At 39.6% G+C, this 111741-nt stretch overlaps 7 protein-coding genes across 10 annotated transcripts; 5 read left to right on the top strand and 2 right to left on the bottom strand.

The window, feature by feature from the left end:
- Positions 1 to 6961: 6961 nt before the first annotated feature.
- On the bottom strand, positions 6962 to 15491 carry pmela (premelanosome protein a). The gene is made up of 12 exons (XM_015006420.2): positions 15248 to 15491; positions 13778 to 13873; positions 13525 to 13671; positions 13257 to 13391; positions 12290 to 12451; positions 11910 to 12188; positions 10651 to 11337; positions 10387 to 10542; positions 10205 to 10307; positions 9430 to 9635; positions 9248 to 9338; positions 6962 to 7494 (listed from the first exon to the last, which is right to left on the bottom strand). Exons 1-12 carry the CDS (start codon positions 15297 to 15299, stop codon positions 7344 to 7346), a joined length of 2265 nt encoding a protein of 754 aa, XP_014861906.2. The 5' UTR covers positions 15300 to 15491; the 3' UTR covers positions 6962 to 7343.
- A 4953-nt stretch (positions 15492 to 20444) lies between these two features.
- On the top strand, positions 20445 to 25311 carry cdk2 (cyclin dependent kinase 2). Its single transcript, XM_015006410.2, has 7 exons — positions 20445 to 20915; positions 22047 to 22124; positions 22218 to 22338; positions 22441 to 22611; positions 23996 to 24097; positions 24181 to 24384; positions 24490 to 25311. Exons 1-7 carry the CDS (start codon positions 20800 to 20802, stop codon positions 24592 to 24594), a joined length of 897 nt encoding a protein of 298 aa, XP_014861896.1. The 5' UTR covers positions 20445 to 20799; the 3' UTR covers positions 24595 to 25311.
- A 1389-nt stretch (positions 25312 to 26700) lies between these two features.
- On the top strand, positions 26701 to 30822 carry olfml3b (olfactomedin-like 3b). Its single transcript, XM_015006409.2, has 3 exons — positions 26701 to 26964; positions 28484 to 28769; positions 29731 to 30822. The coding sequence occupies exons 1-3, from the start codon at positions 26866 to 26868 to the stop codon at positions 30513 to 30515; spliced, it is 1170 nt and encodes a 389-aa protein (XP_014861895.2). The 5' UTR covers positions 26701 to 26865; the 3' UTR covers positions 30516 to 30822.
- Positions 30823 to 34764: 3942 nt separating this feature from the next.
- On the top strand, positions 34765 to 47430 carry avil (advillin). Its single transcript, XM_088005531.1, has 20 exons — positions 34765 to 34843; positions 34939 to 35027; positions 35111 to 35185; positions 35337 to 35533; positions 35608 to 35716; positions 36605 to 36715; positions 38193 to 38398; positions 38481 to 38559; positions 39057 to 39155; positions 39237 to 39390; positions 39494 to 39594; positions 40450 to 40587; positions 40668 to 40826; positions 41264 to 41443; positions 41512 to 41669; positions 43475 to 43619; positions 43698 to 43886; positions 45495 to 45563; positions 46244 to 46351; positions 46617 to 47430. The coding sequence occupies exons 2-20, from the start codon at positions 34968 to 34970 to the stop codon at positions 46728 to 46730; spliced, it is 2451 nt and encodes an 816-aa protein (XP_087861657.1). The 5' UTR covers positions 34765 to 34843; positions 34939 to 34967; the 3' UTR covers positions 46731 to 47430.
- Positions 47431 to 48198: 768 nt separating this feature from the next.
- Positions 48199 to 54329, bottom strand: LOC106928150 (uncharacterized). 3 transcript variants are annotated; one of them, XM_088005532.1, is made up of 6 exons: positions 54114 to 54329; positions 53765 to 53839; positions 51805 to 51843; positions 51374 to 51535; positions 51165 to 51292; positions 48199 to 50402 (listed from the first exon to the last, which is right to left on the bottom strand). In XM_088005532.1, the coding sequence occupies exons 1-6, from the start codon at positions 54210 to 54212 to the stop codon at positions 49946 to 49948; spliced, it is 960 nt and encodes a 319-aa protein (XP_087861658.1). In that variant the 5' UTR covers positions 54213 to 54329; the 3' UTR covers positions 48199 to 49945. The 3 variants fall into 3 exon arrangements, with proteins under 3 accessions (XP_087861658.1, XP_014859696.2, XP_014859697.2); XM_015004210.2 differs by having other exon boundaries at positions 48199 to 50383; positions 51209 to 51292; XM_015004211.2 differs by having other exon boundaries at positions 48199 to 50383; positions 51209 to 51292; positions 51805 to 51840.
- A 1569-nt stretch (positions 54330 to 55898) lies between these two features.
- Positions 55899 to 85370, top strand: gdf11 (growth differentiation factor 11). Of its 2 annotated transcripts, none has more exons than XM_015004208.2 (3): positions 55899 to 57467; positions 74743 to 75116; positions 80884 to 85370. In XM_015004208.2, exons 1-3 carry the CDS (start codon positions 57053 to 57055, stop codon positions 81259 to 81261), a joined length of 1167 nt encoding a protein of 388 aa, XP_014859694.1. In that variant the 5' UTR covers positions 55899 to 57052; the 3' UTR covers positions 81262 to 85370. The 2 variants fall into 2 exon arrangements, with proteins under 2 accessions (XP_014859694.1, XP_014859693.1); XM_015004207.2 differs by having other exon boundaries at positions 80881 to 85370.
- A 19847-nt stretch (positions 85371 to 105217) lies between these two features.
- On the top strand, positions 105218 to 107096 carry gpr25 (G protein-coupled receptor 25). Its single transcript, XM_015004205.2, has one exon. The coding sequence runs from the start codon at positions 105257 to 105259 to the stop codon at positions 106421 to 106423; it is 1167 nt and encodes a 388-aa protein (XP_014859691.2). The 5' UTR covers positions 105218 to 105256; the 3' UTR covers positions 106424 to 107096.
- Positions 107097 to 111741: the final 4645 nt, after the last annotated feature.

The following is a 111741-nucleotide window of genomic DNA, read 5'->3' as shown; positions in this document are numbered from 1 at the left end:
ATCGAACATGCCTCCCTACACAAAAGGGGCTTTTATCAGTGCCTTTTGTATGTTTTTATGCATTATTGCTTTTTTTTTTTTTTTTTTTTTTTTTACAAAATAGTGTATAAATCAAATTTAATTTGCACAATAATTTTTTCAAAATTTTTCATTCTACTGTTATAATAATTGTCTAAATGTCTCTTAGTCTGCTGCTGCTACAAACAAAATTTATAACAGGTAATAAAGTGCCTGTTATATTGTAGTGTGTTGTATTCTATAGTATTTTATACTATCCTATTATGTTTTATTATAATAGTAGAACAAAACCAAAATATATATTACAGATTTAATACTTATGTAGACGAGTTTTATTTTGAAGGAGGGAGAGCAAAACTTCCTCTTTGGATTAAAAAGGTGATTGTTAAAGCAACAGGCTAAATGCTTTCAAATGTAAGCTTTGCAAAATAAGTGTCACAAAATGAAACAGTTATGAAATAAACTACGAAATATATACATGAATAAATCTTGTGAATGTCAAAATAATTTCCCCATTAACAAAAAAAATATCTGTACATGTTTTGTTTTTATTTCATGGGGACATCTATTTGTCTGAGAGTATTTCTTAACTAATAACAATATTAATTTATGACAATATTTATTTAATTTTGAATGAAACACGGTCCATGTAGAAGTCTACGTCCCGGTAGAGATCAGTCCTCAGAAGCAAACTCTTAGAAAAGCTTCTGTTGGAAAAAGGAAGTTGAACCCGACCAGGTCAGGCAGGACTGATCGCTCTAATGGACCGCAGGGCTGAACCGAACCCATAACCCGCCTTCCTGTGGAGACACAGCCACTGAAGTAAAGACTGCAGAGAGTCTGACTCCACCATCACTTTGCTCCTGAGCAGAGTCTCTGCAGGTCTGTAACCGTCTCCGTTTCCAAACGTTTCTTCAAAATGACCATTTAATCATTAATATTTCCCCCTTGACGCCTGAGAACGAGGCGTCTCTTCTTCTTCCTCTAAGAGTGCACTTCTTAAAAACCCAGTGGGAACTTGGAAATCATGCCGGTATTGTTTATTCATGAGACTTTATGGTCAGGATGATAAAGTCATTTGCACCAGAACAGAGAGTTTCAAATGAGTCATTGACGGTTTTACTGAATGTTTGTTATTTACAGACATGTGAAGCATGAATGTAGATGACCGATTTCACATTTGCTCACCTTCCAGAGTGAGATGGGGGTTTTTTGCAGACAGTCTTAGTTGATGTCATACAGAGCATGCTCTGTGTCGACTGGGTGTGGCGATTTCCTCCCTTTGTGTCCCAATTGATGCTTCATGCATTTAAGCTCTGTCGTATATTAACATATTCACATGTAAGCACATTTGGATGATTGCTATTATAAAGTTGCAATTTTGCAATTGAATTTTAAAAAATCCAGAGAGCTGAGGTGGGACCTCAGCTCTCTGGATTCTGGAGTTAGAATATTTCTTATTCTAACTCCAACACATGCATGCACACTTCTCTCCCTCCTGCATGGCAGCCACAGCCCAGGTCTGTTTCTCTGTCTAACAAATGGCCTGTTAGACATTGCTCTGAAATCTAATCAACCTGCTTTATGCTCAGTAACTCTCTCCTCTCCTTCCCTCCCCCTCAAACTCCTCTGTCTGCACAGGGCAGAACCTCACTTCCTCCAGCCTGCCTTTATAGCATCTCTGATGGGTTTTTCATCATTGTTAAGGCCATCTGAGTTTCCATGTCCTTGTTTAGCAGGGCATACTCCAGGAACATAAACTTACATGCAAGCAAAACAACAAAAAATAACCTAGTGGTTTGTGTCACTAACACCAACCCCGGCCAGATGCCACGATTAGCAAATGATCCCCCAGCTTGTCTTAGAAATCCCACAGGAGCCAGGAATCCAATTCAGGTAATTTGACACGGTCGGGTGAAATATCTGTGATCATTTCAATACACTGAACACAGTGTGTGTGTGTGTGTGTGTGTGTGTGTGTGTGTGTGTGTTTGTTTGTAATACCTTGTGGGGACGATTTTCCTGACATATACTACATTGTGGGGACCAATCGCTCCTCGAGGGGAAACCCTGTTTTTGGGTCAGGGGTCAGAGTTAGGGCTAAGGTATGAATTGAGTTTTGGTTAGGAAAAGGGTAAAAGTAAGGTTTAGGCTGTAGAAATGAATGGAAGTCAATGGAAAGTCCCCACAAAGATAGCAAAACAAACGTGTGTGTGCGCGCGTGTGTGTGTGTGTGTGTGTGTGTGTGTGTGTGTGTGTGTGTGTGCGTGTGTGTGTGTGTGTGTGTGTGTGTGTTAGGTTTTATATAGAAACAGAAATTTAGATACATCAGTCACAAGGTAAAGTAAGATAAAATGAAGATTTTATTGTGGGGCAAAGATGAAACTTAATATTTCTCTGTAATAATGGATTGGGAGTCAAATGCAAAGGAAGATTACATCTGCCATCAGTGACCCTGGATACTTAAATTGATTTGCAAATGTAATTTCTAGATCATTATTCAAACCTAAATCTGTCAGAATTTCTAGAGGTATTTGTTGAATACTATGTGGTTTTATTCCCACTTTGTTTCATGACTTTTTTTGTTGTATTGTGTGTTTTTCTTTTACTCTTTTCCATTTTCCTAGTTTGTTGATGCAATCCCAGTCATAATACAGATATGTATGTCCTGCTAATTTAAGACTTCAGTGCAAACTAATTTAAATAAGCTTTACCATTCTGAAGATTTCTAACCAGAGTCGTACCACAGTTTTGTTGAAACCACATGGTTTCTTCCCAACAGACTATTTTTCCAAATACTAGTGAGTGAATTTCTATATATAAGAATACACAATTCCCGATTCGGATAGAGAAAATTCACAAGATATTCAAACTTGTGTAGCCAGTTCTCTTGAATCACATTCAATATATTTCAATAGAAAAGTTCAAACATTTCTTTAAGTCAGTGTTTCTCAAACTTTTTCAGGTCAAGAACCACTTAACCCATTTAAAAAACAATCATGGACCACCCAACCTGAAATTACCTCATACAGTAACACAACATCTATGCAACTTGAAATTCAAAGAGTAGTCCCTTAACTCATTGTCTTGGTTCCTCCTAATGAGAAGGGTGGGGCTGTTTTGTAAATGTGACTGGCCACTAAAACCATGAACACGTCTACTCTGGTCATTTTGAGGTCATTCTGAAAGTGTAGATTCTACGATTTCCAATGATAGAAAACATATGGAACTTTAAAAAAAAAAGTTATTTACTACAAGTGTTGTCTGCACCAATGATAGTTACGTCTATTTGTAATTTAGAAGCATAATAAAAATAAAATAAAATAGACTTGCCTTACGTTAGCAAAAGCAAACATTTTCATTCAGCCAGTAAATAGTACAACTTAAATAATTTTACTTTTGGTGTTAAGATGCAGTAAGTCCGTGTGGGGCTCTGCATGCATGTAGCATGTTACGTGTCGTAATAGTGTTCAAAAACAAATAAAAGTTCTGCAACTCACCCTGGGAAACTTCAGGCTTCACTATCTTCAGGATTTCTTTTTAGTGACCCGGTCTTAACCCGTTTGTCCATTACTATTTTTAAGCACAAACCTTTGCTAAGCTAACTGTAGCCTCGCATTTTGAGCTAACGTAACGGCAAATAAACGGCTGTTTACATGCAGTACCCCGCCGACCACAAGGGGGCGTCCGCGGAACACCAGTGGACAGGAGACCACAGTTTGAAAAAGGCTGATTTTAGCCTAAAATATATTTATGTCCATGAAGAGTGTATGTATACTTTGCATGTTTGACTACTCACAATGTTAATTTCATGATAAGGCAGGTGGTTATGTTGGGTTTTATTTACGGGAATCATGTTTTAAAATTTTACTCAAGTAAAAGTAGCACTACTTCAAAAATATTTTTACTCTAGTAAAAGTAAAAAATAGCCATTCAATAAATTACTAAAGTAAGGGTGGAAAAAGTATTTGGTAAAAATACACTCAAATACTGATTTACTGATCAAATTATCAATTACATCATCAGACAGATCACAATATAAAATTAAGTGGAAATTTTGGTATTTTAAGTACCAAAATGATAATATATATGTGTAACAAAAAAAATAAAATCAGGCAAAAGATTATTTTTTTCAAAATCAGTTTCTTTCAATGAATAAACAAATGGAACTTGGTCTGTGTCTTTGTCCAGTAAATTTTTGGTGAAAACATGTTTGTTTTTCATTCAGTGGGTAGATAATCCAGATATTTGACTCAAGTAAGAGAGAAGATACTTAAAAGTAAAAAGTACTTTTAGGAGAAAAAGTACTCCTTACTCTTAAATGTTTTTTTTTTTTTCAAAAACGAGTAACTATAAATAGTTACTCTGGTATCATAGAAACATGACCAAATATCATTTCCCTCCACTTGATGCTTTGTGTTATTTGAGCACATTATATTTCTGTGACATAAGCTGAGGTTTTTGGAAAAGTTTAAAGGGTATGAATACTTTTGCTGTGTGCTTGAAGCAGTGCTGCTCCGGGCTCCATTGTAGTGGAGGTTTCTGCAGGGCTGGGGACAGATGAAGGTAATTACATCCCTTTCAGATCTGTTGCCAGGGAGTGGCGAGCTGCAAAAGTCACTCTGATTAATGAGCGCTTCCGGGGAGATGTCCTCTATCTGACTCATCTCAAATTTGGCTGCTGCAGAAACCCTACATTTTCCAAAAGTAAATCAAATAACAGAACACATTTTAAGTCTTTCCTCTGTGCGCAGCTCGCCCTGTTATTAATGACGGCGGCTCTGTGTGACACTGACCTACTAAAAGCTGCATGGATGCTTTGGCTGAGGCGGAGAGATTATCTACTATCTGTGAGAAGAGAAAGGATGTCCTCCCAGAAGGGCTGTTGTAGAGTCAGAGGTGAACAGAGACGGCTGAACCGTTTTTAATCCATGCATGGCAGAGAGACATGGTAATAGCTGAGAGTGATGGATGGCCTGGTTAGACAATTACTGTAATGGAGTATTGCAGGGTTACACAAGTATGTTGAGTGGAGATTCATGTGTACTGTAAGTAAAAAGAAATGAAAGAACACAGAGGAAAACTGAACATATTAATAACACATAAGTGCTTCTTTACGTCGAGTAAAGTGATTAATCTACCTGGAAAATTTGAAAATAAATGATAAGACAACATGATTGAAAAGGTAAAAATACCTAATTTTCTTTTAAATTTATGTTTTGAAAAATCAGTTTTTACTTCCTTGTTGCTCTGCTTCTTTGTTTCCACCAGTGAGCCGAGGCCAAAGCTGCTTCCATTAAATATTTTTGCTGCAGTGACGTCAGTTTTATTCCTGCACTGCAGTGTGTCATCGGACATTGTGCATTGTTGCTCTATAAGCTATAAGTGGTCTATAACATTATCATAAATCTGCTTAAAGTCAATAACAGATCACAGTAAGAAATATTTTATTGCACATTCAGCTCAAATAACCTTTTAAGTACAACGATTCTCCATTAAACTAGTTCCTGCTTAATATCTTACTGCTAATTGTGTAATTCCTTACAATATTGTTAAAAATACTATATTTTAACTTCTTTTTAATTTACTTATTGTGAAATAAAAGTATTTTTAGTAATTTGATGCTTTAAAACACCAAGAGTTACTGTGGTGAAGTATAGGCCTAATATGTAGGAAACATTACCCTGATGCTGTTTTATACATAGTTTAATAAATTTTTCACATGTTTTTCTATGGAATGGTAAAAAGTAAATGCATTTCTCATTTAGTATCAATAAATATTTACTTAGTGTGTCATAAAATCCATGCAGATCTTCTACCACAGATCACAGCAAAACAACAGAATTCAGTACAGTTAAATAGTTAATTCAATTAAAAAATGTATATAAAAACTCTTTAAAGGTAAAAACATTTTATAGATAATTTTAAATCATAACGTTATACTTCTTTGTTTGACAAACAAGAATGAAGACACTCTTCCCCTCTAGTGATGACTGATGGATATTACAGCTTAAAGAGACATGAAGCCCGAAGCAAGTAAAGGGGCTTAAAAAATAAATAACAATAATATATACTTGTTATTATTGAAAAGCTACAAAAAAAAAAGCTAGTCTTGCAGCACAGCTATCTGCTACAGCAAGTTAGAAAAGTTTCAGTTTAAAACTCCAATTTTCTTTTTCAAAAACAAGAGATAACCTTTCTTTTAGCATATAGCAACCATTGGGCAGCTATTTGTTTTATAGGATTTCTTTTGTTTTATTGTTATTGAGCATTCTGGGTAAATGTTGCATGTTGTTGGATATAATTAGTCTACCTGTCCTCTGAGGACAGCTCTGCTAAATATGTTTTTGGTGTGCTGTGGTGGCGCAGGGGTAAAGCACAATCCACATATGGAGGCCTTAGTCCTCGACGCAGTTGTCGCAGGTTTGATTTCCGGCCTTGGCGACCTTTGCTGCATGTCTTCCCCCTTCTCTCATTACCCACTTTCCTGTCAATTAACTATCAAATAAAGGCCACTAGAGCCAAAAAAATTATTGAAAAAAAAAAAAATGCATATTTTTAGACCAAGAATCCAGAGAAAAGGATCAGTGAGCTTTTAGGGTTTCCTTACTTTTTCCAGGCTTGAATTCAACTTCAAATTGATGCTGGTTGATCCTGTTCCCATTGATTTTAGTTCTACTCTGCATCAGTCAATGTAAAAACTAATCCACATTTGTGTAATCATGAGTGAAAGGCTATTTATCATCTCACAAATTGAACTAGTTCGTTGCTTGCAGCACTGTGAGCGCTCTTCTAAATAAATCCTAGTCGCAAGAGTCTGGTTGTAAAATTTCCATAGTAAAACTTTGATGTGAGGTAAAGCCCCATTACTCCTTTCAGGTGTGATTTTTCTAAGCCATCAATTTAGACAGAAATTTAATTAAAAAGCATTAAAGAAACAAATAATGGTGACAAACTTTCATTTTTATTAGCTTTGGGGTGGCACAGATAACACTTTCTGTAACAAACTTTGTTTACTTTGAAGTAAAATTAATAAAAACTGATTTGTTAGCAGGTTAAAATAAGTAGGCCACAGATGAAACTTCTTGTTTTAACTACAAGTGACATTTATAAGATGTTGCAGGACAAATAAATAACTTTCCATATTACAGAAAAGACACCAGATTGTTATTCATGAAGATGGGTCCATAAAATTTGAAGTGTTTCTCTTTTGTTTAGTTTTTTTTTTTTTTTTTTACAGATGATTTACTAACTGGTGTCACACATATGAGGCCTGCGTGTTAGCACAGTATGTACATGTCGGGTACATGAACTGGTGATCGTTTTTAGACAATCCTTCCCTGAAGCAACGGGCGGCTTTCGCCCGGTGACTGTCGGCTCAGCAGGTTCCACAGCAGCAGCGGCACCGACGTCACGAAGCTGCCGCCGTTACCGGCACCGCGCTCCTCCGTCAGCGGCTGGTACTGCTTGAACCGTCTGTTCAGAAACACAGGCAATGTCGGTTCATGTGTGAAAAAAAATAAAATTAAAATAAAGAGAGATATTTCTTCCTGTATTGTGTGCTATTAATAAAGCAGCTCCATGTGTGAGTGAACAGAGTCCTGAATCAGGTCTTAGCAGGAGAAGGTTTGGTGTTACTTTTTTAAGTCTTGTCTGTCATGATTTGTAGTATAAGTGAGGTGGTGAGGGAGAATGCAGGGAGGACCCAGGATGAAGATGAAGATGATTTAATAATGAAATAATCCAGACGGAACAGAATTCAAACGAGCCGCACAGGAAGCAATGGGAATGACAGAGATGCACACAAGAGGTACACACGACGAGGATCTGACAAGAGACAAAGACAACAGTTGGACTTAAATACACAGGGAGGGTAATCAGTAAACTAGACAGCTGGAACTAATCAACAGGGAGGACAGGTCAGACTCACAGGGAAACAGGACTTGACACAGAAAATCTCAAAATAACTACACAGATCACAACATTGTCTGTCTACACACTATTAATGGCAATTTGTTTTGTTCTTTTTCAGCAAAACTATTCTTTACATTTCACTTCCTCTGTATTTAAAAAAGTATATTATAATGCATCAGACAATGTAACAGTAAATGTAGTAATATTGAATATTACCACAGTTGAACACCAGTGTAATAATTTGCAAATTTGGATTCCACAAAGAAAGTCCGGTTCATCTCCAAGACAAAATATGCGTCCAGTTTTTGGCTTTTCTTTCCTCCATCCTTTTCACTTTGCCGCTCCATAGAGCTCCACTCATCTTAACGTAGTCCGTAAAAACGCTCTAGCTAGTTTGCCATCTGTTGCCAAGAGACCGATGATGACGTTGGTGGGCAGCTGGTAACAAGTGTTTACTCAGAATACACTTGGAGACAATATTGCCGATCCTCTTGTAATTTTGCGTGTCATAAAGTGAAATGTAGGAGTAAATATAAATATACATTTTATTTGATATTTTACACCGACTATGCCACTAAAATCAGTTGGTCTTGTAAAGGTTTTAGCAATGACTGGGATAACATATTATTTAATTTTACAAACACCTTAACCAACAGGAGTGAGCCTGCCTTCTCCAGCTCTTATCAGACGTGATAAAGTCTTGACTTCCATAAGTTATAATCTTCTTCCCATCCGGGCCCTCCCTAGGCCCGGGCCCGGGGCCCTGCGCCCCCCCAAAACTCCGCCCCTGTTTCTTATGTGAAACTTGACAATTTTAAACACACCACAGCTGTGTTTAATAATGTTAAGTATTGAAAGTGCCAGCTCTATACCAGAGCTGTTTTTATATTGTATTTTTAATGGAGTGGCTAATCCTGTCTGTAGGAAATTATAGTGGTTCATGGAAATGTCTGCTGTGAGAGTCACCCTTTACAATAATGTTCACAGTGACAGAGGGACTGAATCGGCTACTGCAGCCTGTCTGTGTCAGGTCATCTGTTCTGCTCATGTTCACAGCAGAAGTAGCAACAGTAAAAGGAAAACAAATGAATTAGATACACAATAAAATTTGCCCGCAAGCCAAATTATCAACGAGTCATATAAAAACATGCTAACATTAGCTTAGCATTTCCTTCAACTGGCTTTAAGTAAATAAGTATTTTCTGAATAAAGAAACTAATCAGGACATCCCCTAAATTAGTTCAAAGGGGGGAAAAAAATCTCTATAAATGAATAATTATTGTCGTCTGATACATTTTGGATCTTAATCACTCACCTGTACATCAAACCAATACAACAAACAACACAGGCGAGAACCATAACTCCCAGTACAGTGGCTGCAGTTCCAGCTGGGGAACCACCAGAGGCTGAAATGAATTGAATCATAGTTCACAAATGAAATTAGACAACATTCAGAAGTAATTTTAGTAGTGGCTCATGGTTTTTCCTGATGCTCACCCACTGCCACATTGACTCTGGCGCTGGCCACAGCCAGGCTGACGTCATTAATCAGGGAGACGTTGAGGCAGAACACGCCTGTGTCGTTGAAGAACTGGCGGAGGATCATCTGACAGTCTGGAGAGGGCGAGGCTGCGCCGCAGACGGTCTGAACAGGTGTGACACAGTCAGCATCAGAGATGACCGTGCACACTTCACTGGGCAAGCTGCGGAAAAATAAGTGTGAGAAAAAACACTTTGAGAATAATAGCTATGATATGAGAAGGGAATTTTTAAAAAATGCCTCTGCTTTTGGAGTGGATATGTGCCAACTTTGCAAATTTAGTGACTGAATTTTTTTTTGCCAAAATAAAAAAATTTACAAGTTTTTTTTTTTTTTTAACTCTAACTCTAAACTCTTATATTGGTCCATTCTAACAAAATCATGTTGTTGCTCAGTTGTCTATCTGCACTATCTATCAGGCTTTGGCCTTTATTTAGCTCCATCTATCTTTATTTACTCTGAGTATCTAGTGTTCCTTGAATACATTTTCAAAGCATTGACATATTAATTATTAAACAAGAAATTACACCTTAAAAAGTGTGCAAGAAAGCTTTAGATGTCATGATTGTAACACTTCCAGTTTTCATGTTAATCTTTTAGCTACTGCACATTTTTAAGTAAACGACAAAGTAAGTAAAAGACATCCATTTGTCTGTTTGAAACAGACAAACGGATGATTACCTGCATTATTTATTATGTGTTTTAAATTAGGTGTTGAAAGTTTGCACCAACCTTCCCTGACAGGAAATGGTGACATCCACGGCGTTCTGGTCCAGTTCAGTCGCCATCGATACGACGTTGGACATCTGAACAATCTCCACACTATCAATTCCCTCTGCAGGGTCAAAGGACAAACTATTGAGTTTGTTATTAATAACACAGTAGTGTCGTGTGAACTGCACGATGAGACTTACGAACAACATCTACAGATGTAGCGAGGGAGCCGTAGCGGTCGATTATGCAGTTTTCTGCTGGGGCCTGCCTTTTGGCCACAACTAGGACAACCTGCGCTGGATCTGCCTCCACCTCAGCTTGAACTTCACCCTCATCAGGAACAGCTTCTGCTTCCGCTGTTTGTTCCCCCAGTGAAAAGTAAAGGGGGTTATTATTGCAGTGCTATAATGGATCACAGGTCGACTTTTTAATCTGTGTTGTATGAATTTACAGAAAGTCATCACCTGCAGCAGCCACAGTTGCTGCAGCTGCATTTTCGGTTTCCTGAACTTCAGCCTCAGTGTCAGCTGCGGCTTCTTCTGCTGCTGTGGCCTCAGTGGCAGCAGCGGCAGCGACAACGTTGTCAACAGCAGCAGCAGGGACTTCGGTTCCGTCTTGAACAACCTCTGGGGCCACAGAGGCGGGTTCAGCCGCCTCGTTGGCTTCCTCCTGCACAGCGGCGTCAACCACAGGTGCAACAGTGGGAGCATCAGCAACCTCTGCAGCTTCTTCTCCTTCTGCGGCAGGGACAGCAGCATCAGCAGCAGCGGGGACAGCCTCCGCAGCTGCCTCAGCGGCATCTTCTGCAGCAGCTTCCACCTCTACCGGTTCCTCCGCTGCAGGGGCAACAGTGGCCACCTCTCCAGCTGCAGCCTCCGTCTCCACTGCAGCAGCATCGCCTGTGTCGGCAGGATCCTGCTCTGCTGGAACAACAGCGGCATCTACTCCTGCTGGAGCCACGGAGGCAGCCTCCGCGGCCACGGTGTCGGCATCAGCGGCTGCTTCTTCATCATCAGCAGTGTCGAGAGGAGTGGCGTCAGCCGCAGTAACATCCAGAGCTGTAGCATCCTCACCTTCGGCTGCAGCAGGTGGTGCAGGAGAGGAGGTCACAACGACTACAGCTGGACCAGCAGGGTCATTGATGGGAGCAACTGGAAGGAAAAGTGCAAATCCAGTTATCTTTAAAATAAGACACACATGTATGTTCACCCTTTAAAGAGGCACCAATATGTCTTTTCCAGGCACATAGTCCCATTGAAAAACACAAACAAGAAACTTTATCTTCAGTTGTTATAAAAAAATGCTGCACATCAAATATCATTTTAAAGAAATTTGACTTTGCAAGTTAAGGTCTTGAAATTGGGCCTCTGTATCTTTAAGAAGCTCCTGCTCTTTCAGACACTCCGCCTTCAGCACAGCAACGCTTCTCATTATGCCGTTTACAACCATTCTGGGCTGAGTTCAGCAGATGTTTGTTAATTGCTGCTACCGCTAGTCTAGAGGAGCTGAGTGGGGGAGTCACAGGGGAGGCAGAAGCTGGGTTTGGAGGAGCAAGTGTTTGTGAGAGCAAGCGTCCTGAAAGGCTGCCAGAGATTAAATGATTTCTGAAACATGCTTGAAAAAAATTAAAGCAACATTGCATAACTTTAATTCATGATATAAAGTTTTAAAAAGTTGATTTTACATATTACCGCTCCGCTACATGATGAGAGTAAGGTCTTACCAGCTGTGGGGTTTCCACAGGGAATGCTCGCCAGCAGAACCACCTGAGGTCTGAAGGCTCCTACTGACAGGTATGTGTGTGTGACGGTGCGCTCTCTGGAGATGAGCGTCCCGCTGTTGTCCCCAAAGTCCCAGGTGAACCTGATGTCGGCGCTGTTCAGGTACTGGCTGGGATCGTGGAGCGCTACAGTGAAGGCGATGGCTTGGTTCTGGATGAAGTTCTGGTCATTTTGATTGACATCATTGACTTGAGAAAGGGATAGACTGAATGGAACCTGGTCTAAAGACAAAGTAAAGCATTTAGAGACATTATGTTACACAGGTTGGTAGTATTTATTATTTATACGCATGCAGTAGATTGTGGAAATTGTTCTGAAGAACCTGTGATGGTGAAGGCTGACGAGGCGTAGCCGAGGGGGATGAACCTGTCTCTGCCACGGCAGTGGTAGATGACCAGCTCCATGTTGTAGGAACCCAGTGGGATGTCGTCCGTCCCAATGGTGAGGGAGGAGGACGGTCCATCTGCCACCTGCCAGTAACGCCCTGAAATACAAAGATAAAAATGAGGACGATCCAAAGCAACCCAGAGATCATTTTAAAAGTTTATAAGAATGTTGGGCTCCTTACAAACAAAGTATTACAAGAGTTGATTTAAACTTTCACAGCACTCGGTATTGATGTCATTAAATTATATTTTAAATAAGAGTGAAAAATCTTTTTTCGCTCCATTAAAGCTGGAGCTGCATTTTCACTGAAAGGGATAAAAAAAAATTGTGTTTTCAAATTTAACCTAATTTATTTCATAAGATTTGTAAGCCTAAAGAAAAATCCTGAAACAAGATACAACTCTGGAAAGAAATAAGAAACAAAATGATCAGTTTATCTGATTTACTTTTATATGTTTGAGCAAAATTAACATTTTTCTTTTATTCTATGAACTACTGACAACATGTCTCTGAACTTCCGAGCAAAAAATTATTATTTATTTTCAGGAAATGAGAAACGGTCAAAAGATGCAGTGCTTTCAGACCTCAAGAAAACAAGTTCATATAGAAACAACAGCACTAATGTTTTAACTCAGTAAGAGTTCAGAAATCAATATTTGGTGGAAAAAAACCCATGAGGTTTTCAACAGGGTTCAGTGCAGTGGGCTCTTCGTTTTTCCAGAGCTGAATATTATCGTAAATATTTTCCTATTTTCCTGGTGGAGATTAAACATTTTAAAGTAGAAGGAAGGAAAACAATTTGACTTTTAAAGATTTAAAGTTGTACTCCAGAGGATTCATCACAAGAAGAGCACAATAAATAAAAGCTAGTCTCTGTTTCCAGCAGACTCGTGGTGATTTACCCAACGTCTTCCACACAAACACGTAGCGTGGTTTCCTGATCTGACTCCTGTTGAAAGGCGAGCCGTCAGGGAAAACTCCGGTCCACTCGTCGCCTCTGTCCGGATAAACGGCCTGGCCCTCCTGATACTCACGGCCTGAGCAACAACAGCCGCCACATTCACCACACAATCACAACACCAGACATAATAAACTCTACATGCTGAAGGGAAATAATTGAATTTCGATCCTATTAACAGCATCACAACTATTTTTATTTGCCCCTCTCACCGTTGACGGTGCAGTTGCGCGCCCACACCACCTGTCCGTCAGGCAGCACCGTCTGGTTAGGGGGGAAGTTAAGGTTGATGGTGAAAGTTGCTTTTGCTCCCGTCAGGGTGGGCGCATCGTTTTTAAGGTCAAAGGTCACGTTACCACCTGTAAAACATAAATATATTAAACTATGTATTAAAATCTAAGGCGTGCCTAACATGGATGGATGGATGGACAGTATTTAAGGAGAGAGGAACTAAGTGGGTCTCACCGGACCAACAGTTTCTGAACCTTGCGTCTCCATCTTGCCACACTGGATAAATCCGAGAGTTCCAGGACTTGAAACGTGTGAACTTGCTTCTTTGTCCTGCAAAAGTATCACTAATTTATTAAAAAAATCCCCTCAACAACGACAATCTAAGGAAGCAACGTCTAAAGGAAAGACAGTTATCCAGAAAGTATTTAAAGTGACGATGAGGTAACGAAATAATATGTTTCATTGGTGGTTGAGATGAAGGTGAGGGTTCTCAGAAGCGGGAGTCACATGACCCACAATCCCCCTCAATCCCTTTCATGTGACTTTCAGCTGAGCAGGAGCAGCACCAGTAATCCCATTGTGAGGTATGAGGGCTCCCAGTCACACTTTTATCCAAACCTGTTCCAAACTACTAGTTTTTGTAGAAGAATATAATTATATTAATAGTTAAAAGTCATGTTGTTGGTTGATTCACATTAAGATATGTTTTGACTGAAAAGAAATATACTGTGTCAATCTGATCCAGAAGTCAGAAAGAAATTCAGATTGGAGAAATGTGGAAAAAACAATCACCAAAGAGGGAAAGGTTAAGTTGTTGTGCAAGAAACCTTTGGCAAACATCCTTTCCTGCTTGCGTGCAAGAAAGTCGGCTAGGACTGGGAAAGAATCTTTATTTGGACAGATAAGGAACCAACAACTTGACTAATAGTTCTTCTGATGGAGCAGATTTAATTTCTAGGATGTCAAGGCCTAATTCTTGGAACTTCCAACACACATCCAGTGTAAGACGGAGCCGGTATTGCTACGCAAGCGAGGTTCGGTAACGCCATTGGTCAAAGCTTTCCAATACACAACAGTAGGGTATAAAACCCTGATGTCAGAAGTAAGAGACAAGACATTTTGGATTCTGAGACGATGAAAATGAGACGATGAAAATGTGATATGTGAATCTGCAGATGTGCATTAAATGTCTTCCTGTTTGTCTATGAGCAGAGAGAATGGAGTTTTGTGCATCATTTCTTATTTATGTATTCTATGAGGTTAGCACCTTGAATTCCTCTATATTTTCAGATAAACAAAACTCTCTTTAAAAAAAAAAATAACAAGTGACTTTTACATTATCTTTCATTAACATGAAGGTCATTTCTCAGATTCATCAGTTTTGATGGGTTACAGGACACAGAAATTATTCATAAATCCAGATTTAAATTGAAAGGAAATCTAATGTCATAAAATTGGTATATAAATGTTTATCTATCCTCTCACTTTTAAACAAAGTGCAACTTGTGTTACCATGAAACAAGCGTGAAATAAGAAGTCAGTCTGTTTGCTGTTCGATTACAGGTCCAAGCCATAAAAAAACTAACAGTGAATCGAACAGAATGATGTGTTGTTAGAAACCATGAGCAAACAAAACGAAAAAATAAAGAATCACGCAGAAATACTTCCATACGTTTTGTCGTCTTTAATTTCAGGTATACTCACTAATCGCCATGGCTGATGTGAAAGCCAGTAGGAGTAGCACCAGAGTCTTCATCCCTGCTTTCGTAGTTTTTGGGGGGATTTTTTTCTCTGAGCCCAGATCCTCACCCTGTCGTCCTGAATCCCAACACGACTCCCAAACAGGACCCACAAACGCCTCCCTCACTGGTTTTAAGATGGATCCTGAACCTGAATTACCATAAAATCTGTTCTCACGTCTGACATCACTGAGGAGTCAGTGGTCTGGGTCCACCCCCTTTCTGTGAGGCTCTGTTTGCATTAGTTTCTTCTCAGAACTTTTTTAAAATTTTACTTCATATTCTTACATGTTATTGCTGTATGAGTTGTGTGTGTTTCTTTTAGCATAAAATTCCATCCGTATTATTTTTTTTGGAATCGTTTGGGTCATTTTTGAAGCAACAGCTTTCACATAAAGAAGGCGAATAAATGCATTCCAGTACATAAAAATGAATGTCCTGAGGTATTTACTGGGAAAACGGTGTGTGCATGATGCCTGTGAGCAAAGCCCAAGTCATTCCTCAGCTAAGATATGACCTTATTACCATGTGTGCATGGAAATCACAAGATCAGAGTGTGGATGCCCATTCAATAGCATCCTTTTATTTCCTTCGCCTCTCCTCCTCATCCTACTGTTAACCTCCGGCTGATGCAGCTGAGGAAACCCACTCTTGATGCAACAAAGACACGCTCAGATCATTCAAGAGGATTCAAACTTTAATTAAGAATACAAGTTGGGTTGAATTTAAAGTTATGTAACTAAACAGGTTAAATGATAGCTTTTGTTTAAACTTTTGTTTTGTTTAGACTAAAAAAGTAACTACAGATGCACCGACCTGACATTGACATCTGTAATAATTCCAGTACTGATATTACATTTTTGTTTTTACATGTTTGACCAGCCACCTTATTGTTTTTGTCCGTTCCTGTTTCTTTATTATTTATTTTACATTGGCTGTTCTGCTCCTACTGAACACATTAAAGTTGTGTTGTTTTAACATGCTTGACCAAGCTTGTGAAGCTACTCGTGTATTTATGTGTGCCGAACTGCTGCAACCTCTAATCCAGTACATTTATGTCTGCGTTTAAAGAAAAGAAACGTTTTACGTCAATTCAGCACTGATTTTCTGTACCAGCTGACGCTAAATCTCAGAAATCTGTATCAAAAATGAAAAAAAGTGGATCGGTGCATCCTTAAAAATAAATACTGTTATTGTTGGATGCAGTGAATTTTTTAAACATCTAGATCCATTTTTAGTGACTAATGACTAAAAGAAAGACTTATGTAAATAATTTGATTTTTCATGTCGTATTTCTACTTTTTTAAATCTTCGATGCAGAAGTGTACGAAAGAAAGAACAGCAGTGAACCAGTGGCAGCGTCTTGGTTGGCCATGCTAATTGACGCATGTCAGGTTAAAGAGGAAGATGATGAGGGTAACCATGCTGGTTCCTGTCAGTGTGGCATCTGTCAGCAGGATAATGCATCCTGCCACACAGCAACACTTTTTCAGAAATGGTTTGAAGAGTGCAACAATTAGCCAAGGGAGTTGACGTGTACGTTTCCCAGATCTTAATCCTATTGAGCCTCTGTGCCTGAAGATGCTCCTTTTCTGGCCACCAGCAGCAGCTAGCTGTGCTGCATGCAGTGCTAACTGTAGCTTGCACCAAACCAAGAGCAATAAGAGGTGGTTTGGTTTCAGTTGTATTATTATTTTTGATTCTTTTGTCTTCCTCTGCAATAATATTATATCTAAAAAATGTATTCAAAATCTCAAACTATTAAAAACATTTCTTGATCCTTTTCTACTGCTTGTCTAAATTTCCTGTCAAGTAAAAATAAGAGGGTTTTTTTGTACAGTGCAGAAAGATTTGCTGCTGGTGAAGTATTTTCAAAAACAATAGAATCACAGTAAGAGTCAAAAACTAAGGTAGAAAATAACCAGTGATTCAAAATGTTCAACTCAACGGACAGATGATTGATTAGAATTTCCTCCTGACACAATGTCAATATGCATCAACATTTGAACAATTATGTAAGTTTTTTTTAAGTGTTTATGGAGGGTGACTGCAGCATTGGTGCGCTCTATTTGTTGTGCTTTTAGTTATGCAACGTGTTACTTTCTAATTGAGTTATAGCTTTGGTAGCTGCCAAACCAATGGGACGCAGCACTGCGGTTTTGTACAGACAACAATCCAAAACACGTTGCGGCAAAAACCCCAAATCTGTCATTTTCTGATCGATTAAGATTCAAAGCGTATGTCATTCAGTTAAAACACACATTTATTTTCATTGTCAGCATAATTTTTTACTTTTTGAGGAATTACTTTATCCTAGCATAATTCTAGAATCACTCAACTTTTCCTGAAGGAAAATAAAAGATAAAGGTCGAGTCACATCATGAATACTTATGAAGCTTCAATGAACTAATTTCCTTTTTGCCAACTCAAAAATAACAGTAGGAAATGTCCCAGCTCTTGGTTTAGAAGTTCCTCTAAGCTGTTTTATCCCAGTTGCTGGTGGTTTTCCCAGTGATGTCTCATGTCTCTGAGGCTGTTCAGGCTGCACTGCATGTGACCCCTCATGTGCTCACAACTGCGATCGAGAGGAAATAAATCCGCCCCCCCAAAGAGCACCTGACTCAACATACCACAAATAGTCAACCTTTAGCTCCTTTCCTTTTTATTATCCAAGCTTTGTATTATCTAAGCAATGATATTTCATACATTTTGTGAAAATAAAAACCCAAAGCAGAAGGCGGTTCCAGCATCAGTTACAATTTGCTGTCTAATTAAGCAAGATTACTTTATTTGTTCAGTGAAAGTTTTGATGAAAATGGAGGAAAACCTGGAGTTCAGACCAGGCTTTTCATTGACAGTGAAAACAAGTGAAAGGAAATGTAGGACTGCAGTCTGAAACCTGGTCGATAAAGCTGTCTGGGCAGAACCATTAAGGCCCACCGGCTCGCAGGCTCTGCAGAATTCATTCAGCGTTTTCTCTGTGTTTTACCAACCAGGTGGGATGTCATGTCTCACAACAACTCCAGATTCTAAATACTTCACAAAACCGAGAACGGCACGAGAAAAATGGCTCTGTGGAAACGAATGAGGAAATTCAAACCTTTACATCATTTATCGAGATTACATATTCAGTATCCTGCGGAAGTATTCATACTTCATGAACTTTTTACTACTTTATCAAACAGCCACAAGCTTTCAAGACGTTTAGTTGGATTTTATGTAACAAGCAAACACACAAAAAATTAATACACAAAATTGAAATATTTTGAAATATTTATTTGTATTCAGAACCTTAAATCAGTACATCAATTTCTAGATTTTAGATTTTGTTCTGTTCCCATTCAACACATGAAAATACTTTTATTTAGGTATTTTTTAATGCCCCTAGCAAGTTTTCTTTCTGGGTTTGCCCATCTATTCTGAGCAGTTTCCCTGATTTATACTGAGAATAAATTTAACTGACTTTTTACTAACTAACAGACATTTGAATGGAGATGGTGGATTTTATTTTGGGGCATGAGAGTTAAGGGGGCCGAATACAAACGCACACAAAATGTTTTCATGCTTTATTCATGCAGAATTTTGACATCAGTGCCATTTACTTTCTATTTAGCTATACTGAACTACTTTCTGTTGGGGCATCAATAAAAAAAATACTTTGTGGTTGTAGCTATTCTAAATAGAAAAACGGTTTAAGGCGTGCTAATATTTTTCCAAGGTATTGTGATTATGTTAAAGAGTTTTCTTAGGGATCAACACCACTGAAGAATGTGAAACCTCAGAGTAAATTGAAACAGTTTATGGTTTGCTACTCTGAAACAACCTTTTCAGCCGCTTGCTTGTGTTAAGCCTCTGGCCTTTGATCATGTGCAGCATTGTTGTGAATACTTTCTATGTGTGAACAGACAGAAGCAAATTCTTCGCGTGCCAAAGAACGTCTTAAATTACATGGTTTCACAGGTTAAATCAATGTTTTTCAGAGGAGACACAGTGGCCATTATCCCCCTTTTCCACACTTTCAGTCTTCTAGGCTGATTAATTTTCTTGACCTTAAATAAAACTCTTAAAGCTGAAAGTAAGCTTTATGGTAGAAAACAAAGCTGTTTGTATCTTCAGAGTGAATTTTTTCTCACTACAGTGGAGAGATAAAAAGAATGAGAACAAAATACTAATGTCAACGTTTTCCCTGGTTTGGTATCTGTCAGGTTGCTTTGTTGGTGCATCCGTTTTTTAAGCTCAAGCGTGCTGTGCGACAGGATGCACCCATTCATTTTTTGTTTCTTCTTACCAAGCCTTTGTAAAGGTTTAATCCACCCACTGGCTTGGATGAACACCAGACGCTCACATGATCAGAGGAAGCCATTATGTGAAGCTTTTGTTTTTCACAGATGATTCACTCACACTCACTAAAAACAAATTTGTATACCAACCAGATAAATGCCAGTAGAGGGCGTTACTGACTCTTCCTATGAATTCTCTCTTGTCGAAGCTACTGACGCACCATCGGCTTCACTTCACCTCAATATATATTTAGACAATAAAGTTATTATTATTATTAGTTATAATAATAATAATAATAATAATAATAATAATAATAATAATAATAATAATATTAATATTTTAGTAATAATATTTTGTAATTATATTATTTTATGAAATATAATAATATTATAACAATTATGATGATTATTATTATATAAATAATATATTAATATTAACATTTTATGTTATAATATAATAATATATCATGATGATCATATATACTTATTATTATTATTATTAATAATAATAATAATAATAATAATAATAATAATAATAATAATAATAATAATAATAATAATAATAATAATAATAATTTTGTGTGATAGAGACTTTCTCCTACCATATTAAGTATGTCATGAACAACGTCACCGACTTTTTACCATGTGACCTTCGGGGTCTGTTGGCTGTGTATACCTGCGTTTACCTGCTCAGAAGCTATTTGGAACAAAACAAAGTATTTAAGCCACATTTCAAATAAATTGATGTTGTATTTAACAGACTAGAACTCGATAACGTCATTGGTAACGTTTCGAAGAAAGGGCGCTATGGGAAAAGTAATAAAATAACCGTGAGAAAATTACTCATCTGAAATATCCGGTGTGTCCCGGACACATAATCGAACGCACCCAGCACAACGCGGGAAACACTGTTGTGTTGGTTCAGTAGTGGCTTCTACTGAGGAGCAACCGCCGCGCCAACACTTAGATTTACGTTAGTCCATCAGCGGAGAGTACACATGTTTGTTTCTTTCGTTTTCGTTAGTTGTGCTTGTACCCGAAAGACTCTCTTCTCGACCCCATCTTCTCGTTGAAGCGTTCCCGGCTTGAATGACGGAAGCAGCCGGAGTAGCAGTCCGTCGGTCCCCGCGTTGTGCCCTAACGTCTATCTCTGTAGCCGTTAGCTCCGACACAAAGACAGCGGCCGTGCTAGGCTGCTAACCCCACAACAAAGTCCTGCCGGGTTTTTACCTTCAATATGGATACGTTTCAAAAGGTGGAGAAAATAGGAGAAGGGACGTACGGAGTGGTTTATAAGGCCAAGAACAAAGTGACAGGAGAAACTGTTGCTCTGAAGAAAATCAGACTGGACACGTAAGTCAACTCACTGTTTTTGAAGTAGGTTAGTGAAACAAATGTTTACGTCTTTGAGATAACCTCGGGTTTTATTTAACGTTTGGATGTTTATATCTCTTGGAAAATTGTCATCAGCTAACTCTGTACAGGAAAAATTAACTTAGGAGTTTCTTTACCTTAGCTTTAGATACACTCCTTCATAAACTAATATTAAACAAACAAAAACCTAAGCAAAATATAATACATCAAAAATAATGCTGTAATACGACACACATACACTCGTTCGTGTTTCCTGAAACTTAGAAGTATAACTTTTTATATCATATATCTTAGAGTTCTCGCTCATTAAACTAAAATATCACCAAAGTGCAACTCATAGATGTTGATTAATTACAAAGCAAGTAGAATTTTATTATTTTTTTCACGTGTTCATCTTAAAATTAACACGTATGTCTTACTTTATATTGATGATGTAAATCAGAAAGAACTGTGACTGGAAAAACCTGCTCAAGATAAAGGGATTACCTTAACCTTGAGTGGATTGTGAAGCGCAGCCTATTCAACAGATTGGGGGAGATTAATCATTCGGCACTGCAGCTGTAATAAGTACTTCAAGAAGCACAGTGATCCACAGACATCAGGAGCATCTTATCAGGGCTAATCAGAAAAACGATTGGACTGTTACTCACTGTTTTTTTGTCTTTTGTTTTTTTTTTAGATGAAAGTCAGGTTTTGATTTCTTTTGTAAATCCAAGAGTGTAGAATATGTAACTTGGCACAGAATCCAAGCTACTTGAGGTCCAGTGTGAGTTTTCCACCGTCTGTTACCATTTGGGGAGCCAATCCATGTCAATTTTCAGATGGTGGTCCACTGAAAATTGAGAAATCAGCGCAACAGTCCACCAGGAAATGTCACATACCCAGCAATATCCGCAAGCTGATATTCACTATTGGAAAACAAACACTGATGCTCAGTATTTAAAAAAAAAAAAACAACAGATAACAGTATGCTATGTTTGGGCGTCTCTGTGTTCCCCAGGTGTATGCTCTGCTGTAGTAATTTTTAAACTAGGTGTTTTATAATCATTATGTGCTGTGAATGAGTGCAGAGAGCAAGCAGGCGATAACTCTTCTTTCCTTTGTATCCAGGGAAACGGAGGGCGTTCCCAGCACAGCCATCCGAGAAATTTCCCTTCTTAAAGAACTCAGCCATCCAAATATTGTCAAGTAAGTTTATAACATTTTCGCTGAACACATGTTCTGATTATGCCGTTTGCCTCTTCAGATTTATAACCAGCCTCTTTTCTTATGCTCTTTTAGGCTGCGAGATGTGATCCACACCGAGAACAAACTTTACCTCGTTTTTGAGTTCCTCCATCAAGATCTGAAGAAGTTCATGGACTCCTCCTCAGTCACTGGCATCCCGCTGCCTTTGGTTAAGGTAATCATAGCTTCATGTTTGTCTTAATGCTTTCCTGGTGGCATGAATAACGTTTTTTGTGTAAGTGTGTGTTTATCTGTTTTGGTTGCCTCTCTGTTTTAGAGCTATCTCTTCCAGCTGCTGCAAGGCCTGGCCTTCTGCCACTCTCACAGAGTTCTGCATCGAGACCTGAAGCCCCAGAACCTCCTCATCAACGCCCAAGGAGAGATCAAGCTGGCGGACTTCGGCCTCGCCAGGGCCTTCGGCGTTCCCGTTCGCACTTACACACATGAGGTAAGGAGGTGGTAGTCTTTGTTTTATTTATTTATTTATTTTCTCACATCCAGCTTTTGAACAAACCACAAGTTTCTCCTAGTTCAAGTTCCCCGATAAAGCGTTGACGCTGTAGATAAATTATTTCCATGTCAAACCGGCTCTTCCAAAAATAAAGACAGAGTAAGCATGAAGATTTAAGAAGCGGTTTAGAAACAATTTTTTCTATGGTATGTTGAGACATATTTGCTATTCATTCAGCCTGCAGAAGAGTGAAAGAGTTTCAGCAGGTAACAGGAAGGCTGAACAGAGTACAACAAAGTCGCTCTGATTTATCTTGTTGAGGTTTTAACCTCTGTCTGCAGTGAAACATGACGGATTTTGTTAATCACAGAAGTAGAGTAAGTAGAGTGTACATTCTCTTAGGGGATGTTTAAGTTTTAGTATTCACATTAATTCAATGCAAAAGACATGTTTTTTTTTTTTTTTTAAACTAATTTAATTTGTGTGTTTTATTAAAGTAAAATCTTATGATGACAAATACACACACACGCACACACACATACATTCCCTGGACTGGAGTATTTCTGTAACTACATGATATTTATGTTGAGATTTTGCCTTTATTGTGCAGTATTTTAGTCTTTATTCTCTTTTTCTATTTGTTTTCTCTTTGTGTGAGTCTATTTGATATTATTGCTCGTCACTTTACTGCTGTTACACCTGAATTTTCCTGATATTTCCATTCTATCGACTGTCTCTCACTTCTGCTCCTAATATATGTAAATAGACCTGTCATAATAACACATTTTGCGGGACAATAAATTGTCAGAGAAATTATTGCGATAAACAGAAATATTGTTGTTTTGAGGCCATTTTAAAGTAATATACTAGTAATAATGGCTCAACAATGCATGAACACATTCTCAAAGATCAAGAAACTTCAATTTCTAATGAACATTTAAACACTGGAACTGGAAGACATTTTAAATATCCAAAATGAATAAAGAAAACAACAAATAAAATGAATTATGAAATCTCTAAACAAAATCTTTCAAAAATAGGGATAGTTGAGACCAAAGCACCAGACTGAAGACTTTTATCATTCAGTTTTTGGTAAAAAGAGAAGACAAAAATGATAAATCGAGCAAATGAAAATTATTGAGTTTCTTTTAATTTATCACACGATTTATTGTTTATTGTGACGGGCCTATTTGTAAATAAAAATGACTATGACAGGAAGGCTACAAAAATGCTCTAAATACTATTCTGACTTCTTATGATGTTGCTCAGAAAGAAAAAAAAAGCTGTGTGAAATCTGGAAAATATCTCCAATATTCCGTTCAGTGCGTCTCCAAGTCTTGGACTCTTATTGGAAGAAATTGTGTTTTTCCGTATTTTCCAGGTCGTCACACTTTGGTACAGAGCGCCAGAAATTCTCCTGGGCTGCAAATATTACTCCACGGCTGTTGACATCTGGAGCCTGGGGTGCATCTTTGCAGAAATGGTAACGTGAGCGTTTCCCGCGATAAATGTCTAACAAAGCAGGAGTGGTCTCTAATCGGCAGCACGGTCTCTCTGGGTCCTCAGGTCACCAGGAGGGCGTTGTTCCCCGGTGACTCGGAGATAGACCAGTTGTTCAGAATCTTCCGTACGTTGGGAACGCCAGATGAAACCGTGTGGCCCGGAGTCACATCGATGCCCGACTACAAGCCCTCCTTCCCCAAGTGGGCTCGGCAGGACTTGGCCAAGGTGGTGCCTCTTCTCGATGAGGACGGGAGAGAGCTGCTGGCAGTGAGAACATTTTCACTTGTTTAAAAAAAAAGCAATGTTAGCCAGTGACATAAAGAGAAATACTGATACATGATGGACTTATCTTTTTTTTTTTTTTTTTTTTAGGAAATGCTGAACTATGACCCAAACAAGAGGATTTCTGCCAAAAATGCACTTGTACATCGGTTCTTCCGGGACGTCTCCATGCCAGTTCCTCATCTCAGACTGTGATTTGTGCAAAGCACCAGGCTGGTTGGAATCGGAGGAACGTCGAAGCAATAAGGACCGCCTGCCCTGCTTCAGTCCTGTGCCTGCAACAGACAGAGAACCTGGACACTACAGGAGCCGAAGGGCCCCTCATTATCTAAACGCAGCCTTTACGTAGCCGGATGGAGGTCCTGCTGTCGTGGTTCCAAGTGTTTACCCGTCATTTCTCATTTTACTGGGCATGTTTATGCACAGCTGCCATATTTGATCTGTTATTAATGATTCAAGGTGTTCTTTGATAACGTTCAGCCCAGAACAGTTGACTGCTCTTGAGCTTCCCCGTTTAAATGTAAGTAACTTTTGGATGTTTGAGTTTAGTTTGTTTGATTAGAGTCAAATTAAATTGAGGAATTTGTGGGACTGTGCAAATAAAGTAAATCTGCATTCTCGAGAAAGAGAGAAAGAGATAGAGAGAGAGATGGCTCTCATCACAATCTGGTGCTGGAAAAACTCCGGGTCGACTTTTCTTTTCTTGCAGTTCCATGCAAACGATCTTGAAGTGGTTTTAAAGCTCTATGTTTGAGACTAAGGTTCTGATTTAAAGTAGTTCACTGTCATTTTACGGAATTAAACTTGGCGCTGCATTGTTCTTACGTTAGATTTTATTCAAGCCTAATGCACAAATTTTATACATGTTGTTTATATATACAGTTGGAAAAAAATAAACTTGTTTAGATAACTGCTGGTTGTGTCGGAGAGATTCAAGCTGTTCAATGTGCATGTGATGAATCTGGCAAATGCAATAAGCTATATCTAATTAAAACAAATTATTTTTACATTCACTTTAATAAGCAGAAACTTAAGCATTTTTACTGACACTTGAAGGATATTAGAATAAAAGGTTTGCTATTCAGCAAGTTTGTACAATTATATACAAAATATTATAATTAATAGTGCCTTCCAAAAGTATTAACCCTTAAGATTGTTTTTTAACTTTGTCACAGTACAACCGCAAAAATAAAAATGTGAAAAGTGTGACGTTTTGTATTCATCCCACTTTTCTCTCATGTCATCAAATTATTTCCAATAAATCCAATCAAATGCTTCCTTTTGGAAATCACCTGAGCAGAAAGTGGGCTCCTCCATATTTGTAGTTTTGTCTCGGTATAAATGCAGCTGCTACTTGAAGGCACCGGAGGTTAGAGAACAGTCAGAGAAACACCCAAAAGGCTGCAGAGATACTCGACCAGGTGGGAGGATTTGTTGGCAGGACAGTCATGGATTAAACAATCCTCAGGTCTGGCCTTTGTGGAAGAGAGACAGAAAGTCCTGAAGAGCCTCAAAGTTTTCCACAAGGCATGTAGGAAACATCGAAAACATGGGGGAAAAAATATGCTCCAGTCAAATTAGTCTAAAATAAAATGCAAAATGCTCGTACATTTCTCACACCATCCCCATATGGGAACACAGCAGTGGCAGTATTGAGCTGCGGGTGTTGCTCAGTTTGGGAAAATTAAACTGCTGTAGTGAACCAGCTACTCGCCAGACTCTGACCTTTGAGATACAAAGACTGTTTGTGTGGATAAAACGTACCAAAAGACACACCTGAGCTACATGCGAATAGTTTCTCCAGACAGGAGACGTCATGAAGTCGATGAACAATAAAGGCTTTTCTGCTAATCAGTCCCAGTGGTTGTGTTCAACAGTTAATCCACTTTACCACACATCATTTATGGACCTATCTTTTTTAATTTCTCTATGTGTGTATTGTTCCAATTTATCGTTAATTCTGTGTTCAAAGCCTCATTTGAAATATCTTTACTGAGGAAAAGTGTTAAGGTGCTGTGTATGCTTTAATAAAGAGTGCAGATAGTTTGTCAAAGACATTACAATATGACATGCATTTCCTTCTAAATTGAATTTCCAGCATCTTGGTTTCTCTGTCTAAACAGAGCACTTCACATTTTTTCCTTTGTTCTCTTACATAACTTCTGGCTTTGAGACTCTTTAAAACTGAATGTTTTAAAACAGAAGAAGGGTCCGGCTCCCCTAAAGTCAAACGCCACGTTCATTTAAAAAAAAATGCTCCGCTGTCGTTTTTCCAAGATCACCAATCAAGATAAGACCATAGAGTGAGGAGTCTTGTCCGGTGCCTCCACCACCATATGGCAGTGGCTCCTCCCAGGCAGCTAAGTAAAACATTCCAGCCCACCTCTGGGAGTCTGCTGGTTCCCTCACACTCTCTGACATCCAGTCAGGTTTTTACTGTAGCCCAAAGCTTCCTGAGCTGCAACAATGAGAGGATTCGCCCTGTTGCTTGCTTTGGTTTACTCTGCTACTGCTCAGCACCAAGCTCTTATTGACTACTTGGAACGGAGGCTCCTTGCAATTGAGGTAAGACTTTTTCTCTTCCTGTCGAGTGCCCAGTGCCAGAGTTTCCCCGCAGAGGAAACTTTCGGGAACTGATGCAATGGAATGCAGATGTGGGCAAATCCTGGGGGAAAATTTTGGGAATACAGATCAGTTGCACTGATGTGAACCGTGAGCTCCTTTTTGTGCGAGTCCGCAGCTCTAGCTGCAGACAATGTGATGACAAAAAAAAATAAAGTTTTTATAAATTACATGATTCTGCATGAATGCATTTAGAAGGATGAAGTTCCAGTTGTTCATCACAGCGAACGTGTGCAGGATTTAGTGCGATACAAAAAAGTTTTTGCAGATTTTGTATCAAATAATAATAATAAAAAAAAGAAAGAAAGCAAATATACCTGATTAAATACAGAACAGCAGTCATCAAATTATGATTTAATTCAAGTAAAAAAAAAAGCATTCACTTTGTCTCCCAAAATATTGATAAATACTCAGATTTGTATCGAAAGCAGAGTTCAATCTCAAGTATGTGCCTGACCTGTTGAATTAAGAAATCACTTGGGGAATCTATTCACCTATATGGCCCGGCTATAAGAACTTTAAAAGCAAAGCGCCGTCCTCTGATCTGAAGAAATAAATCAGTCAGGAAAGAGTTAACCATCCACATCTTAAGATTTAAGACTAGCAAGCCTCATTTTGAGACCTACGAATGAAACAGTGGTGAACCCTGCGAGGAGTGGTCCGCCTATTAAAATTACTACAAAAGAACATTGTTGACTCATTCAGGAGGTCTTAAATAGAAACAGATCAATGTCCTGAACACTAAAGGCATCACTTGTCTCACATAAAGAAAAAATGTTGATTGTCTCAGCATTTTGGGAACTTATTCTGCTAACTCACTTAACTAATGGGGAACTTTTTGGAAGGTGTGTGTTTGAGGGTGTGTGAGGGTGTGTGTGTGTGATTTATAGCTAACACAGTAATTTCAGATAAGTCAAACATGATGGACTTTTACTGCCTGCTATAACTGATTTGAGTTTTCCTCTCTACCAGAAAATCCTAAAGAAAACTTTGTGACCTTAAGCTCATTCTCAGGGCTGAGTGATTTGGAGGTTTTGGAGTGGTCTAGTCAAAGTCTGGACTTGAAGCTAACTCAGATGCTTTGATCTGACTCTAAACAGGTTGTGCTTATTCTCTAAAGTGGCTGAATGAAAACAATTTTGCAAATAAGGACGAGCCAAAATTTGTCCTCAGTTCCCACACAGCAAATTCTGTCGTTATTGGCAAAAACGATCGTTCACAAAATATTTTACAGAATATCTGCGACAAAGAGATCTCAGACCATTTTCCTGGAAGACAGTCAGGCAGGGTGGGTGCTTGCTATGTTGTGGGTCCTTCCTGATTAAAGGATGCCTCTAAGGCCACAGAAAATTGTGGGCTTGAGTAATTTATAGCAAATACTATTTTAGTTGGAGTATAAAATAAACATCTTGAGAAGTTGCGGTTAGACTGAGGCTGCTCTAATCAGCTTTGTTTACAACAGGACAGAATCTCTCTGTGGCAAGAGCAGACCACACGCTATGCCTCCGAGCTGCGGGAGCTGAAGCAGCAGATGGTTTCTCAGCTGGAGAGTCTTGACAAAGAGAAAGAAACCCTGAGGACGACTCTGGACGGAGTGGGGACGCGGGTGGACCGGGTCGAACGGGAACTGGACTACCTGGAAACGCAGAACGGGGCTCAGCCGTGCGTGGACGTGGACGACAAGCTGATAGAGCAGCAGGTGACTCTGGTTAAGGAGAAGCAGAAGGCCAAATACTTCAAACTCACAGGTGAGATGTGCTGGTAGAGAAGCGAACTCCTGATAACTGGTAAACCTGAATACTTTCTCTTTTTTTTTCCTTCATCAAACTTCAGATAAAAATGCAGTTCTTATATCATGTCATTCAATTTAAAAGGCCAACATTACACTTGCCATTGATTTTGCTTCATTGCCAATGTGACTCAATATTGAGGGTTTTATTTTGAAGAGTATTTGTGAACGTTATTCTAGGTTGAGGCCAAAGAGGAAAACTATTTAATCTAACAAATACATGTACTAGCAAGTCTGTTATTGTGAAGAGTATTTGTTGTTTTATTTTGTTGTTTTTTTATCCTAAGCTAATCATTTTTAAATGTTTAGTTTAAACTTATTAGGAATCTGGAGGGCTCTTATTTTGAAGAGTAACCTTGAGCTCTTCTGCTGTTGGGGAAAACGGCCGGGTGCCTGGTTGCCATGGTGATTCCTGGTTCTTCTGACCAGCAGGTGTGAGAGTGAGAAACCAGTGCCTCACTTTCCTCCATGTCCCATAAAGCAATGGACTGTGATTTTCAGATTTTTATTCAGTTTCTTTTTTTTTTTTTTTTTGTACAAGTTTTGATAATAGAAATTACCTTTCAAAATCCAAACTTTAACATAAAATTCAGCCAAATTATATTAGAAAATTTGGAGAAATATCTAATTTCTACAGTTATGAAAGATATATTGTCATGAAACCGAGAAATTTAACAAAAATATATATGTAGAAAATGGTGAGTGTAGATAGGAATATGTGACTATTGAGGTGAATTAAACGTCTTCTTTTTAGGGAGCAAAATAGAAAAAAAAATCAGATTACATTTTGAACAATAAAGCAGAATTGGCTGCTGGATGATGCTTTGGCAATGATATACAGTCATTTGAGTATGTCAAATGTCAAAGCATGGGAAAATTATAACTAATTGTGTAAAGGCTGTCCCTCTTGTCTTTTACAGACTGCAGTGATATGATCTCCAGCATTAAAGCCATGAAGATCCTGAAGAGGGTGGGAGGGCCAAAGGGGATGTGGACCAAAGACACGGGCGGAGCCTCTGGGAAGGTCTACATCTTCAATGGGACAGCCGAGGAGACCATCAACGAGTTTGCCACGGTTCAGGACTTCACTCGCTCGGCGGGCTTTTCTCTGTCCACCGACCTGAAGATTCCCTCGTCCTGGAAGGGAACCGGACATGTGGTCTACAATAACCACGTGTATTACGTAAACCAGGAAGAAGAGATAAAGGTGGTCAAATTCGACACAAAAAATAAGTCTATTACAGACAGTGTGGTCTTTCCAGTGCAGGATCATGTTCCTGTGTACGGCCTGAACCCGGAGACGGTGATGGACCTGGCGGTGGACGAGGAGGGCCTGTGGGCCATCTACGCCACGAGGGAGAACGAGAGGCACATCTCCATGGCTAAGATGGACAGCAACTCCCTGGACATTGAGCAGATGTGGGACACGAACTGCCCAAGGGAGAACGCAGAGACGGCCTTCATCATCTGCGGCACCCTGTATGTGGTGTATAACACCAAGCAGCCTGGCCGCTCGCGAGTGCAGTGTGTGTTTGACGTGAATGACCTGGTGACTAACGAGGAGGCGCCTCTGGTTTACTTTCCAAAGCGCTACGGCTTTCATGCCAGCCTGAAGTACAATCCTCAGGAGCAGCTGCTCTACGCCTGGGATGATGGCTACCAAATCCTCTACAAGCTGTCCATGAAGAAGAAGCTGGAAATCTGAGCCGAATGAAGTAACCCAGTACTTTAAAAAGGGTTTATGCAAGTCATGCCTGACCAAAGATCGTTTATTATTTCAAATATTTGCAGCGTCTGTTCTCATTTTTAGGTTATCTGAAGTGAATTTTGTAAGCTAGAAAATTCAGCATATTATTGCCATTAATGTTACTTGATGAACCGTTTTCAATCTTTGACTGAGATGCAGTATACAACTCAAGCTTTGCTGAGCTTTCACAATAAACACCTCCCACATTATGTGCATTGCTATCATTTGTACGTAAATGCAGATAATTTGGGAATTTCTAACTAAACTCTTATTGCAATCTTTTTTTACGAAAAAGAGCCAGTTTGTGGATAATGTAGGTATCGGTGTGTCACATTTAGATGATTATTAAACCAATTCTCAGTAGTTTTAACCCATAATCAGAAAAATGTCTAATACTCATGACAAAATTCATCAAAACAACATATTTCCAATATGTGATTCCCAAAGCAATCAAACCACCAGATGTTAACAGACATAGTTCCCATTATACTGAACATGACTAAAATGGTTTGGCATATGGCACAGAGTACATTATTTTCTTTAACTGCAAAAGAATCATGTAGATTTAATTCTATCAGCCCTTAATTATTAGCAATTTTCTGGTTGTTGATTAATACAATTGAATGTCGTGTCTTGATTATAAGAGCCTCAGAAGTGTTGCTATATAATGTCAGAATATTTGTGAGGACATGTTAGCAGGCTAGCACCACAGGTACAGAAAAGTGTACACTACTAAAACACTTAATTCGTTTGCAAAAACATGAGACCTTAATAAATTATTCAACATTTTTTCTGCTCTGGAAGCTGAAAGGTGCAGTAAGCTACTTGCATATACATACACACTTTGATAAAGTGTTGAACACCTTTTTGATTTAACTGTCTTTTAATCTTCATGCGACATCCTCACTCAGAAACATTTGATCTCTATCTAATTTCTCCAAATCTATCAGAGTGTGAGGACTGCCCTCTCCAGGTAAACGTTAAGATTTTCAGTCAGATATTACTGGGAACTCTGGTGAGGCTACTCCCATGTTTCACTCTAAGTATAATGTTTTTTCAATGATGTGCAGCGTTTCTGTTCTGCTACACTAAAACACACGACCTTGATGTTTTTGTTTTCTTAACTTTTCATCAATTTTGAAATACCCATGTCTTTAATAACTTTTAAAATTATTGAAAATCTCAGCTGCTCTCAGTAAAACAGACTCTAAAGGAGAAAAATAAAACAGATCTTCAAAACAGATTCTGATCTTCTCTGTAATTACAGGCTCTCGCTCCCAAACAAGAGCCAGATTATATCACCAGTCATTTTCCAAAAGGTTTCATTTACTCTGTTGTACTTGTGTTCTCGTGTCGATGGAGCATCTACCTACACATGTGCTTCTTACAGGATCCGGGATGTTTTAAATATGTTACGCGGCTTTCAGGTTAGATCCATAAAAGGAGATGTAGCAGCTGTTATTCTGCCGTAGAGAGAGGAGGTAAAGGATGAAGACCACAAAAGGTTGTTGTTCGTGAAACCAAACACTGACCACGCCCTGTGTTTCAGAGGTGGTGTCTGGATTTTGCAAAGCAAAGCAGCCTTCTTGTCATTACATATGAACTACAATGGAATTACTTTGCATGTTTCTGTAAAGAGAACCAATGCAATCCATTTGAGTGCAAACACTGTTTCGATGCTGTTTTTATTTTTTATTTATTGCACAAAGATTTTTTTTTTTCTGCTAATCCGTTTTCCAGGAAAGATTACATTAGATCTCTACCTATCAGCCACACCCAGAAAATTCACCCCAGTCAATTCAGCTGTATTGACCAGTTCAGCTTGCATCTGCAGAATAGTAAATTTCATTCTTGGCGTGTAAATCACTGGGAGGAGTAAATAAATGAACCAAAACGCTGGGAAACTGGATTATGCCACATCTACATGTAACAGAGGTGAAATTTCTCAGTACACAACATAAAACTCACAAACATTTATTCAGATACTCCAGTTCTACACTCAGTATGCTAACAATGCTAACAAATGCATAGAGATAGCATCAAGGTGTTATCCTCTTTTAACAATAAATTCTATTTTTATGTGTGTTGTGTCCTCACTGCTTCTCCTTATCGTCCTCTACGCGTCCTGTTCCACGTATTTGTCCTCTGTCTATTTCAGGTCCAGAGCTTTTAGGGTCTCATGTCGTCGGAGTTAGAAAAAACCCTCAACTCAGTTAGCTCAGTTGCTATAGCAACCAGTAACTGCCACTTCATGGGGAATAATAAAAGGCTGGTGAACCACCACTGTGAACTGTACTTATTCAGAGCCATGAGGAGTGTGGGTTGCTCTCGTTTCCCAATATTTAGTGCACAAGATTTACACAAGATGTCTCTAACTTTATGACACAAAATGTATCTGACTTTAGTATCACTATGCATCCAGAAATGTCCCTCCCAACCCCCAACTCGTTTCCAAGACCAACTGATTGTCCCTCAGTGTTGCAAAAACAAAAGTGGTATAGAGATTTATAAGGTGGCATTCTAATGAACCGATGTGAAAATGTTGAATCTAAAGTTGTTTTAGGTAAAAAAAATAAAATAAAAAAAAAAGAAAACTTTTGGATATAGACTCAACAAACAAAAACTTCTCTAACCTAAAATTAGAGCAATACTTTAATGGTGCCCAACACTGAAGCCAATGAGGAAACATGTTTTTAGATATTCCTTTATATATTGGAAGAAAGCTAGCACAGGTTATGCTCTGTGTAGTATTGCTATCCAAGCAGATAGTTAACAGCCAGGCCAGCAGGGAGCAGTAGCTGTTTGTTAGCATAAAGTTCAGCCAATGTACATTCTTCCTTTTAAAGTGTTGTTTTGCTTCCCAGGGAGTCAGTAGAAAAAGCCTGCTGACATCTACAGATCATATGAACTGCTTTCACTAAACAATCCTTCTACATGTTTATCTATGCTAATTACATTCAGCTGAATCACTTTTCTAGCATTTGACTGAACAATAAAACTAACTAACCACTTATTTTTTTATTAACTGAGGAACAATGGAGAGAATTGTAAAATTAAACAACATACATTCTTATGTTACAGTCATGGTGTTTCCAGAAAGCTTCGGTCCCTCTCAGTAGGCTGCTTTTTGTGTTTCAAACCTTCCTTGTCACTCAACACACACTGGCGACACGACATGGATGCTTTACCTTATCTTTCTTTCATTTGCATAGCAGGATCTAAATATTGCATTTACATAAACATACAGACCCACTTCCAAAAGCCTTTCTGTCCTGCAAAAATTCTTATTTTTCCACAATTTGTTGCATTTCAGCCACGTCTTTCAGTGTTTTTTATTGGGATTTTATGTGATTTGAGTTATCATATGCTTTGATCAAAGCCATTTTATCACAGCTTTGACTGCAGCTTTAGGGTTATTATCCTGTTAGAAGATGAGTCTCTGAACCAGACCTAAGTCTCTTAGAGTCTGGGTTCGGTTTTCTCCCAGTATTGACCTGTATTTAGGTCAGTCATATTAACATATTAGCTTCTCTGTCTGTCCTGAAGAAAACAGTTTCCTCAGAATGATGCTGCCATCATCATGTTTAGATGCACGTATGGATGATTTATTTTCTTCCTGTCCCTATTAAATAAAGGACATATTTGTGTAATGAACTTGTTTTTCCAACAGTGTTAATTTCTGTATTCCTTGAAATAGTTACAGTTTGCAGGATATGAAAATGCATCTAAGATGTATGCTGTAGTCCATACTGTAGATTCTTTCACACTAATATCAGTTTATTGAACAACTGGAATTTAAGTGTAATTGAACTAATATAATTATTTTTACAAAGTGTCTTGAGATTACATTTATTGTGAAATGGCGCTACATTAATAAACTGAGCTGAACTGAAATTATGAGTCAGTTGTACTACAAAACTGACATGCTGCAGGTATGATTATTGTTTGTAAAATACAACTTTTAACAAATTATTGTGCTTCAATAACTGCAGCAAATGTGCTTATCATGGTTCAAAGAGACATAATGTAGTTAATAAGTACTACTATGGGTGCATTTGAATATGAGTCAGTGCTTTTTCCTGTCCAGCATATTTGCCTGCAGGGGCTTGTATCTCTCTCTGTGATTGGGCAGAGCGCCATGATGGCCCCAAAAATGCAAAAGTAGGCAAATCTATCACAAGAAATGTATGAGTGACAACTGTGGCTCTCTTGTGATCAGACAGGAAATCATCCCCTAGAGGATCAGATGAAGACATCACAATCTCCTCTTCATTCAAGTTTACACGGCATGTAGTGTTTGTTGACGTCCAGTATCAAAAACTACGAATGAGAATTTGTGTGATAAATAATTTTGCTTCTGTTCTTTTCTCTCTTTTTCCAGAAAAGCAAAGCTGAGAGCGCCGAAGCAACATGGAGTACACGTTCAGAGCAGTGACTCGCAGCCCAGGGATTATAATCTGGAGAGTTGAGGTGATTGGATTTTATTTCACTTTTTATTAGAGAGGTGGTGATGAACCCAAAAGTAAAAGTTTTAATTTCTCTCTGTGCAACAGAAAATGGAGCTTGTTCAAGTTCCTGAGAAGTCCTTTGGGAACTTTTTCGAGGGTGACTGCTATGTACTTCTGTTTGTAAGTCTTCAGACGGGGAATGATTCCCCATTTAAGCATATAAAAATTATCAAACCGTTTTACTGCTCAACTGTCTGGATGATCCTTTGAGCCATTCCTTCTCCATCTGTGCTGATGCACACACAGATTCTGCACTTTTGTCTTTTTCCAGACGCAGAAGCTGAATAGCTCTTTAAGTTACAACATCCACTTCTGGATCGGCTCAGAGTCCAGCCAGGATGAGCAGGGTGCAGCTGCTGTGTACACCATACAGCTGGATGATTTCTTAGGCTCCTCTCCAATTCAGTACAGAGAGGTTCAGCACAACGAGTCGGATACGTTCAAGGGATACTTCAAAAGTGGAATAATGTGAGTGAAAGATGTTTGTACAGTGAGCCTTTAAGTGAAGTACACCATAAATTGTATTTTTCTGTTTTGTTTAGCTATAAGAAAGGGGGCGTTGCAAGCGGCATGCGGCACACTGAAACCAATGCGTATGACATTCAGAGACTGCTTCATGTGAAAGGAAAGAAAAGGATAATTGCCAAGGAGGTGAGCCATGTTTTCCAGTCACGCAGATGCAAAAATATTCTGATCCCTTGAAGCTTCTTTCCACATGTTATCACAATAGAGCCTCAAACCTCAGGGATGTTATATAACAGATCATCACAAAGTCACATTTACTTGCAAAGTGGAAGTAAAATGATACATGAATCATAATACTTTATTAATTGCAGGTCCATTCTTTGAAAACTCGCTAAAGTTTGGTTTAACTGTATGGATAGCTTCAGTTCATATCAATTGTCAAGTTTTGCCATGGATTCTGAATTGGATTCATGTCTGTACTTTGACTGGGCCATTTTCCCACATGAATTATGGCATTGTAGCTCTGGAAACATATTTAGTGTTGTCCATCTGGAAGTATGAACCTTTTTGCAGTATCCAGCAGGTTTTCTTCATGGATTGGGATGCCTTTAGTCCCATCAACCTTCTCATGAGCTCTGAACAGCTTTCCTGTCTCTGTTAAAACTAAAAGCGTCGTCACGGTACAAAGTTCCCACTGCTTTACTGCGCAGATAATTTGTTCAGGATAATGTGTAAAGTTAAACTTCCTCAACACACAGTGCTTTGCATCTAGGCCAAAAAGTTAAATTCAGGTCTCATCTGACTAGAATACATTTTCCTCCAAGTTTCCTGCATATGGGAAAGTATTTATAGCTTTTTTTCCACAAGAGCTTTTTCCTTGCCACTCTTCCATGAGAGCCAAATTTGTGAACAGTGCTGTAATTTCTGCTTCCCGCTGGTCTGTCGCACACAAATCCACTGCAACACATTGAATTATGTATTTGCAAAATGTGGATAAAATCAAGGGGTATTAACACTAATGCAAGTGTTATTTCAAGTAAAAACAGTAATTTTATTATTTTCTTTGTGGTTTAGGTGGAGATGAGCTGGAAGAGCTTCAACCTTGGAGATGTGTTTTTGTTAGACCTTGGCAAGACCATCGTCCAGTGGAACGGTCCAAAGAGCAACACTCAGGAAAGGCTGAAGGTGAGGCTTTCTGACTGAATAAGTCCTCTATAGACACATTGGACTCATAAATATATTGTAAATCAGATATACCATGAATGCAGTTCATAGAGAAACGAATCCACACCCTATTTTACAATCATTGCTCCACTAACTGAACACCGCTCACATCTCCAATTCATTCTAATAGGTACTGTAAAAATTTGCATCGCTGCATGGTTGCACATCCGCATCAGTCTCTATCCAGGCAATGCAGCTGAATTACATTAGCAGTGTTAAGAGAGGTGTCAAACTGCACAGCTAAGGACTTCTGTTTTCTATGGTAGTGCTGGGAAACTTGGGGGTTGTGCAAATTCTTCCAGTTTTTACAGCCAGAACTCCAAAATACAAATAAATGCAAACAACTAGTTGTTTTTATTCATTTTAGTACCAGGATGCTGACCATGAATGCAAAACAGGCAGGATGGAAGAAAAATGAATGCAACATGAACAAATAAACGTAACACATTTAGTTATTTAGTTTGAGCCATAGGTTTGTTTCTTTGCATTTTCTCCCTGGTTTTTTGATGATATATGTTTGGTGACAAACACCAAGACTGTGGGGTATAGAAAGGCCTTTCTTCCCAAAATGTTAAAAGGGGCAGAATTATGTATTTTCGAGGCATTTTGTGGCATTTTATAGCACAATCAAGTAGCTGTGTTACCTTTGGTTGTTATAAAAATGCCACATATTAAACATGACTGAAAAGAAATGGATTTTGCAAATTAACACCTTAAAATTGGGCTACTGTCTCTTTAAGAAACTTCTACTGTGACACTCCATCTTCAGTTTGTCATGACAATACTTTTAATCATGCCGTTAACAGCCTTTATTAGCATTGCACTGAGAAGTAATTTGTAGAAGTAACTCAGATGTGCAGCTCAACCAGGTGTTTGCTAATTGCTGCTGCCGCTAGTCTGATGGAGCTGAGTGGGGAAAGCGTGTGGCAGAGGTACTCTGTGAGGCGTAAGCTCCAAAATAGACTGCAGCTTTGTGAGACCAAGCGTTTAGGCGCCTCCAAATGGCTGCCAAAGGAGATTAAAGGATTTCTCAACCATGCATGAAAGAATGAGAGCGTGTTTTTGATCAGGGAATAACATTATAGCATGATATAAAGCTCAAAGAAGTCAATTTTACCCAATTCTACCTCTTCAATAGACCCTGAAACTGATCTGAGTCATCCAGCTGCATCACATCAAAGACACAATACCAGTAAAAGTTATTTGGAAGTGATTTCAGTCAGGGACTCCACATCCGATCATTTAAAGTCCATTTAATTGAAACAATGTTTCCCCAGAGTCTGTAGGACCAAATGTGTGATTAATTTCTGCTGAAACAACAGCTTGGAGTAAAAATTAAAAAAAACAACCAAAAATTGCAATGGCGTAATGTTGCTAACAGTTTGCCTTTTAAAAAAAACTAAGGCTGTAAGCATTTGTTGTATCTTCACTTTCTCAGGGCATGATGCTGGCCAAAGACATCCGGGACAGAGAGCGAGGAGGCCGGGCGGAGATCAGAGTGATCGAGGGCGACGCAGAGAGCAGCTCCCCTCAGAACATGGAGGTCTTGAAGAACGTTCTGGGTGAAAGACCCTCCGACCTGCCAGACGGGACGCCTGATGACACTGTTGACCAGGAAACAAAGGGAAAGCTCACGCTTTACCGGTGAGCTGCTCGCTATCTCTGATTTTATTTGTCCTCAAACCCGTTTTGGTTATTATTTATATGTTCATCCCTTTGATTTCAGAGTGTCAGACGCAGATGGTCAGATGAAAGTAGCAGAGATCGCTTCAAACCCTCTGGTTCAGGATCTGCTCACCCATGACGTGAGTCAATGCAACCCCAATCCAATGACTTACTCAAGCATGACGTTGTGGTTAAGTGTTTCTGTTTGCAGCCCAAGCAAATTTGCAATGTTCATTGCAGGTGGGCCATAAAGAATAGTATATACAAGGTTTAAAGTGCAAATACAAAACAATCATTGAGACTCAGAAAGGAAGAAAAACAACCTTCTTCAAAACCTTAAATTGCATGATGCCAGATCAGCACTCCTAGAGTTAAAAATGGTTTGAAAAATAAACTGTCTACATTGGAAACATCTTTCAAATGACTATTTGCTAAATCATCAGCTAATGAACTGGTTTCTGTCTGATTATCTTTATAAGATCTGAACCTTGAATTGCTTGAGAGTTCTTCAACAAGCACGTCAGTCGTCTGTGTGATTTCATCACCTGTTTCCTGCTTGCCTACAGATCTGTTCAGGCTATTTACATACTTCCATCCTGTTGGAAATAATAATAATTATCATCTGAATGTCCTGCAGGATTGTTTCATCCTGGATCAGGGAGGCAGTAAGATCTTCGTCTGGAAAGGGAAGAAGGCAAACAAAGCTGAGAGACAGGCTGCCATGTCCAGAGCTTTGGTGAGCGACATCACATCATCAGCCTGGGATTAGGTTATCCACCATTTTATTTCCAGTGTTCTGTTTGACTGCCTGTTGCAGGACTTCATCAAAGCGAAAAACTACCCACTAACCACCAGCGTGGAGTCAGTGAATGATGGGGCGGAGTCCGCTCTCTTCAAGCAGCTCTTCCAGAAGTGGACGGTGAAAGACCAGACGCAAGGCCTTGGAAAAGCAAACACGAGGGGCAAAATTGGTATTTTAACAAGAGGAAAAAATAAATTGGAATGAAGAAAGAGACATGAGCTTTCATCGGACATCAGTCAGTCAGTGATTTTTTTTTTGTTTGTTTTTTTAAGCTCACATCACACAAGAGAAATTTGATGCCTCCCTGATGCACTCGATGCCGGAGGTCGCTGCTCAGGAGCGAATGGTGGACAATGGTGGAGGTCAGGTTGAAGTAAGGAATTTTTTTTGACAAAATACCTGAATATAAAAGCTGTTTTTCCAATAGTCTTTTCTCAGATCGATGTACCAATCAGAATTATGTGACAAAATATACATTTTTAACGGAGGATCAGTTTATAATTCACCTTCAGAACATCTTATACATTCATCCGTAGCTTTGATACGCTTCAAAGGCGCAATGTAAAGCCAGAGATTGAAATTAAATTAAAATTTGTCATGATAGCAGTGCACAAATACTGGTAAGTTCTTTATTGAATCAAAACTGAAAAGTTGTATTTATGTTGTTTCAAATGACAACTGCTGCTCCAAGAACATAGAAGTTGTAATGTGTTCACACAGAGGTAAGCACTCACTTGTAAATTTGTAAATTTATCACATCGTTGATATCAGTAGAACTATTTCACATGAACGAATGTTTGTGTAAATCAAGTTGGCAGTGAACGGAAGCAGGACAAAATATCCATTTTCTTTTGACCTTCAGTAATGCAACTGTAACTTGTTTTTCCACAAGAAGAAAAAGAGGAAGTTTAAATCCTGATATCAATCAGGTCTCAACAGCAGAAAAGCATTATCTTGTTCATTTGGCTCAAACTCTGAGAAAAAAAAAAGGAGAGTTTCAACTCAAGATAATTACTGTTGTTAAAGAAATACGTCATAATTATCAAGTTGTTTTATGATGCTGGAAGAAACATTACTTCAAACAGAGTATATATATCTTTGTTTTACTTTTTTTGCTTGTGTGCAGCCGATCCTCCTTGGTGGAGGAACTGTGAGGAGAGAGAATCTCACTGTTTTTATTCATGCTTACACATGTTGATGCTTCCTCTTTCACCTCTGACCTCCTCAGGTGTGGCGAGTGGAGAACCTGGAGCTGGCCCCGGTGGACCCCAAGGGGTACGGATACTTTTACGGAGGAGACTGCTACCTGATCCTGTACACTTACTTAGTCAACAACAGAAAGTGTTACCTGCTGTACATGTGGCAGGTAAGAGCATGATAACCTGCCTTCAGGATGCAAAAGCATTAAGCTGCTTCACTTTATGGTTTATGTTTTGTGTTCTTAAGGGGCGCCATGCCACGCAGGATGAGCTGGCCGCTTCGGCGTTTCAGGCTGTGAACTTGGATCAGAAGTACAACGACGAGCCAGTCCAAGTGAGAGTGACCATGGGAAAGGAACCAAGACACTTCATGGCCATGTTCAAAGGGAAAATGGTCATCTTCGACGTAAGACGGCTGTACTAGCCAGTTTAATACTGGTTAAGCGTTGATCCGTTGCTGCTTTGTTGTGACGCGCTGAGCGACTGACGTTGTACCTGTTGATTACGTGTAAAAGTCAATCCCAGAGATCTTCTTCGTTGTTCCAATTCTGAATTTATTCCAGTCAGATGAAACCATTTGTGAACAAAATCCAATTATTCCAGGATACACGGCAACAGTGTTAACAATGACTCTGCCATCGCGGTCAAAAACTTGCGTGCCCTTCCAGGTTCAACACCTGTCACCTCTTGGCTCATATACTGGAGGCCACAGCCCCATCTAGTGACCAAAAACCCCAAAATACACATATTTGACTCCTATAATGGCATATTTGGTATTGTGATAAAATCTACTCGGCTAATTAGCTACCAATCATTATGCTCAGTGCTTTTCTTTTCCTTCAGGGTGGCACATCCAGAAATGGGAACTCTGATCCGGAACCTCCAGTAAGGCTGTTCCAGGTTCGTGGTTCTGACCCGTCCAACACGAAAACCATTGAGGTTCCAGCCCTGGCCACCTCTCTGAACTCCAACGACGTGTTTCTGCTGAAGAGCCAATCAGGAATCTACCTGTGGTGTGGGAAGGTGAGAGAGACACAGTGGCGGTACGGCGGATTCAGGACGGCGCTGAAAGCTTTTTCTGGTGTTTTCAGGGCTCAAGCGGAGACGAGAGAGCCATGGCAAAGGAGGTGAGCTCTGTGGTCGGCCTCGGCTCAGAAAAAGGTTTTGAAGAGATTGTGGCTGAGGGTCAAGAGCCTGTTGAATTCTGGGAGCTACTTGGGGGTAAAGCTCCTTATGCAAATGACAAAAGGTAAGGATGAGACAAATGTTGGTGGTACTTCCAATAGGAGAAACATATCTGAAGCTCTTTAGTTGAGTTTAAAGCTGGGGGATGAAACTTTTATTAAAAAATATATATATATATTTTTTTTACCTATTTGTTAAAGCTTTCACCATATTATATGAGATAGATAATCAGAGAAAAAAAATCTATCTCCCACACCTCCACCCTGAGATGTTATTGCCATCTGAAGAAACTTCCAACCAAAAACAGCCAATTAGAGCCAGGAAGAAGGTCTTGGCACTGTCAGTCAAGCTCATGTACGTGCTGCTCAATGTTCTAATAACAGAGAAATAACTTACCTTTACAGAAAAACCTTTTATCCACCTTCATTGGTGGCGATGCTGACTACCCTGAACAGTCACGGCAGCCTCTGTTGACTGGGAGAAGCTGTCGCGTAGCAGAGAGAAAGGGGTAGTATGTGCGCAGCATACACAAGCATGACTGACAGCACTAAGACCCTCCTCCTAGCTCTGTTTAGTTGTTTCTGATCAAGAAACAACACTGAGAGAACAGGGAAAAGGCAGAGCAGTCTGATTTTATTCACAGATCGTCCTGTACCATCACAATTAGGGCTGTTGTAAACGAATATTTTAGTAATCGAGTAATCTATCGATTATTCTTACGATTAATCGAGTAATCGGATAAAAAAAATTATAAAATGAAATATTGGTAAATCTGGCATAATACCGGTGTTACTATGATATCAATATCAGTCCAATTTTTCATATTTGAGCATCCCTAACAGTTGCTTTTTTGTAGTTTAGAAAACTAACCTGTAACAATAATAGCTCACTTTCTAAGTTAACCAGAAGAAAAGTTATAGAAAAATCTGAAATTATATTGAATGTAATAACAAAGAGGCAGGCTCACAAATATGCTTATAAAAAATGTCTACAATCCAGCTTTTAGTTTATGTATTCATCTTCAGTGAGTTTAATAGATTAATTAAACTCACCTTGCCACCTAACCTGTCACGCTTTGGGTTTGAAAATACGGGAAATGCCGCCTGGAGTGGGAGGAGAGGGCGAATGAATGAACGTAAGATGGGGTGGAGGGGAGGAAATAGACCAGCGGACTGACGAACCGTTAGACCGGGGGACGAACACGGGGGGAAGCAATACGGGATATTTACGACACCTTCACTGGTCACACTCAGAAACTCATCTACCAGCCATGTACGATGCGCTCCGCCACCCGTTTCTTTAGACCGGGATATGAAATTTATTGTGCGGTTCGTCGGTAAAGCTACATTTACACGGTAAGCATCAGCTACTCAGCCGCCCGCCCTGTTCAGTCTATCCGCTCACCTCAGCGCTCTTCCCGCCGTTCGCTTTCAACCAGCAGCCCCGGAGGAGAAATGCTGCCGTACTCCAGGCATTCCCCCAGTCATTTTAAGGATGCTTATTGGTTCCCCAAAAACGATAAAAAGTCGGGCATTATCATCAATCCATAAAATCCCCACGGGCCAATCTTGAAGATTGGACTTTATGCCGCTGAGACTTAGCTTTTGTCAACAACTCAGAGGCGGAAGTGAGAGCTCCGCGCAACGCAAATGAAGTCCCGGCCGGAACACGGTGCGCTAACTAATAAAACATAAATTAACGAAGCTTCGAGGCAGGTAAATTTTCCTCGAGGAATTTTAGTAATCGAGGTACTCGAATCATTCGAGGAATCGTTTCAGCCCTAATCACAATGCAGTGGCTATTTCAAGAAATATGTAGGAATCATAGTTTTTGTAAAAGTTACATATTTCAAGCATTGGTTTTCTGCAGATTGCAGCAGGTGGTTTTAGACCACGAGCCACGCCTGTTCGAGTGCTCCAACAAAACGGGGCGCTTCATCGTCAATGAGGTGGCTCAGTTCACACAGGACGACCTCAGCGAGGACGACATCATGCTGCTGGACACCTGGGACCAGGTGGGACGCAGAACATCTAACAAACAAGCCGTCCACTCCATCGACCTCTGCTGACCTGAATTCCCTCTTTTCCTTTAGCTGTTTCTGTGGATTGGCAAAGAGGCGAATGAGGTGGAGCGTAAAGAAGCCGTGGTGACGAGCCAGGAGTATCTGCGGACTCACCCTGGAGACAGAGACCCGGACACGCCCATCGTCCTGATCAAGCAGGGCTTTGAGCCGCCCACCTTCACTGGCTGGTTTGGTGCCTGGGATCCCTCAAAGTGGAGCGTGAGTCTCTCAGATGCAGCATGACAGACAGCCATGACATTCACTGTATTTTCCGGACTATAGAGCGCACCTCATTACAAGCTGCACCTACAATAATAATAATAATAATAATAATAATAATAATAAAATGGAAAAGTACATATATAAGCCGCTGATATCTCCGCCGCTCTCAAGGACCCAGCAAAGGGCTGCGTCCTTAATAAAGCTGAACCGTGGTTTCATTCACGCCGAGTTTACCTGCAGCGGCTCTATTTCCCTCCTGTACTGCCAGATCATAACCTTCAACTTAAAAGCTGCATCATTTGAGTTTGAAGGAATTTCTCAGTCGTGCCTGCTGCTAGCATGTGCTTGTTCTCTTTCTTCTTCTTGTTTAATGGCGGTTGGCAAGCAACTTAAAGGTGTGCATCACCGCCACCTACTGGAATGGAGTGTGGATCAGAATGCAACTTATATGATCTCCCCCTCCCTCCCCCCGCAAAAAAAAACAAAAACTTATATCCTTTCTATCACTTTAGTTTTCTTAAGATAGTTTATTAAATAACGTAAATATTCAGTAGTATTTTTAACTGTAATTTATTCTTTACATTCTATCTCCTCAGAGTACTTAGGACATAACAACAAAACATGTTTTACTGTCTCTTCTTGAAAACAAAAATCACAATTACCTGTTGGGTGTTTCCCCATTTTAAACAGTATACTGTTTAAACCAGTGGTTCCCAAACTTTTTCTTCTGCGCCACCCCCAGTGGTTTCCAAACATTTTCTGCGCCCCCCCTATGGATTACAAATGGCTGTCTGGTTGAAACGACGGGGGGGAGGGGGGCATCGACTTTTTGGGGGGCAAAATAAATGTACGTAGCTGAAAATAGACGCCAACATCGGTAGCCTACAAGCTACTTGTTAAGCTTAAGGTTCTGTATTGATGTTAGCTAGTCATCTTTTAGCTAACATTACCTGCATCCAACAGCTTTACTCAACTCAGTCGGTTCGTTTGGAGGGAAAAACTGTGAAAAGTTCTTTGCGTTTTGCTGGTTTGCTGCCGTGATTCTAACATAAACCTACGTAGCTCCGCACAGCAGCAGCAGGTCTCCTTCACAGGTGGAAACCCAGCGCGAGCGTCGTAGCGCTCATGTTGCGTTTAAAGGCGGCTCGGAAAAACAGGTTACGACATGTTAACAACGGATTAAACAGTTTTAACTGCTGATAAAAGTGACAGAGGACACAAATGGGAAGTGTGGAAGCCTCTACTGTATCAAATTGACAGGAATAACAGAGAGTTGGCCATTCTAAGGTAAAAACCCAGCGCATACAGCGTTCATGTTTTGTTTTGTTTTTCATCCAGACGGCTTCCCCCCCTGCAATGACACGGCGCCCCCCCCCCTCCTAGGGGGCGCGCCCCACAGTTTGGGAACCTCTGGTTTAAACCAATCAGCACTTTCTTCTTTGATTTCCAATTTTGACTTCCAATGATTCACTTCCTGCTAAAGCGCCCGGCTACAAGCTGCATGGTTCAAAGCGTGGGAAATAAGTAGCGGCTTATAGTCCGAAAAATACAGTATTTAAAATCTAAAAATAGATTGGGATTTTTTTTTCTTCTTCTGTGTTTTAGGGAGGGAAGAGCTATGAAGAACTGAAGAAAGAGCTGGGAGAAGACCTGACACCCATTGTTCTGCAAACTGTACGTTAATCCATTTCTCTAAAACTTTATGTGCAACAGAGAAGTAGCAGCTGCATTTATGACAATAGTTAAACTAAATTAGCAGCATAAACAAGAACATCTCTTTTTTGAAGTTCATTATGCATTCCTTATAATAGAAAATACAAATAATTTGGTTTTCATTTGGACAAGACTAACATTTAGTTTTGTTTTTCTAGACCTGAATCTATTGATTATATGGCAACAAGCAATAGTATTTATATCTCTTAAGCTTTTTTTCTCATTTTGTGATAATTGTAGAAGAAGGCATCCAAATCAGTTGAAACTTTTTGGCCAGCATGTTGGCCAAATGCTGGCCATTCGTTCTGACTGAGCGTGAGCGAAGTTGCAATACCAAATTGACAGGAAACGCAGCTTGTAGCTGTGAAAAGCTGACAGACTCGCTCCCTGTGATGGCAGCATTTCACATTTACGTGCTGCGGTAAAATCCCACTGAAGTTTGTGGCTGTAAGGTGATGAAATGAGAAAAAGTCCAGCAGAAGGGAAGCTTAGCAAGCTACCAGGAGCACGAGCCAAGACTGTGCTTCTTTTTTAAAACAGCAATTCATCTTCCTTTCTGCTACACAGGAAAAAGAAAATGCATTTCCCTGATGATGTGAGCTAATCATGAATCACAGTCTGAGCACGCTGGTATTTTCCAGGAGGAAAATGCTGAGGCGGAGAAAACCTTTCAGCCTTTCCCACCCGACATGTTGGTTAACAAGCAACCTGACGAGCTGCCTGAAGGTGTGGACCCGTCCGCGAAAGAGGTGTGTGAGTTCGCTGGTGCTTGTCAGGTGAACAGACAGAGAGGAAAGTTTAGTGGAGGAAAGCAACATGCTGCTAGAACAGCTTCACTGTGCTTCAGTATTGAACCTAAGAGTCTCTAAACATGAAGATGAAGATCTCCTCCTATTATGAATCCCCCTGAATATTAAACATTTTTGCTTTTGAGTATTACTCAACCAAAGCATTTTCTGTTTCTTCAAAGAGAAGGCCTTTACGCCCAGTTTCTTTTTTTGTTTTGTTTTTCAGAAGCACCTGTCTGACGCCGACTTCGCCAGCGTATTTGGTTTGAGCAAAGATATGTTTGTGAGCCTGCCGCAGTGGAGACAGCTGAAACTGAAGAAAGAGAAAGGCTTGTTTTGATCAAAGTCTTTGTGTTCAAAATATTAACAGCAAAAGGTTTTCTACCCCTTATTTTAACTTAGAAATCAGATTTTATTCTTTTGATGGTGAATCGTTTTTACTATGTTTCAATCCTACTTTTTTAATGAAAGATTATTGCTAAATTCACACATGATAATGTTGAGTTCTCTGAATGCAGTTCGCTCTATAATTATTGGCGCCCGTGTTAAAAATGTGCAACATTTCTAACAGCTGTGGATATTCTCCCCCCCCCCCCTCACTGTGTTTGGTGGCAAAATTAACAGTTCCAGTCATTTAAAACTTTTTTATTGGATTTATTTGTCATTTTCTGATTGCATAGCCACACAAAAAATTAAGATAAGTCAGATAAATAATAAATTTTTGTTGGGAAATGCTTAGAAATGCTTTTTTTATCTTTAGAAAAAAAAGTTATATAATCACAGGTAAACATCTAGATTTTGTTTCAATCATTAAACAAATTATTTTAAAAAATAAACACTTTTCAGCTATTAGGAAAAGATTAGGACTCATGTGCCAGTCTCCTCAGAGGTAGACGTGTCCTGCTGCAGCAAAGTCTTCCCAGGTCATGACACTTCCACCTCCGTGCTTTACGGTTTGTTGTTACGAGGTTTGTTTCCTGGAATGCTGTAATTTTTTTATGCTTCTGCTCTGATGGCCAAATAAGAATATTCCACAAGTCCTCGTCTTTGTCTTCGTATTCTGTGTGAAACTTGAATCAGGACTTATGTTTTTCAACTTAGTATTCGTCCCAGGAAAGCTAAACTTGTGCAATCTGGGCAAAAATCGGATATTTATAACAAGTAACTTTTTAAATAAATAAATAAATAAATATATATGTTTTTTTGTACAGTGGGACATTTTTTCCACACTTTTCTGAGGCGATAACAATTTTACCACTAATGATTTTGATATGAGGTTTCTCCTTAGCTGATTAGAAAACTAAAATTATTATTTTTATGTTTAACAGTGACATTTAGCCTCAAAATATAATTTTAATTCAGGCATTTTTATGTGTTTCAACAGGAAAGACAAAAAACTTTCAATTAAATTCTCAAAATGGAAGAAAAGTGTTTCTATTGAGGCACAAAGATTTATTTATTTATTTAAACGAAACCCGAGAGCGAAGAAGCTGTGAGTCAGCTTTGTCATCTGTTGGACAAATGCTGAAACAACAAGTTTTACTGAAAGTTTATTTATTCTGTCAGCATCTTCATGAGAAAGTGTTTATATTTCTTGCTCATTTTGCATTACTCACTAGTCTGCACAGGGTTACTTCCAGTATCATTCATATTTTTGATGCCAAGTTAACTAAACACTTATTATCAACGCAGCATATTTAGTTTCCTTTTTCGGCCTCCAAGCTGAAATCAAGCTTCATGTGAAAGTATTTCTAATATTCCAGCTGAATGTTGAATAAATATAAACACAAACGGCACGTCAACGTCAGTTCATTTTCATATAAATCATCCTTTATTTCGACAGCAAAACATTTAAAAGCTAAGAAAATGACAAAAAATATTAAAACCCAAAAAAGGCATTAAGATACAGTAAGTACTTTTTTTTTTTTTGCTTTATATTGAAATCAAACAACATCAAACAAAAAGAGTATTTTTAAAATTGTTCAGAACAGAAAGTCTGGCGGCACCATTTAAAGGATCCATTTCTCTTGATAAACAACGACCAGAACCAGAGAACTGTTTATTTTATGGTCTATTTGATAGAACTAGATTGTTTCAGACGAGACAGCACTTACAGACGTTTTAAGAAGGACAAACCTCATCAAGGCATCAGAGCTGGTTGATTATGTTGTGTATCTTGGCAACCAGAACGATAAACAGTCAAGTATTAGTGCGTGAACCAGCATTCGGGTGAAGAATAAACATTACAAAGGCAAATACTTTGCAGCTTGACAACAACATGACTGCTGAATGCAGCTGAATGCACCGTTGATATCCATAAATTCATTAGTATTGTCTCATTAGGAGCATTTTTACGTTAATCTAACGTGACATGTTTCAAGCGTTCATAATTTGTCCTCGATCTTGGAAAGAAAAACGTGAAACAAACGGTGTGCTAAGTGACATATTAGATAATATGTATTAAAGTACTTCGTGCAAAAAGTACAGGAATCATTTCACTTGCAGTTCATAAAATAGTGACTATGTTTGTGTTCATGCATCACAAAAGACACAGACCGGCTTACAGTTGCCTTAAGCACTGAAAAGAAATGTGACGTAAAAATAGTTTACAGCAACAAGAGACGTCCAACCAGCAAGTTCCACAGAAAAGTGCAAACATGTAATTGTCTCCATGTAGACAGACTGTATTCGTTTATCCTGCTGCACCTCAGAGGACCATTTCAAACGGACGCGTTCGGCTGTGAAAGGAATGTTGTTGCTGTTGTAATCTGACAAACGTCTGACCTTAAAAAAAAAAGTGCAAATGCAACCATATTTTTAAAAACCTTCAGAGCAAAAACATATCAAAGGGACCGTATAAAAATATCTTAAGACTGAAAAGTATATCTAGATGGTGTTTTTAACCATAATTTAAAAATCCCTAGTAACGACGCGCCCAGCATCGTGTGATGACATGCAAAGACAAACGTCGTAAATCTGCTTCAAGTAAAAAGAATTGGTCTATTTTGAAATGAAACAGTAAAACCAAAACGGCAACAGTCCACTTCTGGATTCCTGCAGAGTTTTGGATACAGATAAATCCGGATGACAAATATCTCAGCAGTTTTCCCTCTTCATCCCCGTCGAAAGAAGCAAAGGCCGACTTCGGCATTGTTCTCGGCATCTAACATAAATGTAGTCTGTGGATTTCACATGGCAAACCTGAGCTTTTTTTTTTGTAGTGAATATGTACTACAGCGATTTGGTAGCAAAATTATAAATAATGCTGAAGGAAAAGTATCCGTTTAGTTAAAATCGTGACGACCGAATGACTCGATATGAGACAAAGAAAAAGCTCATTCTTGCCTTTTTAGGAAATGTTTGGCAATCTAGCTTAAAGGGCAACTGAAACGGTAAACATTCAGTGGAAAACGCAGCTGATGAAATGTTTTTGATTTATTTAATCAGCTCAGATCAAAGTTCTCTCTGATGATAATTATAAAGGAAAAGCTCTTGAATTTTACCAGACGTGAAAAGAAAAAAAAGAAAAAGGTTCACCTTTAAACTCAGATGAATTTAAGACAAAACGCAGGCGTCCGGGTTGGCTGAGTCTTGGGTCTGGCTGTCGTCAGCTGGACATTTTCCTTTGTCCTCTGAATCGTGAGGCAGGTCTCCGTCCCCGGGAAAGGTCCGGTCCTGCTCCGGAGTCTCGGCGGACGCATCTTCGTAGGCACTTTTGTCCGAGTCGTTCCTGTCAGGAGACGGATCCCGCCCGTCCCGGCGGTGGCTTTCGTACGGCCTCTGGAGAACGCCGTCGGCGGCGCCGCCGCCGTCCAGCGATAGAGACGGGAGCGGGGCCGGGAGCTGGTTGACCATCCGTCGCAGTTTTGTGAGAACGCCCCCTGCTGTCTGTCCCCCTTCCTCTGGACCCGCCACCCTGCCGTTGGCAAGCTTGGTGCTGCAAGGTTCACACAGCAGGGAGTCTCTCTCTTCTTCATGGTGGCTGGTTGCCTCCTGAGAAGAGGAGAAATTACTCTAGTAAGTAGCTGTCACTTCAGTGTATGTTTTAATGTTCTTAAATCTGAAGCTCTTTGTATAAATTGCCGTCTAAAGGTAAATGTGAGAGTTTAGTAATTATGTACATATGAATGAAAAAGGTATGTAAAAAGCTTTTCATTTAGTCAAAGTTTATTTTTGCAGCACATTTACGACAACCTCAGCTGACTAAAATGCTTCACAGTAATTACAACATAATAAAATTAAGTTTGATTAAAAATAAAATAACTGGGTTTCCCTCAGTATATTTTAAGCCTGGTGGGCCACCAGGCTAAGCAAAATTTGTTTATTAGATATTGCTAATAAAGTCTTCCAAGAACACATAACTACTTAGTGATATTTTCAAATTGGCTCCAAATCCAGGCCTCCATTGGTTAATAAATTTGATTTCCATTGATGATTTTTGTGTGATTTTGTTGTCAGCACATTCAACTTTGTACAGAACAAAGTATTCAATGAGAATATTTCATTCATTCAGATCTAGGAAGTGTTATTTGAGTGTTCCCTTTATTTTTTTGAGCAGTGTATAAATAGAGAGGACGGTCTACTTGTCATATCTATTTATTCAAGAGCATTTACTATACTTCAGTGTCTCTTCCTAATTGTGGTTGGAAAAAGGTTTGAAAACATCCACTACATAAAATCTTTACTAAAAAATTTGATTGCTTACATACATAAATCATACTTTTATGCATGTAGGCATTTAAATATTCAAACCCTTTATCTGTCAATGCAGTACTTCTCCGACATTACATCGAGTTCTCCTTTCACTTCCTGTTTTACCTCTCTTAATCTCTCCACCTCCTTCATCAGAGAGCAAACCAGGCTCTCCAGTTTCCTCTTCTCCTCTCTCTCGCGTTCCAGCGCCTACAAATAAAGAGAAACCAGCGTAACGAGGCGACGCGCGGCTTGTTTTAATACAGCCAGGACCCAAAAGCTGGGCCTCACCAAACCGGCCTGTCCAGCTTCCCTCTGGGCTTCGGCCAGCAGCTCCTCCACGCCCTCCAGAGAGTCCTGCAAGACGTCCACCTGGAACAACAGAGCCTCTCGCTCGACCTCCAGCCCACGCAGCTCCTGCACCGCCTCATCGTAGCTGGCCTGCAGCTCCAACTGCGACACACACACACACACACACACACACGCACACGCACACACACACACACACACACACACACAGCAATCACGAATCAGTGCGGGCGAATTCAGCAGAACGCACACCACAGTCCGAGGTAGAGCGACGGCTCAACAAGCTCTCGGAGGAGACCAACCCTATGCGGGAGGCCTTATGTTGCTCCATATGTTCAGAAATATGTTTTTAGAATCACTCCAGGTTTTTAAGCGGCTTTCATTTTTCTTAAGACAGTAGGAATAAGAGTCACCATATCTGGGAGTCCCATGAAGAGGTCCTGGTCGGACTGCTGAAAGAAAGAAATACAGAATATTTGTTACTTTACAGACCACATTCACACAGATCAGAAAAAAGAAACTAGCTGTATAAATCGGCCTGTAGCGATAACAAATTTTTCCTAGACGATAAATTGTCCCGGAAATTATTGACATGTACAGTAATATTGCTGTTTTGAGAGCATTTTCAAATATGTATTGATAATGACACAATAATGCAACCAATAAACATTTTATTTCTTTATTACTTGAACTGGAGAACATTTTAAACATCCAAAGTAAAGCGCAACCACCAAAACCATGAATAAAACGGATTATTAAGTCTCTATAAACAAAATTCCCCTTCAAAAAATGTCATCATGGACATTATTGAACTCATTTTAATCAGTCATCCAATTAATTGATTAAATCTTTACTTGCATATTGTCTGTCAAACCAACTCTGGACTAAAACTTAAACACAGAGAAGCAGGACTGCACCGATTGCAGTTTTCTGGTCGATTACCAAGCTATTAAATTCCTGACCTGCTGATTCCGAATTTTTTTTTGTCTAAAATGTTGTTAAACGTAGCAAGAAAGTTGACAAGTTGCCAACAGTGAGATGACTGCATAACTGCATATAGACCTGATCCGGTGGGCCGGTCTGCTACTCAAACCTCTCTGACAGCAGAACAGAAGAAGAGAACAGTTGATTTAAATATCTTTGCCGAGGTAGATAAAATGGGTGGTTAAGATCAGCTTCACATGTAAAAATTGGCCGATTTCCCAAAACTAGGGAAATCGGCACCGATAAATCGGTGCGTCCCTACAGAGTAGGTCTGGACTGCAGAGTGAGCTGCAGGGTGGCAGAGTGAGAGGACAAAAGCTTTGTTTTCTACCTCCACCTCCTGACTTTCAGCGGCTACCTCCACTTCACTCATCAATTAACTGCTAGTTATTACAGTGGGAAAATTAGCTATTACAAATGACATTTTGCAACGTACTTGGTGCTACAAGGTTTGGAAGCAACTGGAAGCCACATGAAGTTTGGAGATCTGCCTGTACAAAAAGTTGATGAGCGCCGCAAAATACGGTCCTCACGGTCAGCTGTCCCTGCTACGTGACTTTATGTGGCTAACCACCTTGTGGCTTAGTTGCTGTTGTTCTCAGTCACTTCCACTTTGCTGTATACCACTAACACTTTACTGCAGAACAGGGGTGGCAAAGTTCAATCCTCAGGAGGAACTATCCTGCAAATTTTAGATGCATCCTTTCTCCAACACAACATTCATTGTGACTATTTGTGATTTCCATCCTGAGGAAATGGCTTACTCAGTTCCTGTAATAAGCCATTTATTTGATTCGTGACAATGTTACATAGCAAGGAAATTTGCAGACTGGACTTCACTGAGCTCCTAAATGCAACGCAAATCTCATATGTCAGTGGGTAAAGAAGTAACTAAAACGCCAGATCTCAAGGATTTAGATTAACGTGTATCTCAATCTTGCTAGATAATAATAATAATAATAATAATAATAATATGTAGGCACACAATTGTTTTCTTGAGAGCTCTGTATGTGTCTCTAGGGTCACATAAATAGCTATGGTGGGCCGGATTCGGCCCCCCAACCTTGAATTTGACACACGTGCTTTACACAATAGAGTGTTAATGATGTTTTGAATTATTTCTAGACAGTTAAAAATTTAAATAAATATATTTTATACCGATTTTTTTTTTTTAAAGAAATACTACATAAAAGCTGTTTTGAACCTGTACCACAGTTTGGATATTTTTAGAAGATGCCTACAATGCAGAAAGGGATTAAATATTGCTTAAACGTAGGTTACAACGTGTCAAAACATTGCTGACGCTCCGTAATTTTAATCCTAGTGTTGCAATGATGAAGATGACAAATAGCGGGTGGAGGACACCATGGCAGCGCATTAATCTCCCACCTGGCTGTCAGTCCTCTTCCTCAGGGTTCCCGTCCTGCTGTCGCTCCGGGGCAGCCGTCTGGTGGAGCTGTCCGTCTGAAAGAAACACAAGAGTTAGCATCACAATCAGCCTCAACCAAAACACTGCAGGCTAAATTAGCTAGTAATGGGGAAGTGACGCGCAGCTACAGGCCAGAATCAAACCGAATATTTCATTTAGCTAGCTGCTGTTTTATCACACAGTCTAATAAACACGTAATGCTCATCTTGTCGTGTTTCATTGTGTTAATCGGTTGTAACTGTAGCACTGAACAGCAGCTTTAGCCCTGTCATTAAACATTAACCGCGTCGCCGTGATTTTTCCCCTCACCTCCTTTATGATGCTGCGCAGGGACTCATCCTCGCTCATTCCCCGAGAAACAGTCCGCTTCCTCGGAGAACCACTGCTGTCCAGCGCGGCCGAGTGCATTTTTTTCACACTTTATATCGACTTCTTCTTTATATAAGAGACGCCCGCGGCTCTAATGGCGCTGGTCTGGACTGTTGTGAGGTGTTTGGTTTCTACGCAGCAGCGCAGCGACGCCCAGGCTGTTGACTACGGGAAGCCGCAGGGACCAAACAGTTTAAAACGCCACGCCTCCTCTAATGCTTTACGATTGAGGGTTTAAAATTTGGCTTTATAGTTCAAGCGAGCACATGACGAGCTCTGAGTGCGTGGTGAAATTAATTATTGCCCACGTTTACCACGTGTTAGTTGAGTTTGATGCCTTAAACATGCATTGAATAACTAAAAGGTTTGTTTATTTATTTCTGACATTTTGTTCTGGGTGGTGTGTTTCAGGTCTTTTCTTTGTCAGTTTATTTGACTATGGCTTTACAGCTAATTCAGCGTCCTCAGAAAAGTATCAAACGAAATTAGTTTTAGTACAGAGTCCCAGCCTTCAGAAATGTATCACTTTACTGGTGTCACTCACTCATTTTTGCATGAATTACTGCATCAGTGCGGATTGGTATGGAGGGGATCAGCTGGTGGTTCTCCTGACATTAATACTGGCTGTGAGCTCATTTGCATTTCGGGATTTACTGTCTGTCTCTTCCACTATACCAGAGGTCTGCAACCTGTAGCTTATTAGACCCTCCGATGTGGTTCTTAATAACTTTGAAAATGTTAAGTTGTGCAGTATTTCTTTGGTGTTTTCATGCAATATAAATGTAGCATTTTCACCAGGAGTGACATGAGTAGAGTAAGAAATATAATTTTTATATGAAGTTTTGTCTGCAGGTTGCAAACTACTTTCTCTTTTTGATGTCATGTTCTGTGAAATTTAATATCTATTAGAAGAATACTGAGCCTAGGAATATTTTTTTTTTTGTTTTTCAACTTAAAAATCTTTCGTTTTGCAAAACAACTTATTTTGTTTCAAAGAGTCATGTTGCTTTTGTGGTTCTAAACAAATTTTGTAACCAAAGGCAAAATTTGCTCTAATGGTTGTAAAGATTGCAGGTCTCTGCGCCAGACCATTCTGTGTAGATTTTCTGTTTAGGGCAGGTATGTTTGTGGGGTAATTAGCCAGTGATACCATAATCATTAAAGCAGGTTTTGGTATTTTTGGCAGTGAGAGAAAGTAGCAAGAAAGTAACACGCAGCATGAATTACTGTACCTCTTCAGTCTTCTGCCAGACCTTGATTTCCAGCTGAAATGCAAAGAAAGTTAATCACTTTTCTCTGAAACATACAGTTACCACACTTTTTCCTTTCACTCAATTTTCCAACACTGTGCTTGTGTTTCTCTGTGAGTACCCAGCTTCTTTAGCAATGATCTCCTGTGGCAGACACTTCATATAGAAGATATGAGTGGCTGAAATATAACCGTAAAAGCTGTAACTTAACATTTCTGTATCAAATATGCATTTTCTATTGTTTATGTGATGTTTTAATTTTCTCAAAAGGGGAATTATGTTTTAATCATAATTAAAATGCTTGAAATATTTCCTTCTGAGAGTAACGATTCTACATCATGCATGAATATAACGTTTTTAACGAAAAAACTAAAATAAATTCACTTTTTGACGATGCTCTGATGTATATTTATTGTGAAAAGAGTGAAAACGAAGCCGTAGAAGCTGCAGCTGTCATTTTGAACCAGCAGGTGGCAGTGTTGAGTCAAAAATGCAGCACAGGAAACTGTTACAAGAGGTAAAATGTTTCTGGAATAGAAACTTTTACCAAAACACCCGCAGACACCAAGATATAAACAATTATAACACTAAACATATTTCTCTGACCAAAGTGATTTTCACAGTGTGGGGATGTAATAGAAATCTATTATAATTTGGAGCTGAAAAACTATTTTTTATTGTTGTTTTTTTTATTAATTTAAATGTTTTTTCTTTTTAAAATTATATTAAGCATTTCCTCCTATATGTCTATTGCTGGAGACTGGTTAATGTCTTGTTTTTTTTTTTGTTAAGTATTTATCTTTAATTTTAGTGTTTTTGCATAAATACCCCCACTTTCCGTTAACGTGATTAAACCATTATGTGCAAAATGCTCCAGTGTAGACAACTGAAGAATGCGCAGGCAGATTATTTTTATTTTTTTAAAATGCACCATAAATACTCATGTCATTTGTGAGATCTGGTGAATTCAAGATAAGCCCATTCATTCAGCTCATATTCAATGCACTCCATTTAAAAAGCAGCAACGCGCGGAGCTTGAGCCACTCGTTATTCTAATGCCTTAATTGGCCAATATTTCTAATGTAGGTGCATTGCCTGTGAACTGTAAAACATTTATGCTCCCATAACAGCGCGTCCTCCCTCCCTTCGCTCTGTCCCTCTTGACTTGGTGACAGACCTAAAAGCCTTTTGTTGCAATCTTAGCCAATGGAGACGGATTACGACACCGAGCTGCTGAGATATATAAAGAGCCCCTTTTTGACCGCACTTGCACATTTTTTTTTCAGTGACACTTCTGCACATGCACACACCTCCATGGACTACATTGCACACGGGGACCCCACAGCGACCGTTATACGCTGCAAGTGAGCTGGCTATGCATTCATCAAGCAGATAATTTACCTTTCAATCAAAAAGAGCTGGTCACACACTGGAACGCACTTTTTTGTTGTTGAAAACTTTATTTCAGAACCTCCTGCTGCAGAAAAAAAAGCAACCCACTTCGGGCTGATTGTGGATTAGATGCGTGTCAATGATTCGGAGGCTTTTTTAGGCTGAGACAAGGACCCGAAAGGATATATTGAGGAATAAATCAACTAAAAGAAGCGGAAAAAAGTTTCCTCCATCATCATGCCGAGGTACAACTTCTTCCCATGCTTACTGGCGCTCATCTTCCTGGGACTGTCAGGGAGCGACGAGCCCAATCTGCTGCTGCCTCCTGCCAGCGAGCCGCCCACGGACGCGGGGCTGTCTCTGCTGGACGAGGACGCTGGCTCCCACGAGTGCTCCGCCTGCGTTTGGAGGGAGCAAAGTAAGGTGCTGCGGCTGGAGACCATCAAGTCCCAGATCCTGAGCAAGCTGCGCCTGAAGCAGGCGCCCAACATCAGCCGGGAGGTGGTCAACCAGCTGCTGCCCAAGGCGCCCCCGCTTCAGCAGCTCCTGGACCACCACGACTTCCAGGGAGACGCCTCGGCCCAGGACGAGTTCATGGAGGAGGACGAGTACCACGCAACGACGGAGTCCGTGATCACCATGGCCTCGGAGCGTAAGTAGCTAGCAAATGCGTCTCCAAATGTGCGTCCTTGTGCGTAAAATGGACCTGGGACAGCTTGGACAGCGGAGTTGCTCCTTCTTTTTCTTTTTCCATATTTTTACATTCCTTCTGGCTGCTTGCAGCTTTCTGATAAAACAAACCGAGCGAACTTGCTTAGAGGTGGCTGTCAAATAGGGATCGAGTGCAAATCTGAATAATCAATAATCAGGACCCACGTCAATCAGGAGCAAACAGCTCCTAAATGGCCAGTTAGTTTTTATGATGGTGATGCTGATGGTGGTAATGATGATGGGGCAGAATATTTAGCAGCCAGGGTCAAACTTTTTCCTTGTTCCCACGTTTATGTTTTACAGAGAGAAAACGCGCGTTGAAATCACAACATTAAGACTTTCCTCCCTCTCTGCATCCTGTTAACTTTTTTTTTTTAAACGAGCTAAAATCTTTAGTTGTCACCCATTTAAAGGACCCTCTGACTGTTGCCTCCTGGAAATGTGCTCGTCCTCTTATAGTTTCCCATAAATCCACAGGCAGGCCCCTCTGAGACATTTTATAAAATTACCGTTCAACCCTGACAGCTGTGCTCTATCGGTCTTTTATAGGAGCCTCTACCGGTTTCCCTGCTGTTCATCGCAGTGAGAAAAAGTGTGTCCAAAAAGCTGCCATTGTTCCCTGTCATGCAGCAGGCCCCCCCATCGGCCGTACTTGCCTTTTAAATGCGGAGTTTATAGGCGCAGTGCCCCCCTCCTCCCCCCCTCTCTCTCTCTCTCTCTCTCTCTGTTTTTAACCTCAAGTACACAAAGAGCGAAACACTTAGGGTCGAGGGGAGTGTGTGACCTTTTCCTGGCAAATCGTGGGGCTCAACAACATTTACACACGTAATATATTCTGCACACGCACTTCCAATTATAATTCTTTCCTTTGTGAGCGGCTATCTAAACGGCATCGGGTCTCTCATGAGCATCTTTTCTCATCTGTCAGGAGAACAAGACATGCTAGCTGCTCTGAAATCCGTCTAAGTGGAGGATTAAAAGGTCAGAATGTTTTCTGGTGGTGGCAGCATCATGCTGTGGGGGTGGGCTTGTTTGTGCTTTTGTTTTTAGTCATTTCTTGAAAAGCAATATTTAGAGTCTTTAGTTTTGTTAATTATAATGATTTTTTTTTTTACTTGCAGGCAATGAAAAACATTTAGGATGAGATAAGTGCATCGTTCCAATAAAAACAATGTTTTGTATAGAGAGCATTAAACATTAAGCAACAGATTAAACCTTTAAAATGTTTTTAAAGGTCGTTATTTTTCAAAAGGTGCTTCTAATTTGACATGTGAGCCTCACTTGAATATTCTAATTTAGTGAACATGACTGCAGAGTTAAAGGGAAAGTTGTTGGCACAAAACATGAAGCATCCCTTTAGGAAAAGAAGATCTAATCAGTGCCGATGGCAGCATCACGCTGTGCGGAAGTTTCCCTTGCTGGCATCCCTCTCCAGCTGTCAGGAATACAAGCTGCTAGCTGCTTTGCACACACTCTGAATCTCACTATGCGTCTTTTTCCGGCTCGATGAGAAGTAGATGTGGATTTTTCCCGCTACATTTACCTCGTGTTGTTTACGGGGAGAGCGGTACCCGTTACCTTCTGTCATTGGACTGTATTGGAAGTCTCTGCTTCCGTCCTTTGCAGGACGTGTTTAGAAATGATTTGATGCCTCGTCGACGCACGTGACGCCTCCTAATTGTGCATTAATGATGCCAGCAGGAGAGGCTAATGACCGAGATTATCCAGACGAATCGGTCATGTTTAAAGCCCCTTGCTTTCCTCCTCTGTTTACCTCAGTTTCCAGCATCCACCCTCCTGTTCCACCCCCACCTCCTTCGCCTGCTAGCACCCCGCAGCTCCTTATTCCTCTTTCTTCACCCTTTTTCCTCCAGCACTTGTGGAAGAGTTAAGAGAGACTGAGTGCATCCCTGTTTTCTTTTCTTTCTTTTTTTTTTAGCCCATGGTGATTAGCAATCCCACAGGATTATAAATGCCTTTTTCTCTTTCTCTGATATAGAAGGAAAACTTCAAACACTATTCCCTGCGCACCTCCAGCCCAATCACCCTTTCATGGTTGTGCACACTGCCTTTGATGGGCCATGGGGGTTCACACAATACATTCTGAATTGGACCTGTGCCTGAGTTGCTTCTTAGTATTCACTCAAGGTACGTGGATGCTGGAGTGGGGGTTGAACAGGACCTTGCCTCCTGGTTTCTAATTAAATATCATGGAAAAAATGAGTGTATATGTACCGTGTGAAGGATTTAGTGCACTATCTTCCTCTTTACAGCTTACTGTAACAAATGCTTCGCATGCTGCACGAAAAGGCACTCGTTGCTAAGCTGTTTACAGCGACACTATTTATTGCAATTTGACATGCAGTCTAAAATATTTGCAAAGATTTAAGTGTGCAGTTGGGCTTGGAGCTTAGTTTGTTTTTTTCTTGAGAATCTCCTACTCCTACTCAGTCTTAAAACTTTGTTTACCTCATCCTACTTTTGTGCGTCACTCTTTGTTTATGTGCGAAATGCTCAGAAACGTTAGCGATAAACCAGAGATGTTCCCATTCTGCAGACAGAAATCCTTACGCTTATTGTCTCTTGCTGTCAAGTCGGAGTCACAAAAAATAAGAATGTTTTTTTTTTTTTTTATCTTTTTCTCGAGCAAATTTATTTTCTGGATAAATATGAACGTTCCAGTCTTAATTAGAGAGCTGTTAAAAAGTAAATTTCTTCCTTACAGATTTCTTCTGGCTTTTGTTTCACATCATCAACCAAATTTCAATACCAAACAAAGATATCAAAATGTTATTTATGTTTATTAAGTGAACAAAAAGCTTTCCAAACCAACCTGGCACTCTGTGGAAAAGTAAACTGGTTTTATCAGACATGAGCAGCCTTTTTAAAGTCTCACCACAGAATCTGAACTGGGTTTAAATCTGGACTTTTAAGTTTCCTTGTGTCGTTATTATAACTTAACATTAAGATTGAGCTTAAAGCAACAAACTGATGGCCTGACGTTCTCCTTCTGGATTTTCTGCTAAAGTTTATGGTTCCTCTATTTACTAATCCCGCAGCGACAAATCGACCCACACCATCACACTGCCACCACCATGTTTGACTGTTGCCGTGATGTTCTCTTTCTGAAACACCGTCTTAATGTCATGCAAGACGAACAAGATACACACTTTTCAACAACAACAACCAAAAAAAGGCGTTTGTCTCTCCAATCCACAAAATATTTTCTTAATAAACGTTGAAGATGTTTGCAAATATGAGATGGGCCATGAAGTTCTCTGCAGCCTCTCAGACTTTGTCCTGGTTTCTTTTTCTGAGCTTCCAGATGAGTTGCTGATTCTCTCCTCTTGTCATTTTTATAGTCGAGGTTCATCACTGTTGAACGTTCTCTCTAACTGTGGATGAAGGCTCTCTATGTCGTTCAGTGAAGCCTTAGGAACGGCTTTGTAAGCTTTTCTGATTAAACTCAATGTTTGTTTAACGTTTCATGATGAGTTTCTGTCTGGCATCGTTCAGCCTACTTCATGTTGTAAGACAGGTTCTGTTTGGGTCATTTCTCGGTTCAGACACTTCCTGTCTGGGTGAGGTTAGTGAAAGTGAACACAATCTTAATTTCAGTGTCATACCTGGTGAATGGGAGGGAGCAGAGGGTGAACCAGGTGTGTGTGTGTCTCTTTTATAAATATTCATTGGAATCTGTTGGTTTGAATTAACTCAGGCTGCCTTTGACGTTAAAATTTACTCAATGATCTGAAACATAGAAGCGTAACAAAAAGTGTCGACAGAAGATTTAAAGGGGGAAGATTTTGTGCAATAGTTTGTGTATCTGAACCTTTAGAAATTTGTCCAAAATGTGGACTTTCTATGTATGTAGACAGTTTTATTAACTCTTCTGCTCAGGAATCATCTTTTATTTACGTGACATAATTTTTGCACAAATCAACTAATTAATTCAACGACATCATAAGTAAGTAACAGTTTAAAGAAAGATTTTAACCAAATACCCCATGTTTAGACGTCAAGCCTGTCTCTTCTCACCTCAGTAACAAATCCTTTTTAGCTGATTATTATCAATTTCACTCATGCACTTTAATTAAAACTATTAGAAGAACCTTTTCCATCCAGCAGAGATGAAGCTCTGCGTGCGTTAGCTGCCTTGCACATCAACACACACGTTGAGGTATGACAGTGCAGATGTCCACATGTGCACTCTTGGTTGGACACACAAGGATAGCCGTGCACGCCCCGTCCACCCGGCCTCACACACACACTCCAGAGAAAAGTTCTCCTATTGACAAAAAAGGTCACAGAGTTCACAGCTATGTGATATATTGGACGAGAAGACTATTAGCCTCATCAGGTCTCTTTCTTTGGCACCAAAGACGAACCGGTAGTAACTTCAACACTTATACCCCCACTACACACACACACACCCACACACACACACTCGTCCACTAACCACTCCCAAAAAAAACAAGTCTTTTATAGTGTTGACCCTATAAAAGGGTCATTTCCTGAAGGTGCAGGAACCATAAAAATAAAGAGGGAGAGCGCTAAAAGGACAGAGCTCCAGAAGCCGGACGGTCCTCGGCTAACTGGTCAGTGTTTGCTGGAAGTCGGTGACTATGTGAGGTTTTTATAGATTTATTTATTCCACGGAGGTCTCAGTTTGACGATGACACCTGCTCTTGTGTAGCTGCTGCCCTCCGCGGAGGGCCAGGAGAAACCTTGGAGCTGAATTGCACGGATGCTCTGAGAAATAAGCAGCTTGTTTAAGGCGAAGAGGCTCTGCAGGGCTGTAGAAGCCGCACAACATACCGTCAACTTTATGGCTAATAAAATTTCAAAGGGACCAAAGTCTATTAATAAAAGGACAAAATTTCCCTAGAACTTCAGGAATCTCACTCCTTCCTCTATTCCCACGCTCCCTGCGGCCCTTAGGCTCTCTGCTGCTTTTGGGAATATGCTCCTTTAGAGTTTAATGACAAATCCAAAAACACTGAAGCCTTCAGGGGAGCTTGGAGACATACCCTGTTTTCTTTTTCCGAAAGAACAGCTCAGCTCCTCTGAAGTCGGCGTGAAAGCTCACGACGGCGGCCCTGCGTGTCGGAAGCGCCAGCCGGAGAACTGAATGAGGAGCGTAGGGAGTCCGCAGGGAGCAACAAGCAGCAGGCCTTTCCCAAAGGGACAGAAATAATGGACGGGTTTTATAGGTACAATTAAAAAGACCTGAAACAGATGTTACGTTTCACTAATAAAGAAAATAATTACTTCACACCAGTAATTAAGCCCTTTGTAGGGACGTGGGTGAGAAGTAGGAGGAGGAGGGTGGTGAAAAGATAAAATGGAGATCATTGAAGGGATTATTGTTGATGGATGAGCTCAGGCTTCTGTGTGGTCGTGAGTGAGGAGGTGCTGAGGATGAGTTTATGGAAGAGTCCATTAAATCTAAGAGGCGTTTAAGCAAACGAAACGCTGCGTGGGCATAACGTCGGATCCCACGAGGGAGCCACTGCGTCGGAGAGAAGCACAATTAACGGTGGATTAGCTCCTGATTATCGACATGAAAATTTAATTAGCCTCTTCTCTGAGGCGCAGGGGGGGAGCAGCTTCTCGCTGTATCTGCCACCTGTGTTTGTGTTTCTCCTCATCATCTGTGGACTTTCTTTAAAGTTCAACTAGTTTAATATGCGATTCTTTTTTATTAAGCACAAAGGAAGAGAAGAAAGGAGTTTTGAGATTTTGCTGGGGAAAAATGCTCAGAGGGAAGTTTGGCACGATGTGATGCATTGATTTTTTTTTTTTCTTCAAAGAAAACATTTGGCATCATGACAGATTTTGGTGCCTTCAGCAATGTTTCCTTTGTATCCTCAGAGATGTGAAAAAAGTGCCCAGGGAGAAGTAGTGTTTGCTTTTTATTCACTGACTGCTGCTTCAGTTTTGTTACATATATAAACACCAGCAATCTATCTAATTTATTGTCTTGTGCATTGTGAAATTTGGCCAATTTAATGTAGTGTAATTTGTGTTTCTGTGGCGTTTATTTATATCAGACATTTACAACAACCTCAGCTGACCAAAGTGCTTCACAACAAACACATCACAGGTAGATAAATGACAAAATAGGAATAAAATTAAGTAAAAATGATAAGACAAATATAAAATTGGCAGAGATACCAAAAGCTAATAGTATGAATAAAAATTTAATTTTAGCTGCAGCAATTTTATTCCATCCTTTTCCTTTAACTGTCAGAGAAAAGCAATCAGAGATTTTGGAAAATGGGCCTGAATGCGTTTGAAGATGCAAACAGGAAGAGTGAACGTTTAATGATAAACAGGAAAACTTACAAAGACCTCAGGAAGGTGAGAATTGGAATTACCAGCATAAAGTTTACATTTTGAAAAAGAAAAACTTCATGTTTTTTGATAAAGTTTTTGTCCTGGGAAGTGGCGTTTTTTTTTTTTTTGTTTTTTTTTGACTGTGTTTTTTTGATGATGAGCGCTGGCACCATGACTACAATACGAATATATGTCATGTAACTGTTTACATCTGTCGCCGTCATGATTTTTAATGACTTATCAGGTGAACAAACTTTCATTTCTGATTTAATCCAAACAAGGATTAAATCAGAGCAAAATTATGCTTTTTTTTTTTTTTTTTTTTACATTAGCTGAATATAGACAAAGATTTGTACGCATTTGTAATGGAATTGCAGATCACAGGGAAAACCGATGAAGGAACCAGCAGAGAATAATGAGGATAACGAGGCTTAAATGTTTAGAGTAGAGATATAAACCAGAGACTAATCAGAGGTAAGCAGAGCAGGCAGAGAGAAATTAGGAAGCGTGAAACAGCTGGGGGGCGAAGCATGGTGGCAGACTGAGGAAGAGAGAACCTGAGACAGAAAAACCATGAACGAAAGGAAAAAAACTGAAACTGACATAAAGAGTAAACGGAAAGAAACGCCAATACAAGAAATACTCCAATAATGATAAACCAGGAAGTGAAACACAGAGGAATGAAAAGCAGATCTGAATAAATAAGCAGGAAAAGATCAAAACAAGAGAATAATCTAAACACGGATCATTATCAGTTTTAACCAGTTCAGATTTCTCCAGGTCAACTATAAATTAATTATGTTTAAACAGGAAGGTCATGGGTTCAAATCCTAGTCTAGCACCTTTCAGGGTGGAGTTAGCATGTTCTGTGTATCCATCTGTGGGTTACCTGTTGTTACTGGGACGGACTGGGAACCCGAACAGAAGAAACCAGCTCAAATAAGCTTATCTGTTTGTTTCTCTGAGTAACCAGTGACAAGCTTGTAAAGTTCCTCTAAAATAAGAGTTTCTGTTTAACAGAACCAGACCGTTAAAGTGTCAAAACCATGGACACCATTGTGGATTCTCAGTTCCAGTAAAAACGATGCCGTACAGTAACAAGGCCGGACTCTGAAACGGTCCCCCGCTACACACAGGGCTGCTTACGTAACGGCTGTGTTTAATGGCGGCTTTCAAAACACAAATCTGCCAAAGAGCCGGAGAAAAACAAAGTCAATGTGACCCAGAGCCAGAGGAGGGGAGAGAATCCAAAAATTTAACTCAAGAAACGGCAGAACTGCCTCGACGTATTTTCAATTTTCACGTTTTTACTCCAGTAGAAGCTGAAAAGAGGTAATTCAAGAGGTTATTTTAAAGAGTGTTTGATAGAAAGGTGACCCAAATACTGGCCTTGAATTTAGTATATATGTATAAAAGATGTTTTCAAAGAGACAAAATCTAAAGTTTTATTGAAATATGTAAACATATTTTATGATAAAAGATGTTTTTATAAGACTGATAGATTTCAGACAAAGAAATGTATCTGTAACATTGTGAAATCTAATGAAGATTCATGTTTTTATTTTGTAGATTAACATAAAATCATAGCATAGATAAATAACACAACTGCAAAATAACAAATTCAACTTTTCAAAATCAAAATTTTAACACATAAAACCACTGAAACCAACACCTGCAGCAGGTTTATTAGGACATGTTACTACAGTGTTTCCAGTGACGATGTCTCCTGTTTACTGAATATTTATTCAATCTTCAAATGACTGAACAGAAAAACACATAATTAAAACATTAAATCTTGTGTAGAAATAAGAATACTCACTTTAAAACAACATTTAGCTTTAGCTCTCCACGTGCAGTTTTGGCTAAATTATCTTTTTTCTAATTTCAGTAAAGTTGCTTTATGTGGATTAAGTGAAAATACTGAGACTTCATAATAATTTTACTCAAGTAAAAGCGGAGAGTACGATGCCGTAAATCTACTCTTAAAAGTTACTTTTTCCCAAAAGGTTACTCAAGTAAATGTGACGGTCTAAATGTAACTGGTTACTTCCCAGTTTTTATTTTTAATATTTTTGTGTTTTTCAATAGAGACCAAAACACACATTTTGAAAGTAACAACCTGCTTAAATGAAATGTTAGATCATAGGCGTTTCTAACAAATAAATCCATCAGTCTTGGATAAGGAGAACAATGATTCTCTTAACCTCAGACATCAGCAGTGTCTGCAGCGTTTGATGATCCAGAAAGACTTTTACATGGACGTCTGATGTTTCCATGAATTTACTGTCATTATATTTGCCATCAGTAAAGATGATAAATTCTCCTGACAGATTTAGGTTTAAAACCATCTGTAAGTTTAACCAACATGCTCCTTTCTGACTGCAACATTTTGGAGCAACCTGGCCATGAAGATTAGGGTGATGGCAAAGAGGCCTTTGAATATTGAAATCTAGCAACTTATTGATCAAAAGTATCAGAGGAAACCTGCTGAAAACTGGACACCAACCATGAACCTGATCCCTTTAATGGCAAGAAAAGACTTTTCTGCATATGTTTGAGAACGGCATGAGACGACATCCTTTTTTATCAAACCATTAATAAAATCCGATTATATAACTTTTACATTAACTTAATGCCTTCGTACTAAGTAAATACACTGTTTTAGTAATCTAACTTACTGAAAATAAAAGCATTACCAGTTTATATGTGTCAGGAAACTGTTTATTCCCATAATGTGTTTTGAATGACAGAAGACTGATTTAATATTTTAGAGTCAATGTTAACACCCAAGATCTGAGGGAGTTTAGTCAGTTCAATGACTTCTGTGTTTTCTGCAGGAAGTTGGAGGAAATTCTGACAAATAAAGTCATAAATATAATTCCAGTCGCCGACTCAGTAATTTATTATGGTCATGTGACGACACAAGAATCTAAGGTTGTGTTTAATCAGGTAACATGTGACCTGAGCCGAGTGGATTATGAATAAATATGGACTGAGAATGGAGCCCTGAGGAATGCCATGTAATCTTTATTGGCACTCTGTTCATTTTTACAGTTTATAATCAACTGCATCAAATTCAGGATTGAGATTCGTTACTAGTTATGCAGAAGTTTTAATCCTTTAGTGGTCACTACAGTGGACGGCTGTCTAAAAGCCATTTTCTTGTGCTTCTTGTGGATTTTTATGTTATAAATGCACACAGGGGCTGAAGTGGACACTAATGCATCATGTAATACACCATCAACTACTGGCCATCAGCTGCAAACGCAAGAAATTATTTTTGTTAAATCCAATATGGCCGACCGACCCTGTCCCTCCTTCTACTCCAGACGACTCTTGCAGGTAAAAAAAATATTGTTACATCAGATAACCCCTATAGAACAATACTACTGATGTATTTTTCAAATAACAACTTTGTATTTGGAGAAAATTACAATTGATCAATTAAAAAACATAAAATATTTATTTATTTATTTACAAGAAATTATTCCTACCTTTTTTTATGCCTTAAGAAAATAAAAAAATTTGAAAAAAAAAATCCTGAGTCAAAGGATCATAATTCATGCATGATTAAGATGCATGACATTTGAAACCAAAATTAAATTCACATTTTGTTACTGCAGCACAAACATCACAGAAGAGATCAGACATATGCACGACAAAACTCTGCTGGTTTTAGCTAAATTACTTCATTTTCTTGCTCACTTCTTGGTTGAACTGGTTCAACTGAATGCAAATGTAAAAAAAAATTAAGTCAATTTGACAAAAAATAAACACCGTTTCTTAAAACCCAACGGCCTCCTCAGCCGTGCTGTCAGTAAATTCAGCTTAATTAAAACCATTTGGAAGTGTTCGTCATTTATTAGCATATGTAAAGTGCGTAAGAGGTTCTGGCTGCCACAGACCCACATTGTGTTTGGCATGCATGTGTGGACGCACACAAACAGCAGCAGCGACACCCGGCATGCCTCGTGCTGTCCAGCTGTCCACCTTATCGCACTTCACTGCTCTTCCCGTCCCGCTGCCTGGCGAACGCGCTCATAATGCAAACATGTGTAACACTAAAAACAATGAGCGGGGAGTGTGTTCGCCGCCGAAGCAGTTTGGAGGCCGTGTGTGTTGTGTGTTTATGTGGGGCTGCCTGGTTCCATGTGTGCGTGTTCACTGAGCTAGAACAGGGAGCATTAGGAGGTGTCTTTTGTTGCTCCTGGGGGGCTACCGTGCTCAGTCCTAATAGGAGTCTTGTGCCTGCCGTTGTCCCGAGGGAGACCTTTGAATGAAGGGGTCTAACTTCACACACACGCTCTCTCTCACACACACACAAACACAAGCCGCTGCGCCCCGCCGCCCCCTCCGCCCTCAGCCCGAGCCCGGCCTCCCCCACCATCCTTTCCGCTCCCTGGGGACCGGCTGAGAGACAAAGAGGGAGCGGGGCCGGGGCTGGATGGGATGTTTGAGGGGGTTTGCCGTGGCCCCTGTCTTATTAGAAGGGTCGTGAACGTGTCACGATGATTAATATGCCGAGGTGCGTGGGGATACCCTAGAGTCACATTTATTCAACTCGAAGAGTCCCAAACACACACATTTGCTGCAAAATGGCACATTTGCATTTCCCATTAAGAAAAGAAATTATAAATATATATGCAAATGAAACTCCTATCTAGGTTTGTGCCATTATGCATCATCCATTTGGGCATTCACAAAAGAGTTTCCCTCCCTGCACCATCTGAGCTGATTGTTTTCGCCCGGCGTTTCCCTTCGTATCCGTGTGCCATGCAAACTTTGCTCAAACTGCATCGCGCTGCACTTCAGTTGCGTGGATAACGCAGCTCTAAGATGTGGATATATTTGAGGTAGAAGCCACTTGATCGTTCACACTGACACTCATTTATTTTCCTCTTTGGTTTTCATTGGGCTACTTGAGAAACATTGACAGAATCAGAAGATTTTGCCCCTGCAACAGCCAGCGTGACGTAAACAGTGAGAAAGCTTGTGGAAAAACTGCTTTAATTAATAGTTAATTAACAGAATTTATCACTTTTTGAACTGACAGATTCATTGTTTTACTCAGCTTCCCCCATCCATCTGTTTTTAACAGTTTAACTGGCTCCGTTCTCATCTACGCCTCAGTGACATTACAGCTAAAACCATTTAAATGGGCTGTGATTGTATGAAAACGAACAGATGGCGCTGTGAATAAAACCCCTATATTCTATATGCCTCCCCTTGCGTGCATGTATAGGAGGCTAACTATGGAACGCAGGTACCCAGGGAGTCAACCAGATGTTTGATAGGCCCACCTGCAGGCCTGCCGTGTGTTGGCAGTAAAATTCATGCACTGCATATGCTGCAATTATGCCACTGGGAAATAAGCGGCTGCAACAATGAAGCAGGCTGCAGACACTTGAGGAGGAATATCAAACAAATCGGCTCCTTTGGCGGAAAAAAGAAAGGAAAAGCAGTCAGGAAGACTTGCTCTGACTTTTTTTACTGAGATTTTATGTCGTGTTGTTAAGAGTAAGGATTTACCTGATTTAATGTACATTTACAGAAGTTGGTATTGCACTTTTAAAATTATGTTTTCATTTAAACATGAATGCCGGCTGCTTTAATAAAACTGTCTTGGCTTTTAATCATCCATCAGAAGCAATGACTTAGTGAAGCTGACAGATTTCAGCTACTAAAGTGTTAAATTTAGCTGTGTTTAACTGCACAAGGAAGGGATTTTGAGAACATTCCCGTCCTTTCTACCTGTCAAAAGATAACAGCATGAGTAATTACCTGCTCAGTGCACAGCTGATGGTTGCTTCCCCATTTTGCATTTGTAGTTTTGGTTCCTTTTATAGCTGCTGACAGTCATTTCTTGCCTGGCAGGGATAAGTTTCAATATCTGCTTTGATAGCTTTCATCTTTCTGTATTATTTTCATGGTTCACGAAGGAAAACTGACTGATAAATACTTTAACAGGAAGAAATCACTCATGGGTCTCATTCTGTCATATTGCCAACTGATCCAAATCAGGACCAAAGCCAAAACAAATGAGAATAAGGTCGTCGAAACAATGTTTCCAGTAATGTTTTAAGATAACAAAATGCAAGTGAAATATAATTCACATGAGATTTTATCATTTTTATGCATTTCACTGGTGCAAAAAACGTAGTGTGGTCTAAGCAAATGAGCAAGAAATAACATATTTACAGATATGAAATAGAAGTAGGAAGTGACATATGTGTAGGTGTGACATTGGTGACAAAGTAAGGAGAGTTTTAGCTGGACCTTTGTGGACTTCAGAGAGGCCTGGTCTGATCTATCTAAGTTGTTACTTCCCTCTCAGATTTCCTGAACTCCCAGTATTCTACCTGATATGCCTGGTTTGGCCCAACAGGACCGGAGCTTTTGCCTGAAGAAATTCTAAAAGTGTCTTAGTTTTATATCTTGCTTGTTTTTGTTTTTAGCACAACAGTAACACGGCAACACCTTGCAGGACGTTTGAGTGTTATTTAGAAAAGTCAGAAGTAATCCCTTTCGTGATAACGAGACACCAAAAAGTTTATCTTTTTGTCTGGTTGAACTCTTTATAACGATGTGCTGCTTCTGTATTTATTTCCTGGCTCGCTCTGGTAGTTTTGCTTCAGCATAGCATAATCTGTCAGCTGCTACCTTGAAAAAGCAACAGTCACTTTGCTTAAATGCATTTATAAGTGTATCCATCAGTCTTCACTCCTTTTCAGGCTGCACTAAATGTACAATTGACTTATTTTAATAACCACTATCAGTCTCAGTCCTTTTGCTTTTCATTTTCATTTTTTAAGTAAAGCAAGTGCATGCCATCAGTAAAAAAAAAAAAGAAAAAAGCTACTCCTTTTGCTGTCACAAAAAGTCTTATTTCATGATTTGATTAATACAATTACAATTTTCAGATTTTCAGTGGCCACAAGCTGATGCTTTGTGGACCTCAAATTAGTTGCTAGCAACATTTTTTCAGGAAGTTTGCCTTTGTTGTTTTGTTGGTATTAATACATTTAATGATGATAATAATGATGTTAATAGTTATGGTGCTGGCTTCAGTCTCAGTTACCTCAGCCGTTTGGCATTTTTGACACTTTTGGATGAAACGTTGACTCTATGTTGATGTTGCCCACAAAAATTATGACGCAAACATTTTATATCCTGTCAGAAGAGAGATTATGCTGATCCAGCAGGTGGTGCTGAACATGCTGCTTAACGGCCCAAATAAAAGTATTAAAGTACTGAGCTGTAACTTTACAAATTTAGCAGGAAATTAAGCCATAAAAAAAGTTGGCTGAATGTATGTTCTTGTGGTAAAAGAGAGCATGTTCAGACGTGAGGATCAAATGTTCCCCCGGTTCTCTTTACAAGCTAACGTTGCTCTTTTGCCACGAGTGGCATGCGCCTCCAAGATGTGGGGTGCAATTAAGCTGCAGGCATTCATCTGTGCCTCCAGCCTGTGCGTTTACAGGATCTATAAAGGCACAAATTGATTTCCCATATCAATGCAGTCATTGTTTAACATGACATAGCTCATATGTGGAGCAGGTGTGTTTAATAACCGGGGACCTGAATTGGATTACTACAAAACAGGCCCTGCTTTCTCAGGTTACTCCTTCACAAGGAGCTGAACCGCTCCGTCTCTTCGGCGTTTGCCTTTTTCCTTTTTTCTGCGAACCCGGGGAAAGCGACAAAAGCTGCAGGCGATCCAGTCCCCAAAAGTATAAAACCAAGAGCAAACTGCAGAATCATTAATTCCCGGTTTTTGTCCTGATGAACAAACACCGGCCACGTTAATTGCCGCGACCTCAGCAACCCGCTAACATTTGAGAACATTGACATATTGTTTGTCCAGCGTGAGACACTGTATAATTTACACTCACTAATGACTGTGCTTGGAGGTAGGGGCTGAAGGGCCACGTCTGTCCCGGGTTTGGCCCTTATTCAGTGCAGAATGGTGAATTCATATCCCTGAATGGATGCCCATATTTCAAGTACTTGTTTAGCTAAAAAAAAAAAAAAAGAAAACAACCAAAAAAAGCTGGATGCCGAGTTCTGTCCTGAAAAACAATCCACTATTGGCCGGCGAATCTCCACCCAGATCAAAACAAAACAACAAAACGTGGCTGAAATAATGGTGTTGTGTTTTTTAAAAGGCTTTGAGCGAACAGGCATGATGTGAAGAAAGACATATTACCATCGCCATAGGGTTGACCTTGACCTTCAAACTCAATCTGGCTGTTAGAACTGCCCCCCCACGGCACCCCCGAGATGTAAAGAGGCTGACGGTTTTGACCCCTGATCCCATTTCTTAACTAGACTGAGGTGCCAAATAACCTTTTGACCCAGGAAGCATTTGCAGGTTGCCTGAGCAACCTCGGATTAAACCGTGATTGACAGATCCGCGCAGATTTCACTTCGCTTTTTAATGGGATTATCAAAAGCAACTACTTTACAAAATAAACGGCTCAGCTTTGCTTTTGTTTTCTTCTTCTTGTTTTTTTTTGTGTGTGTTTTGATCCAAATCAAATGTTCTCTGAGAAGAAGAAGAAGGCCATTGTACTGTGTTGCCACATTATTATGCTAGATAGATACAGAATACATTTCCCTAAATAAACGAACACTTTACATGGAAATGAATGTCTGAATTCAAAGGATGGATAACATTAGATCAGATTGAGGTCTATGCAAATGAACCATATGCAGATCTGACACAAATCACAGCCGCGGATCACGACAGAAATAAATCTGTGAACTTCAAGTATCCACCAGCATAACTCTTAATTCACACCCTTAATTAATTTCCAACAAAAGGCAGGCACTGGAGGGGCAAAATGGATAGAAAAACTTCAGATGTTTTATTTCTGCTTGATGTAATTTCAGGGTAGTCCATTTCATTAGTGCTGACCCAGGGGAATCGAAGGTTACCATCTGGCCACTGGCCACCATTACTGATTCTTGTTTTAATATGCAAATGGTTGTTTTCCGATCTTAAAGTAATCACAAATGTTCCCCGACTGAACGGGCCAAAATACAAGGCAGTGTGTACTTGTGACGCAGCAGCCTGTGAGAAGACAGACAAAATACTGCGCAGTATTTTACAATAATATACAATGTATATTATTGTTTTAGTGTTGTCAATAATATACATTACTGTTTTCCAATATCAACCTCCAAAAACTAAAACTTTTCCTTTTTTTGCTTGCTCTTAGTGATTGAAATCTCACACTTGTTGCATTTAAGTAAAACAGAAAATAGGACGACGAAATCGTCCACACAACCTTTTCAGCTCACAGGAAGCTCAGGAATTAAATCGCTGCTTCAATTGTTTTAACCTTTTTAATTATTTCTCTGGTTGTAGCTTGGGTAAAAAAATAAATATTTTTCTTACTGTTACAACTAAGCATTTTAAGATTTGCACACATCTGCTCCAATTTAATAATATGTGTTCTTGTCGTTCGCATTTTTCAAGAGTGACTGAGCAAAATGTACCCTGGAGTTGCCTTACAGTTTTACCCTGGAAAAGTTATGAAATACTGATAAAGAGATCATACATGTTCTAATCAACTTAAAAAGTAAAACATGAAATACAAAAATATTTCGATTGTAATTTTTTTTAACTTTTGCCCTTCTGGATGAATATTGTGTTGCATTTCTTGACTATTTCGTTGTGAAATTAAGCTAGCTTAACAAAAAAAAATTATTTTAATGCTGGTTTTTTGCACATCTTATCTTTGGTTCCAGTTATTGAGGAGAATCTCATGGTTGCATTGTGTTTATCATCTATATGTGAAAAGCAGATACACTAGTGCAGTGGGAAAAACACATCGTACAACGTCGCTAACGGTTCCTGCACAGTTTTATAGAGGAGGATGCCGCTCAGACAGCTGTGCAAGAGTTTCCATGTTTTTATATCTTTATGTTCACTGGTTTTCTTTCACAGTTCAGAAACATGAAAGCAGGTTGTGAATTAGTTGTAAGTCTAATTTATTTTATGTGTGTGGATGTTTTTTTTAATCCCTGGGTGTTGTCCTGTGATGGACTGGTTAATGTAGAAAATGGGTGGATGGATTCTGCTGTTTTGGGTTGCATAATGATGTACTGCTTTGCACTGTTTGGCCAAACAATGAACTATTGTGAAGAAAAATAGAAAAATAGTGAGTCAAGTGTTTATTTTCTGATTTTCAGAGTGGAGATAATAGGTAAACATACATTTTTAAGTCTTGCTTCAAATTCTGAATGTGAGACAAGTCTGGACTTTGACTGGACCATATTTTGATCAAAACATCTGGCTGCATGTTAAGGGCTGCTGTTCTACTGGAAGGTAAACCTTACAGCTTACAGTCTCAGGTTTTCTGCTGCTCCTAACAACAGTTTTTCTGCATTTCGTTCCATTTTCACATACGGTTTGAAAAGCCTCCCTATCCCTGCAGAAGTAAAGTAAATCCAAAGCATGGAGGAGGATCCGCTGAGAGGATGGAGTTAAATTAAAAGGAGTGTTAGCTTTCTGACAGACATGCCATTATTCATGGAGGCTTAGGAGTTTAAACTCGGCCTCACATGTTTGCTTTGTTTGCAACATGGTGACGATGGCTTTTTGTTTTTTTGGTTTTCCATAAGGATAAAATTTGTGAAATGCAGAACTAATAGTGATCCAGCTGAACTGTGAATCTCTGCAGCTCCTCCAGAGTCACCATCCGTCTCTTGGCTGACTTCCTGATCAACGCTCCCCTCATGTTTGCAAACAGCCTGGGTTAACTTTCTATTTATTTGCCAGATTAGCCCCATTTGATAATAATTTACACTTTGAGTGTTTCATCATAGTTTGCCAATTAAAAGCAGGTCTCTCTCTCTCTCTCGTTTGGCAGCGGAGCCCCTGGTGCAGGTGAACGGGAAGCCCAGCTGCTGCTTCTTTAAGTTCAGCCCCAAGCTGATGTTCACCAAGGTGCTGAAGGCTCAGCTGTGGGTGTATCTCCGGCCGCTGCAGCAGACCTCCACCGTCTACCTGCAGATCCTGCGACTGAAGCCCGTCACGGAGCAGGGCAGCCGCCACATCCGCATCCGCTCCCTGAAGATAGAGCTCAACTCCAGGGCCGGCCACTGGCAGAGCATCGACTTCAAGCATGTGCTGCAGAACTGGTTCAAGCAGCCCCACACCAACTGGGGAATCGACATCAACGCCTTTGACGAGAGCGGCAATGACCTGGCCGTTACCTCGCTGCGACCCGGGGAGGAGGGGCTGGTAAGGATCCTCAGACCTGTCCCCAGGGCCGGACAGCAGGGAGGGGCCTCACTGCCGCTCACTTTTATATAAATAACAGGCAGGCTCCATCCTGCTCAGAAGTTAACCCTTTCATGCATGAATTATGATCCTTTGTGTCAGGATTTTTTTTCCCCCCAATTCTTTATTTTATTTTCTTAAGGCATAAAAAAACAGGTAGGAAAAAATTTTTGTAAAGAAGAATTTATTTTATTTTCTTTAGGTGATCAATTGTAATTTTCTACAAATACAAAGTTGTTATTTGAAAAATACATCAGTAGTATTGTTCTTTACAATATTCTTTTTACCTGAAAGAGTCGTCTACAGTAGAAGGAGGGACCGGGTCGATCAGCATGCTTTTTTTTGTCTGTCAGCCATATTGGATTTAACAAAAATAATTTCTTGTATTTGCAGCTGATGGCCAGTAGTTGATAGTGTATTTTATGATGCATTAGTGTCCACTTCAGTGGTCTGTGTGCATTTATAACATAAAAATCCACAAGAAGCACAAGAAAATGGCTTTTAGACAGCTGTCCACTGTAGTGACCACCATGCATGAAAGGGTTAAGATACATCTTTAATTAATGGCTCATTTGCATTCATCTTGTAGATTATTATAGTTATTCTTAATGAGGTTATATGTTTTCACATGAGACTAGGCTGCAATTAATGATGAAAATCCAAATTTACTACTTAAATGATTTGATCTTCATTTCTATCTTGTGACAACGAGAAGGACAGATGGACAGTCTGACATATTTCTGATATTATGACGATAAAATGTCAAACAATCTCAAAGAAAGCTTAGATGTTGACCATAAACCATATTTATATTTCTAATTGAGTAAGAGTTTGCATTAGCTCCTGCTCAAAAGAACTGAGACTTGACTTGGACTTTAAAGACTATTAATCTGGAGCTGCATTTTACAGACTCACTCAAAACATTTGGGTTTGGACTTATTCTCCTTAAGGTCTCTACACTTTAATTCATGCTTTAAAGACTCAGGGCTGGACTTGAGCTGGAACTCTAAAACATTAAGTCATGGACTTTCTCGTTTAAAGACACTTTATTTGACTAGAGTTTGAATTTCAAAGACTCTGTCTTGCTTTGAAGCCTGGGTGAAATAAAGCCACAGTCTATAAATTCTCCTATAAAAGGAAAGCAGGTATTAAAAATAAAACACAAAACACTGATTTATTCATTTAAAGGTTTGACATAATGGCCACTCTTAACTCTATTGATATTATCAAAAAAAGTACTCTCAATAAAACAGAACAGAATAGAATAAACTTTATTGAACCCCCAGGGGAAATTGCTTATTTGTTGACATTTGATGAGCTTGTGTTTGTCCCAAAAATGGTCTTATTTCTTATCTAATTTCTAGATAAGAAATATATCTTATATCTAAAAAATGGCTGAAGTCAAAGCTTAGAACATGAATTAATAAATAAAATATATAAATAAAATACTTATTGCACCTAGACATAAGTCCATAAGCAGTTTGGTTTCTGTCACTTATGTCAAAAAGCGCAAGAGCACTAAGTGAATTTAACCTTTTAACTGGACAATTAGCTTACCTTACACGATTGCTGCTGTAGGAGCCTCAGTTTGTTCAAAACTTCGTGAAATGTTTCGTTCATTTTGACGACTGCTATACACATCGTGTACCAACGTGCGGTGCAATCAGTTCGGTTTTTGTCGTTTATTATTACACTCTCAGAAATTACAGTGGCCTCATCGTGCCACAAAAAGAGGGAAAAGTAACAAGAAAGTGAAGAACAACTAAAACCCACCTTACTCCGTTTCCGTGGCAACCAACTGACAACAGCTCCACCAGCCGACAGAGCAAAGATTACGTTTTATGTCTTCAGTCTTGATGTTTATTTTACGAGTAAGTGGCCCCCATGATTAGCTGATTTAAACACCGACTGGGCTGACGGTCCGTCAGAGCAGGTTTGTGGGTCGCCTTGTTTTATTGAAACAGAAACATTGAAATTGCACATGTCCACGCTGTCAAAGAGAAGCTAGCATGCTAGCTTCACTCATGCGGGTGAAGCTAGTCGTCAAAGTGAAGCTAGCACACTGACCTGCTTCACGCTTCTCTGCCATTTTATTTAGATTAAAATGTTTTACTGACTTGTGAGTTGTGACACCATTGGATATTCTTATGTAGCGTTAACATTTAATATGAAAACATTGTGTAGATTATTCGCATGATTGTTTGTAGTGTGTAAATTTACCAACCGCCTCGCATAGCAGTGGCTCATGTGTCATACATTAGTCACATAATTTCCAATCCAGTAGTTTAATGGTAAACCCTTTTCTACATTTTAGTTTAGTGAATATTACAGCTCAGAATAATGCACAGTAGTTTAAAACAGCCTAAATGAAGGAATATTTTTGTGTTGACATAAATTTAAGTGGTCTAGTTGGCATGAATCAAATGACAAAATATTTATTTTGGTTATTAGAAACATTAGGCTAAAAGACTTGACTTGAACTTGGAAAAAGGTTGTTTTATAAATGTTTTGTCATTTTGTAGAGATAAATTAAGTCTTCAGTCTATTTTAAATTCTTAGTAAACCAAACTGAAATCACAGATTCTTTGTTTAGGATAGAAACTATTTAAAATCCTTTTTCTTTTTTATCCTGTAGATTTTTTTTATTTTTTTTTTGCTTTACCTCTCAAATGAATAATGAAGAAAACAATCTGTTTTGCTGGATGCATTTGTAGACTACTTTATAAATGGTGAAACTCTGGTTCCAGCATGATAAATGGGCCTGCGCAAATGAGTTCAAACTTCGGCCTCTAAGCAAAAGCCATCGGTGAGCCATTAATCTAGTTCGAGTTACTGAACCTGACAGTTAAATACAACATCTTTGTTGAATTATGTAGGCCACTTACCCTAGTTAAGCAACGCCAAATATTTACCAAGTGGTTATTTGGGTCAGATCTCCAGAAAACATTAGAGGTCAGCTCTGGTGTCTTGGCCAATAAACCGCTGCCCTTTGAGCGCACAGCAGTGTGCTTTATTGTTCTTAACCAAAGACAATAATTAAATCCAAAACACAGGAGGGTGTGTACGATAATATCACCAAACACAACAACCCAGAAAAGAACGAAGAGACAAACACGCCTTGATCTTCTGAGTGATTTTCCACAGTAAAAGCCAAGCCGACATGGCTTCACCCCAGCAGCTTATTTCCTCTCCTGAATGCATCACAGAGAGCTGCGCTGCAGCCCAGCTGGAATCACTGAGGGCAGAAGGAGGCTTTGTCAAACAAACATGCTGAAGTAAAATATTTGATCTGCTCGCTGCTCCCAGAGGTCAAGGTTATGGTAGCCTGCAGATGACCTTCTGGGTCAGAGGTCAGCTCAAGCATACACAGTGAGCCATTAGTGTGGGTAAAAGCTAGTTTCTGTCAGTGCCCGTTGAATCAGAGACTCATTTTGCCAAAGTGAACCACAGAGTGCCACAGAAAGTCATTTCTGCCTGTTGCCGTCAGGCTTTACAACGTCCAGGTCTGGGCTAATTGTTTCAATTTGATTCTGCGCTCATTTATTGATTAGTATATTGCATGTGATTGCTTGTTATGTATTTATTTATTTGTTTATATCTAGTCATTTTGAACTATTCTCTCTTATATATATATATATATATATATTTTTTTTTTTACAAACTTTGTATTTATCACCTAAGATGGAGTAGCTTTCAACAAATAAGCAATTTTCCCTTGGGGATCAATAAAGTATATTCTATTCTATCAGCCCTAAAGCAGATTATTCCAAAAAATCACGAATTGATTAAATTATACATTTTGTCAATTTTGCCAATGAATGGGAAATATATTTTAAGTTGTTTTTTTTTAAAAACAAATGAAAGCAAGGGAATGAGAAGCAAAATGAAACCATCAACCTAAATGTTGGACTCATCACTTATTATACTAACCTTAAAATAACATTACATTGGATTATAATGCAAAAATACTTTATCTATAAAAATTACACATTTTTCAGTTTTGTTATCACCATCTTTAAATTAATGTCTTTTTTTAAGGTTTAATGGGAAGAAATCCACATGTATAAAAGTAAATCTGCTGTTGTTAGGTGGATAATCCCATTGTTTTCTATTGGTGGGAGTTTTTCTGCAGTGCATGTTGATGAGGACGGTGGAATTGGACCAGTTTTTGTGATTCAGCGTTGACCTGTGACTGAACTTTACTGCTACTGACGCTTTTGCCACTTATGGGTGTGAAGTTTCACTGCCAGGTCCAATAATGGGTTGCACTGTGCTTGTTTTCATTATTGGCTGTTCCAAACAGACATGTGAATGATTTCACACCTGGAGTTTGGTGCTGTTTTTTTGCTCTTGTAGTTTCTGAGTGATAAATCTTCTTTGGGATCAGTTTCCTCAGGCACAATAGGAAAGTAAACATGTCTGTCTTTCCCTCCTTGGCAGCATCAACTGATATCAAATGTTTGGAAATTAACGTGACTTTGAACGAGTTTTGACTCTCTCTCTTCCTTTGTTTTGTTTCCAGCATGCCGCAGCTTCTCAATCAGATTTAAGTCTGGACTTTGACTAAGCCAATCTGATACATATTTTTCTTTTTTTTTTGCTTTTCAGAGCTGGAATTATTGGTAAATGTGAGATGAACCTTGTGTTCGGATTAGAATCAATAGTTTTGCACTGAGGCCATTTATGCCCCGTCTCTTTCTTATTATCGAATCATGTGTACTGACCTTAACAGAGGAAAGTCTGAAAGATGTTGTTCTGTCTTTTGTGAGATCCTGTATGATCTGTTGATGTTCTTCTGGAGTTATTTTGGTTGAGCAGCACTTCAGGGGACGTTTACCACGGCTCCATGTTTTGCTTCTTTATGGATAATGACTCTCACTTTGGTTTGCTGGAGTTTTGAAGCCTTAAAAATGAATTTGAAACCCTTTACAAACCGATAAATGTTGATGATTTCAAAGGAGTACTGTGGATAAAACAGGAAAGGTCACAACCCCAGTTTGGCAGTATTTTACACCTATTATGCAAAATTCACAGTTTTTATGCTTCTGTACTTTCATTTGGGTTTCTACTGCTTCTAAAAAAAAAAAAGCCTGAGCGCTTAAAACAAAACAAAACAAAAAAAAACACTCAGCCTTTCTTTGGCAATAAGTTCATATGTTTTGGTGTCTGGAAAATGACTGGTTTCAAAAATGTCTGTCACATTTTAAGTTATTTGGGTTTTTGCAACTGAGCGTTAGCTGTGTTTATAACAGGCTACTGTTGTAACCATGATTAAATGTTTGAGTTGCTTTTACAAAATCTAGCCCCAAAGCTACAACTGTTCGTTTTTTTGTTTAGTGTTTTAAAATAAAATAAAATAAAATAAAATAAAACAAATCAGAAGGCTCTGGCCCTCACCTAGCAACCTCCAGTGAACCCCAGGCTGTTGCCTAGCAACCCCAGCTAAGCTCAGCCCGTCACCTAGCAACCCAAGCTAAGCTCTAGGACGTTTAGTCAGGTGGTTTTAGCGCAAGAAGCTAACCAATAATTATGGATATGAAGTGTTTCACATGATCCATGTCTCAGCCGTATCCTCCAGCCCTAAAGTGGACGACCATCACAGACTATATAAAAGTAGAAACATCAACAGTTAGTCACATTCTTTAGTATGTTACCTTGCAGTTGTTCTCTTATAACCATTATTCTGTCTGTCATGCCCTCCCTGCCTCCCTCCCCCTGATTCCAGCAGCCGTTCCTGGAGGTGAAGGTCCTTGAGACCACCAAGCGCTCTCGGAGGAACCTCGGGTTGGACTGCGACGAGCACTCCACCGAGTCCCGCTGCTGCCGCTACCCGCTGACCGTGGACTTCGAGGCATTCGGCTGGGATTGGATCATTGCCCCCAAGCGCTACAAAGCCAACTACTGCTCCGGCCAGTGTGAGTACATGTTCATGCAGAAGTATCCGCACACCCACCTGGTGCAGCACGCCAACCCGCGCGGCTCCGCAGGGCCCTGCTGCACCCCGACCAAGATGTCCCCGATTAACATGCTTTACTTCAACGACAAGCAGCAGATCATTCACGGCAAGATCCCAGGGATGGTGGTGGATCGATGTGGGTGCTCTTAGGCTACAGAAGGAGATACACACACACTTACGTTCAGCCCTCATTAAAACACCCAAAACCCCTACGGAGCTCTCCCCTCGGCACCAGATTTCACTTTTGCTCTGCCACAGAAACAACCTGCTGGGTTTCCATTTTTTTTCCAGTAATTAATTTGATTCTAACTGTATAAAAAAAAAGTTATAAATGAAACAAGAATCAAACAAAAAAAAAGAACTGAAGATGGAAATACAGTATATTATGAATGATTTGGGTCTGCTTGTGGAGTAGCCTCAGAGGACGGTGAGGCAAAATATAGAGTACATGTTAGTTTTGTGATTTTTTTTAATGGCATCTTTGTGAAGTGTCCAGGTTAGTGGAATGTGTTGACAGGTGACATGAGTATATTTCATTAAGCAGCGTCTGCTTTTAGGGGCCGTTCCAATATATTTAATTTTCAGCTCCACATTTACATTCAGAAAATATTTTTATCCATTTAAGTGTTTGCAGAGAAAAGGGGGCAGGATCATAATCATTTAGCAATTCATCAATTTTTACAACTCAGTAGCCGCATTAAATCTAATAATAACAATAATAATAATAATAATTTGGACAAATCCAAAATGTGTTTACAGATGTTTAGAGATCTGAAAAGTTGTCGAGACCCAAAGCCAAACCAATGATTATTAATTGCTAATAATTGTGCAAAACCCCAGAGTAAGACTTCTACAAATAGCTTTGAAACGTAATCTTGAAATAAATAAAAGCTAAAAGGTTAAACTGGTTAAATTCTGTCCCCCAAAGTAAATAAAGTCTCAATAAAAGTAGATAATATTTGAACTCATTGAAGTCTAAAAAGAAAACATCATGTAGATGCAAACTTAGGTGTAGATTTGGAAGATCATGATTTTTCAACATTAAAGTAGAATATCACACTCAACAGCTGTATTTTTTTTTAAACCGAGACGTGTAATAAAAGCCCTGTTTCCTTATGTAGAGATGGTTAAAGATAGATATTTAGTCATACAGTGAAATTAACACGATTACACAGTTCTGCTTACAGTGAGAAACTCACCATGAGTGTGGATGTCGTGTTAATTTGGAGCTTGTAAAAACGTGGGAGTTCGTTATTCCGATCATTAACACACAAATAAGTGCCAAAGTTTTAATTTGTTTTACCTGTCCATGTATTTTCTATACATGAATAGGTGAAATGTGTACTTACACACTAATGTTTAGCTGAATATCCCTTACCGAGATGCAGAAAACCACACCAAGCTTCTGGTGCAGTTCTGTCAGAATATTGGACCACTCTTCTCACCACAATCAGTGGAGCTGTGATTTATTTTCATTTTATTTTTATTACATTCCAGTATTGCGGTTCGAGCCATTTGAAAAACCTAAAGTTAGCCTGCTCTATCCCAGGCAACAACTCCATGGCATTATGCTGCCACCACCGTGCTTTACAGGCGGTACAGTTTCCTCAACTTTTGAAAGGATCACCTTTACCCCTCCAAATGTTGTCATTGGAGTCACTTTCTCATCTTTCACAAAAATAAGATGTGGGCAACAGCAAATTCAGCTTCAAGGTGAGAAATCTGGAGCTTCTTTCTCGGTCAGCATCCTCTCAGACTGTGTTGATGTTAAACACTGGGAAAGGCGGCGCTGCTCCTCCTGCATTCTCCCATTTAAAACTAGCTTGCGTCTTTCCTGGGTCGTGCTGATATTTTCTGACTTGTGTTCCTCCCTCTGACAGAGGCAGACTGGGTCAAAGAGCTGAGACATGGAGAAAATGAGTGTTGCAACAGAACAAAGATCCAAAACACGCATAAAATCTGGTTCTGCAGTAGACAAAGAAGGCTTACATTGGGATTGAAAATATATGAATTATGCTTAAACTCTGGGTTAAAACAACCAATTTAAATGAGCGCCGCCAATTCTGCTTAGAAGAGGGGTCCGATATTTACCAGAAGCTCTATGGCGAGAGGAAGCAATGTAGTTTCTCTACAGTTTGCTGAGTGAGATTTAATCAAATATTAATGTAGGGATATATCAGGGCCAGTAAATTCTGAGGAAATTCACAATAAATGTAAACTTGTGCACCTGATTGTTGTTTTTAAACTTGTCTTTTATATAATTGATTCACCCTGCAAAGTGAAAACGATTCGTGAAAATCAATGTGACATTCACGCCCACGGTGTTCATGAAAAAAAAAACCCTGTAAAACAGCTGAGAAACATATTATTATTTCTAGATGTTAACCTATTTCTACATGTTTGCATCTATGTAACAAAAAAAAAACACTTAAACGACAGAAGAGCTTTAGCTACTTTACCCCCGAGTTGTTAGCATTTTTTCTTCAATGCTAGAGTGAGCAGTACTGCTGTTATAAAAAAATTATTATAACTGTTATTACTGCCATAACTAAACAAAAAAAAACAAACAAAAAAAAAAAACCACACCTGGTCTGCAACATTTAAAAAAAAAATCAAGATCAAGATACTGGCTTTACAACCAGCTTTTGTTTAGAGAACATATTGGATTGCATTTTGAAATGCCCCCATCCACCTCATCCTCATCATCATCCTCATCATCATCATCCTCATTATCATCATCATCATCGTCACAATGGAGAAAATAATGTTAGTGCTTAAACAGAGTAGATTAGTATGCTCGAAGCTTGTCTTTGTCTCCTGGATGTCGAAGCAAAGATATCCTTTTGTTATAAAAAAAACGAAAGCACTATGCTGTTGGATAAAGTGAGAGCCTTCTGACATTATATATAAATGATATATGTATATATTAAAAAAAAAAAAAGAAAAAAGGGGGTTACAAAAACCCTTTTGGGGGGCACTCTACCTTACCAACAATAAATTTTGCACTATGGGACGTTCATGGCGTAAGGAGCTGAAGTGTTGTTTGCGTTTTACCAAGCACAAGAGAGCTTGTACAGTATAGGATAAAAATAAAAAATAAAATAAATATTCATGCTTCTGGTGATAAACCATAAAGTAGAGAAGTTTTCACTTCTTTTTGATACCATCACTGACTTTCCTGACTTTGTCTGAAGCGGGGGCCTGTCCATACACCCACACACTTCGATTCGATCTGGAACCTGGATGTACTGTAACGGCAGCCTTAAAGGCCTCCGTTCCCACTCGTCATGTGTGTAATATATGTCTGGATCTATGGAAATGCTTTAACTGGAAATGGCCCACCCATCAACCTTAATTTGTTATTGTGTTAGAAAGATTGAAAACTGTTAACTTAACGTGTCATCTGTCTTGTATTTTTATTTTATTTTTTTTGCTTTTTTGTGTATTGTAAGTGAGAGCAGCCATTCAAATAAAAAACAAAAAAACAAAAAACAAAAATGGGAGTATCCAGGGATCGTTAGCCAAAGTAGAGGACGACAAGTTATGTGCCGTAACCTTTGTGATTGCAGGAATATGCTAGAACACTTCAAAGGGAGGAAAAGGCTGGTTTAGGGGCTGTGGTTACAAAATAAATAAATAAAACATCAACTGATCGGTTATTTATTACTTACAATGCATTTCCAAGTCTGTCTACCTCACTTTAGTCTTCAAGTATTTTTTTTTTCTTCCAGAAAAATCAGAGTCAACATAAAACGCATAAGAGCCACATCCCCTCCAAAAATTTCAACGTAAAGCACAGGGTCCCCTTGCTCTCAGGTTCAGGCTAAGTTGCTAACAGAGTGACTGACGGTCATGCATGGTCAAAGGAAAAAAATAATAATAATAATAATAATAGCTGTGCCCAGCTCTGGGGTTTGACTATGTTCAAAGCTGTTGAGAGTTTTGTTTTAGTGTTTTTAAACTTGTATGTCTGAGAGTTTTGGTTTTGTTTTCATATAAATATATGAGAGTAACAAATATCTATGTAAATACGACCGAAATGTTAACTTTTATCATGTTTTGGACAGGTTCGCCGCTTCTAACTGTGTCTCTCTCTTTCCCCCTTCATACCTGTTCTTTGTGTAGTGAAAAAGAAAGGAAATCACCCCATCTCTGTAGTTTAATGGATGTGCGTATGAATAACTGTATTATTATTTTTGCCTTTTGTTGTTTATTTACTGTCATTTTCTTTTGTACAATAAATCATTTATTTAGCTTAAGTGGGTTGCATTACGTTGTGTTTTTCTTCTCAGTATCGTGTGCTTATTTGGCAAAGATTTTACTTTAGTAGGAATAAAAACAAAGAGAAGATAAATTCACTTTACTCCACGTGTAATAAGCAACTCTGTTGTGTTAAACAAAACCGTAGAGTACTTTTGGGAAATATATAAATATTTACATATACAGTCAGATAAGTGGTGGTTTTGTGACTTCCTTCTTTTTTTTAACTCAAGCCAACAGTTGAAACTAAAACAACTTTGTAATTAAATGCGAGGAAGTAGTTAATTTTTTATTAATGTTTTGATGTCAGAAGACACACAAATATTGATATTCTTATAAGGAATCAAATTTTGGTGTTTCTATAAGAAAGTAATCAGTTTTAAAACACCTTTCTGACAGTAACAGAGATTAAAGTTGGACTTTTAGAAAACAAACTTCCACATACGGAGAGATGACTCTCGTGAAGTCAGCAGCCGGACCATCGAAGGAAACGCAGCTGCTGATTGTATCTGGTAATAAAGTTTACCAGATATGAAAATATGTTGTTTACTACAGTTTTTACTACTTATTTGTCATTTGTCTGCGCCTGTTGATTAGGATGTTAAATAATTCAATAGCTGCCTAGTCACTAAACTAAACTAGACTAAAAGTAAGACATCAATTATTTAAAGTGGGTATTTTCCAGGCACATTGTGACATTTTGTAGAACAGTCAAGTGGCTTTTTATATTTAGTTGTTATGGAAATTCTGCATCAAAAATAATTTGACTTTGGATCATATCCGTAAATGATGTCTTGAATTGGGACTCTGTCTCTTTAAGAAGCTTCTTCTCTTTCTGACGCTCCAGCTTCAGCACGTCATCACAGCTGTAGTTTGTATGATGAGCTCAGAAGACACACAAAGGCATTTGCTAATTGCTGCTGCTAGTCTATAGGAGCTGAGTGTGGACGCCCCCAAATGGCTGCCAGAGGAGATTCAAGGATTTCTCAAACATGCATGAAAGAATAAAAGCAACAGTCCAGGTAGGTTTTTGATGAGGGAATAACATTATAACATGATGCAAAGCTCAACAAAATTGATTTTGCTCTGTACTGTGTCTGTTTGAGGTCATACCACAACTTCTCAATTGGAGTGAAATCTTAACTTTAGCAGGACCAAAACAAATCCTTCATTTTGATTTTTTTGTTGGTTTGTAAATCTTTCAGAGGTGAACTTCCTGGTGTACTTTGGATCAATGTATCAAGTTGGCGAGTCCCAGTTCTTGAAGTTTGGGACTCAACACTGATCTGCCACTCCACAGGTGATGCCCTAATCCCCAATGCAACAGTGAAAATGAGTCAAGAAAAACAATGTCCAACAATGTCCAGAGTCAGGCTGAGTCTCAATCACTTCACTAATTAAAAAAATGAAAACTAAAGGTTGATATTAACAGATCTGAATGTCCTGTGGATCCTTACATGTTGAACATTTCTTCTTCTTCTTCTTCTTGTTGTTCCAGAAGCAGCGTAATTAATTAACATTTCATACTTTAAATATAAAGTTCATATTTCTGCAAAGCTGAGAGACTCAAAAGCACGCACACTACTTTAAACCACCAGTCGCATCGTTATTATTGGACAACAGTAACAGGCAGTGGGAGGAAGTGGCAGGAAGCAGTGCGAGGCTAATTGGTGTAAGAGAGCGCTCAGAGGACAAAGGTTTAGTGTTGGAGTTTCTGTTTGCCATTATTTGGATTTCATATAAGATCCAGTCTGACCCAATTAATATGCCACCTGATAGGAGGGCCTCTCATCAACCTAATTTAGAGAATCAATAAGGGACAAATGAGAGTGAGAGCGAAGCTCTTTACGCATGCAAACAAAGACCACCCAGTACAAGCTCGAGGAGCCTGATGCCAGCAATGACATAAACCTTTTGACAAATTCTCACTCGACATAAACAAACATTCACACAGCCTCCTGCCCCTTAAGTGCATCAATGTGCCGTACACGTCATCAGTCATACTCGCCCTATATAGACAAGGGAGGGCATTGATGGCTGCTTTTATTGTTTTGGCACATAAGGAGCGGTTGTACAAGTTGAACATGAAGTGTTAGCGGTTGAATGCATCGCCCCGAGCCTCCTCACTGCTAACATGATGAACTCTGACCCGGCTTCATTGCATTTAGATGCTTGTTGAGGGAAAAGAGGTACAGTACAACATTGAATATGTTACAAAGCAGGTCATGAAAGGCCGCTGGGAGCCGAGTTTTAGGAGAAATATAGCCATAAAGTTCAGAGAGACTTTGAACTTTGAACTTTATTCAGAGTTCAATAAAATAAAATGCCCAGTCTTGCTGGAAACGCTGCTGTACACAGCAGTCATCAGCAACACCTTTTGTCCGGCTCAGTTACTGCTGAGAGTGGCTAAATGTGCAAGAAAGATCAAATCAGCTAATGATGCTGAAAACATTAAAGTAAATGGAGACAAGAGACACGAGTAGATCATCAGCACAACTGATATTTACTTTTGTTCATTAAACAAAACTAAAATCTGACTTTACTTTTGATTTCCATCCTCGTATTTTGAAGCAAGCTTGGTGCTTTTCAAGTACTGCTGCTACAGATGGTTTCATACTGCAACAGTGGCCTCTTTATGCTTTTTTTTTTTTTTTTTTTTTTTTTTTTTGTGCAAACCTGCATTGACCAAAGCACACAGTTCTCCTCTGAAGTTCGGTTGCAGCTTCCGTGAATGACAGCTGTCACTCTTTTGTGCTCCCAGCACACCATCTGCTTCTGGAGCTGACAATTGCTGGCTCTGCCACAGATGGTGTGAGCTGCAGCCATGCCGGGGCATGTTTCTGCATCATCCGGCAGACCCTGCAAGCATACCCGCTAATAAGATGACCACCCATACCCTCAGGGATTTCCTTTCCCACCATCCGGCAAAACTAGGAACAGGTCTAAATTATAGTCGAGGCTGATTATTAGCAAGACAGATGGGTGAAGTAGATTGAGTGTCAAACTGTGTGGTGTGTTTATAAATCCTTGGAGAAGAATAATTTAGATTACTATAATCCAACTTGAAGGACATAACATGTTGGTAAAAATAGAACATTTTAAAACATGTTCATTCATTTGCTTTACTTTGTGAAATTAAAAAATTGCAGCCATTATAGAACTTAAAAGAAGTACATTCATGTCAGATGAAGTAGAGAATGTGGAATAATGAACACGACTGTATGTTTTTAGCTTCCATGACAGCTTAAATTCTTTGAAACAAAAATCCATCCATATTTTGTGTTCTGCTTTTCCAAGATCGGGTCACAGGGCAACAGGTGCAGGAGTAAACCCCAGACATTTCTGTCCCCAAGGCTGGGGGTTGCCCGTTCCCAGGCCACATGGGACGTATCGTCCCTATAACGAGTTCTGGGTCTTCCCCACAAAACCTCCAAGGTGAGGCACCCATCTCAAAGACTGATTTCGGCCACTTGTATCCGGGATCCTGTTGGTCATAGGAGAAAGTTGGCGCGTAGACGATGTGGTAAATCTTTGCTTTGCTTTATGGTTCAGCTCTTTCTTTACCACAACAGACTGGACCAGCACCAGCATTACCGCAGATGAATCCCCATTAAGTCTATCTGTCATCACTCGTGAACCAGATCAAGAACAAGATCACATCATCCGTAAAAAGTAAAGATGCAATCCAAAGGATGTTAAACCAGACACCATTAATCCATGATGATGCATTAAAATCCATGAACACCACAAACAGGATTGGTGACAATGAGCAACGCAAACTGGGAGCAGGCTCAAAAACACACGCACCCGGATTGGACAGGCATTTAAAGTCACCCAGACACTCCATATTCCACAAAATACCTGATGGCCGCAGACACACTGCAAGATATTTCAGTGAGGCTGAGGATGTGATCCCTCGATAATCGGATTCTCTTTGATTTGGGACCAACACCAAAGTCTCCCACAACTGTGTTTTACCGGACATTGAAGAGGTGTGTCAACCATGACAACCACATCCCCAGTGGAGGTCCTGAACACGGTCCATTCACGTTGCATGGTACCAACATCCCCAGTGGAGGTCCTGAACACGGTCCATTCACGTTGCATGGTACCAACATCCCCAGTGGAGGTCCTGAACACGGTCCATTCACGTTGCATGGTACCAACATCCCCAGTGGAGGTCCTGAACATGGTCCTTTCACGTTGCATGGTACCAACATCCTGAACACGGTCCATTCACGTTGCATGGTACCAACATCCCCAGTGGAGGTCCTGAACATGGTCCTTTCACGTTGCATGGTACCAACATCCTGAACACGGTCCATTCACATTGCATGGTACCAACATCCTGAACACGGTCCATTCACGTTGCATGGTGACAACATCCTGAACACGGTCCATTCACGTTGCATGGTACCAACATCCCTAGTGGAGGTCCTGAACACGGTCCATTCACGTTGCATGGTACCAACATCCTGAACACGGTCCATTCACATTGCATGGTACCAACATCCTGAACACGGTCCATTCACGTTGCATGGTACCAACATCCTGAACACGGTCCATTCACGTTGCATGGTACCAACATCCTGAACACGGTCCATTCACGTTGCACGGTACCAACATCCTGAACACGGTCCATTCACGTTGCATGGTACCAACATCCTGAACACGGTCCATTCACGTTGCACGGTACCAACATCCTGAACACGGTCCATTCACGTTGCACGGTACCAACATCCTGAACACGGTCCATTCACGTTGCATGGTACCAACATCCCCAGTGAAGGTCCTGAACACGGTCCATTCACGTTGCATGGTACCGACATCCCCAGTGGAGGTCCTGAACATGGTCCTTTCACGTTGCATGGTACCAACATCCCCAGTGAAGGTCCTGAACACGGTCCATTCACGTTGCATGGTACCAACATCCTGAACACGGTCCATTCACGTTGCATGGTACCAACATCTCCAGTGAAGGTCCTGAACACGGTCCATTCACGTTGCATGGTACCAACATCCCCAGTGAAGGTCCTGAACACGGTCCATTCACGTTGCATGGTACCAACATCCTGAACACGGTCCATTCACGTTGCATGGTACCGACATCCCCAGTGAAGGTCCTGAACACGGTCCATTCACGTTGCATGGTACCGACATCCCCAGTGAAGGTCCTGAACACGGTCCATTCACGTTGCATGGTACCGACATCCCCAGTGGAGGTCCTGAACATGGTCCTTTCACGTTGCATGGTACCAACATCCTGAACACGGTCCATTCACGTTGCATGGTACCAACATCCTGAACACGGTCCATTCACGTTGCATGGTACCAACATCCTGAACACGGTCCATTCACGTTGTATGGTACCGACATTCCCAAAGGCTGAACTGAAGGTCATTCAAACAGATTCACCTCACCGCCTGCTTCAGTCTGTCTGTCAGCTGCATCACGGTGAAATAAGATTTCCTGGGAATGCCATTCCATCCATCCATCACTTTATTTTAGCTGCTTGTCATCTGGTTACTTTGTTTTGGTATCACATGTGGGTTGGTGTTGGGCTTTTATATCCAAAGACCTCTCCCTTATTCTGAGTCTCAACAACTTTCAATGGTCGCAGATTTTTTGAGTGAACAAATTCAAGAATTAAATTGTTGGAATGAACTTTTTTATCAGCCCAAGGGAAAAATTAAGCATTGCTACCTTGATGGACTTCTGTTTATGGTAAAAGGAAAGATAAATATTTTACTCCACTTCTGGGTTTAGACTTGTAAAGTAGTTCTTTAGTTTGCTGTGTTTCATAATTTAACATTTATATCAATTTTGACATGTATTAATTGAGTCAGAGTTGTTCACGTCACAGCAGATGCACTGATATCTTTCCGAAAAGACAAAACTCTTCATGTTTGTATAAACTGCAGTTTTTAAATCAGTTCCTTGATATCTTTGTGTTAAAGTATTTTTAATGATAAACTCACAATGACCAGCCTGTCAGGTCATATTTTCAAAGTCACTTAAATCCTCTTTTTTACCTACTTTTATGCTTAGTTTGAACTTTGCCAAGTCATTTTTATCTGGAAGCCTAAATGCATTGATTTACTGCCATGTGATTGTCCAACTTGCTAGCAACAAATTGAATTCAGTCCATAATAAAAAGCCAAGTGACTCTATCTTGTATATTTCAATGTTCCTTTGGTCGGCTCTTGTTTTAAATCATTCTTTACTGATTAATGCTAATCTGTAACTTTAATCCAGAGCTGAGGAACATAAGGACTAAATCCTGCCTCCCTATAAAATGGTTTCAAAGTACAAAATGAAAAATCTGAAAAGCAACAACATGCAGAAACGTCCACTTTTAAAAAACAGAAAGAATAAAGTTTGTGAGCTGACAAATCTTTTCAAGAGATGATCCCCTCCTTAACCAATGCACAGCAATTTGCACATTATGTCCACTTATTTCCAATGCTCCTCACAGCAGTGTGCTAATACTTGAAAGTCAGTCGAACGTCTCTCTTTTAGTAACGACAGGAATTAGAAGGAGGAGAGAGAGACAAAAGCTTTTGTCTCACACTGTTTCTGGTAATAATCCTAAATCTGCCTCACTGCTGGAAAAAGTTGTCAGCTTTCTCACAGCCTTAATTCCTAAATAAAGAAATATACATATTATTATTATTATTATTTTTACCTTTGTCAATCAACTCTGATGGTAAAAGAAATAACACAACATAAACTATTAAAAATAAAAACAAAACGTAAATAACATGAGAGCGCTTTGCTTCTGTGATGAGAAACGCTGACAGAGTCGTCGGCTGCTCTCTTGAGATGTCTTTTTATTTTTTTGGGAGGGGGGGGTTGGTGAAAAAAAACAGGAAGGTCATACGAGGACACAGCTGCACGCTCTCTGTCTCTAATGTGGTAACGCTGGATACACCAAAATAATCCAGGTCACTGATCAAACATCCAAAAAACACAACCTTGGATCAGCTCAGTCTTCACTTCCCTTCGCCTTGATGTGCAGGAAAATGACAACAGATGGAGGCTCTTTGTTTCAAACTGGGAAATGAGGGGCTTCTTTCAGTCTTGCACTTAAGTATAATCTCTTTTTTTATTCTGCGTATTTTTATGTATTCAGAACACTTGAATGTACTAAAAAAAAAAACATATTTTCTTTCCTCCTTTATGACCTCTGGTGAGGATATTTTTACTGTCACAAGGACACTGTAGAAACAGTAATGATCTTAAATGATGCAGCCGACACATATCTCAGGAAGGAGATGCCATCGGCTGCAGCGCCAGCCAATGAGAAGCGCTTGTGCGTTTCTTTGAGCGACTTGAGCAGTCAGTGAAAGGCTCTGTGGGGTCTCCATAGTTCACATGGCAAACTCTCAAACACCCACGGAGGGCGTCCTCCCTCCCTCTCCTGTCATGCCTTAACTGAGGCGAGTGTTGACACAGTGCTGGCCAATCTAATTTTGATTGTCAGGAGCAAGGAATTGCGATCGTCCCCCCGCTCCCCACTCCTCCTCCCTTGAGAGCATCAAGTTCATTTCTCTGGTTGCATAGGGATTTTTTTTTTTTCTTCCCCACCACCATCACCACCACCACCACGACCACCACCAAGCTCCCCACAGCCCCAGCTCCCCACCACTAGAACAATATTCAGCCGTTCCTGGGCCTCTCAGAGTGAGCTCACTGGAGTTAATCTCTCAGGCCTCTCTTCTTCTTCTCTATTGCTGCCTCTCTCTCGCTCGCGCTCTCTCCCTCTCTTTCTATTCAAAAAGCCATTTGAGAACAGCTTGAATTAGTGACAGTTATTATTCAGACTAATGAGTAAAATCTCAAAAGGCAACAAAAGTGGACTGTGACATCAGCTATGCTAGCATTCATAAATCATTCATTCTCTGCAAAAAAAAAAGGGATGCATCAGCAAATGGGTGACAAATATAATTTTCTGCAACTTATGAAATGTTTTTTTTTTGTTTTTTTTTACACAACAGAGTCGAAATGAGATGCAGAAATCTACATTTTTTTGTGTGAAACCCTCAGTAGAAAACCTATGAAACATCACTAAACCCTTATTGTATTCGCAGATCTGCATCATTGGAGAAGACAGATGGTCCTCTGCACATTTGTGTGCGCGTGTGTGCGTGTGTGTGGGTGTGTGTGTGTAAACAATAAAAAAAAGAAAAGGTCATGTTCATTTTCAATTCTGTTTTAAATTTCAATGTTTTCCACACGATTCCTTGCATAAATACCCTAAAATATTTCTTTTTTGCTTTCTAAATAGTAAATACACAAGCAGTAATTGAAGGCTAAGTCATTATTCATGCATTCAGTGATATTCTAATTTTGTCCATTGTGTGCCATTGTTTTAAATTTAGCTGTGCGTGAAAAGAGGTTCCCTTAATGTCTTTTCTGTGGGAAAACTGCGTAGTGACAAGCTACGACATTTGGTTGACGCCTCTGAGCCATGTGTAATCACATCCAAGCATTTGGAGACAGATGTTCATTTTCTCAATGCACTCTCTCCCATTGAGATGCAGCTCCGCTTGGCTGTATGGTGTAATTAAAACTGATGGAAATCCAGAGAGAGGACTGCATGAGCGAAACCCGCTGATCTGCCTGGATGTTTTTGACTGATTTGCACAACATGCAGCTCCAGTTAAGCATTTTGAATCATATATGTCTTGTTCTAAACATGCATTTTTAGTGTGTTTAAAATATGTTGCATACAGTAGCAGGAAGAGACCTTTTCAGATGCAAATGTAAAAGGCAAACTTGGGTTCAACTGCAGTTTCACGACATGGCCAGGCGGGGGCAGTGCAGCTACAGGACCGAGGTAAGATTTCTCCTCAGCTTTCCGTGTTTGGTCAGTTTTACCTCTTCACGCTACCAACCGATGTCAATTTAAAATGTGTCCTTTTCTCATTATATCAAATACATTCAATTCTAATTAATTATGGCCTATTTATAAACTGAGGTTTTAAAAACTGGCCAAACTCATTTATTTGTGTAGCTGCATCAACAGTGCATTGCAGGAAAATATAGGAACTGAGGTAAAGACATATATATATGAAGTAATGTTAAAATGCACATTTAAAACAAATGAGAAAAACATAAAAATGATCTAATCAATTAATTGTTCTATGCTGCATCAAACAATATTTTCAATCCTAATTTAAAGGAGCAAACTGAGTGTAACTTTAATTCAGAGGACTAAATCCTGCCTCCTTGTAAAACGGTTTTAAATCTATTTTTCTTACAAATAACAAGCTAATATAGGAATTTAAAGACAGGTGTGATATGATGGGTTTCATTCATCAGGACTCTGGGAACAGCTTTAGCCGACTGATTACATTACGGTAATTTCACTTTAATAAAAAATGTGTTTCTTCTAAGTCTTGTTTTGACAGAAAATCCTTTATTCTGATAATGTTTTAAATATTTTCTTCAGTAAATAGTAGTAAACTTTGTGTAGATACTGGATTTAGGTCTGAGTGTGTGAACGTGCGTTTTTGGACAGAAAATGGCATGTCATGTAGTGACACGGAAATAATTACATGTTATTGGGAAAGTGATTTGATTATCAAAGATTCTTGAGAAAAGATCCATGTGGCTCCATGACCCAAGCAAGGGTGAGCAAATAAAAAAGAACTAAGACTGCAGCCTTGAGGAACCTCTCAGATGATTTCATTTTTTGGTCTGATGAGACAAAGTATGAGACAAAGTTGACCCTCCCAATCTTGCACACTACCAGACAATCCCACCCACTTTTCCAGTTTATAAATCAGCCCTTATATGGTTTTGATTGCAGATTGTTTAAGTTTGCATGAAGGAAACAGAACCTGGTGGGTATTTTTACTCTCAGAAAACATCTTTTTAACCTAAATCAAGGCCTGAAGTAGTTTGTAGTGTTAAGCTCGGCATTTATCCCTATAGCATCCTCAAACAGAGAAAGAGCAAGTTGGAAAAGTAACATATAAAATATTAAGTTTAGGTAAGAAAACCATTTCTGAACACCCTAACCACACGAGAGATGCAAATAATCTGAAACCATGCAGGGACGGAGGAAACAAAACAACTCTGTGCCTTTAAACCACAAAAATCTTTGTTCTTTAAGTAGCACTTTGCTTTCAGGCTTTGAGTCCAATTGCAGCTTGTCAGAAGCAATCTTGACATTATGGAAAACAATTTTAAATTGAAAGATCAAAGGTGAAAGGTCAGAATTATTCTGTCAGGGGCAGAGGGGTCATCGAGGGGGAGGACTGACCCAATCGGAGCGCCTTTAACGAAAACACAAGTCCTTTACAGATATTTCTCAAAGAGTTACTCATGGCTCCTTAGCGGTTTAAAAAAAAACGCGAGGTGAAAAACGTCAAGCGGGGTTCTGACGGGGCGGCGCCGTGTTCGGATCGTAGGTGCATGATTTGCAGGCTGTCACATGACCGCCGTGCAGATGAAGAGCAGTATCCCCCTTGCTCTGCACCCGGCGCTGGGGGCTACCCACCCCCCTTAGCTAAGAAAGCCTTTCCGTACCCCAGGGGAGGAGGTCTGTTGCGCCACGGCCACACTAAATCAACATCGTCCAAATGAGGTGTCACACTTGACCCCCAGCAGCCTCGGCCCCTCACACGGGTGTCAGAGCCACAATGAGCGGCCCTCCATCTCCAGCGCCTGCCTGACACATTTTGATTCATGAGAGAGCCTGGGCCCTGTCAGGACAAAATTACCCCTATCAAAATGCCACCATCAACACATTCATCAACTCCACCTCTGAATCCGCCCTTTTCTTCTTCTTCTTCTTCTTCTTCTTCTTCTTCTTCTTCTTCTTCTTCTTCTTCTTCTCAAAAAACAATTCTTCTCCAAAATCAACATGCTGGACATGCGCCTGCCCTCTGCCCATGTAGAAGCGCATGTTTTCATGGTCAGCTCGCATGCAAATGCATGTTCCCACTGATTGCCTCCCGTTGCTGAGGGTGAGGGTCCGGCCTTCTGCTCTGTGAGCGGCTGAGCCGTGTGGCGAGCCCCGTGTCACAAAACACTGCAAACAGGTTCTCACGCATGATAATGAAAAACCAGATCCAAATCTGAAGGACATGTCTCTGAGGGCCTCGTGCACCGTCATTATCCTCGCGTTTAAGGAAGGAAGTGAAGCTAGTTTATCACGATCACAACTCTAACTTGTGAAAAAGGAAGAAGAAAAAAGAAAAGCACATTAACTGACCTGAGAAGGAGCCAGGCCACTCTCTTCTTTCCCAGGAGATCCTGTCCTCCATTTTGTGGACACAGCTGAGACTGTCCTCTGGCTGGAGTCACCCGGGGAACGGATCACCTTCCTCCTAATCTGCTGGGCAGCAGATGCTCTCCTGCAACTTTGGAGCTAAAGATCGATGAGATCTCCTTTCTTACAGTTAGTTACAACTCAGCCTTTCTTCTGTTTTTTTGTTTTTTTTTGTGCGTGTGCGTGTGTGTGTGTGTGTGTGTGCGTATGTGTGAGCGTGTGCGTGTGTGTCTTTACAACAACAGCTAGGGTGTTTTGGCCCCATACTGAGAAGATCATTTACTGTTAAATGACATTCAACTTGGCCCGCTGAGGCAACCATCTGCTAGCAAAGCCTTTCCCCTGGGTGACGCAGTCGCTGCAGTAAGACAAGTGTATCTGTCAACCAACTGGTGCCTTCGTGAGCTGCTACAAATGTCCATAATCTCCACATCATTATCTTTCAGAACGAGAATGAGAAGCTGCCACTATCTATTAGTGAAAACATCAACTATCTCCAAGCAGACCTTTGATTTATAATTTCTTCATGACGCCAATTCAGAAATCTTTACATACAGCAGCTGCAGCAAAGGCTGAAACAAATGGTAGCTTTAACTACGGGGAATAAAATGTTCACATCATGAACTGGTGTTTATGTAAAGTAATAGTAACCAGCTGCAACAACCTACATTTACGGTAAAATGTTGCGACATTTTACCGTAAATGTCACAACATTTACGGTAAAAAAATAAAAAAAAACTCTGGAGGATGTTAGAAGCTCTTGCGGTTTTTCCAAATAACATTTTTCGTTTTCTTACGCCACATGTGTCTGTGACGAGTTGCTGCAACCAGAGAGTGGCAGCAGCTTGGTCATATTTCAAAACCTGTGTTTTGTTTGTTTGTGGCAGATCTAACAGGAACAGAAGACATTTCATGACTATCCTCAGCTTCCACAAAACAAACAAACAAAAAACATGATACAAAGGTTAAATTTCAAATACAAGAGAGATAGAAAAGAAATCATACAACAAACATTTGAAGCAAGAACCGCGTGCAAACATTTGAATTTAATTTACGTCTATTCATTCATTTCTAATATTTTGTAATATTTGGTTAAATGTTCCTTAAGTTGTAGAGAAATCTCAGTCTTTCCCACCAACAAGCTTCTGGCATGAAATGCTTCCTGATTGTTTTGTTGTTTTTTATTGCTTCATGTTCGGAGGTTGATGTTAGCTGCTTTATCGTTTCTTGGATCTGCATTTAGGACTTTGGGCTTTTGGAGCAAACCAGCTGTATTTGAGGTGAAGTTGGAGACGGTTGCTGCACCGACTCTGTGCGGAAGCTGAGCTCAATGGAGGCACAAAATCAAAACCAAATCCAGAGACTATCAGGAGGAGGCAGCATCATGCTGAGGGGCTGCTCACTGGTAGCGTTTCTAGTGCGATGAATAAGTGAAATAATGACTGATAGGCTGTTAACATTTGGATAAAAATCTGTAATCCAGCAGGACAAAACTGGTTTTGGAGTAAATAAAGCAGAATGAATGAATTAACAATGAGTTTATTTTATTTCAATCATATTATTGTAACCAATATAACAGCCCAGTAAACTCTGCTGAAAAAGTCCTTGCATCCCCAGACATTTGATATTTACAACTTTTCTATTTCGGTAGATGAATTATAATCTTGTTTTCCACTACCTGAGAAACTTTTAAAATATGTGCAACACTACAGAAAACGGAGACTTTAAGTAAATAAAAGGACAAGAGATACAAGTTAGAATTAAGTAACAGAGTTCATCAGATATCTGGTGCCACATCTGAAAGTGGATGATGATTTCTTTTTATTTTCTTTCTTTCTCTCTTGGCGTGTGGATATGACTTCACAGAAAACACACATCCTCTCTTTCTGGTTTGGCCTTGTGCCTACTAAATGCTCTGAGATGTCAAGATAAGCCGCTATTGATTGAGACGTGTTTTGACTCAAGCAGTTCTGTCTGTTTCAAGTCCGGTTCAGTCTTGCGGGTATGGAAAAGAGAGCAAAGAGTGTTTCTCAGTTTCTGTCGGCTCCAAAAATTTCTACATTCAGATTTTAAGGGTAATTTCTAACTAGTAAAATAAATAAGGCTCTGTGGAAAACTTTGATGCAAAAAGACGCGATAATATAAAAACCCATCAACACACAGCCAGATTACAATCGAATAAAACAAATGTAACTTCTTCATGTAGTGAATTAAATAGGTCAGGATGCCACATGTCAGTCAGGTGTGCGACATTTACATTTTTCTGCTCGACACAAGCAAACGACATTTTAGGTTGTGATTTCTTGTAATTTCCTGCCGTGTGAGCAAATTCCCCTCATTTCCTGTACTCTTTAGCCACACTATGTACCTATCTACTGCAAATATTTTTTTGGCTGATGCTGTCTTGCATTTAAAATGACTGCCTGATTGAAGGAGACTTGTCTGCATGCTTGAATAAATCGGACAAATAGACTTTTTGCTCTATCGATTTCAGTAAATCTGAGGTTTTTCATGCAGGATGTGATGAAAAAGTCGGTATGACTGTGTTGAGCTTACGGTCATGTCTTTATTTCCCATCATGCTTGTGGACTTTGTGTGGAAGAGGCTTGATTGAGATGCTTTTCTGAAGGTCACTTTCCAGAGATTTCTTCCTGCAAGACAAATAAGAAGAAGTCAAGTTCTCAGAGTTTGTCTTGGAAATATTTTTGCATTTCTTTTGCCTTTGGAATATGAAACTCATGTTCACTGTGTCTGTCAAAGCTTTTACTTTAATGTGGATGACTGTCTTATAGTTTGTTTGTTTTTCTCTGATCTTGTACAAGACACTTGGCAGAGATTTCCACCTTTAACCGTTCTTGGTGAAATTCATTTCTCCACAATGCACAGATTTGTCTGTCTCACAGAAAACCCATACTGCTGCCACAGATCATACAAATGTCAAGTTCAACATCATAATTCCCTGATTTGTTCTGCTATAGCTTAAAGTGGGTGGGAGGTATTTTATAAAATCGACTTTTTTGAGCTTTATATCATGTAATAATGTCAATCCTTCATCAAAACCATACCTGGAGATTTGCTTTGACTCATTCATGCGTGTTTGAAAAGTCCTTCAGTTTTCTGTAGCAGCCATTTGCAGACGCCTTCATACGGTGTGATGCAAAGTCAAACTTCTTTTACGTTGTTTTTGACATATATAAGATTTTTATCACAACTAAAGGTAACATAGTTACTTGAAAATACTGATTTTTAATGTTGACTTTCTGTTAGCTTAGCTTACTTTAGCTGATGCTAGTTTCTCATTCAATTTTCTTCAGATATGAAGCTGTAAGATTTTTTCTGTATTTACTTTTTGCTTTTTTCATTATACTAAGATATGTATTTAAATCAACCTTTCCCTTTCAAAAGTTATATTCCATTTTAATTAGCATTTTATTTAATTATTCAAGTTAATTTGTAATATTTTAGGCAATTGTTTTTTGTCATCTTTTTGTAATTATTTGCAGATGAGGAATTAGCAAAGTTATTTACATACAATCTCAGTAGAAGTGTCCTAAAGTAGAGGTTACTGAACCTCCATGTTTAATGAATTTACAAGATTAATTTTGATCATTTAAATACTCCTGTCTTCTAAATAAATAGTTTCTAAACCAGTCGATGCTGCAGCGTTGCAACATATCAATTAGAAAGTCATGGTTATCGGTGACAACAGCAAACTGCAGTTGCCTTCGCATCATGTAGGAAGTCTTAAGTGGACTATAGTGAATAAAGCTCCATGAGCTGCATTTAAAACATCTCCATGCTAAGCATTTCTTGGTGATGTTATTCCTTCAAAGGTGCAAAGTAACACCTGGATGTGATGTTGCCAGTGTGAGTAAAAACCGGGGTTTTGTTCAGCAGTAGTTCATGCCTCCTGCAATGGCCGGTGTGGGTCATTCACCCCACGTAATGAAGACAAATGAGGGTCAAACACCTGGGAGCTGTTGTGACACGGCCGCTACTATTTCTTGCTTCTTATGCATTAGGCAGGAATCACACGGTGTAATGTTTTTTTTTTTTCTTTTCTCCACCCATCCCATTAAATTCTGTGTAATCCATTTTACTTGAACGGTTCTTGCTTTCACTTAGTTTGTGTCTAAATGAAGCAGAACTTTTCACTTTGACGCTTTAGGGAAAAAATCTTTTCTTCACAGCTGTAACGAACTCTGAACAAAGGGCAAGTGGCGGGTAAACACCTCCAACCACCAGAGATGAAACAGAACGGAGAGCGCATCATGTGCAGTTTTATTTGTGTCAGCTCAACTTTTGATTCGTTTAGCCTCATTAAACAAGACATGCTTCAGAGCCACTCGGTGGGGTCATTTTCTTCATCTTTGCACATAATGAGTGTAAAACAGTTTGTGCTTTGGTGGGCGGATGGCGAATAGAAGGCCACGTAAACATATTTCTACGTTGCAACCACAAATTTCAGTGTATTTCGTTGAAATTTTATGAGTACACTTGAGCATCTTTACTGGAGATTTACTGGAGAACAAACAGCATCACGACGAAAAGGTTGAGCAGCGTTTAGTTACAAAACATCATCTGAGCTCGTCTTGGGGTTTTATTTAACTGATAGTTTAGAAATGGAAAGAGTTTGGCACCACTGGAAACCTGCACGGCCGTTCTCTTAACATGACGGGCTGAGCAAGGAGAGCGTTAACCTGCGAAACAACCAGCAAACCTGTGGCACCTCTGAAGTCTGCTGATAGTGAAATTATCAGTTTGTTCACGCTTAAACTCGGATCATTATAGAAAAAAGCTATAGCTGAATTACATTTAATGCAAAGTTGTACTAAAACTTCCATTAAAAGTGCATTAAAAGTGTCAATTTTGCACTAAAGATGTCATTATTTACCGAATGACACTTCATGAGAACAGTCATAAACATTCATAAAGACTCCTTCATGTTCATAACAGGTGTTATGTCATGTTTATTACAGTGTTGTGCCAGTCTTATGCACACCTCTTCAAGTAAAGTGTTACCCAAAGCATACGAGCGAGAATTGCCCATTTAAAGTCCGGATTAAACCCAACAGAGAACAGAAAATAGTTGAACATAGCTATTCACAGAAACTCTCCATCCAGTCTGGATCAACTTGAGCTTCTCTTTGCAAACAGAATGGGCAGAAATATATTCCTATATAATAACATATATCTCTAGAAGTTCAAATCCTAAAATAAAAACTACAAAAACAAAGGAAACTGCAACAAAAAGTTCCACAAAAAGTAAAATACTGGTCCGCGGAGGCTGACCACAAATGCAAACCAAACTTTAGAGTTTTTTGAAAACCTTGTATAACTTAATTTCCACTTCTCAGATACACACCACTCATATTAGTACATCACTTAAAATCCAAATTGTGCAAAGTCCAAGGGAAGTGAATACTTTTGCGAGGCACGGTATGCGTTTAAAATGCAAACCCGCTCTTCATTTGCTCAAAAAATAATAAAAAAACAAATCAACGCGAGAGTAAAATCATCTTTAGGAGATCCTCCTCCAAACAGAAAGAGTATCCATGGGAATTTTGGCACATTGGGAAGGCCTTCCTCCCTTCCTCCCCCCTTGCTCCTGGCCACCTTCCCTGCTGCACCCGTGCACCAATGCAATTGTTTATTTTCTCCCATTGAGGCTGCTCCATTCACCGGCTCTCACATTTACTCTGCTCAACTGGAGTGAGACAGCACTTATTCGAGGAGAGGAATGCAGCGTTCCACTGACAGAGCAGCAAGAATGCCGCAGAAATAATGAAACCTTTTCGGGTAGAAAGTACAGCTGAGGGCAAACCTGGTCAAGCCGAACAATGACGGGCCTGGCAGGACTTTCTGCCGTGATGAGTATATCCGCACATCACCTTGACACTTCAAAGCCGAGGAGTGTTTAAATAACGCGCAGTGAGGATCCCATGGGGAGGTGGAGGTCATTCATTTCAAGTGCTTTCCTCCTCAGAACAATAAGCTGCTCTCTTGTAAGACGTGCTCTGTCCCCCGACCTCACTCTCCCCAACCGCAGTAAAGCAACAACAAGCAGCAGCACAAAGGTCATCTCTCTTGAGCTCTGCCTTGCTTTGGAGAGCTCACCTAGCTCCTTTGTTAGCGAGCACAGGTGCAGCGGCTTCCTCTGCTCCGTCTCTGCCAGAAACCTTCAACCAAACACGGCCGAACGGGTTCGGTGTGAGGCGGGGAGTTACATGATCACTCACACCACCACCAGTCATGTCGGTTTTGACGGGCAATGCCAGGCGACTCATACAGAAACTGCACTTAGGTTTCTGTTCTTTTAATCACAAGCGGTGTTTTGTAACGCAATTTTTTTTTTTATGATGACGCATGTTGCTTTGTCACGGAGTTAAATGTGTTTACAAGATTTTGTGATATTACGAGACCAAAACTGCTGACTACACGCTGAGCTGTGGCAAGCAATGACGGCGTGCGTATCCAGAACTGATGGGAAAACTTGCAAGAACTTTAGGTTTTAAACCCGGAGGGTTCAAATAAAATTCGTCAGGCGTTTAGGTTTGAAAAATTGTTTTGCTCATGGTTTATCTGAGCTGCGAGACGAACAAGTCGAATTAACATAAGAGGCTCACACCTGCACTGGTGAGATTATTTAGAGTTACATATTTGAGCAAATGCAAAATGCAAACAGTGAAACTCCTTGTATATCATCGTTGAGATGGAGACATGGTTTGGCATCTAGAAGAAAAATTAAAACACAATTAAAATACAAATTAAAACACCACCAATAACCACTAAAAACAACAACAACTTCATAAACCTGGAACTAATAAAAGCATTTTTCATATTGACAATTGCACTCTTTAAGGCAGTCAGCTCAAATCAGACGATTAGATGCTGCTTTTATTAAATCCTAACTAAAATAATGGTGAAATGAGATTAACAAACAATGTTCGGCATTGTAAAGCCACTTGTTTTTGAACGGTCATTGACCTTTACTCGTGCACATCTGAATCCGGTAACTTGCAAAAGTGCTAATACAGCTTGTCATGATTTCTTACACATGTCGTCATGCTGTAACCACAGAATTCAACATCATTAGTGACAAACCAACACCTAGGAAATAAAATAAAATGTTTTTTCATATATTTTCTCAGATAAACTTCTGAAACTGTGGCATGCAACCCCAAGCCGTGTTTCTACTTTCTACCAGCGTTGTACCTCTAAACACTGACATTTCTGCCCTTTCTGCCTTGCAAAACAGCTCAAAGTTGGTCAGAATGGTTAGATAGGATCTATGAAAAACATTTTTCAAGTCCTACAGCAGATTTTACGCTCTTAACACATGACTTATGCATCGATCTGAACCAAAGAGTCATTTTGTACGTCTGCTTGTATGTTTATGGTTTTTGTCCTGCTGGAAAGTGAATCTCCTCCTCAGTTTCAAGTCTTCAAACAGAACAAAATATTTATTAATAAGGTGGCTTCTGAAGGCAGTTGAGTTTATTTCGGGATGAAAATAAATTAAACATTTTTTGTGGGTTGCAGCTTTAATGAGTCAAAATGTGAAAAAGCTCGAGGGACATGAATATCTGTAAAGAGCCAGTAGAGCTGAGATTGATCCCTTATTACTAATTACACAATATTAAAATAAATAGGTTGATCATTTAAAACATGAGTTCAGCTGCTTTAAGAATGTCTCACAGTTCTTTATTTATATTTAAACAACACAATGACTTTTATGAAACCAACAACTCAACCTCGTTCTGCTGCCTCAAAGCTTTGTCATGAAACTGAACTCCCTGCAGCAGAAGCAGCTTAGTTAAAAAACGAAAACATGTAGCGCTGATGACATTTCATCCGCAGCCAGCCTGTCGGGTTTAACTAGGACATCTGTGGAAGTGCATTTTCACTTCACAGTTTTAGTGGATTATCGAACAGCATTTTCAGGTGAACAAGTTACATGCAACTTGTTCCCCCGCAAAGTGTCGACATGTTGCTTATAAATAATGCAAACTTTTGTCTTACAAATGGTTCCAAAAAATGAATGTTAAGATTTTGCCACAGTGATTTTAAAGGTTTGAATGTATTAGAGTGAAGAAGAGTTTAAAAGCAAACAGAAGTAAAGCTTATCTGCCCCCTACTGGTCAGATAGATGCAGGAGACATCAAACTGGAAACGTTAGTGGGCAGATATTAAGATATTTTTAAGTGAAATGATGGCAAGCCACCTGACCACAGACTTGTTGACAGTCCACAGGCGCATGGACGTCCGAGGAGACATGTTTTGAGGACATTCTCAAAAATGTACATGAAAAAAAAAATAGTTTGTTTTTCTTTTAAGACAAAACATTTGTCATAGCTTCCTCATGGTCTGTCAGTGATGCTTCTCAAGTTCCAAACTACATGTTTGCACTTTCAGTGCATTGTATTTTCATTTACATGAGAAAAGGGTATAAGGGGAAGTCAAGTCAGACAGATAAAGGAAGACGGTTGTGGCGCTATGAGAGGAAGAGAACTGAAATAGGATCTTGGTTTTTTTTCTCTCTCTGTGGTTTGTACTCGTAATATCGAGTGGCAGTGTGTTCAGAGGGTTAGATCAGTCTCCTCGATGCAGAGCACAACCTCTCCATCACCTCTCAGCATGGGGGACGAAGATTACAGTTATTATAGCTATGAGAATGAGTCTAACTTTACTGACAATGAGACCTATGACCTTAGCGGTGGCTTCTCAGACCTGCCCGGCTCCCACATTTTCCTTCCCACCATGTATTACCTGATATTCTTCACTGGATTCTGGGGCAACATCTTTGTGATCGTGGTGGTGGGGAGCAAAGGCAAAAGAGCGGGTCGCCTGGTGGACATCTTCGTCTTGAACCTGGCCATGGCTGACCTGGTCTTCGTCCTCACGCTGCCTCTGTGGGCCATCTCTTCCAGCCAGACGAACGGCTGGGACTTTGGGTTTGCCAGCGAGTTCCTGTGCAAGCTGAGCAGCTACATCATCTCTGTCAACCGCTTCTCCAACATCTTCTTTCTCACCTGCATGAGCATTGACCGCTACCTGGCAATAGTGAAGATGATGGATTCCAGGTACCTCAGGAGTAGTAAGTGCATTCGCATCACTTGTGCTGCCCTCTGGATCATCTCTGGCATCCTTGGCATTCCCTCTCTGATCTACCGAAAAGTGGCGCCATCTGTAAACGGTCAGTCTTGCCAGGAAGATGAGAAGTTGGCGATCCTGATCGGCATGAATCTGGGCATGGTGTTCCTCACGTTCATCTTCCCGGTGCTGATCATCATGGTCTGCTACGGAACCATCATCATGCACCTCAACAGGCACTGCGCCGCTGCTGGGAACGCCCGAGCCGAGGGTCGCCGCAGACACTCACTGAAGATGGTCCTCTGCATCATCGTGGCGTTCGTGGCGTCCTGGCTGCCCTACAACACCTTCAAGTCCATCAAAATCATTTCCTATCTCTCAGAAGGCGAACTGAGACATAAAGCATGGCTGCACAACGGATTCCTCGTCTCCTCCTGCCTGGCTTTTCTCAATAGCTGCGTGAACTCGGCCATCTACTTCTTCTTGGACCACCACTTCAGGCGACGGGCGAAGTTCCTGTTCCAGAGCTGCGTCGGGAAGACAAAGATGCTGCAGAGCTTCAACTCCTCTGCTTCTATCACCAACCCCGGCACTTCTGAGACCTATGCGACAAATGGTGGGCGAACGCAGATTCAGATGTCCCTGCAGGAGGAGAGCAAGTCATTCATTACCTTCTGAAAGTCCAGAAGAGGTGACGGCATTGTTTTATACTTCAGTTAAAATCTATCAGACAATCACACGCAATTTTATTCATTTTTTTGTAAAATTTTAGTCTGCTAATTTTCTCCTGCAGAGCCCTGATGTATTACGATAGAACATTAAATAACTCATCTTTTTTTTTGTTTGTTTCTGAAATATTTGTTTTATGTTTAATTGTACAATTGTTTTTTTTTTCTTTTCTTTTCTTTTTTTGTCTTCCTCTTCTAAGAAAATGCTGTTAATACTGCTTATGCTGGATGGTAGTGCATAACTTGGCTGCTTATTTTTTGCATGTTGCATTATTATTTTAGCATTAACCTAACAATAGTCAAACATAACAGTAGTTTTGACTTATTAGCATTTTTATGTTTTTTTGTAAAACTTTCAACTTTTGTACTTTTCTGATTCATCTTTTGTTGTAAAACTGCGAGGATGTTTTTTGAAGTTTTTTTTTTTTTAATGCGGGAAATAAATGTGTCAGAAAAAAACCTGTTTTTTACAATTAGCTGCAAGTTTTTCCAGATAAACACTTTTTATTAAATTGCAGTGAAACTGACAAAGCTCCAGTAATCCATAGTTTACATATGTTAACTACATTTGATGAATGGTTTGATTTGTATTTTTTTTAAATAAAATCTAATTTTGTCATACATATTTTTACTGCTGCAGTACTGCTCATCCACTTCTTCTTAAGCTTAAACAAATCTATCAGCTGCTGTTTAAACATGATTTGAAAATAATAGAAATTGACACATTGTAAACATATATAATGAGCTTTGTAGTGACAATAAATCTCAAGTTTTAATTATACAAGAAAGACTTTCACACAACCTTGCGATTTAACGTGCTTTCAAACACTCGGCGGTCCTGACAGTCAAAGCACACGATACGTAAAACCATCAAAGTGGAAACATCTGGTTTCATATCGCATGAAAGCTACAAATCAGGTCATATTTCTTTGCTAGTTATTTAATCATCATAAACCGATAACGACAATATCCAAATTATTCTATTTTATTTTTTTAATTTAATTCCCTTTTGCAGATTTGCACGCATGTAATTCGGATTAACTCTAGATGCATTACAGAGAAGTCTGTTTGAGAAATCAACTCAGACACTTTTCTCACAGGTGTCTTTCTGCAGTTTCTATGAAGAAATAGTCATTTTAATCAAATGCCAAGAGACCACAAAGTACTGTTGCGACTCAAGCTGTGGATACCTGCTCAATTTCAAAATGTGTGCTTCAAAACAAGAAGTGCACTGTAGTTTTCTGAGCTTACTTCATTTTTCACATTTAAAAAACAACAAAAAAAAAGAGATAGAAAACCACAGGGTCTGAGAGCGTTGACCGCTTTCTGGGTTTCTTTTTTTTTTTTTAGTTTTCACATGACATGCTCACTGTGTGAACTGTGTGCACAGTGCGACCTGTATTGTTTTCTGTCTTCTTCAAAACCCAGAGTGCACAGAAAGGACAGTTAAACGCAGGGTTTTCCTTTGTTAAAAGTCTGTTCAAGACATTAAAGATTTCCTGCCTTCGCATAGCAGAAAATGTGCCAAAAACAAACAAAAAGGAGTGATTAAAAGTTAAAAAAATAAAGGGAAAACACAAGAAAGAAAGGCACAAAGTTGACAAGACAGTGGGAGAGCAAATGCAGACAATCACAACAGGAAACAACAGGTCTCAGTTCGTTTTTTTTTTTTTTGTGCTTCTTGGTGTTGTTGTTTTGAAAGCTGAAGAGTAAAATACTAACAAAGATAATATCAAATGTCATCGTCAAATAGTAGCCTACTGATTCACAAGAAAATATAAATTTTCCTAAGAAATCTGAATTTAAATCTAATTCCATAATCCATGCTTAATATTTATTCTACACCTTTACATTTAAATCCACAGTCTCTTGCACTCCCACATGGTTGCTTTTTGTCCCCATATAAAGAGTCAACTAAAATCATTCACACCTCTTCAGTTTTCTCACGTTTTGCACAGACTTAGTCAAAAATAGATTTACATAGGTTCCCCATTGGTGTGGTGAAAACACCTGTTTTACAAAGATATGTTTTCTGAGGTGAGAACATATCACCTCAGATATGTTCTCAGAGGTGATATGTGCATTACAGGTCCGGGTGCACCCCTTGTGCACCTGTAATGCACAAGGGGTGCATTACAGGTGCACCCCTTGTCCGGGGTTTTCAATGTGCAGGTGTATAAATATGGTTTAGTTATGGACTTATAAAATACAAGACTTCAAATGGGGGAAAAAAATTATGCCCAACTCGTTTTTGAAGGGGCCTGTATTTTGATCGGCTTTAATGTGTGAGTTTCATGCCTCTGTTGTTGATCACTTCGAATGTAGTTACTTTGTTTATTGTGAATGCCGTTACAGTTCTGTGCTTTTATTTTGTCAACGTTCTTTATGAGGTATCCATGGTAACAGTACAGCAGTTCTACCTGGGAAGGTTAACCGCAATGAAGGAAAAGCTTAACAGCAAAGCAGGAGAACGCATAAAAAGCCACTTAAATTTACCTTTGGTCAGTAAGAGAACAAGGTAATGGCGATTGAAGTTTAATTATTTTAATTCTGTGATTGCTTAATTAATGATTAATGAAATGAATTTTAGCGAACTATGTCACGAATGATGAAAACGATTGTAATTTTTTTTTTTTTATCTTACCGTGGTTGACGAGAAATAGGGATGGCTTTAATAAATCATCAATCATCTCATCATCAGCGTTCACACTGCAGCCTGAAGTGACCCAATTCCGTTTTTTTTTTGTGTGTGTTTGTTTGTTTTGTTTTGTTTTGTTTTTTTGTTTGCCTTAATGCGACCTGTTTCTGATATTTTCATGATAGTCTGAACACAGGTCGGATTTTTTTCGAATCCGACCCAGACCACGATATCCGATACCCACCTCCAGGGCGCGTTCGTCCAAATGAACGTCATTGATACTCGACAAACGTCACTATTCTGCGTCCTGATAAGCCCAAACGAGAAGAAAAGCTGTAATGGACTGTAATGGTGATTAGGTTGTTACTGTACTGGCTCCGCTGGACAACAACTTTAAAATCGTAAGCTATGTTCCACCGTTAGCATCCATGTTTACTTCCGCAAGCACTGAGCTCTGCTTCTTCTTCATGACGGCTGGCAAAACACTGAGCACGCTCTCTATTTGTGATATTGCGCCCTCTACTGCGCATGCGGGACACTTTCAGGTCGCTTGCAGTTCACACTGGAGAACACATACAGGTTGGAATTAGGTCACTTGAAGCTGCAGTGTGAACATAGCCTAAGTTGACTGAATGCTAACTACATTCAGTTGGCCCTTACAGATATAATTTAAAAAATGCAGAAACAGTTGTTAAATACAGAGAACGACAACTCAAAATAGTTTTTCCACCAACGTAAAGGTGCCCCCCCTCTAGCGCAGAATAGCCACTTCTTTTGCACCATTGTTTCGGTGGGAAATGAATTATTGCCTAAGCAATCTCTCTTTATCTAGCTGCTGCCATCTTACCCTGTATGCAGACTGGTCATCCACATCATGCCACAGATAAAGATGCTTCATTGTAGGGTAGGGTCGGAGTTGGCCAGTTCATGACCAGAGGGTTGTTTTTTTTTTTGTTTTTTTGTTCGTTTGTTTTTTTTTTTTCTCTCCAGGTCTGATTCAATAAGTTCAGGCCAAGAATGACTAGTTTGGTTTCTACAGACTATAATTTTCTTGCTCATTCTAATTAGGCTCCTTTCAGCAACAATCAACCTGACTGTCAAGAGCCTTTTAGATTTTCCTGGCTACTGTTCCATGAACATCTGATTGGTGAACTGTAGTAGCAATGGTTGATCTCCTGGGTGATATTATCAAGACAAAGGAAACATAGTCACTCTGTTTAAGTCAGGATGCCCAGAGTCTGTGGAGTTGGTGTGCTGCAGGTTTATTTCTCTCTCTGGTTCATCACAGCATGTTAATTTCCTGAAGAGGCCTGCTAATAAACCTTCATCTGATTCATATGTGTTGAGCCAGGGAGAGAAATAAAACATTTCAACACTCTGGTGTAAGTGAACAATTGAGCACTGAGTTCTTGGTCACCTTCATTATCAAGGCCTTTTATCCTTGATCTAAGGTAGGTCCTTATGATTCCTAACTAATGTTAAACGTTTCAAACATTTTTTTGTATCCTTCACAAGAGCTGTGGTTTACACAATCAGATCCATATACATTTCCTTTGACTTCACAGCTTTGTTTCTGATCTGATTTGCAGTATTATCTATGAGATATTTTATAAAGTCCTATTGCAAATCATGTTCATTTAACTGAACTTAAAGTGCATCTGGAAATCATTCAAAACGCTTCACTTTTCCACATTTTGTTATGTTACACCCCTATTTCAATGTGTTGAATTAATGTGGATTAAAAAAAAAATCAAAACTAGAAATCCAAGAAATCATATTTACATATTGCAGCCTTTGGCATTAAGCTCAAAACTGAACTGGTTCCACTGATCATCCTTGAAAAGTTTCTACAACCTAAATATAGTCCACTTGTGCTAAATCCAGTTGACTGGACTTGACTTGGAAAGGCACGCACCTGTCAATGTAAATATATCTTTACTCAAAGCTGAAAAGTAGAAAAACAACTTACCGTTCCAGGTGGCAGGTTCTGCTGCCGGGATGAAGCTGTCGCATAGCAGAGAGCAAGGGGGAAGATGTGAGCAGTGTACTAGGATGATTGACAGCACTAAGACCCTCCTGCTGGCTCTGATTGGTTGTTCCTGAGTATTTCTGCAGATAGCACTGGAAGAAGGCAGAGGAGCTTGATTAGTGACAGTTTAACAACTGTGTAAAACATATATAATGTTTTATAAATGTTTCATATGTTCCGCAGCTTTCAGATTCAGTTGGTAATGTCAGAAAATGTTGAAGAAATAAAGGGGTGTGAATAGTTTCTGGCTCTTGAGACTTGCTGACACAGAGCAAAATCCCCCCCACTCAGAGAAAAATGAAGCATAAATCTATTCTGTTTTACTCTTCAGAAACACATCTGTCTGCTGTGAGGTCTCCTGGGAGGAAGTTGCCAGGTTCACCACCCTGAGAACCGGCTGCATGATTGAACATGCATTCACACACGCACAAACGGGACAGACAGTCAATACTAAAATGTAGCTTCTCAGAATCCGGCTGTATTCACTTGACTCTGAAAAGGAAGTTCATGTACTAGAAAGTTCAAATGTTCAAACATGCCCACTGCTTTTTCAGTGGTGGGCACAATATGAATCGCAGTTTCAAAACCGAGAGAAACAGGT

The sequence above is a fragment of the Poecilia mexicana genome, unplaced genomic scaffold (genome assembly GCF_051168715.1).
Source record: "Poecilia mexicana isolate PSO_F unplaced genomic scaffold, ASM5116871v1 scaffold_5, whole genome shotgun sequence".
Lineage (NCBI taxonomy): Eukaryota > Metazoa > Chordata > Actinopteri > Cyprinodontiformes > Poeciliidae > Poecilia > Poecilia mexicana.
Note: the sequence above shows the minus strand (reverse complement) of the source record. Positions and strands in the feature narration are given on the sequence as shown.

Bases quoted from the DNA above. Each gene is read 5' to 3' on its own strand.
- avil (XM_088005531.1), top strand. From the start codon at position 34,968: ATGGAGTACACGTTCAGAGCAGTGACTCGCAGCCCAGGGATTATAATC. The intron at 41,670-43,474 runs GTAAGGATGAGA...GGTTTTCTGCAG, and splicing joins CCTTATGCAAATGACAAAAG to ATTGCAGCAGGTGGTTTTAG. The intron at 45,564-46,243 runs GTACGTTAATCC...GGTATTTTCCAG, and splicing joins CACCCATTGTTCTGCAAACT to GAGGAAAATGCTGAGGCGGA.
- LOC106928150 (XM_088005532.1), bottom strand. From the start codon at position 54,212: ATGCACTCGGCCGCGCTGGACAGCAGTGGTTCTCCGAGGAAGCGGACT. The intron at 53,840-54,113 runs GTGAGGGGAAAA...TGTTTCTTTCAG, and splicing joins TGCGCAGCATCATAAAGGAG to ACGGACAGCTCCACCAGACG. The intron at 51,844-53,764 runs GTGGGAGATTAA...TCTTTCTTTCAG, and splicing joins GGAAGAGGACTGACAGCCAG to CAGTCCGACCAGGACCTCTT.
- pmela (XM_015006420.2), bottom strand. From the start codon at position 15,299: ATGAAGACTCTGGTGCTACTCCTACTGGCTTTCACATCAGCCATGGCG. The intron at 13,672-13,777 runs GTGAGACCCACT...TATGTTTTACAG, and splicing joins GTTCAGAAACTGTTGGTCCG to GTGGTAACGTGACCTTTGAC. The intron at 9,636-10,204 runs GTTGGTGCAAAC...ATTTTTCCGCAG, and splicing joins ACCATTTCCTGTCAGGGAAG to CTTGCCCAGTGAAGTGTGCA.
- gdf11 (XM_015004207.2), top strand. From the start codon at position 57,053: ATGCCGAGGTACAACTTCTTCCCATGCTTACTGGCGCTCATCTTCCTG. The intron at 57,468-74,742 runs GTAAGTAGCTAG...CTCGTTTGGCAG, and splicing joins GATCACCATGGCCTCGGAGC to CGGAGCCCCTGGTGCAGGTG. The intron at 75,117-80,880 runs GTAAGGATCCTC...CCCTGATTCCAG, and splicing joins GACCCGGGGAGGAGGGGCTG to CAGCCGTTCCTGGAGGTGAA.
- cdk2 (XM_015006410.2), top strand. From the start codon at position 20,800: ATGGATACGTTTCAAAAGGTGGAGAAAATAGGAGAAGGGACGTACGGA. The intron at 22,125-22,217 runs GTAAGTTTATAA...ATGCTCTTTTAG, and splicing joins AGCCATCCAAATATTGTCAA to GCTGCGAGATGTGATCCACA. The intron at 22,612-23,995 runs GTAAGGAGGTGG...CGTATTTTCCAG, and splicing joins TTCGCACTTACACACATGAG to GTCGTCACACTTTGGTACAG.
- olfml3b (XM_015006409.2), top strand. From the start codon at position 26,866: ATGAGAGGATTCGCCCTGTTGCTTGCTTTGGTTTACTCTGCTACTGCT. The intron at 26,965-28,483 runs GTAAGACTTTTT...TGTTTACAACAG, and splicing joins GGAGGCTCCTTGCAATTGAG to GACAGAATCTCTCTGTGGCA. The intron at 28,770-29,730 runs GTGAGATGTGCT...TGTCTTTTACAG, and splicing joins CAAATACTTCAAACTCACAG to ACTGCAGTGATATGATCTCC.
- gpr25 (XM_015004205.2), top strand. From the start codon at position 105,257: ATGCAGAGCACAACCTCTCCATCACCTCTCAGCATGGGGGACGAAGAT.